Here is a 138,365-nt window from a genome sequence, read left to right on the forward strand (position 1 = left end):
ATGATACCACCAAGAAAGGTGGTATCATTACCACCTTTCTATTCCTGGTCTATTCCTGGCCAGCCTCTCTCAGATTTACATTCCGATCATGAGATGGGACCTCTCACTGCATTTCAATTCATTACTTAATCAAGTGGGATGCCGACTGACCCCAGAGTGTCTTAAAGTTGGGATTATTTATGGATATGGTTTCTTGTGTAGGGTCACTGTGGGGTCTCATCTACATATGTCTCTCAGGAAAGCTGAGAAGTTATTTGCATAAGAACCCGTAGGTTTCCTGGGAGGGTCTACAAAGAGGACCATGGAGGAACTAGAGGGCAGATTGCCTACAATTAGGACCCAGCTACCCAAGGGGAGACCCTAGCCAAACCCTGAAGGGGAGCACTTTGGAAAAGGAAGCTCCCACGCCCCCTCAAGCCAAGAGTGAGCCAGTCAACACTCACTCCGCTTCAGAGTGCGTCTCAGTCGAGAGAGTCGATCATGGTGCCATGACTAGCCTCAGTAGGCTCCTCAGTTCCTTTGAGGCCCTTCCTGGAGAAGGGGGTGCTCTCATGAGCCAGACCACAAGTGCAGTAGACTTCCACTGCACTGGGTTCAAAACATTTCTTAAGCACCTTCGGGGGCAGGTGGGGTGAGAGAGCAACGCCAATGGGTATGCTTCTTGTCTTCAAAGGCTCTCATGGTCCAGTGAGGAAGAGAGAAATATGCCACCCAAACCAGGGCCTCGGTTTATCTTTCATTGCTTCGTGTCTTCCGGTGGCCTTGAGGCTTCCATCATCATGCAATTTAACTTTGGTCTCTAGTCATGTTCTTTGCTTTGAAGTCTACTTTAGCCAGACGTTAATATAGCCACTCCTGCTTTTTATTATTACTACTATTATTAATGTTTGCATGATATATGTGTTTCTATTCTTTTACTTCCAACCTACCTATGCAGTTGTGTTTGAAGTGTGTTTTTTATAAACAACATATGTTGGGCCTTTTTTTTTTTTAATCCACTCAGTCAATTTCTTTTCATTGTTATATTTAGACCATTTACATTTAAGGTAACCGTTCACACATGAGGGCTTAAATCGGCCACTTTTTAATTTGTTGTCTGTTTCCTCTATTTCTAACTCCACCATTTCTCTCTTCTTACCTCCCTCTGGGTTACCTGAGGATTCCACCTTGATATAGTTACAACATTTTTGAGTGTCTTAGTCTGCAGAGTTTTCTTAGTGGTCACTATTATACAAACGTAACTTATCATAGTCTATAGTATCAACGTTAACTACTTTTGAGTGGATAGAAACCTTACTTCCATTTTGGTCCCTCTACATTCCCCATTTAAAAAATATACTTTTAAGAATTTTCTACACACATATTGAACACCACATCAGATGCTGTTATAATTTTTGCTTGAACCTTCCAAAATGTTGAGAAACTCATGCGAAGTAGAACAGTCTATTCATTCCCGTTTTTTACGCATTCTAATGTTCCTTTTTTCCTTTCCTAATCCAAACTTTCTCCTGTTATCATTTCCTTTATGTACGGGGATCTTTCTTCAGCCATTCTGAAAGGGTAGATTTCCTAGCAACAAAATCCCTTACTTTTATGTTGTCTGAGAATATCTATTTCCCCTTCATTCTTGAAAGATATTTTTGCTGGTTATAGAATTGGTGCTTGACAGTTCTCTTCTTTCAGTTCTTGAAAAACGTTGTGTTATTTCTGTCTGGCCTCCGCGGTTTCAGATGAGAAATCTGCTGTTTCTGGAGTTAGTGTTCCCCTATATGTGATGCATTGTTTCCCACTGGCTGCTTTCAAGATTTTTTTTTTTTTCTTTTTTTGGTCTCTACGTTTAAAAGTTTAATTACAATGTGTCTTAGCATGGGTTTCACACCATTTGGGTTTATCCCATTTAGATTTCACTCAGATTCTTGAATCTGTAGATTTATGGCTTAACCCCTCGGACGCCTTCCCAGCAAAAGTGGGGCACCACCAGCCCATTGCCTCCAAGGGCCCCACTGACCCCTGGCAGTAGGGAAGCAGAGGGCTCACTCACATGGCTCTGTCGCTACAGGATTGGGACAGCAGCTCAGCTGCTTGCTGGGCCCTGCTGACGCCGGGGGGGCGGGGAGGGGGATCAGCACGCCAGCTAGCCTCGTACCTCACTCTGCCTCTTTGATCCCAGGTAAGGGAAAGGCTCAACTAGCTACTGGACCCTACTGGTATTGCCCAGGGAAACTGGAGCACTGCCTGCTTTCACCAGCAGAGACTAGAAGATCAACTACCCACCTGGCCCACAGACAGTATCCTGGGGAGTTAGGGCACCACCTGCTTCCACCAAGTCAAAGACGAAAGACTAGAAAGATCTCTGCTTAGCCCTACTGAGCAAGGGATTGGAGTACTACTGCCTGCTTCTGTGGGGCAGGGGGTTGTGGAAAAAGATCAGCTCCCAGTTCGGCCCTGCTGAAACTCTGGGGGCAGGGTGTTTCTACTGGTACTTGGCTGGAGCAGGGCAAGTATTGCCCAAAAGGTTTTCTGTTGCTAGGTGACCCCTTTCTTGGCCTTTTGGCTGGGGTTGGGGGGGGAAGGCTTTTCGTGAAGATTCTTTTGGTCTGCCTGTTGGCAATCCCAGTTTGGAGGCTTCTGTAGGGCTCTGTCCAGAATATACAGAAGGCAATAAAGAAACCCGGGGGACCCACCGCTGTGCCGTTCCTCAAGTCCTGAGGGCCCTGGGTCGTCTGCCTTCTTCTCCCCCCAGGAATCTTCTTGTGCTAGTTTGATATGTCCATGGCCTTTTTAGCTGGGCGAGAGGGGGAGCTGGGAGGATTGGGGCTGCTTCACCTCGGCTGTAACTGGAAGTCCGACTACATCGGGCACGTTGAGGAGAGGTCAGATATGTTGCAAGAGACCTCCGGTTCCCTTTCGGGTCACACGCCATCTCAAAGTTCCCTCGTGAGCATGCGGAGGGGGGAAGCAGCCGAGAAAAAGAGCCAGTGAGATTGTCACAAGCTGCTGTGCCGTGCAAGGACAAGCTTTTACTGCTTTAAACACAAAGCCTTCCCCGCACATTAGAACTAAGTAGTGATCCGGGAAGCCTGCACATTGAACCAGTTTCAAAACATAAACTACAGACTTTAGAGAGCACAGCTCACTCTCCCGTGCTGCATGGATACATTTGGTGACTATTATAGATTTCTCGGTAGGCTACCCAAAGTACTTTAAAAAAAAAAAAAAAACAAACAAACACCACGAGAAAACCAACACTGTAGCAGCAGTTCATTGAAATGGGCTTCCCGGGGAATGTGGTGTGAATACACCAAATCAGTAAGATGCCCATTGAAAAGGAAGGCTTTGATATGCTGCAAGAACAGTGACTTGTGTCCCCAGTTTCTGACGTCTCTTTTAACATGAAATTTTAAAACATCTGTCTCTGAAGCAGAGCAGGAAATCTCCAAGCAGCCATAATTCTTTGGTTGCAGCACACGGCAACTACCGGCTGTCTGCATTTTTTTTTTTTTTTTTAAATCCTACCAGGAAATCTCTCTTTTCCCTTTGAAACTAGTTCAAAGCAGGGTATTTAACGGGCATTTAGATGGAGGGAGAGCTTGAGAGGCCACTTTTACGAATGGTGTCATGAGATGAGTCATGGTCAAGGACGTGATTCTGCTTGTGGCAGGGTTATGAATGGGGCTGCTTTATTACCAAGCCAGGGGCGGGGGCGGGGTGGGGGCGAGCGGGAGACCACCTGATTCTACGTCAGTCTCATAGAAAAGGCAAGTTGCAAATGTCCCTTGTCAGGCACCTCTCTTCTGGGCACCTCTTTGAAGCAAGAATAACCCTCCTGGTCCTTTGTTTGAATGAATGGCTCTTGGAGCTGTGTTCCCAATCTCTTTGACGGTGGCTTATATTGCGTCAGTGGCCGTGGATTGGACAGAGAGGGTGTTGGGGTTATGCGTGCTTGTGTTTGCCTACGCAGCAGGGGGAGGTCAAGGTAGGTTTTTTTTTTTTTTCCTTGATGAAATATATGAGGTACCATATGGTCGGAGTAACCTGAGAATACCAGGTGTGCCCGCATCAGAATCTGATGTGCTGTTACCATGGAGACATTAGCTCCCTCTGCAATGCAGGGCCTCTACTTCCCCCCTCTGAAGAGCTTACTCGTCTAACAGGAGCAGGTGCTCTGACATACAAAAGAAGTAAACCTTGAAGGCAGGCCTTTAGCAATTTCTGATTTCTTTTTCCTTGATTCCTCCTGGAGTTTTCTCCCTCTCTACTCAAGGCTCTTCTTTGAGCCAAGGCCTTGGCAAACTAGTAACAATGATAGTGACATCGATTCAGAGGGCAGATACAAACAGTGTCTACCCTTTTAGATGAGAACACCAAGGCTTCAAGAAAATAGGAGATTTTATACCAAAGTCATAAGTCTCATAAAGAAGCTTGTCCAAGACAGAACCTAAACCCTGAACCATCTGACTTCACCCCGTGCGCTTAACTTCCTGCCAGTGATTAATCCATTACACTATAACGCCTACCTTTGCAAAGATACATCCAACTTTTTTTTTTTTTTTTTTTTTTTTTTGGCCCTAGCTGGGCTTTTCTGAGTAAACGCCAAATGCAATCAGGTGTGGGAATGGACTAAGAACTGAGAAGCAAAATGGAAAAGATGTGAAGCCCCTGAGGGTTATAGGCTAGCCAAGTAGTGACTTACAAAGAGGACATGTCACCACCACCCTGAGAAGGAATGGCTACGATTTACTGAACATCTGTGTGTTCACCTTCATTCTTTCATTAAATGTGTATTGAGTCCTACCTTATGCGAAGCATTGTTCTAAGTCCTGCGGATGCAGCAGTGAACAAAACCAACAGACAAAAGTCCCTGCCTGTGGGGACTCCCCGGACTCCCCAGTCTGTGACCGTGCCAGGCATTTGGCCCTGGGAACTGGGAAACGGGGAAACCATGGTCCTTATCCTGAAGTTTACACTTAAGGAGCCAAGTGCACAAGAAGCTAACTGTAATGCCCTGTGACAAGTCTAAAGAGAGGTCCAAAGTGTTGTGAATGGTGGATTCTTGGGGGTGGGGGCGGGTTCCAAGGTTTTTCTCACTAGCTTAGGTGATCAAGACCCTCAAGAGATCCCAGATCCACGGACGAGCCTGGAGGTCCTGTGGGGGCCTCGTGACAAACTTCTGGGAAGTCAGAACGCCCTCAGGTAACACATATGGGCACAGGCCTCTGTGCTCTCAGGGACTATTATACTAGGTCTCCCTAACTTGTGCAACAAGCAATTGATCAGGCTTTTTGTATCTGTTTCTACCCCATTTCATTTCTTTACATTTCATTTTGCTTATTCTAGCTCTTCCTTCCACCTGCTGAGCTCTTTTTAAACGTTGTTTCAATAATCTTCACTATAATCTGTCCCTCCCAGCTTTGGGCCATCTAGAAGTTTGATATCTGCGTCTTTACCTTCTACGAAACTACTTGGAGACCGGGGTCTCCGTGTACGAGGTCCTGTAGCCTGGTATTAAGCCTTCTTTCCAGCCCAGCACAAATCTACTAATTAATGCCCTTTGATACAGCCATTCTATTAGCCAAGAACCCAGGTAACCATCATTCAGGTTGCATTCCTCTACCTTGTCCACAAGGACATCACTTAGACACCTTGCCAAACGTCTCAGCAAAGATCCTTCTTCCCCCCACAGAGGCCCACGCACACGCACCCCCACCTTGGTAGAAAGTTGGAGAGATTGCAATGGCTTTAAAATTCCAAATGAAGGATGAGAATACCCCACTATCTGGCTCTAGCCAGCCCGGTGAACTCAGGCCTGTCGTTTACACTTGGGTTCTGTTGCAATGATGCCAAACTGTCAGTCAAACACAAATGAAATGTTACCAGACAACTGTCCCATTTCGTTTTATTAATTTTTGAGTAGACAGGCCTGGTATCAGAGCAACATACAAACAGAGCTCGGTGTCACCATTAAATAAAACTTACAACAAAGCAAACCTAATACATTTTAATGAGACGCACAGCCATGATTGTGCCGAGTGGTCATGAAAAAGGAATGGTAAGACACAACAATTGAAAAAACTTTCTGACACAGTTAAAAAAAAAAAAAAAACCCTTGGAGGTGAGAGGTAGGTAAAGAGAGGTCCTAAGAAAAGGAAGAAGGGATAAGGGGGAGGAAATTAGGACCACCTAATAAGATCATGTGTAAGAGTGGGTTCTGCCCTTCTTTGAATCAAACAATTCCAAGCACTGTTAAGTGTTCCAATCCCTGGACGTGGCCAAATTTACGAGCTGGGAATCTGGGCAGGAAGAATAGACCCTAAGAATATCTGTTGGGTTCTTCTAAAAGAAACTGACGAACTTTAAAAATCAAAATCAACTAAAATCAATCAAAGCTGATTCTAGGAGTACTGTTAAGATATAAGGTGAAAGATAGTTCCCGCCCCCCGCCCCACTCCCCCCTCACCAAGAATGGCAAGCAACAAGAGAAAAACGCTTTCCTACGCAAGAACTCTTTACTAGGGAAGCAAAGAATTAGATGATTCGATTAAAAATCATCCGGGAAGCTTTAAAAAAAATTTTTTTTTGCAATGTTTGCTTATTTTTGAGAGACAGGGAGTGAGCGGGAAAGGGGCGTAGAGAGAGAGGGAGACACAGAATCGGAAGCAGGCTCCAGGCTCTGAGCTGTCAGCACAGAGTCCGACACGGGGCTGGAACTCGCAAACCCTGAGCTCATGGCCCGAGCTGAAGCGGGACGCTTAACAAACTGAGCCACCCAGGCACCCCATCCAGGAAGCTTTTTAAAAATTCAGACACCTAGATGACTCCGAAGCCCACAAAATCAGGATCTCAAGATCCTGGATGCGTAGGCATGTGTATTTTTAAAAGCTCCCCCAAGTGGTTCTGAAAATCACCCTAATTGATTATCTAGAACCTTGATGGATATGTATTTTATACCCAGGGGGAATTCAAAATTATAGCCGGAGAGAGAGGAAAAACTGGGGAAAGCAAGCTGAAGAAGTGGCACACACAAAGCGTCACAATGTCAAGTGTATAATAATAAAATGTAGTCAGATTGCTTTCCTAACTCCCACCACCTAGGGAAAGGGTACTCTGACTGGCACGGTGAATGGGGAGATTGTTTTGACTCCATATGGAGCAGGCTGAGTGGGATGTCAAAACAGGAGGTTTTAGAAAACCCCAGAGAACCAGGCACTTGATTCACAGCGATAAAATGTTTTAGGAGGTGAAAGGAAGTGAAAGAACAGAAATGGGCCTTTTCAGAATCTCGCCGGATCCATCTTGCCCCCCCCCCCCCCCCCCCCCCCCGCCGTCTCCAGAGGCCAAAGCAGTTTTTAATGAACTCCTTCTCAAAGAGTCCTTTCCTCCTCCTCTCTTTCGCTGCCCGGGGCAAGAGGCGGAAGCTGGGTGTGCTCTCTCCACCCTGTGTGTCATTTCACCCCAACCTTGCTGAAGACATCCCCTGCGATTGTGACCTGTGTTGTCGAAGGCGCTCACGAGGGCAGGCAACTCCCAACTGTTTTAGAGATGTTAGAACTGTTGCCCAAGATGTATCCAGTCCTGCACCCCTAGGGGGCCTGCCTGCAAGCTTCCCCCCCCCCCCCCCCCCCGAGGGAAGCGGACGCGCTGTATGTCAGAGGCTCCCTGGGGCCCAGAGGCCGTTGGTGAGCCTCTCACCAAAGAAGCCCTTTGGTCTCCCCAGAAGCCACTGCCCAGCTCGCCGCCTGTTTGCCGTCTCCGGCCCTGGACTCACCCACCTACTGTCCCCCCCACACACAAGGACCCGAAGGAAGCATGCGGAATACTACCTGCAGGTTTTATTTTAAATCAAATCAGCACCGGGCGCAGACTATTTATAAAACAGAGACACGATCTGCCTTGGCAGGAACTGGGACTTTACTAGAGCACTGAACAGCTCCCGGCGCTCCGTTGATGCTCTAGAATACGTTTAAATAGGTTGCCTCCCACACAAAGGTGGCTGGAAAGAAAACGGGATAGAAAACCGAGCCGGTTTTCATTCCGAGATGGACCACTCGGGTCCTGTTTCACTTCTCTGTCTCTCAGATGGGGCATGATTTCGGGAACAATCAAGGTGTTTTTCTTTTACCGTTAGCAAAGCAGCAATTCCTGTCTAACACTTTCACAAGGGGATGTTGGGAAGAGAGTAAGCACCGTAGCCAAGCGTCTTGCTGTGTGATCTCGGGCACATCACCTCAGTCCCTCTACGGGGGAAAATAATGGCACGAGGCAAGGTCTCTAAACATCCACTCGGCCCGAGAGTGGTCTGGCTTCCCAGGTGGAAAACTTCCAAAGAAGAAAAAGTGAAAACAAAAGACAGACAGGAAGCCAGCTGGGCAGTCCCGTCGCCCAGCACGACAAGGAGCTGTGAGGTGCGTGGGTGGATGGTCGCCCGCAGTAGATTGTTGTCCCCCGTCGTCCAACCCCCTCCCTGGAAGAGGCTCATACATCTCTGGCCTTGCCGTGCGACACCTTGCAGAGAGAATAATATTTCCCTGTTTCACGGACAACGGGTTCGTCCACGTGGCCTGGTTTGGCCACTGAACACAGCAGAAATGATATATGCGCCATCTGATTTTTAAGAGTTTTTGAGTGCTTCTGAGCCCTCTTGCTCTTTTCCCTAGGTCATGAGGATGGCGGGTGGGGGGGGGCGGTCTACTGAAGGCATCACGGATCTCCAAATGAGACGACGTAGGATCCCAGCCAAAGAGCTGCCGGCGACATATCTATGGGAATAAGAAACACACCTTTGCTATCACGAGCCACCGAAGCGTTGGGGTGGCTTCGTTATCTCAGTCTTACCCACAGAAAGCTGACCCGTCCAGCACCCACCACGGGGCCATGTGTGATAAATACCCGAAGAACGACCAGGGCTGCTCGGCTACCCTGTACTCTTAGAATGGACGCTTCTGGCTGGAGCAGCTTTATAATTTAGACACCACCACGGACGCCAGAAATACACAACTATTCAAATATGTAACACCGGCTGCCCCCCGCAGGAATTTGGGGGTGGGCGTGACGTTGCCATCATGGCTGTGCCCTCAATTCACCATGTATCTAAATTCCCTTAGGCCCGCAGGAAGCCTTGACCCTCTCCCTGGAGCCAAGTCACGTAACCCCTGAAATCTCGCGGCAGCCCTCCATTCAGAGAGGTCTGTGCTTATTTTTCTTGTGGCTGTTCACCTAATGAAAACACGGGATTTAGAAATTCCTCAAAGAACAAATAGATCCTCCAGGCCAGGATGAGAAACACTGCATTCAGTGATCTGAAAGAAAGGTCCCTTCCAACTCTGAAATAGGTCAATCTTAAAGCATTATCTAACCTGGACAGGATTTTCCTCCCCATCTCACGGGTGGATAGCCTATCTATTAGGGGCACACATCAACCGGATGCAGCAAATTAGGGCAGAAAGACGGGTGAATTTTCCAAATGAACTGGCAAGATAATTTAGGGAAAATGAATATGGTTATCAGGCAAACCTGTCCCGACTTAGCAGACTTTGTTCAGAAAGTAATGTGTGTTCCTTTAAGAGGGGGGGGAAAAAAGTCAGAGAACTAATTAGATTTACAATCTGTGAACATCGTCAAAATAAAGAGTTCAAATCTATTTTTTTCATTCCTGTACAGCCTGGGGGCAATAGCCAGAAGAAATTACTATTAAGGGTGAGTAATGCAAAAGAGATTGTGTGCGAATTTCAATCTGAAACGTGCGAATTTAATATACAACTGCGAATTAAGAAGCGCCTTTTGATTTACGAAGTGGGCTTGGTTCATGCTTGGAACAAAGTTCTGTCCCGTAGACGATTCCAAGATGGACTGACGGACCGCACGTGCACCTGGAAAAACAAGGGGGGATTTCGTAGCACTGGGAAGACACTGGGGCCGCAGAGCTGTCTCGTCACCCGCGGCACGTAAAAAATCAAACCACCGAGGGGAACACTGTTGCTCGTGCCTGTGTGGCCCGCCGTGGCCCGGGCCAGCCGCCAGCCCGCTAGAGAAAGCAGGCAACGCAGTTTGTCAACAACCAGGAATCACAAGAAGGTGATTTGGAGCCACGCAAAGATCAAGGAGATTTGTGCTTATTCAGGCCGTGTCCACAGACGAGACACCCGGTTCTTCTGCTCCTAGATTTTCTGCCGAGCAGCCGATTTCAAATCCAAGCTTCGCCATTACCCTGCAGCGAACGTGTTTCTTCGGGTCGGTGCTCCTCAGGACGGTTTTGCTTAAGGGGTCACAGTGAGGAAAGGAGACCTTCTTCTACGATTACAGATTCTCAGTGCCCACTGGGGATGTTCTTACGGTATACAAAGTACAGGAGGCAATGATCATATCGCTCCCTACCCTCACAGAGTGTTAAAGAACTTGCTCTAATAAAAGGGGACCGTCACTCTGATACAAGTCAAGAGGAAGGCGATGATCGTTACCTCTACCCGGATTAGTATTCCTTCCCTCGCCACCCGCCGAACTCCTCTTCATGCTTCAAAACATGGCTGACATCACCTCCTCTGGGAAGCCTTCTTTGTCCTTTTCCTCCTCCACACCACTGTCATCGGTGCCACATACTGTCATCGGTGCATAGAATTCTGTGATGGTTTGTTTCAGGGCTTTCTCTAGCAGGTCAAGTTCCTTCAGGCAGGGATTCTACCCAGAATCTGCTGGACATTCGAAACTTGGAATGATTGAATGAAGGTCTAAGTAGACTTACGTAAATAATCTTAGTTAAGGTTCAAATTAACATGCATGAAAAAATAAATCTTGCTTAGATCCTCTAGGCCCCCTTCCTGCAGGATCCCTCAGGCATTACGTAGAAAACGTAGGAAACCCCTGGAAAGCTCCGCTTTATGGAACCGGAGACCTTCTGACATCATGTAACACCTTTCCTTCCTTGTGAAAAGCCGGTGGGCCAACGAACTACCACTCCAGTCTGTGATTCTTAAGCAAGGCACACAGGCCCTGTGCGACCCTCTAGAAGGCGCGTCTCTAACTACAGTAAGAGAAACATCGCGTCGCTCGTAAATTCCCTCTTTGTTGAGAAATTATGCTTACTCTTCTGTTTCTGTCGTAAATAGCGATTCCCTGTATTGGACAGGGAATCAAGGGGTAGTGCGACACTTCGGTCGATTTCTGGTATCTTCAAATTTCTGCCCCGCTGCAGAAAAGTACCGCGTAAGAGAAGAGGGTGGCCCCTAATTTTGACAGATCCCCAACGGCCGTTCACCCCGAAGTCAAAAATGGCCCGATGCAAATCAGTGTGACCCTATTCACCGTGACTGGCAGGGGTTAGGAACATTATTCATCATAGCATCTACTTAGTTCAGAGGGACTGACAAACAGCCAGCCTGGGCATCCAGGGCTGCTTTGCGCCTGGAGGAAAGAGAGAAAACTGACACAAAATAAAAATAGCTAACCAGCGGTGTGCTCCAGGGGGCGTGCGGAGGAAGCCCCTGACTTGTAATTACGTTTGCTGGCTTCTGTGGCATAAATAGGCCCGCGGAGGCCAACTCCAAGCTCTGCGTGGTTAAAAGGCTTGCCCCTTCCCTTAAAATTCAGCGATCGGCTCCGGGAGAGCCTGCCAGGGGCCAGCGCGGCACGGCGGCTCACGTTTCCTGAGGGCTCACTGCGGTGCCAGAAACTGACAAGCCCTTTAGACTCAGGATGTCATTTCGTCCTCCCGACAGTCCTCTACGTCCTCACGATACCACCACGCCTCTCGCGACCCGGCAGACGGACCCCTTGTGTAAACAGCTGGTAGATCTCCAGCCAGAGAGCAGGAGTGAGGCTTTGACCAGAGCGCACACAGTGCAAGTTAAGACGGGACATCTGTGGCGCGTGGCAGTCTTGGCCTGGTCACAGGAGTACACGCGGATTCCTTCCCTTTGAAAACGCCAGATCCTCCCTCTTCGGTTCTCCCTTCTAGCCGGGACTCTCATAGCTTAGCACTTTTCTGTTAGTAACTAGGAATCTCTGCTCTACTCTCGCTTCTCCCTTCAACAGTTCCATTGACCTTCGATGGAAGGGTCCTCGTCCTCCTCCCTCAGCGAGGAGAGGCCTCAAGCCGCTGCCTCGGGCGGCTGGCGGCTCTGGAAACGTCCCACGCGGATAAAAGGAGAGCCGCAACAACCTGGCGCCTCTGCGGGGCAAGTTTTGCACAGAAGCTGGAGGAACGGTTGTGCAGGTTGTGCACCGACAAGTGAAAAGGAAGAAATGGGCGGTGACATTCACATGGTATCTAGAAGACAGGCATTCTTTGAAGACTGGGAGAGGAAAACTCACAACACGAATGAAACTTGTCCCAAGGTGTTCAAGCGCTATCACGTCCAGACAGAGCAGAATGGGGGACACTATGGGAGGGGCTGACAGAACCAGGATTCCTGGGCACACACGGAGCAGGGAGGCAGGCAGAAGGAAGACCCAGGTCTCGACCTCGAGTAGGGGCTTCCACTGTTCCGTGATTTTGTTGCCAAAAACACTGAGTCTCTTATTAAAAACTCTAATATGTGCAACTTAAACTTGAAAGAATTTTCCTATTTGTTTAAACATCTTCCAAATGAAGTGAGCGGTTCACAGGTTTGGCCAAAGGTAAATGAAAACTTCTGCGTAGTGAGCATGAATTTTAATCATTTTTAATAAAGCTCCTGACTTAGAGTTGCAGTCAATGATTTACCTCTTCCACTTGGATCTATCCACTTTTGTGAAGTAACCTTTTCACCACAACAGTCATTAAAACTAAGCAGTGAAATACATTATAAATCACTGTACCCAGTGAGGCGAAAGTTAAAGTTAAAAAAAGGAATGAGGTGTATTTAATCTCATGGCTCTCAGTACAAATACTCTTCATAATTTCTAGAGGGCATTTTTGTACCAACAAAATTATTTCGCAATGTTTTCATATGTTCGGTCTGTAAATTTTCTAATGTCGTGAACATTGTTATAAATTGCACACAAAAACTACTGTAAATTACAAATGTTCTGCAAGCTATCAATACAGTCAGGGTGGAAAACTCACAAATCACTTCTTGACGGAGAGGCATCATCACAGAAATTTGCAGAACACTGTCCCAGGTCACCACTGACAATGGCCAGCACAGTCCTGTCCTAGGAGTCGTATGAAATGAGATGGAGTCATGACTGACTTCTAGGCCAAAGGCTTTTGGGAGACAGAAACACAAGCACTGACTAACTTGATTTCTATACATATTGCTTTATGTGTAAGCATATTTCCTTTCGAAGTAATTATCACATAGAAAAATATAAGGTAAAAGGTAAAAATATCCCCTCATGCAAGAGGTTTCTCATTTTGGTTTGAATTTTTAAAAAGTAGGTGTTAATTCTTAAAAGGAATTCATCTATCATAATGCTTTTTCATAAAATGTTAAGAGTTCATTTACAGCACAAACTGGCAAGCTATAGAAGAAATTGGTATGCCCTGAAAAGTACAGAAAAGATGTTTTCATCCCACATTAAAAACTTCAGGGAGAGGGGCACCTGGGTGGCGCAGTTGGTTAAGCGTCTGACTTCAGCCAGGTCACGATCTCGCAGTCTGTGAGTTCGAGCCCCGCGTCAGGCTCTGGGCTGATGGCTCAGAGCCTGGAGCCTGTTTCCGATTCTGTGTCTCCCTCTCTCTCTGCCCCTCCCCCGTTCATGCTCTGTCTCTCTCTGTCCCAAAAATAAATAAACGTTAAAAAAAAAAAAAAAAAAAAAAAAAAAAAAAAAAACTTCAGGGAGAAAATGATAGTTTCCACCAAAAACAGGAACTAAAGAGGTGATTTCTTGCAATTAGCAAATATGTGTTTCATGCAATTCTCTGATGAGAACCCAAGAAAATGGTACCTTTCTTTTAATGTGAATATTTCTGAATGGGGCTTCTAGCTGCCTCGAACAACCTCCATTCCTCTGGTGCTGTGTTTCAGCAAATCATTTGCAGAGTCACACTGCTGTATGACATTCTGTCCAATTAGCTGTCAGCCTTCTACCTTCACTGCAAGGACCTTACTTTTCCGAAGAAGATTTCATACAATCACCCCACCCCGTTGAATTAAAACCACACAAAAAGCTGTGCTCACAGCCCGACTGCTGGGCCACACAAACCCAGTGAACGAAATCTCAGGTGGGGAACATTTCTGAAGAGACATGAGAACAATTACAGTCATTTCACGATCAGTTATTAATTTAATCCAGAATACAGCAAAGTCTTGCTTGAATTTGCAAGTGTAGGTAAAAACAAACAAAAAAGGTAATCTATAAGAATGTAAGCATTTTATGAATGTATGCGTGTATATTTGAATATGTACACATATTCATCAGTTACATGATGGACCCCCCAAAACAGTTCATTTTGTTTGCCATGTCTGATCGACCCACATTTGTCACCTGTGCTATGAATTCGGGAAGGCAGTAGAGAACGTCAGTGCACTGTGTTTTCAAGAAAGCACACTGTTATTTATTACAAACTCTTTGCAGAGGCCTGCTTTGAAGAGAAACAAATTAAGCCAGTTCTTTCAGTAAAGGCAGAACAACTTATTACACTAAATTCAGAACTAGCTTAGATTTTGAAATACGGGCTCTGCATTGTAAACCGAAATTTCATCCACATTTATCTTGGGAGGAAAAAAGTTTTGATTGGGGAAAAGGCTTTTAAAGGCTGACGGAATTCATGACAAGGGTTCCTAAGGCTGCTTGGAAACCAAATTGTTCTTAAAAAATAACTTTGATGAGTTAAGTGTAAATGAATCAGAAACATATGGATTAAATTTCCCTTAAAATACACAAGGGCTTGAAAATTAGAGGAAGTGTGCCTGGTAAAGTACATTTGAGAAATGTTACAAAACATGTTTCAAAATGTTTGAAAAATAACTTGAGGTATTTTACAAATTGCAAACGAGGCTTAATTCATTCATCTCTAATTACATAATAATTACTAACACTATAGTTTAAGATTTATGTTCTGTAATACAGTAGTCATACCATGATTAGTTATTTGTCTAAAGAAGCTATTCAAGATGTGCTAATTGGAAACATCCTGAACGTTCAGAAGTAAACTCAGCTCTGGGGTAGTGCTTCAAATACAGACCCCAACCCCAGGGCCAGCTCTCCTGGTAACCGACGGTGACCATACACACAGCTAATGACTCTGGAGCTGTCATCCAGTGGGCAGAGCACTGTCAGGGATCTTATTAATAAAAATAACCGATGGAGCTTTATGTCGCTTAAGTTGGTGGTCTAAATATAATTTGTGGAACCTCTTAGAATGACTGGTTCGTATAATAAAGCCTGTCCTGAAAATCAAGAAGGTATATATTTATATACATCTACAGCAAATAACAGTGACATTCTCCAATTCACTTTAATCCCACAACACAAGAGCCTAAAAGTCTCCTGGCAAAACAGCATCATAGGAAACAGAAGGTAACAGTGATTAATAACCTCAGAAAAATGAGTGAGTGTAACATTTATTTCAAGAATTGAGTACTTTTAGGGGTGCCTGGGTGGCTCAGTCGGTTGAGCATGTGACTTCGGCTCAGGTCATGATCTCACGGTTTGTGGGTTTGAATCCCACATCGGGCTCTGTGCTGACAGCTCGGAGCCTGGAGCCTGCCTTGGATTCTGTGTCTCCCTCTCTCTCTGCCCCTCCCCTGCTCATTCTCTCTCTCTCTTTCTCTCTCTCTCAAAGAATAAATAGACATTACAAATTTTTTAAAAAGAAAAGAATTGAGTACTTTTGCATTTACACTGTTGAAAGTAATCTTGGACTATGGCAAAGAAATAGGTTGTGGAGCTAAACTGACCTAAGTCCATTCCTTCCTCTGCTTCTTAGGGGCCAAATGACTAGAGCAAGTCACTTTATAAATCTGTTTCCTCTTCTGCAAAAAGAGAGTAACAGTAAATCTTAGAGCTAATGCACAGATTTAATAAAACAATAAAGGTAAGGTAAAGTGTCTAGCACATAGCAAACGTTACAAACGTTAGTGCCAATCTATGGTGTCAGTTTATCTCCTATTTCTTATTTTTAACCATCATTAACTTGGGTGAATAGTCTCCACTGCTATGCTTCAGAGGCTTAAAGGTCCTCAGGAAACATCTTGCCTGCTTGCTTTACAGCTTATCTGTAGCATTCTCTCAGATCAAAAATAGATACAAGCGCTACTTCCCCGTTCAAAATGTGACCTTGAATACACATCAGAACATTTCTCTGCGCTCTGGTCTTTCACCTGTAACACGAGGGGACTGGACCAAGTCATTTGCTCCCAATTTCAGGTCTCAGCACCCTGGGTTGCTGCTGAGTGCCTCTCAGAAGTTGCGTGAAAGGTCCACAGAAGATCTCAGGAAACTCACAATTAGAGAAGAGTTGGCCATGAGACTTTTCTGATCATGAAGAGGATAGGAAGTAGCCAGTGAACACCGTCCTGGTGTGACGGGGGCCGTGGTGGCGAGCAAGGAGCCGGACGCGTCCCAGGTGAATCCCCGTGTCTGTCTGGGCCAGCTGTATCTGCCTGAGGTCACGTCCAGCCAGGGAAGGAAGAGAGCACGCAGGTAGTTGCCTCCAGAATCCGAGCCTGAGTTGACAGCCCACGTTGCCTTTCCGGCTATCCATTTGCAAGGCGGCAGCTGACGCTGGCCGGGCGATACTTACGCCTCCCCCCACGGTTCCCAACTCAGTCCTGCCTCCACTGGGCAAACACCCCAACATTCAAGTACGCTCCGCCACGTCAGCCAATCCGCACGACACATCACGAGGCAGCATCGGAAACACATACTGGAGAAAGTAGCAAGGACCAAAGGGAGTGGGAAGGCCCTAGCCACAAATGCTCCCTATTCTTTTGTCCCATTTACCTAATTCTTTTCTGGACAGCCTGTAATAGAGCAAAGGGACGCTGGGCGCCTTCCAGCTAGAACTATTATTCTACAACTACGTGACAGCATAATCAGGCATAAACATCTACTTCGCCCTTGGGTCTGCCAGGAACACCTCTGGGCACCAAAGATAAAGCTAAGAAGGCCACACACAGCCTAGGGAAATGACACACAGCACCAGAGCTCAGAGACCGCAGCTCCCTACTAGTCCTCATCCCCAGCTGGCTGTCCTCCTGACGTTACCCTTAATTCTAACAAGCCTAACGACTCTTTCACTGGGTTCACTACAGACTGGGGGCAGGACCTGGAAGAGGAATAGAGGTTGTCGGTCTGATAACAGAAGAGTAAAAATGCTGTTAAGAGCAAACACCAAAACTCAAAGGCCAGTGAGCGACAGACAGAAAAACACTGCTACTTCGCGCCCCCCCCCCCCCCACCAGCTGCTGGGGGTAGCATGTCTTCAGGATGACCTCGAATCACAAAGCAAAGGTGAAGTTCAAGTTCTCCGTTACAAATTCGGAGAACAAGTGTGATACATTTTGGCAAGGTTTCGATAAAAGCCAACTGAAAATAGATAAGCATATGAGGAGATGCGTGCCCTGTCACTACAGAACTGGGAATGACGACGGCAATGTTATACTGGGACACGCTTTTCAGAGAGGCAAAATCACAACACTGACAACACCAGATGCCGGAGAGGATGTGGGACGACCGGAACGCTCACGTGCTGTGGCTGGGGACGCAAACTGGGACAGCTCGCGTGGAATATGGTTTGGCAGCTTCTTACAAAATTAAACATACTCTTTAGCACATATTCCAGCCACTGCGTTCCTAGGTATTTACTCAAATGAGTTGAAAACTTACATCCACGCAAAGACCTGTACATGAATGCTTTTAGTAGTTTATAGCGATTTCTTAAGCTTGGAAGCAACCAAGATGTCCTTCAAACAAACCGGAATATCCATGTAACATCCGTGTTAGCCCATGTTAGTTAAAAAGAAATGAACTATCACGCCACAAAAAGACACGGAGGAACCTTAAGTGCATATTGTTAAGTATAACAGTATGATTCTGACTATATAACATTCTGGAAATGGCGAAGTGCAGAGACAGTTAAAAAAAAATCAGTGCTGGCCAGAGGAGTGGGGCGGGGGGAAAGATGAACAGTCAGAGCCAGGAGGATTTTTAGGGCACGGAAACTATTCTGTATGATCCGGTGATGGTGGATATATGACATTATACTGTTATCAAAACCCACGCAACTGTACCACACAGAATGAACTTTAATGTACGCTGTGTACTTTAGTAATTATGTAATAATAACGTATCAATATTGATTCAAGTATAACAAATGTATTATGCTAAAGCAAGATATTCATAAAAGGGGCTTGAAGCATTGCGGGGCGGGGGAGGGAGCAAAGCAGGGAGGAAGAACTCTCCCCGCTGTTGAATTTCTCTGTAAACCTAAATTGCTCAAAAAAATAAAGTCCATGAATGAAAAAATGGAGGGGGATTCATAAAATAAGATACAGTCATCTGGAAGAGTCACCATACGAAATACCCATTTTACAGTGGCGTCCTATAAATAAGTCAAGTATATTTATTAAACCAGTTAGAATTAATTGAAAAGTCTCTCTCATCTTCATCAACCCTGAAATCAGTAATATAACGCGTGGCAAACGGAAGAGGTCAGGTTTACCATATGTGATCTTTTAAGAACTGATACTTGGAAAAGTCATTTCTTACTAGTGAAAGGTTTCTTGCTCTCATTAACGGCAGTAAGTGCAGCAGTGACCGCAGATCAAATATGAACCACAAAGAAAACACCAACAAGCAACACTCTAGAGATTTATTACCCAATCGTAACCTATGCACAGAGACAGCTAAGCTCATGAGACCAGCAAAGTAGCAGCACAGAATGTAAGGAAAAGCACGTTTAATAAATACAATTTAGAAACATCTTTTTCTTTAAATTAGGGTCAAAATACTGAGACAAACACTGAGACAAAATTCGTAACCATACATAAACCGTCTTAACGTGTAATGATTCCCTGGGAACTGTCCCCACACAACGGTACCTGAAGTCGATGCCCTGTTGCCGTATCAACACGTGAACAGACGTGTGTCCACTTTTGTGTGTTTTCAGAAAACACATGTGGGTTCTTAGAAAGTGGACACAGGAACGGTTAGGTTCCAAGATTTTTCAGGTCATCACATTACTTTGCGTTTATGAAGCCACGAGAAAAGAGGGGGTTGTGTGTTGTGTTTGAAACTGCTTGTTGAAATGAAACACATCCCAATAATGAAGCCATACCAAAAAGGGAATTAAGATAATCCAGACATGTCACAGAGGCTTAATTTGGAATAGACGGTTTTGCAAAAGCAAGTATGTTAAATAAAAACTTCAAGATTTAAAAAAAGGCAGTGGGAAAAGGGCAGGAGGAGAGAAAAGGAAGTACTTGAAGAAACAAGTCTGCATAGATGATGAACAGAATTTAAATATGGTTTCAGTTCATTTCCTCCTAAAACTAAGCCTGGGTGACTGAGGTAGACTCTGGAAGTAACAAGTGCAAAGATTCAGGTTTTCCAAAGGGCAATATTTAGTCATCTCAGAGGTTGTCAAACAAAGGTGCGTTTTATAGTCTTGAACACAAAATCAAATGGGAGCCCGTTTATTGGAAGAAAACCTCTACGCTAATTCCCTATTTGTTGTGCCAAATTCCCAAAGGTATAACAACCTACACACTGCTGGGGACAAAGCAGTATCTAGTTGATTTATAGACATAAATGAAATAAGGTTGATCAAGAAATAAGAATGGGAAAATAAAAAGAATAAGTGACATTACCGTAATAGTTTTCCTTTTTTTTTTTTATTAATAAATCACTTGGAAATTTAGAAATACCATAGAGCTAAAGAGTTGTCCAGAGCCAAAAAAACCTAATAAATATTTTAAGAATTATTGTTAATCTGTGAATGTTTAAAAATGTATCTATTATCTTAGGGATTTTATTTTTAACGTACTCCCACAGTTTCCACATTAAGAAACAAAATTAAAAGCAAATGTCCTTAGGGGCGCCTGGGTGGCTCATTCGGTTAAAAGCATCCTACTTCAGCTCAGGTCATGATCTCACAGTTTGTGGGTTCGATCCTCTGTCTCCTTCCCTCTCTGCCCCTCCCCTGCTCACGTGCTCTCTCTTAAAAATAAATAAACGTTTTTAAAAAAAGCAAATGTCCTTAAAAATTAAATAAATAAGTATGAAAAGCCCAATTTGAAGGTATAAATAGATAAATACAGTAATTATAATGGAGTTTCTAGCTTTCTCTGCAAAAATAAGTAGTGGAGATGAGAATGTAACATTTGGGGCTCACATACTTTTGTTCCCTAACAAGCCCTCCAACTGTACTTCCTATTCTTTTCTGTTATGACAGATTTTTAGACTCACATAAATATTATGTGCATCACAGATTAAGTGGTACGTAAAAAATATACAATCGAAACAGTTAAGGAACAAAAGTTACAAAAAAATGTTAAAAGAATAATTACTACTGTTTCACGCAAGTTAATGTGGCCCTTTCTCGGAAAAGGCCAGAAAATATCCTTAACATTTTCTGCCTATCACACAGGATACAAGCTAAGGTGATTTATCACTTATGATGAAGGAAAGAGTGGGGCCCTACTATTACACAAAAAAGACGCAATAATCAAGATTAACACTGAAGAAGCCAAAGCCCACACAAGGTGAAAATACCTGCCTAAGCCCTTCACTCTAGCTGCAGTCAGAGTGGGGGAGAGTGACACATAATTATGCCAACGGGCTCCTGTCTTACAATTCCCATCACAGATTCAAGAGTGTACATATAAGAAACCTCCAAGGCAAGGGTTAACAGCAACTCAAGCTGTGCAAAACCTACAGAATATCAATAACTTTGTGTTCAGAGGAGTCAGGTACATTAGCCAAGTGGCAGAGTGACAGTCACATTATAAATCTGGGCTGTTAACGCACATTTTATTCTTGACGTGGTTGTATGTTTGTTCATCGGAGATTCACCAGATATTTGCTCGCCCCCTTTTTGAGTAATTAGTGGTTTCAGCCTATACTTTGACAGTCAAATATCACATCATAAAAACTGTAATCTCAGGGGCTCAACTGAAGCCCATAATTATGCAGCTAGACCACATGTTTCCTGTTCCAAGCTGTCTTGGTAGTTCAGAAGATAGAAGTCCAAGCCCAAAGCGTGTTTTTGATCATTCTAGAATTTCTACACTGCTACTGACTAGAAGATAAAAGTCTGTGATACCATCGTCTATTTTCCTGCTTCGATTTCTAGAAGGTTTCAGCCTACAGTTAAAAGCCATTTATCTGGCGCATTTCATCAACACAAATTTCCTTTAAAAAATAAAGGGGGGCGCCTGGGTGGCGCAGTCGGTTAAGCGTCCGACTTCAGCCAGGTCACGATCTCGCGGTCCGTGAGTTCGAGCCCCGCGTCGGGCTCTGGGCTGACGGCTCAGAGCCTGGAGCCTGTTTCCGATTCTGTGTCTCCCTCTCTCTGACCCTCCCCCGTTCATGCTCTGTCTCTCTCTGTCCCAAAAATAAATAAACGTTGAAAAAAAAATTTTTTTTAAATAAATAAATAAAGTGATTGTGAGAGCAAAATGTTCACAATAAACACGGAACGTGCATACACAATTACATGGGTACGTGTTTACCGTAAACATGAACTTTAGGAAATGATTCAGGAAAATAGCCAGATCTATAATAGTGACCTTGTTCAAACAAATTTCTTATTTTGAAACATTTAAAGGAAAAAGAGAAACACCTGTAAATATTATCTTTCCAAAGCACACACAGATTACTGCGCCTCTCCTTTTATGATGTGGACTCATCTCATTAGTTGGAACCAGAAGCCACACGGTGTGATTATACAAAGGGCCCAGAGTCAGTACTGCACGACAACTTGGCCCAACTCTGTAAGCCACAGAGCTCCCCCTCCAAGGGTCTTGTACACAGTAAGCAACCAGTGCAAGGTGGCTGAACAGAGGGACGATCTGATCAGGTATGTGCAAGACAGAATCGCACAAAACTCAGTCCTAACATCACTTTGTTGCAGAGCCCAAAGCACTCGTGTTTTCAGATGAAGTAAAGGAACCAAATCCTTCTAATTTGATAATGCGACACAGAAAAAAAGCAAAAGACAACAATTTTCTCATTCTGGGTAAGGCAACACCCTGTCTTGCAATAAAGACAGTGGACATACGATGTACAGTAAAGGCCGGATAGAAGACCTGGGGAAGCTCCTTGGGATCCTTTAAGGGGTTTAAGAAATACAAAGCATTGGGGCGCCTGGGTGGCTCAGTCAGTTGAGCGTCCAACTTCGGCTCAGGCCATGATCTCACGATTCATGAGTTCAAACCCCGCATTGGGCTCTCGGCTGGCAGCCCAGAGCCCGCTTCAGGTCCTCTGCCCCCCACCCCCCACCACCCCCGGTCTATCCGCCCCTCTCCCACTCACTCTCTCTCAAAGATAAACAATGAACATTAAAAAAAAAAAGAAAAAAGAAATACAAAGCATTTGCCATCCACTGACAGAGCAAAATGAGAAATGAGGGAAATAAAAAAGCACAGCTGACTCTCAACAAAGCAGATAAGCTTCCAGGAAGCTTGAGTGTCCAAATACTACTTAACTGATAGTTTTTTAAAAATCACGATCACCATGCTAGTATCCGTGAAGAATTTTAAAAAGAAGAAGAAATACATACCAACACGAATAACACAAAACCTAGAAAAAGGGTCTAACTAGTCAACCAAAATAGAAGTTTTAGCAATCAAAACACAAATGTTTTAACGACTGCCCCTAGGACTTCAGGGGGAAAAAAATATGTTACTAGATGGCAACTATTTGCAAGATTATCTTAGTGTGATCATTTATTTCTTTATTTTAAAAGGTCATGAATAAAAGAAAACTTATTTCAATTTTTTAAATGAATTAAATAAAAAAGAGTTAAAATAAAATTACGACGCCTTATGATTTTAACTCTTATAATCTATACCTCAGGGAAGCAGGGGGTAATTTATAGCATTCTATAAAATACTGGAGTTTAGAATCAGACTTAGGTTATCTGAAAATTGTGCAATTCTTAGTAGGGGAAAAAAATCTCTTAAAGCAAGATACTAAGAGGGTTTTTTGTTACGTATCTAAAAACTTCTATTATTTTTAGTTTTAAACCAGTGGCTGCTCTCCAAAATTGAGAATTCAAGATCTCATCAGATACAAATTTTAAAAAGCATCACCATTAAAGCATAGGATGCCCAACCAAAATGGGATAAATGTAATTTAAAACAACTAACACCAGGATATTTTACTTGTGATTAGACACATCTACTTTCTGGCCTCTTTTGACCGTGACATGTGCAGGTCAGATTTCTATCCTAATCTTATCCTAATGTACACTGTGGTGTACAAGTTCTCAACCTAGACAAGGAATAATTCTAAAATTTTCAAATGAACATCATTCATTATGTACAATGTTATTGTGTTAAACAAGCTATCTGGATAATTATAACGATTTTTGTTTTGTTTTGCATTAGCCACAAAAGAGTGGACTTGTTTCGAACACCCACGCATTTATTTAGTATATGAAAGTCAAGTTCAGCAAGAATCAAACATTGCTAGAGCTGAGGAAAGTAAAGGTCTTATCTATTTGAATGTATTGAAAGAAGAGCGAAAACAAACCCAGAAGTCTAGAATGAAGAAATGCATCTGATGCAATCACTACATTCTTCCCATCCTTCCAACGTGAAATGTTAAGTACCAGCAAAAAATACTGAAGCCCAGAGACACCGCCTGACAAAACGTCTCAAAGACCACGAGGCATGAGGATATGTAAAGCTGAAGAAATGATGAGATGGCTAACAGAAGAAATGGTGGGGGGAGGAAGGGTTAAAATTCAACCATATGATAGACGGCAACAGTAAGAGTTGAATTCTAAAGGTTTAACTAACGAGTTCGTTATTTAATTCCAAACTCTCGTTTTTAACAACGAACGAGGAATTTGACACAAACGCAGTGTTGCTGTTAAAAGTCAACATATCTAGGTCCCTCGTGTTCAGAGCAAAGAATAGAAGAAAACAAAGCAAAAAAACCCAACAGACGCACGTGAGAAAAAGAGGTCCCTCTAAACCTTTTGTAAACAAGTTTCTACAAGAGCACGCGGAGTGCTTCCTTCGGCCTCCCCGACACCTTGGTTTGGATGTGCACTATTCACATGTGCACATGTGGATACCAGTGCAAAGCCAGGTGGTGGAGACTACCAGGCTCTCTATGTAAGCTCTTCTCCTTTCTCAACTACGGTTATACTCTCGGTGGTTTGGGGTTTTTTTCTTTTTTTTTTTCCTGTAAGGGAAAAATCTCTCCAATGAGAAGTTTTAAACCTGTTTTTAAAAAAAACTGCAGGGAATTTCTTCACATTTTATAAGTAAAAATACCAGAAATGAAAGAGCTGACAGAAATTCAAGCAGATCCAAATTCAACCATCCATTTTTCATACTTCTCCAAGTCTGCAGCAGAGACAGACTTAGCAATTTTCTTAAGAGCCAATTCAAAGTCTCCTTTGGTAACAGGCATCTGAAGTTCCTCTTTAGAAAGTGCACGGATCTCTTCTGGACCTAAGCCATTGATTCGCCGTCTCATTGCCATTAAAGAGGCATCCCTAAAAACATACAAAATCAGTGAATACATACTGATGTAAATGTTTTAAACACTTTCAACTGTAAGGAAGTTAACACCAAACATTCAAAAGATCATTTTCTATGTTTTTACGATGCTGCTCAGAATTTCCCATTTTAGAGCTATCTGAGGGTGCAAGAAAGGTTAAAACAGGATGTAAATGACTTAAACATAAAATGTACTATTAATGAATCCAAAAAGTCTAGGTTAGGCTCAGCTAGTACCAAATTTCCTTTTCCTCACTTGCTCTTCAAAGACAGCCAAGAAAGTGAGGAAACAGAAGTGAATCGTGAACTACTGAATTGCACACTTGAAAATGAACACATGGCTAAGGTTAACATAATTCAAATCTTACCCAGTTTGTCTATAACCTAATTAGAGGAGGTAAAGCCAGGAAACTCCTTCTTTGGAACATGAATGTATCTACATATAGTGGATGTGGAATTCTCCACATGGAGCATTGCTGGGCTACTAAAGGGATGAAATCTAGCTCTTCCAGATCTTATTTTCAGCTCCACTCTGATCAACTGTAAATTATTATCAAGGTTTAGAAGAGGCAGATAATGCTCACAAAAAAAGCTAATAGGAAGCCAACCCAACCAAAACTTCAAAATTTTATATATTTTATTATAGTGATACTAGAAACTACTGTGAGATTATGTGCCGCTAAACTTAGACGCACACGAAAAATACTAGTATACAGAGTGAGAAACAACAGATGTTATAGTTTTAAAGAAAGGCTACTGATGTCAATTTCAGTACAGTTAAGGAGGTGACAACTAAAAGAAAATCCTCTTGGGGCGCCTGGGTGGCTCAGTGGATTGAGTGTCTGGCTTCGGCTCCCGTCATGATCTCACGGTCCGTGGGTTCGTGCCCCACATCGGGCTTGCTTGCTGTCAGCCTGTCGGCACGGACCCCCTTTCTGATCCTCTGTCTCCCGCTCTGCTCCTCCCCCACTTGCACTCTCCCCTCCCCCCCCCAAATAAATAAAAGAAAATCCTCTTCTTTGAGTGATGTAAATTGTCTATAAATTATTATGTCACTCAATTGAAAGGGAAATATGTAATATATACTTATATAACATAAGTATGTATTTCCCAGCTTAAAAGGATTGAGTGATGTGAATTATCTACAAATTATGATGTCACTAAATTATGATGTTACTAAATATATAAGTATATATTATATACTTCCCAGCTTAAATTGAGCAACTTTGCTTGCTCTTCTGCATGTGGTAAAATACTACTGACCAAAACGAAATATTCTTTTATGTTGACGCAGCTAGGCTCCAATTTAGGGCTAAACTGACCTTAGCTTGTCAAAATCATTATTACCAAGTAAAATTTCTTAAAAACCAAAGACAGCAAAGGGGACCATATTGTTATATATTTGTTCATCTAACAATGACCAAGGAAGCTATGTAAAAAAAAAAGAAAAAAAGAAAAAAGAAGACAAATGAGAAACCATTTCACGGAAATGGACTGCTGCTCTCACGTCAAAGGTGTTAATAACTACACTGACTTTAAGACCAGTCCTCATGTCAAATCTATACCTGATATCTAAAAGTCACAGACTATTAAAAAAAAAATACCTGCAAACATTAGTTATATCAGCGCCAGAATAGCCCTCAATCTTTTCTGCTATATCTTCCAGCTGAATGTCAGGATCCAGTTCAACCTCACGAAGGTTGATCTTCAGAAGCTCGGCTCTTCCTTTTGCTGTTAAAAGATTTTTTTGTTGTTACTGTTAGATGTTTTACTTCGCAAATCATCTTGATGAGAAACCGCGTATCAACATTTAGGAAAAGAAAGAGACTAATGCAAAAAGGAGTCAGTAACTCGAGTTCACCTAGTATCACCAACTCATCGCATGACTCAGAATTATTTCACTTCCCGTGTGCCTTGGCTCAATAGCTAAAAATTGAAACAAAACTCAGAGTTTTAAATACAGATTGTGAAATACAGGAAATATAATGACTTCAGAGTAAATATTCTTAAGATATAAACATACATATTCAAAAAGTTGTGAAGAAGATTGTGAAATACAGATTTGAAAACAAAGGGTCTGTGATCCCTCATGAAAAATAAAATCCTTATTAAAAATAAAATCATTAATATTCAACATTAATGTTCAAGTACTAGACATTCTTTTAGTAAAACAACATTTGGCCTAGTTTTATAAAACTATAGACTACGTGGACTAACTCCCGTGAATCACTTTGCTCACCTTTTAGTGTGATATAGAAAAGATTTCCTATGATAGAGGAAATCGGCCATCGTCGCAAAAAACATATTAATGTATTTTTACTTGGAGAGCTTGCCCACAGACGTCTAATGTTCCAGTACGATGAGAATGTGTATTGTGTAAGCTCTAATGAAGTACAGAATTATTTAAATAACCAATCATGCTCGCTTTTTTTTACCATCAGTTTTAGTGGCAAATTCGCTATTTAATACAGCACACTAAGAGAATGCAAACTTAGGTTGGATCTGGCTTTCTACTATTTCCTGATATATCAAATTAAATTTAATTTTCTCCAACTTTTCTTTTGAAAAGTTTAGATTTATTTTAAATCTACAGTTTAAAAAAAAAATCAATGAACACCCATTTATCTTCCATCTAGACTCATCAATTGTCAACATTTTGCCATTATCACTCCCTTCTCCTCCTCCCCACTGCTTTCTGAATTGGGAGCTAGCTGTAGGCAATCACGCTTCATCTTAAATTCTTCAGCATGTACATCCTAAGAACAAAGGTATCCATTCAACTATCACACTTGCCAGGAAATTTAACATTGGTACATTAGAATCATCTAATAGACAATCCAGATTAAAATGTCCCCATTTTCCCCAGGACTTTATAACTTTCTTAAAAACCATCACACGTTGTATTTAGTTATCTCTTTAGTCGTCTCACTTATCTCTTTAGTCTTCTTTAATCTAAAGCAGTTCCCCAATGTTTGTTTTGTATTTCATGACATTGACAATTCCTCCAAATGATCATACAGCATATAAAAATGCCTTTGCATTCCAGTAAAGACCACAACAATTTTGTTTGTGGATCTGAACAGTCAGATACTGAAATGTTTATGGCAATGGAAAGAAACAAGAACAACTAAGACAGTCTGGAAAAACAGTAAGATGGGAGGAACTGCTCTATCAGAATTTAAGACTTATTACAAAGCATTAGGACTCAGGTAAATAGATCAATGATACAGAATAGGGAGCCTAGAAGTAGATCAAAGCATACACTATGGATACCTGATTTATGACACAGGTGGTTCCAGCAGTGGGAGAAAGGATCCCAGAACTGCTATTTACTGGGGGGGGGGGGGGGGGGTGAAATTGGGTCCTACCTCGTACCATACATAAAAATCAGTGCCAGATATATTACTACCCTAAACGTAAAATGCAAAAATTATGAGCATCTTAAAAGATAAAACAGGAAATATCTTAATGACTTCAGAGTGAATATTCTTAAGACATATAGATAGATAGATAGATAGATAGATAGATATTCAGAAAGTTGACCATAAAGGAAAAGATTGATAAACTGACCACATTAAAATTAAGAACTCTAATTCATCAAAAGACTCTCTAAATAGAGTGAAAACACACAAGCTACAGAGTTTGAGAAGATATTTACAATGTATATAAGTAACAAAGTTCTTATATCCAGAATATTTAAAGAACTCCTACAAAAACTAAAAAAAGATCAGACCACCTAATTAAGAAAAATGGGCAAAAGACTTGAACAGATATATAACAACAAAATCCAAGTGGCTAATAAATAAAGGAAAATATATTCAAATTACAGTAAAACCTTGGAATGTAAGTAACTTGTTCTGCGAGCGTTCCGCAAGACGAGCAAACATTTCTAATAAATTTTGACTTGATAAATGAGCAACGTCTTGCAAAACGAGCAGTACGTGACACCAAATGCCACAGGATCACAACTGAGCCAATGGTTCTGGAAATTCGCTTTGATATACAAGTGCTTTGGATTACAAGCAGGTTTCCAGAACGAATTATGCCCATAAACCAAGGCTTTACTGTATTTAATAATGAAGAGAATAAAAATTAAACCACAGTGAGATAGCACTGTACACCAAGAGGCTGGTATAAATGAAAAAGGCTGAGGTTTTGGAAAACACTAGGTTTTGGGAAAATGGGAAGCCATAGGAACTCTCACACCTTGCGGGTAGAAGTCTAAAGTGCAACAACCACTTGGGAAGACAGATAGGATTTATCGACTATTGTTCCAGCTATGTAGCCTGACCCGCAATTCGCTGCAAGGATGGAATGCGGCATCTTAACCTAAGGAAGCTTAGACGTTTTCACCATGATACAAGTATAAAAATATTCATAGCAGCACTGTTCATAATTGCCTAAAACTGGAAAGAACCAAAATATCCACCAAATAATATGATGGATAATCGTGGTACAATCAACACAATGGATATCACAGGCCGAATTGTATCCCTCCTACTAAAGTATTATGTTGAGGGGCGCTTGGGTGGCGCAGTCGGTTAAGCGTCTGACTTCAGCCAGGTCACGATCTCGCGGTCCGGGAGTTCAAGCCCCGCGTCAGGCTCTGGGCTGATGGCTCGGAGCCTGGAGCCTGTTTCCGATTCTGTGTCTCCCTCTCTCTCTGCCCCTCCCCCATTCATGCTCTGTCTCTCTCTGTCCCAAAAAAAATAAATAAACGTTGAAAAAAAAAAAAATAAAGTATTATGTTGAAGCCCTGACCTTCAATACTTCAGAATGTGACTGTATTTGGAGATAGGGCCTTTAAAGAGGTAATTAAAGTAAAAACGAGGTCGTATGGGTGGGCCCTAATCCAGTCTGACTGGTGTCTTTATAAGAAGAGGAAATTAGGACACAACACACACACGCACGTGCACACACGGAGGAAGACCACCTGAAGACACTGGAAGAAAGGCCACCTACAGGCCAAGGAAAGAGGCTCCAGAAGGAAATAACACCTTGCTTGACCTTGGACTTGTAGCCTGAGAAAATAAATTTCTGTTTAAGCCACCCAGTCCGTGGTACTTTGTTGTGGCATACCTCGCTGACTGATACAATGGAATGCTATACGCAACAAAAATGAACAGCATCTGGAAATCGTAATATGGATGAATCTTAAAAACGTACTGGAGCCAAAGAAGCAAACTACAGAGGAACACAATCAGTGTGATTCCATTTACGTTTTTTAAAAAAAAAAAAAAAAAGGTTAAACTTTGGGGATATATTATTAGGCGAGAAAATGATAAGGGAAAAAACAAAGTATTTCCATAAAAGGAATACCAGTGATTACCAGTAGGGGCAAGAAGGGAGCGTGCTAGGGAAAGAACATACTGGGGGCTTCTGAAGTCTGACAACGTGCCATTTCTTGAGCTACAGAGGTAGTTATCTGCCTGTTTGCCAATTATTGGATAGATTGAACGAAATTTTAATACGCTTCCATTGTGAGTTCTATTTCTCACTCACACAAAGTAAGACAAGAGCAAAGCAACGCAAAGAGCAGCCACAGTGGAGAGAGAACCAAGCACGCATTATCTGGGATTGCCAGAAAAAAAGAGTGTGACCAGGCAATCTTTACCTCCAGAATTCCTTAACTTGGAAGTAAGGAGGCTCCTTATCTTTGTCCATCCCCAGCCAGCAGGCCCATCACTTGAGGTATGGGGCCAAAGAAGTCCTGTACTCAGGTGGCCAGCCAGAGGGGGGTGGGGAAAAAGAGGGAGGGGCAGGAAGCTCCCAGGTCTGCTGCTACACAAAGTGGCGGTGCTCCCGATGCCTCCGTAAGAACTCCAAACTTAACGTAAGTGTGACTTCACAGTGCTCCACACACAACGTGTTAGTGTGAATGTTAGTGAACAAAGATCACTCTGCTCTTTTGGTCCTGATACTAGAATTCATTGTATTTGGAAATCAGAATGTTTAACTGCAGCCTGCCCTAAGAACTCAAATGCCAAGTTTAATATACCGTATTATCCCATAGAAAGAAAGCTCCAGACAGTCACCTTAAATGAACTCTGGAGTATAAGCCAGTACTGAAGCCCTAGTTGGAAGCACCCTTTTCCCTCGTAACTATAATTTGGGGAAAGTGACTTCTAATTCTGCTTGTATCAGTGGTTTGTTAGAAGGTTCCAAGTAGGATTTATCAGCTCTATAAAACTGTATGAATGATATTTAATAACCTTGTGAAAGGATTTCACAAGTAATTAATAGGTTAATAGTCAAGAACCACCAACACTACATAACCAAGTTAATATACATTCTAAATTTAAATAAACATTGCTAAAAGGATCATACACTTCTTGTGATAACAACTTCCCTGAGCACACTTGGAGGTCCAGTGCAGAAGAACACGAGTGCACACTCTGGGGCCAGCCCGCCTGGGTTCACTGCCCTGCTCTGCCTCACTGGGTAGGATACCCACCATCAGTCAATCGACAAACAAGATTAGAGGAAGACAGAGAAAACCCAGATCCCTTCTATTAAGGAACCTCTGGGAGACAGATAACCCAGGGAAGTGAAGTCTACACAAGGGAGCCAGGCCAGGCCAAAAGAAGCCTTCAGAGAATGAGTATGCTTTAATGCCAACTTTGAAAAACCAATAATTTTTTTTTAAGTTTTATTTAAGTAATCTCTACAGCCGATGTGGGGCTCGAACGCACAACCCTGAGATCAAGAGTCGAATCTCTACTGACTGAGCCAGCCAGGTGCCCCAATAAAATTTAAATAGAGTGGGAAAGGGAGAAAACCTGGAAATGGGAGTACCATAAATAACGACATGGAAGTAGAAAGAAGCACATATATATACCAGAGGCGGGGAGGGAGGATGTTAAGTAGAAGAGTACAAAAGAGGACTGAGAAACACAAATAGACAGATATAAATAAGATAATAAATAAATAATAAATAAGATATAAATAAGATAATAAATAAATAAATAAAAATAAATAAATATAAATAAGACATATAAATAAGACAGATAAGAACTTATGGTAAACACACACACACACACACGCACACGCACAACTAAACAAAGAACTCTGACCCTGATGTGATGGAAAATTAGACTCCGCTCTAAGAGACTCTATGATGCTTTAATGATTTCGGGAGGTTATTCTAAAAGCAAAATATAATTAAATGAAAGGGGCTGAAAAAGGGAGTTCATTAAGCTGATCAGGCGGTTGCTGCCATAACTTAGATGCATAAAGTGAAGGGAGAGACTTATTACGTAAGGCCAAGCTCCCCCTGGGCCTGCTGTTTTGCCTTTTGTTAACTACGGCAGGTCGTACTTCCCAGGATGGCTGCGAGAGTCTCTCTCATCCCACACACGCTTCGGCGGTGCGGTCTTGACGCTCTCCCACCCAGAGGTAGTCTAATTCCCACCTCTTGAAAATGGGTGGGCTTGTAAATGCTTCAACCCAGGGTACAGGAGAAGTGACACTATATGACCTGTAAGGCTAGGTTATAAAAAGCGACGCCCCTAGCGGAACGTCTGGAGCCACGGCCACCACGTATGAAATCGGACTGTCTTGAAGCCACCGCGCCCGAAGCAGCCTGGGCCAATGGAATGACCAGAGACAACTTGAAAGTACTCCAGCAAGACAGCTCCAGCCGGGGCCTCCAGGTGGCTTTGGTATTATCTAGTCTTATTGTTTTACTTTTCGCCTTTTCCAACTAAAAATTTACTTTCATAGGTTGCTTGTGTTCATAAAATGTCCTCCAACTTCTTTTTACTTTCATATAATCTCTTCTTCCCATTAATTTTACCCTAGATTGCTACATCATTCTTTCAGATCTTTCCACATGTTGCTGTTTTGTCTATTCCAGACCCTTCTATCCTACCAGATGCTTCAGCCACAAGAGCTATCTATCTATTCGTTTTCAAGCAACCACACCTTTGTTTCTGTTTTTCTCTCTTTTTTTTCTTTCTGTTTTTCTCTTTGGAAATGAGTGAAAATGCCACTTCCTCCATGAAGTCTCCCAAAGCACCTCAGTCAGAATTTATCATTCCTCATTCTCCACTCCGAAGTACCATGGACCAGAGCGGGGGATGGGTTAAATAGGTGATGGGGATTAAGGAGGGCACTTGTGATGAGCACCGGGTGTTGTATGGAAGTGATGAATCACCGTATCGTACACCTGAAACTAATATTACACTCTATATTACCCAACTGGAATTTAAACAAAAACTTTAAAAAGAAAAGGAAAAGTACCACGGAGAACAATGGCACCACATGTTACACTGTTTTCCCTGCAGTTAGGTTAAGTGTATGCCTACTTTCCAACTACAAAGTGAGTTCTCTAAGGATGAGGCCTGTCCATTACTTATCTTTATATTCCCACAGAACCCAATAAATGTCTTTCTAATAGCAAAGAGCTACATAAACACCTACTGAATTAATACAGATGAAAGAAAAAGAGTGGAGTTCTAATTACGATGATCTGTTTGGATGCACTTTACGAGAAAGCGATTTCTCAAGTTCCGTGGTCACAGGTACAGACCTTCAGACTAGTCATGAGCAGACAGAAGCACTCAAAAGTGATTACCTATAATGGATATAACGTTTCCATAAGGGAAAACAAGTTTAGAAGAAAACCCTTCAGTCAGCCAAATCTATTTTCTTCTCCAATATTTCAAGGAAAGCTAAGTTCCTACCTTTGTATCATAAAGTATGTGTTTCTCCCCAACACCTAAGTTCTCCTTAGCAGTTTATAAAATTGCTACCATCAACTATTTTTCTAGTTACATTTTTTCCTCCCTATCATGGTAAATTAAAGTTCAAAGTACAAAAGTTTAAATGGTGTCAGTTCAAGTAGTAAAACTTTTATTTTCCCCCATTAGCATTAATTTCTTATTTATAATCATTGTATACAGTAGTAAAGTTGAAACTCATTTCATACAAATATACTAGATAGCATAGAGAGATTTGTTTTAGAAAACAAAGAAGAGTAAAAAGAGGAACAAAGAGAAAGTAAAGAAACAGTAAATCAGAAAGTGTAACAAACCACTCAAATTTCAAAATTTCATGCGGCTAACATGAGAGCGAGCCAGGCACTAAGGAGCTGATTCTGGGAGGTGTAATATTCCAGAACAGCTTCCAGGTTCTAAATTGAACCACTTCCATTAGTGCTTTAAATAAGTTTCTTATTATTGTAAATTCAACTAGTAATTTAAGCATGTTTTAAGAAAAAGAACATTTTTCTTTTTAAGTAACAAGATTATTAGAATTAATGATATATACATAGTAGCAGGCAGGAAAGACAATGCGAGATGGAATCGGTGAGCCAATTAATTACACCATAGAGCTTGGAGATCTAGTCACAAAAGTGAGTAAGGAAGATGTTATAAAAATTAAGTTCCAAAAGTCATAGGTGAGGCTTCCACTTCTGATCATCAGGGAGAAACTGGTACCAGACTTGTCTTTTTATGGTAAGCAAATATAAAACAAAAGAGAAGAGGCAACTTTTTTCATGCATTAGCCAAGAGACAGCAAGTAACTGTAAATTGGCTTTTTCTTAAGTTCTGCCAAAAATTTGAGTGCCTGCTGGAATAAAATTCAGTACCCTTCAAAGAAAAACAACATGATCCAGACTCTCCACAGTGTAAAATATACAATAAAAATTACTGAGCATGTGAAGAAACAGAAAAGGTGACCCCACGGTCAAGAAAATTAAAAAGCAGCCAATACAAACTGTGTTCCACATATAAGAATTAGCTGACAAAAACTATAAAGCAGCATATCAATGATCTATTTCCTTATTTTTACAATATTTTTTAATGTTTATTTTTTGAGAGAGAGAGAGACACAGAGTACGAGTGGAGGAGGGGCAGAGAGAGAGGGAGACACAGAATCGGAAGCAGGCTCCAGGCTCCGAGCTGCCAGCACAGAGCCCAACGCAGGGCTTGAACTCATGAACTGAGAGATCATGACCTGAGCCAGAGTTGGAAGCTCAACCGACTGAGCCACTAGGTGTCCCCCAATTATCTATTTCTGAATAAAAAAGTTACACTAAAGCATGGTGGCCTAAAATAACAATTTATTACCTTCATAGGTTCTGTGCATCGGGAATTTGGGAGAAGCTTAGCTAGAAAGCTCTAGCTTAGGGCCTATGATGGCTAATTTTATGTGAACTTGGCTGGGCCACTGTGTCAGATATTTTGTCAAACATTATTCTAGATGTTCCTGTAAAGATGTTTTTGTATGATGTTAGTATTTAAATCAGTGGATTCAGTCAAGCAGACTGCCCTCCATAATGCAGATGGGCCACATCTAATCAGTTGAAGGCCTGAACAGAACAAAAGCCAGACCTGCCCAGAGCAAGAGGGAACTGTGCCCAGAAAGGGCCTTCAGACTTTAATTGTGACATCAACTCTACCCTGAGTCTCCAGCCTGCCAGCCTACCCTGAAGATTTTAAACTTGACAGTCTCTGTAATTCCATGAGCTAGTTCATTAAAACAAATCTGTCTCTTTATACACATGTTCTATTGGTTCTGTTTCTCTAGAGACCCTGACTAATACAGGGACTCTCACGAAATTTCAGTCAAGGTACAGGCCAGGCCTACAGTCATCCAAAGGCAGCTAACTCACATAACAGAAAAGCTGGTGTTGGCTCTTGGTGGGACATGTTAGTTCCTTCTCACATGGGCTTCTCCACAGGCTCTTTGAATTCATGGTGTGGCAGCTGACCTCCCCAAAAGCATATAATCTGAAAGAGGGAGAGCCAGGCAGAAACTATCCTTTTTATGATCTGGCCTTGGAAGTCATATATAGATAGCATCATTCTGCCATATTCTATTCCTTAGAGACAAATCACTAAATCCAAACCATTTTCAAAGGGAGGGAAGGAAGTTCCACCTTTTGAAAGGAAAAATCTCAAAGAATTAAAGGAAGAGATGGACAAAATGGATGAAGAGATGAGGAATCCCAGCAAAATAATGGAGACTATAAAAAATAACCAAATGGAAATGCTAGATTTACAAAATATATCTGAAATGAAAAATTCACTGGACAAGATTGAAAGCAGATTAGGCAATGGCAGAAGAAAGTGTCAATGATCGTGAATATAAATGAACAGAAATTATCCATCTGAATAAGACTGAAAAAAAATGTAAGAGAGTCCCAGTGACCTATGAAACAATATCAAAGTCCAACACACATATAGGATAAGTAAAAGGAAAACTCCACAGAGGTACATCATAGTAAAACTGCTGAAAACAAGAAGATAAACAGAATCTCTTAAAAACAACCAGAGGACAACCACTTAAGAAAATCCAACCCGTTGTCTATAGTTAAACATATAGTACCACATGACCCAGTTATTTCACTGGTAGGTATTTATCCAAAAGAAATGAAAACACGTCCACACAAAGAATTGAACATGAATGTTGACAGCAGCTTTATTTACAACAGTCTCAAAACAGAAACCACGCAATGTCCATCAATAAGAGAATGGATAAATAATCTGTAATATGGCCATAAAAGGAAATACTACTCACCAGTAAAAAAAATAACATTGATAAATCCCGAAACAATTATGCTGAAGAAGACAGTCCAAAATAATTCATACTGTATGATCCTACTTATGAAATTCAAAATTATAATGGCAAAGATCAGATCAGTGGTTGCCTGAGGTAGAAGGTGTTGGGAAGAAAGAAGAACAGACAAAGGGGCACAAGAAATCCTATCATAATGAAAGATACGTTCTGTACCCTGATTGGGGTATGGTTTCACGCTGTATACAACTGTCAACACCATCACACTGTAAGTGGATAAAGTTTATTACATATAAATCATTCTTTGATAAAGCTGATTTTGAAAAACAATAGCCAGGAGGGAAAAACACATTATATATACAATGAGATGAATGAAAGTTAACCTCACAGCAAAAAGCAGTGGAGGCCAGAAGATGACAAAATGATATCCTCATAAGTGATGAAAGAAAAAAACAAAACAAAACAACTTCCCAACCCAGAATTATTTATCGATCAAGAATATCCTTCAGAAATAAGGGTGAAATAAAGACATTTCAGATAACAAAAACTGAACTTGATGCTGGCAGACCTTAAACCAGAAGAAATGTTACAGAAAGTTTTCCAGACAAATGGGAGATAGACCCAGATGAAAATCTGGACCTTAAAAAAGAAAAGCAGAGCAGCGGGGGTGTTAAATATGTACGTAAATGAGAAACACTACTTTTTTGTGCTCCTCTTAAGTTTAAACTGACAATTTAAATCTCATTATATTGTGGGATCTACAATGAATGTAGGTGTAAAATACATGACAAAACAGCACAAAGGCAGAGGGAGGCAAACAGTTATTATATTTTACATGAAGTGGTACAGTATTAGCTTTAAATTGACTGTGAGAAGTTACAGGTACATATTATAATCCCTAGATTAACTGCTAAAAAAATAGGTACAGGTAAAAAAATCCAATAAAGGAATTGAAGTGTATAAAAAAATCAATTATCAAAAGAAATTAGGAAAAGAGGTACAGAGAAACAAACAAAATGGCACACTTAAACATAACCATATCAATAATTACATTATACTTAAATGGACTAAATACTCCAATTAAAAAACAGAGACAAACTAGATAAATAGCAAGACCCAACGATATGCTGTCTACCAGAACTACACTGTAAAAATAAGGACAGGGTGAAAATTAAAGAAGAAAGCAGATATATCATACAAACAGTAAGCAGAAGAAAGATGGTGAGGCTGTATTAATATCAAAGTAAACATCAAGCTGGGGTGTCTGGGGGGCTCAGTTGGTTAAGCATCCAACTTGATTCAGGTCATAATCTCACGGTTTGTGAGTTCAAACCCTGCATCGGGTTCTCTGCTGTCAGCATAGAACCCACCGCAAATCCTGTCTCCCTCTCTCTCTCTGCCCCTCCCTTGCTTACTCTCTTTCTCACTCTCTTTAATAAACATTAAAAAAAAAGTTAACATCAAGCCAAAGAGGATGTAACCAGAGACAGAGATATTTTATAACGGTAGAAAGACAAAGAAGGTATAACAACGATAACTATCTATGTACCTAATGACAGAACTTCAAAATGCATAAAGCAAAAATTGAGAGAATTAGGGCAAACAGTTATAAACAAATTCACAATCATATTTGAAAAGTTTAACAACCCATTCTCAGTAATTGATAAAAAAAAACTAGAGTAAAAACGTCAGTAAGAATCTAGAAGATTTGAACAATACTATCACACTAACTTGATCTGACCAACAATTACAGAATATTGTAATCAACAAACACAGAACAACATTCTATTTAATCGCAACTAAAACATGTCACCAAGAAAGACTATATGTTGAATTACAAAATAAATTCAATACAATTTAAAAATTGACATTCTACAGAGTAGTTCTTGACTATAATGGAACTGAATTAAAAATCAACAAGAAGATATCTAGAGAATCCTCACATATTTGGACAGTAAACCACAAACTTCTAAATAACCCAAGAGTCAAAGAAAACAAAACAAACAAACAAAAAAGGACAATTAGAAAATATTTCTAACTGAATAAAGACAATATGCTATAGCAAAATCTGTGGGATAAAGCCAAAGTGGTGCACAAAGAGAAATTTATAGCTGTAAATATTTATACTAAAAAAAGAAGAAAGGTTTAAAATCAATAGCATAAATTTCTACCTTTGGAAAGAGAAAATTAAAGTACAATGGAGAAATGATAAAAATAAGAGAAAAAAATCAATGACATAGGAAACAGAAAAATTGCAAAGCAAAATATTGAGTTTTTAAAAGATTAATAACATTGATAAATCTCTAGAGCAAGATGATCAAGAATAATAGAGATAAAACACAAATGACCCATTTTAGGAATGAAAACTGAGCCATTACTATAGACCCTACAGACAATAAAAGGAAAATTAGGTGTACAGATTTGTATTATGTCAACTTAAGCAAAGCTGTAATTTCATTTCCTAGAATTCTCCTCACTGAATAGTTCTGATTCAGTGTGCACCACATAAGTCATTATGGGTGAAATTTAAAAGGCAGAAATGAATCAACTCAGAAAATGAGTTCAGAATATGAAGTGCATTTGCAGCTCAAGCATACTGTCACTTATCTGCCGGCTCTGCCCTGCTAGGGCAGATTTCTTCCTTCAGCATTTTTGACTCCTTAGCCAGGTGTATATTTAATACTGTTACAAACAGTGCCAGCTTCTTCAATAGGACATCCCAGTCATCAAAGTTGGAAGTCTTAGAGGCAATGAGAGCCCAGCATGGGTTCCAGTATGTCCCCATGGGGTCCCAGCTCATCCCCAGAGGTTATAATTTGTCTTTCTTTCCACCACTTCATCTTGTCTTCCTGACTGCTCTCGCTACTGACTTGAGGCTCCAGAACCAGACGTGAAATCAACAGCCTCACATAAACCCTTTAGTCAGCTTGCACATTTGTATTAGGTCAAATCCCAATAAATTTGGCAAATTAGAAGAAATGGACAAATTCTTTTCAAGACAAGGTATCAAAACTTAAGAAAAATCAGATAACCTAATTAGACAGCCTTATACTTATTTAAGTCAATGGAATAGAACAGAGAACTGAGAAATAGACCCACAAATACACAGAAAAATAATTTTCAACAAAGGTGCCAAACTAACTAAATGTAAAAAGAAAACTCCTTTCAACAAATGGTGCTTGGAACAACTCGATATATATTTGAAAAAAATGAAACTCAACCTCTAAGCGATACTATCCACATGAAATTACTTCAAGATGGACCACAGATTTAACTATAGTTTCTAAAAGAAAAATAGGAGAAAACCTTTGCCCCTTGGAGTAAACAAAGATTTCTTAAGACACAAAAAGTGCTATCTGTAAAGGAAAAGCTTAACAAGAAGACCATCAAAATTAAAGCTTTTCCGAGGTACCTGGGTGGCTCATTCAATGAAGTGCTCAGCTCTTTGTTTTAGCTCAGGTCATGATCTCACGGTTCATGGGTTCAAGCTCCGCATTGGGCTCTGCGCTGATAGTGCAGAGACTGCTTGGGATCCTCTCTCTCCCTTTCTCTCTCTCTGCCCCTGCCCTGCTCATTCTCTCTCTCTCTCTCAAAATAAACAAATAGGGGTGCCTGGGTGGCTCAGTCAGTTAAGCATCTGACTCTTGGTTTCTGCTCAGGTCATGATCTCACAGTTTGTGAGTTTGAGCCCCGCACTGGGCTCAGAGCTAATGGTGCAGAGCCTGCTTGGGATTCTCTCTCTCTCCCTGTCTCTGCCCCTCTCCTGATCATGCTCTCTCTCTCCTTCTCTCTCTCTCTCTCAAAATAAATAAACTTAAATAACTAATTAAAACTTTCCTTATCAATAGACACCATAAAGAAAATTGAAAGGCAAACCACACTGGAAGAAAATGTTCATGATGTATATATCTGATAAAGAACTACACAGCATTAATAGAACAACAAATAAACCAATTAAAAACTGAGCAAAGGACTTGAAAAGACACTGCACAAAAGATATACCAATGACCAACAGGCCCATGAAAAGGCACTCCACATCATAAGTCATTAGAGAAACACAAATTAAAACCATAATTAGAGTATTTCAGACTAGTTAGGAGGACTAAAATTAAAATACCGACCATACCAAATGTTGGCAAGGATGTGGAAACACTAGAATTCTCGTTGGTTGATGGTGAAAGAGTAAAATGGTACAACCACTTGGGAAAAGTTTGAGTATTATAAAGTTAAACATATACATATCTACCCTGGGACCCACCTGTTCTATTCTTAGCTATAGTACCCAACAGAATCCAAAACACTCATCCACAAAAAGATTTGCACAAGAATTATTTACACCTTCATTCATAATAGCTCTAAACTAGACATAACTCAAATGTTCAACCAAAAAAGGAATACATAAATTGTGGCATAATCATATCAGGAATATACCAGTACACGTAACCATGTGGATGAATCTCAAAACATTATGGTGCCTGAAAGTAACAGACACACAAGAGTACATACATATTACGATTCCATTCATGTGAAGTTTAATAATAGGTAAAATTCATCTACGGTGACAAAAACCAGGAAAGGTAATGCCAATTAAGGGTTTGAATTAACTGGTAGGGGGCACATAGAAACTTCCTGGGTGCAGAAATATCCTACATCTTCAGTAGGGTACCGATTAAATGGGAATATTCATTTGTCAAAACTCACCAGAATACACACTTAAGATTTAAATTTTATCTCAATTTTATGTAAATTTTATTTCAATATAAAAAGAAAAAAATTCACTTATGAAAATTTCAACAGTCTTCAATAGGATGAAATTATATTTTTCGGAGCAGCATATTTTGAAGAAAATCCCAAGAGAACTTTATTTTTAATCACTTAAGATTTAATGAGGACTGTAAAAGTAAAAATTCAGGGGCGCCTGGGTGGCTCAGCTGGTTAAGCGTCCAACTCCGGCTCAGGTCCTGATCTCAGTTAGTGAGTTTGAGCCCCACACTGGGCTCTCTATTATCAGCTCGGAGTCCACTTCAGATCCTCTGTCCCCCTCTATCTCTCCCCTTCCACCCCCCCCTTGCATGTGCATGCAAACTCTCTCTCTCAAAAATTAACATTCAAAAAAAAAAAAGTAAAAATTTAGATATCCTATCAAATTTATTAACACGAATACTGCTCTGAAATGTAAGGAGCTCAACAGAGAACTACTGTGGCCTCTCTTTCCACTTAAGACCAATTGGTTTTGTGATACTACAACCTTTAAGTAGAATGCCAATGGACTAAATTCTTACGTAAATGGAAAAAGGTAACAGGAAGTAAAATAAAAAAATATATATAGTAAAAGGAAGGCATCATACCTGTTGGGAGAGGTATATATATCCTTTTTTCTAATCTCCTTCTCAAAGCTTCATCAATGTCCCACGGGAAATTAGTAGCAGCCAATACCATAACCATTTTGGAAGGATCATCATTCTCTAAAGCTCCTCCGACTCCTATAAATGGTAAGGGCAAAAGAAGGAGTTTTTCTTACTGTTCCTTATTCTTTCATTCAACTCACATCTCTAAGCATCAGCCACAGGCTTCGTCATAGGCTCAATGACGGAAATAATGCAGTCCTTCTGACCTCTGTATGGTGGCAGAACCAGACACATCAACAGATGTAACAACAACAACAAAACAAGGAGGTAACGATTTACATCATCTAATCCAATAAGAAAAATATTTTTTTCTGTAAGAAAATGAATATAGATTTAATTTGCTCTGAAAAGAAAAGGCATGGGAGATTATGCTGTTTTCTTCCTTATTTTTTTAAATCATGAAGTTCCTCAAAAAAAAAAATTATTTTAGTTGTCAGTCTAATTTATTTTCTCAAGAATAAAAAGGTTCACATCTACTAATGTACTAGCGTGCAATCATAACATTTGTTGCAGGTTATATACCGCAACAATTTTATCCTTCAAACTTCTAAGTGGCTTGTTAAAAATCAACAAAAAATTTGAGAATAAACCTAATAGTCACTACTGAAAATAGCATTTCTTTTTATACCAAACAAAATATATGCACATTGAGTCTACTTTTTCAGAATTAAAATTTTAGAATAAGAAGCTTCAGATTACACAATGGCAACTCTGGAAAATGTTCAAAAAAAAAAAACATCAAAAACTCCACAAAGTTATTGATAAGAGTTTCTAGTTGTAGCCTGGCATAACAAAGTAGAGAATTTATTTTTTTTTTAATTTTTTTTAATGTTTATTTCTTTTTGAGAGAGAGAGAGAGAGACACGTGAGTGGGGAGGGGCAGAGGGAGAGGGAGGCACAGAATCTGAAGCAGGCTCCTGGCTCCGAGCTGTCAGCACAAAGTCCAATGCAGGGCTCCAACCCACGAACCATGAGATCGTGACCTGAGCCGAAGTCAGACATTTAACCGAATGAGCCACCCAGGCGCCCCACAAAGTAGTGAATTTAAAGCAACCCAGTTCAATACGGTATTTGCTTAATAAATTATTACTAAACTCCTGATTCAACCATTGCCACAAAGAATCAAGCTCTCCAGGCTGCCTGTGTGGCTTAGTTGTTAAGTATCTGACTTTGACTCAGGTTATGATCTCATAGTTTGTGAGTTCGAGCCCCACACTGGGTGAGCTCAAGACCTGCTTGGGTAGCCCCGCTTCTCTCTCTCTTCTTCTCCCTCTATCTTTCTATCTGCCCCTCCTGGGATTTTCTCTCTGCCCTTCACTCACTTGTGCCCTTTCTCTCTCTCTCTCTCTCTCTCTCTCTCTCTCTCTCTCTCTCTCTCTCTAAAAAAAAAAAAAAAAAAAAGAAAGAAAGAAAGAAAGAAAGAAAGAAAGAAAGAAAGAAAGAAAGAAAGAAAGAAAAAGTAATCAAGCTATCCAACTAATCAGCAACAGAACGGTAGTCACAAATACCCCTCGATGAAATTCAGCTAAATTTATATTCAGTGATATTTTTAAAACATCTAATAGGTTTCCTCTAGATCCCTCCCCAAAAATATAACATACTCACTCTTTTCTTTCATACTTCAGCAGAAATTAAAATGATAAACGTTTTGAGGGGAGGACTTGTACTACATTGTTTTATGTCTCTTACAGTGCCTGGCACCATATAGAACACACACTACAAGTATTCAGTAAGTATCTATAGCTGGTGTATAACCTTATTTGTTTTGAAACAGCACATTCTGGATATTAACCCATTTTTCATATACCACACAACTACCAGAATAATAAACCTCTAAAAGAAGGCTCTGGCCCATCACTCTCTTCCTTCACTGACATTCCTTTGTCTGAAAAACTTCTGCCAAAGCTTCAAAGCCCAACTCAGCTATTCCCTTCCGTGATTCCCTTAGTCTGGGTGGCACCTTTCCTACTGTGTTTTCACGACACCCAGAGGTCAGTTCTACCACACAACTTATAATGTATTGTTAAGTTGCCTGCTTCCCAACTAGACCAGTGGTTCTACTTTCTGGTTTCATGCTCCTTTTATTTTTTTTAAGTTTATTTATTTATTTTGAGACAGAGAGAGAGAGAGAGAGAGAGGGAGAGAGAGAGAATCCCAAGCAGGCTCCGAGCTGTCAGCACAGAGCCTGCCCGACGCAGGGCTCGAACCCATGAACCGTGAGATCACGACCTAAGCTGAAATCGAGAGTCAGACATTTAACCAACTGCGCCACTCAGGCGCCCCTCAGGCGCCTTTTACACTCTTAAAAATTATTGAGCTCCAAAGAGCTTCTGTCTGTGTGGAATATAACTATCAATATTTAGCATTAGAAATTAAAATGGAGAATTTTAAAAAATATTAATTCATTTTAATATAATAATGACTCTGTTATTTGTTAATGTAAATACCATTTTATGAAAAATAACTATGATTTTTCAAAACCCAAAAGAAACCAGTAAGAAGAGTGGCATTTTCTTACATTTTTGTAAATCTCTTTAATGTCTGACTCAACAGAGAACAGCTGGACTCTCATATCTGCTTCTGCTTTCCACCTATTATGACATCCGAAATGTCTTGTAGTCTCTGAAAAACTACACTGTATTCTCGGGGAGAGAATGAGAATCAGAAAGAGCAAATAACGTCTTGATATTATCATGAAAATAGTTTAGCCTTTGCAGACCTTTTCAAAGGGTCTTAAAGGGGTCCTGGGGCCCCGGACCACATCTCCAGAACCTCTGCTCTTAATAGTTAAGTCCTTGCAGACCATGACGTTCCTTTTCTTTGTAACTTCAGAACCTGAAATGGTACTTGATTCATGACAGGTATGCAAGAAGTGCTTTTCCTGAGTGCACGAACAAATGGGGGGGGGGGGGATGAACAAATGATCACAAATAAATTCGGGCTGCCTTCTAGTCCCTTCCCTGACAATGTCCACAATATGAATCTCCACAAAATTCAAAAAGGAAATATAATGGTTGGGTGACAGTAATTAAATATCAATTACCATCCATCTGAATGAGTAGTTCAGACTTGACTCTGCGACTTGCCTCATGTTCATCAGAGGTTCCTCTTCGGCTGCAGATGGAATCTATCTCATCAATGAAGATTGTGGTGGGTGCGTAAAATCTAGCCTTTGTGAAAAATATTTTAAAGAAACCATTTAATGAGCTCATAAAATAATCTGATTTTTTAATGCCATTTCCTCCTCCTAAGGAAATGGTAAAAACAAAAAGAGCAGAAATTTTGCACTGCTTTAATGTCACCATGTGGTTACCAACAGGGATTAAATCATTTATATCACATAAAGGAAATTTCTAAAAATAAAAGCTATATGGTTGGTGAAGGTAGCTGACATACATGGGGATTCATAATACTATTATTTATACTTTCTGTATTTGAAAATTTCCAAAATACAAATCTTTTTAAAGACAAATTACCAATCACCATCCTCGAACATACATACTTTCTTAAATAACTACCGCAAATCCCTTATGAAAAAGGAACAAACGTCAATGATAGATCAATTTGATTTTTAAAATATACATTACAAAATACTCTGCTCAACCAGCTCATTAGAAATACAGAAATATCAAACATACACAATTCCAAAGTGTCTTCAACCCTCACTGGAAAGGATGCTGAAGGGCCTTCTCTTATGTCACAGAGGAAAACACACATCAACTACTCCACAAAACCCACATCTTCCTCATGGGTCAAGAACTGTTCGACTATAAGTCCATTTGCCCTTTTAAAAACAGATCCCCAGGTGAATGGATCTAGATTTATAGGGATATCATTTGCCTACACAAACAGTACTTTGAAATCTGAATATATAGATCATCACTCACCATTTCAAACAACAGACGGACTAACTTCTCAGATTCACCTCTATATTTAGATGTCAATGTAGAAGAGGAAACATTGAAGAATGTTGTGCCACATTCGGTGGCAACAGCTTTAGCTAGCATAGTCTTCCCAGTGCCGGGGGGTCCAACCATCAGTACGCCCTGAAATTTCAAAAGATGTATTAAATGTTTTATCAGATTAAAATACATTCTTATAAAGTATCATCAGCTATTGACATACATAAAAATTCCCATCAAAAGGTAAACCCAATTATCACAGTGAAATCATGGCGCATTTGATATGAGTATCATTTTACAGAGTAAAAAAAAATGAGGACTGATTTCATAAAATGTCTCGAATCAGAGGTAGTCAGAAATGGGTGTTAAAACAAAAGGCCCAGACAAGAAGAAATCTTCTGATACATTTCGAAAGAACCTACCCAGGGGCACCTGGGTGGCTCAGTTGGTTAAGCGTCCAACTCTTGGTTTCGGCTCAGGTCATGATCTCACGGTTCACGAGTTTGAGCCACACTCTGGGCTCTGTGCTGTCAGTGTGGAGTCTGCTTGGGTTTCTCTCTCTCTTAGTCTCTCTCTGGTCCTCCCCCACTCATACTCTCGCTCTCAAAATAAACAAATAAATTAAAAAAAAAAAAAAAAAAAAAGAACCGACCCAATTTTCTTAAACGTGGAAGAAGATACGTACGTATAGTCTTGAGCACTGCTTAAGAATGACTGCTCTATTTAAACATAAAATAAAACCTTTTCTACCACATCTGGTAGAATTACATATTCCTTGCCCTCCTAAGGGACAAAACCAATCTTCCACAATACGTAATACACAGTTTTTAATCAAAACTAGATCCACTTATCAGTTAGTAAGGTAACTGAAATCTAGTGGCAATTCAAGCATAACCAATTTAGCTAGCAATTCGTCAGAGTAATGTGCTAGACAATAGTTTACATACGATAGTGTTACCGATGGAAGAGCCACTAAATATAACAGACTCAAAACTACATTTTAGTTACTTAATACCTTTGAAAACAAAACTATTCTGTAAAAATAAATCAATAAGGAGTAAAAATTATTCAAGAACACCAATCGTTTAGTGTTGAAGACTACTGGATTTTCAGATACTTCCTATTTTCTTCTGACACTTTTAATGGGAGTGCAAATATATAGGTGACGCTACATTTCTTTCGTATAATAGTGGATGATCTTAATTCCTTCCCATTTATTTGGCTTAATAAGCTGCTGGGGATTTACATTTTGAAAACTATGTGCACATAAAAGTTTCAGAAATTTAGAAACTGTCCAAACCCTTTTCTAGTGTAAAGATTAAGAAAAGGAAAACTCTTTTAAAATAGAGCCTGGAGGCCAGAAGGGGGAGCTCTCACACCCTACAACCCCTAGTCGATTGCAGACCCAACGGGAAGAGATCGGTCTTGCAAGTCTGTGCTACCTTAGCTACTTTACCACCCCAGCAGGAGGAAGAAAGGTTTTTCTACTCCCCTGGCAACAGTCCAGCCAATGAAAGAGTGTCATAACCCAGCCAATGAAAAACCACTATACTTTAACCTTACACCTTGCTCCAATAGACTTTTCCTTTTTTTTTTTTTTAATGTTTATTTATTTCGACAGAGAGAGAAGCAGCAGTGTGGAGGGGGTGCAGGGAGAGAGAGAGAGAGAGTGAGAGCGAGGAGAATCCCAAGCAGGCTTCCTGCTGTCAGTGCAGAGGCCAACTCAGTACTCTAAATCAAGAGTCCGACAGTCAGATGCTTAGCTGACTGAGCCACCCAGGAGCCCCTCCAATACACTTTTTCTTTGCAACAGGCCTCCCAATTTCCCCTTTCGTCTACAAAAGAGTGTTCCTCTCCTTTGTTCTCCAGTCTTGCCTATGGTTCTGCCATAGCTTGCTTGTCCTAAATTGCAATTCTCTGCTATTCCTAAATAAACCCAGTTTTTGCTGATAAAGTAACTGAGTTTTATTTTTCAGGTTAACACAGCTATAGAATTCAGACACCCAGAAAGAGCAGAGGTCACTAGGATTTAAAACACTACTTTTATAAAAAGTATTTTGCTTTGCAAGGAGCCTTTAACGGTGCATGAGATTGGTATTTTGGAAACTGTAAAAACAACTAATATAGCACAGCTATAGCCAAATTCATTATTTCTTTTTCTAATGTCCCCTTTGAATGCCCTTCTCAGTTCCTGTAATGTCCTTCAATGGGGCCACCTCCAACAGGAGCTAATTCCCAAAATTAGCATCTGTACATAGATAGATTCACACAGTACAGTATTTATAAACGTCAGCTCCTCTTTCAATTATCTCCTCGGTTTCCTGTATCTCCTTCTCTATCAGCTCCTTCCCTCAGTATATAAACAGACTTAAATCTGTCCTGTTAACAAAAGATCCTTCACTCGACCCTACATATCCTCTGGCTACTATTCACCTCGCCTTCCCTTCTCAGCCAACCTTCTTAAAGAAATGGTATGTGTTTACTATTTTTTCTTTATGAGCTACAATCCGCCTTCCGCCTCCACTAATTCACTAAAACTGCCTAATTTACTAATGCCAGGGTCATTTTTCAACTTCTGTCGTTTCTCCTTCTCTCTGTCCATTGACGGTGCTGATACCTAACGGTCGTTCCCTGAAACGCTTTTTCCCTGGGTTAATTCTATGACCCTCTTCCTTCCCTGAGACTCCTCCTCCTTGGGACTCTCTTCAGTGCCTTTCGGGACTCCTCTTCCTCTGCCCTTTACATTCTCAAAGCGATTCCAAGCCTTTTGCTCTTTTCCCTTTATAGACCTCCTTGAACCATCTCATCCACATGCATATTCTCACTATTTTAATTTAAATCCAAACTCTGTCCTAAGCTCCACACCTCTATTTCCAATTACTTGCTGAGTATTTACCTAAACATATTTTGTTTCTATTTAAACCTGAGCCTCTTCTCAATTTCCAGTGTTAGTTTATAGTGTGCATGCTGTATAATAAAGGATTGGGCTGTTTTTCCCCCCAGTTCCCGGGAGGTGGAGACCACAAATCCTCAGAATTTCCAAAGTGACAGGAGTGTCTTTGTTGTTTCATTTGAATCCTGAAATTTTATGTTAATGTGGTGACTCATGGTAGGCCCCTATATAGTTTATGCTAATGAGATAATTCAGATGGTAGCTGGCCTTGCCAGAAAAACCAACCATAGGATCAGAGCATTAGGACTTTGAGCCAACTTTGGGTTGAGTGATGTCAACCAGACCTCTAGAGAAAGGAGACTGGAGACTGAGACACGTGGGCAGTGATTCAATCAATCCCAGCTATGTAATGAAACCCCAATAAAAACCCTCCACGGTGAAGCTTGAGTGAGCTTCCTTGCTGGCAGGACTCTATGTGTTGTCACACACCCATGTGCTAGGAGGGCAAAGCAACCTGACTCTGTGAACAAAAAAACAACAGCAGCTTCGCTTCCGGCATCCTCCTGATCTTGCCCCTATGCGCTTCTTCCCTTGGCTAGTCCCGATTTGCCTCCATTTGCTATGATAAAAATTGTGATTGTAAGTACAATGCTTTCCTAAGGTCTGTGAGTCATTCTAGAGAATTGCCAAATCTAAGGGGATAGTAAGAACCCCCAAATTTATAGCCAGCTGGCCAGAAGTGAAGGAGACCTGGGGATGCCCAAGTAGGCAGCTGGCATCTGAAGTGAGGACAGTCCCACGGACAAGTGCCTTCAACCTATGAGGTTTGGCCCAAAGTAGCTGGTGTCCCAAGTAACTGCATGCTCCTTCAATTAAGCCTGGAATTTGGGGGTCATGCAACTTGTCCCTCTTCCTCATCCCTAAAACTATTAGTCATATCTTTTATATATCTCATAAATCCACCCATTGTTCACTGGCCAAATAACAAATGCCTTTGTTCAGGTCCTCACTGTTCAGCTCGACTGGTGCAACACCCTCTTAATCAGATTCCTCGTCTATATCCATCTATGCCCATCTCCAGTCCATCCTCCATACTTCTGGTCAAGGTGATCTTTCTACGTTTGCAAATCACCCTCCTGCTAAAGACTTACAGAGCTTGGGGCGCCTGGGTGACTCAGTCGGTTAAGCCTCCAACTCTTGATTTCAGCTCGGGTCATGATCCCACAGTTTTTGAGTTCAAGCCCTTCGTCAGGCTCCACGCTGACAGCACTGAGTCCACTTGGGATTCTCTCTCCCTCTCTCTCTCTGCCCCTCCCCACCCCCCGCTTGCTCTCTTTCTCTCAAAATAAATAAATAAACTTTATAAAAAAAAGATTTACAGGGCTCATAGTGATAGGTGGGTTTATGCCTACTATTCCTGCTGTCTTAAAGCTCTTTTATTTTTTTTTAACGTTTTTTTAATTTATTTTTGAGACAGAGAGAGACAGAGCATGAACGGGGGAGGGTCAGAGAGAGGGAGACACAGAATCTGAAGCAGGCTCCAGGCTCTGAGCTGTCAGCACAGAGCCCGACGCGGGGCTCGAACTCACGGACCGCGAGATCATGACCTGAGCCGAAGTCGGCCACTTAACCGACTGAGCCACCCAGGCGCCCCTTAAACCTCCTTTAAATACCTACTTTTAAATACCTACTTTTCTCTCTTTTAAATATTGTTTTAACAGTTACAATAAAAAGGGAATATACAGTAATATGTTACCAACATTTGGTAGATTTGTAACAGTCCACAAAAGTTTTTAAATTGTAGAAGACAATCAAAATGCTATGGGTATTCCAAGCTATTTGTGTAAATACACAATTTCTCCTCTTCTTTACTGTAAGGCATGTCCAAAGAGAAAGAGATATTGAGAAGAGAAACAGACCTTCCTACGTAATTCAGAAGGGCAAAGTAAGATCATGGTTTTATTTCACTCCACCAGTCAGATTTGCCTGTGACTAAGACCAAACAAAGTTCCAGGCAGCCATTGTCAGAAGGTTCTTTTTTAAGATGCCAAAATAAAAGCAGTGGACTTGGGAACTGGCCCTGGGCAGACTTTTTAATCTAAAGTAGAGGGCATGTCTTAGAATTATACCATGCTTAGGGGCGCCTGGGCGGCGCAGTCGGTTAAGCGGCCGACTTCAGCCAGGTCACGATCTCGCGGTCCGGGAGTTCGAGCCCCGCGTCGGGCTCTGGGCTGACGGCTCGGAGCCTGGAGCCTGTTTCCGATTCTGTGTCTCCCTCTCTCTCTGCCCCTCCCCCGTTCATGCTCTGTCTCTCTCTGTCCCAAAAATAAATAAACGTTGAAAAAAAAATTAAAAAAAAAAAAAAAAAGAATTATACCATGCTTAATTGAAGTGACCAAGATAATTAACAGTGAGAAATACGTCAACTTTTAGAAAGGCATTTATTTGATCAAGCACTTATTCTATGAGATTACCTGCTGTTTAGGGGCACCTGGCTGGCTCTGTTGGAAGAGCATGCAACTCCTGACCTTGAGATCGTTGAGTCTGAGCCCCAGGTGAGGTGTACAGATTACCAAATAAATAAATAAATAGACTCTTTAATTTGCTTCTTAATTTTTTTATCTACAGAAACAGACATCTAGAAAATTCTTAAAGCTAATCCCTAGCTTGGCAAACCTGAGGGGCGTGACTTAACTGAAGACGGTAATTTCAACACTCTGTCCCTCTCTTGCCGTGCAGAGGCAACACACCTCAACTACAAATTCAAATCCAGGTATTTAGGGGGTACACAAACCTCCTCCAGCTTTTACTCACTGTGCTAACAAACACATAAAGAAACCACAATGGTGTCTTTCATTATCACGTAAGCCACATTTTTATACCTATTTTATTTGAATACATGCTCACCTTCCACGGCCTTCTAATCCCTTTGAAAAAGTCAGGCATCCACATTGGCAGAACAACAGCTTCCCTGAGCAACTTCTTAGCTTCTTCCAAATCTGCTATGTCATCCCTTTGCAACGACAGCAAAGTTTCGTGTTTATTCAAGGACACCTCTGACTTATGGGCAATACTAATTCTTTTAAATTTTTTATTTATGAAGTTATTATTACATTAAGAACATGATTTAATTAATACTGCATAAAATGATCAGTGAAAACATATGGCAGTTATTAATTAGGACATGTTATTCAATTAACAACCTTCATCAGTTATGGCAACATCAAATTAACACGTAAAATGTCTTGGTTATATTTTGAAAGAATTGTCCTGTCAATCCTACACACTCATATATTAGGCATGAAGTCACAGTCAGGAAGATTAATGGATAATAAGAAAAGACTCACACCGGGCCACCCAGTAACGTGTTTTCTCTGCTACTTTAATTTAAGAACTTAAAGACTAACCAATGAATGCTAGGATTCCTGGATACGATGTCTCTCTCAAGAGTTTCTACCAGATCCTTATCATAGCCCGCACCATCAAATTTGGGAATTTCACCATCACTTGCACCGTCTTGCATATTCTTCCTTCCCTGGAGACAGATATAAAAACAGTACTGTTCAATAACAAAAGATCATTTTAGGGGCGGCTGGGTGGCTCAGTTGGTTGAACGTCCAACTCTAGATTTTGGCTCAGGTCATGATCTCACGGTTTGTGGGATCGAGCCCCGCATTGGGCTCTGTGCCGACAACTCAGAGCCTGCTTGCGATTCCCTCTCTCTTTCTCTCTGCCCCCTCCTGACACATGCACTCTTTCTCTCAAAATAAATAAACATTTTTTAAAAACACACAAAAAAAGATAATTTTAATTAACATCACTGAGTTTCAAAATATTATAATGTGATCATTTTAAATAATTTTTTTGTTATTTTAAGATAGCCTTTTCTGATTACCCAAATGCCACCCTTCCTTGTTCATTTCCTCAGAAACAGATGAATTGGTCAACTTTATTATCCACTCCTTCAAATTTACATCCGTGGACGGACAGTTGCAAGTAAGACTAAAATGACCCTTGCTAGATATTTCTGAATTTGTGGATGCAGGGAATTTCCACCACCACCAGAGAATACACAGACTATTAATGCAGAGGACAAAACAACCTTAATTCACTGAGAACCTACTACCTGCCAATAAATCTCACATATACTCACAACAAGGTAGGTATTATTATCCTTATTTTTAAAATGAGGACCTAGGACTCAGGTGAAATAACTTAATCACCCATAATTATTAAATGGCAGAGTAGAGATTTTAATGCATCTCTTCCTGACTCCCCGAACCCGTGCCCTTTGCACAACATCAGACCATCTCATGCCTAATGGAGTCAGCTTACAGCTTAAGAGCTTTACAAACTATGACATCCTTCAAAGCAACCAAGAAGAGGCTGCATATAGGGAAAGAGTTGGGACTCTGAACTGCTTCTTACAAAGCCTTTTCCCTGTTACTCTAAGCACCCCTCAGGATTCAGGGGTTTCTTCCTAGTAAGGTCCTTGGACCACATCATAAAGTCATTGTAGTGATAATGGTAAAAGGACCTTTTTAAGTGGTGCTATTAAGACCACTAAAGCAATATACTTTACCCCAATTCTTCATTTAATAATATGGTGGCTTTAAAAAAAGAATTACATGCTCTGTTTTCTATGGGGTTCTGCCAAGATTTACTCAGCTTTGAAGAGCTTGAAATGAAACGTGCTCAGTTGCTAGAGATAGTTCAACCAATGGAACGACGTCAGGGGACAGAGCCAAATACCTCCCCAGAGCTTCAGCCCCACAGTTACTGTCTAATACAAAAACGAAAGGGAAAGTAGTCAAAAAATGAGTCAATATCCTAAGCTTAAATCTGAAGGGAGAGAACAGCAATGAACCCCTCCTACCACACTTCATCTGAGATACACCATAGGCTTGACCATAAGTGCCGACAGGGGACTAAATGGCTCCCTTTGGGCAAATGCTCTAGTTCATTAAGCCACTAGGTAAATGACCAAATAGTAATCTTGGTGACTCGACCCAAAAAATGAATAATTTTCTGTTTCTAGGTAGCACAGTGACACTATCAAGCTGAATTTTCAGAAAGATTCTTGTATTTCAGATGATAGATATCAATATTGACACTATGAAAAAGAGTAAATTTCGGGGCGCCTGGGTGGCTCAGTCAGTTAAGCATCCAATTTCAGCTCAGGTCATGATCCCACAGTTCATGAGTTCAAGCACTGCATGGGGCTCTGTGCTGACAGCTCAGAGCCTGGAGCCTGCTTCGGATTCTGTGTCTCCCTCTGTCTCCGCCCCTCCCCTTCTTGTGCTCTGTCTCTGTCTCTCTCCCTCTCTCAAAAATAAATAAACATTAAAAAAAAAAAAGAGTAAATTTCTGGCATACCTACACAACAAACGTTACATCTACAAATTAAAATGAGCTCGGCCTAGAATCACATTTTGTAATACAGGTAGGGCACAGTTACAAAGCCACATGCAAACAAATCACCAGAAACTAATCCCTTTAAAAACTCTTCTAGGGCTCAGTCTGTTGAGCATCCAGCTCTTGACTTCAGCTCAGGTCATGATCTCACAGTTTGTGGGTTCAAGCCCCGCATCCGGCTCTGCACTTGGGATTCTCTCTCTCTTCCCCTCCCCTGCTCGTGCTCTCTTTCTCTCTCAAAATAAATAAACTTAAAAAAAAAAAAAAAACACCTCTTCTAGAAATAAATCAACTAAAGAATGCAACAGAAACTGATATATCTGAGACTTAAGTCTTGAAATGGCATCGTAATTTAAGACCTACCAAAAAATTACTATTAAAAAATGTAGGTAGACATCCATTTTAATATGAATGTCCAAGTGGTAGGAAAGACTTGATAAATACTACCAAGAGAAAGAAAAAGCTGTACACTTATCTGAAAGTAACAGAAATCAGAGGATTTTTAAGAATAATAAATACGTGAGCATCTGTCTAACACATTTCATTGTGCAGTAGGTTTTATCGGTGAATGCATATACACTATCCGCCCTCATTGAGCATCTAGTCTGGTAGGGGAAATAAGTAACAAGTAAACAAAACAAAAACACACATAATCATAAACTGCGAAATGCTACGAAAAATGTGGGTGGTCAGGGTGGCTAAAAGGTACTGAGCAAATAAAACAGATTGGAGAGGAAGGCAGGGGCCAGCTCACCTAGGCCCCTGCAGGTCACAGTGAGGAGTTTGGATTTTATTCTAAGTGCACGGGGAAATTTCTGAAATGTGTTCGATAGGGAAGTAACAGGATCCGATTTACATTTTTAAATGCTCCTTCTGCCTACCATGTGGGAAAAGGATGGGGTGGAGGGAGGAGAAGAAGCAGAGAAAGAAAAGCCTCTATTACACTACTCAAGGTCAAGCCTCTTAATTCGCAGAAGAGGAAATACGGGTGTAAGCCAGTCAAATGACCTGCCCTAGAATCCAAAGTTTACCAAAGGTAGAGATGAGATCTGAGTACAAATTAAGCAAAAAAGATTCTAGGAACTTTTACAAATCAAAATGGTGAGGTTATTGAAAAAAAAAATTAGGGAAACTAAAAGTAAATCGTTTGGTTACATTGAGAAATCAACAAAATGGGTGACCATTATCCTTCAAAACAAATACCCAGCTAACCTGGAATAGGGATATCAAATATAAGTAACTGTAGTTTCAGTTCATGGGCTAGACTAACTGTAATACCTAAAAGGGACTGAGTTTTCAGGCAACTAAGATAACCTCACCCAAGATATTATTACCTGTACAGTTTATTAATGATAACAATACTAGCTGCAGTAACACTGAAATGATCTTAGAATTCTTTGCTTAGATTTTCACATTAATTGACAAAGGTCAACACTAGCAAGAATCTGATATTTAGCATGAAGTCTAACAGCCCTTTTTCCTCAAAATATTTTAGTATCTTTTTGCTAACATCTCAATTACCCTTATCAAGAAAGATTTGTTAATGATCTTTCATTAGTATTGGCTCATCATTCTATTTGAAAAAAGAAATGAGGCTAAAATTAGCAACTAACCCAATATTAGATAGAGTCCATTAATAACACAGCTTGGCCTAAAGCACAAACAACGGTTTTTGCATTTTATTGTGTGCCTCCCCACACGGGCAGATGAAGTGGAAGATGGTCAGTTACAGCTCTGAGTCTTGCGTTTCAGGTGACAAGTGAATTAGACCCAGAGAAGGATACCCAGGGTGAGAAAGGATTGAAAAACCACATCATATAGAGGAGAATCAAGGACACCAGAGACATTTAAGGTAAAGAAGAAAACACTAACGGACCCACATGACCAACTGACCTGTTCACCTCCATCTCCTCTATCTTATTCTAAAAGAAAGAACTAGGACCAATAGAAAGTGACAAAGGATATAAATTTCAGATCAGCAAAACAATTTTCTAACAATGGGTTCTGTCTAACAAAGGGGTCATTGCTCTTGTTAGGTGGTGAGCTACCCAACATCAGAATTACTAGCTAATTAGTAATAAAAAGCCACTGGCCCACAGTCCCAGTGATGTCTAAGTTCATCTCAACTGAGGTCAGCAACATCACGCCAGTAGTTTGGAATCGGTCATAGGAGTACTTATAGTACAGAAATCAGCTGATGGTATAAATCGGGGCTTGATTGTTTTGTTAACAGTCTAGACTTAAGAAAATAAGGGGGGGGGGGGAATGTTAATGCAGGTGAAACTTAAAAGTATGTCATTTCCGCAGTTGTTACTTCATAAATAGCGCAGAAATTAAGGAAATATTTTTCCGGTATCTGAAAGCCATGATCCGATTCATCGAAGTTGCTCAAATACCTGATGAATGAATGAACTACCCACATACATTCCTATTGTTACACTTTCATCTTCCTCGTTAATGAAAAAAAAATACCACCCAACGTTCATGTCAGAACTACGTTTCTCTTCATCTGTTAACTGCAACCATAGGTTGGCCACAGACACAAGATTAGAAAAAATCAGCAGAGGCCTTGTGTGAGAGTCCGTTAGCTCTACAAAATTTACAATAATCGTACTAGATATATTTTACGATCTGTAATGATGTGCTACACATCCTTAACATCAGATTTATAACAAATGTGTGAATGTGTATATACACACACATTTTCAGGAAACTAGTTACTGAACGTTGACCAGTACACTACTAGTTAGATGATCATCGTTCGTCAAATAGCACCCATATGATGGTATCCTTTCCTTCAAGGAAAAAAAAAGTTTTCTTCAAGTCACTGTTCATCTGTACAAGGACCCATCAACAGCTCTCAACCCAGTTTATAACATCTCTCCACATCAGACATCCAGACATCCCTACACTTACTCAGGGATGATAAGGAAGGGAGTCAAAAAGGGTCATTTGTTACATGTAAGTCAATGAAATAAAGTCATTGACATATAATAATTTTAAATTAATTCTATTAATATAATTTACCATGCTTTATTCTGAATTCTATTTAAAAGCATATACAGCTTTCATCAGGAGATCATAATGGAAGCACTGTTCATTTCACTGAGAGTTAATTCACCATAGAGCCATAGTCTGAAAATACTTGAGAATCAGAGTTTTATGAATTAAACTTATTTTCGGTTGTAGTACAAAAGCATTTCCTCTGCTACCTAATATTTTTAAACCATCTTTTTTCAATAAAAAAATGCATTTATTATTTCTGCGCCTATTTCTATACCGACCCGAGGTTTAAACAGTTAAATCATAATACATCAAGGGGCACCTGGCCGGCTCAACTGGTGGAGCACGTGACTCTTGATCTCAGAGTTGTGGGCTTGAGCCCCCTGTTGGGTATAGAGATTACTTAGAAAAGACAAAAATCTTTAAAAAGAAATAATAATACATCGAACGTTCTCAGGTACATTCAAATAAGACTGACAAATATAGCTGTAAAGGTGAACTGATTCTTCTGACTCCCTCTCATCAATAAGAAAATAATCAGCGTGAGGTCAGGAGTCACACTTTACTAGAGTCTGTATTCCCAGTCCCTGCAAAGTATGACTAATACAAAGTACGCACACAATAAAGGTGTGTTAAGTAAACAGGGTAACAAACTGGCTTATGATGAGTCTGTGGACCTCCGGGAGAGAAAAACTGTAAGGGCTGAACAACAGATCACCATACACAGTGATGGTTACTGGTTAAAAACCAGTATTTTTAAGCTTGGACCTCACTGGAAACCTGTCAACAGTTTTAAAAAAAGAGCGGGGGGGGGGGGGGGGGGGGAGGATGGGGGGTGCTTAATCACTCTCAGAAAAGGAGCTGGAAAATCTTATAAAAGGCATCCGTGGGGCGCCTGGGTGGCGCAGTCTTAACCAACTTCAGCCAGGTCACGATCTCGCGGTCCGGGAGTTCGAGCCCCGCGTCGGGCTCTGGGCTGATGGCTCAGGGCCTGGAGCCTGCTTCCGATTCTGTGTCTCCCTCTCTCTCTGCCCCTCCCCCGTTCATGCTCTGTCTCTCTCTCTCTGTCCCAAAAATAAATAAACGTTGAAAAAAAAAAATAAAAAAAAAAAAAGGCATCCGTGATACATTAAAACAAGACAGTAAGCGTTTTCAAACAAGAGGCTGCATAGCATACCGATTAAAAGCCCAGGTGTTCAAAGAGTTCAACTCCTAGTTCCCGCACCGACTTGTGCAGGTGCGATGCTGGTGCCTCAATTTCTTCATATGTAGAACAGGGGAAATAATGCTGAGGTCACAGAAACTTATAGGAATTAAGTAAGCCACCATATATATAAAGCTTCAAACATCCAACGATACTGAGAATCTTGGGTGAGGTACAGAATTTCTCATGTCCTCACTTTTTTTTTTTTTTTACATCTATAAAGTTAAGCGTTGAAGTACAAATTCATCTGACATCATGAGCTACTGTATACAAATATACAATTATATAATTTTTATACATATTCATGTAACTACTTTTCCTCAAAATAATAGTGTCCTTACTATCGCCAATGCATTCTGAATTCTCTAGGCTACTCTCCTTTAAAAAAAAAAAAAAAAGAAAAAAAAGCTGGTTGCAATACACAAAACTAATTTTAAAAAACCAACAGCACTGGGAACCAAAATATCTCTGAGGAGGCATCCAATACAAGGTACTCATTTTCAAATTAGCTTTCAAAAGCAGTTTCACCTAAACTTCCTCGAACCCTATCACACTCAGTGAGTTTTAGGGACATGGTATTCTAATGGGTATTTGAGTGCTTACAACGATCATAACTGAACCACGTACGCTTTTCAAATACTAATAAACTTTGCATTCGTTTTTCTTAATCGTAGTCCCTTTTGTGTCCAGAGTGACTCAGAAGACATCTTTTATCTTCAAACAACTGTAGAGTTCTCTTTTTAAAAAAATAAAGGGCTTACTTTCCAGTGGCATTCTGAGTACTTACATGTCAGTGAAAGAATAGGATTTAGAAAATTATTTGGAACTTTTTAAGAGAAAGACAATTTGCAATCTCCAGAAAAATCTGACATTCAACAAATGCTGCCTCATTGCTTTGTTCTTTGCTGACGAATCACATTAAAAATCAACATGTATTTAATTGTTCCGGGACTCTTTTCAAATCCAATCCATATTTTTAATCTAGTTTGGTAGGGATATTCCATAACATGAAAAAATCCTAAAATAAAGAGGAAAAAGATCTGTGACTTCACAAATTCCATTCCAAGCTCCATTCCGTAATCTATGACCTGGGGCTAGGTACTTCGGCTCTCTCCCTCGGTTTCTTCATTTGTAAAATGGGAAAAAGAGGACTACCTACTTCATGGGATGGTTTCATGGATTAATGTCTAATTGCTCTGAATGGTGCCCAGCAAGGAAGCATCCAAAGAAACCAAGACCAAGGTTATTCTCTTGCGTTATGTGAAATTACGGTGAAAGCCTGGCATTTCCTCACGCAGTTCTAAAAGTTTTCCTGAAAGCTAGGAGCAGAGTGAGGGTTGGACTTTAGCCCCTACTTTATGTTCCAAAGTGCACGCCAGGGTTAACTGACAAAATGAAGAACAAGGAAAGAAACAAAAATGACAGATAACATAGAGATTTTTAAGTATCCATTCAGATGGCTTTTGATAATGGGGGGAAAACAGTACAATTTCGCCAGCAGGAACAATTAATTAATTTATTGGTGTCCCTCATGAATCCCAAGAAGGATCGGAGATGGAATCACTTACTGTTTTATGGTATAATAGCTCCGACAAATTATCAGTGTAAAAATATCTAATTCCTTTGCTGTGTCCTAGCGAGGCAGACAAGTAGAATCTATCTCTGAATCTAGCTCATGAACAGAAATACTCCAAAAACACCGGTTGTATCCTACCAGACACAAGGCCTAGGAAGGTGGTCTGTGCAGAGTCCTTATCTACTAACTGAAATCATACATCATAAAAATATTCCAACACAGCATCTAATCTTTAAGGATAACAACTTGCTATTAGTGGTAAGTTATATTTTCATTGTAAGTGTTCTGGTATCGACATGATGACATATCCTGAATCTCTAGCTAGGAAAATGTTCAACTTCTTGGTCGCAATTCAATAATCATCATCATTCATTTATGACGTCACAATGGAAATGGGAAATGCTATCGCTAAAAATCTAATTTTGTTTTCACTAAAACTAAAGCTAAAAGATGGGTCAGATCATCCTGGCTGGCTCCCTACTCTATAAGATTATCTTCAGCCCATGTTTCTAAAGTCCATTGTAAAGGCAGTACAGAATCGCACCTAGTACTATGTTTATTCACGGATGAATTTCCCAGATAAAGTAAATGCACACAGTGAACCCCAACCTAGGAAAATTCTCTCGTTAAGAGAAAAAAAAACGATATCCACGTTAAGTCCTTCCCCTACGACTGTTTTCATTTATTGCTCATTTTAATTCAGAATGCTTGTTCAAATGTATTTTAAGTTTTGAAACTTTATTTTGAGTGTTTCTCCCAAAGACCCATTTTACTAAAGATCTGCGTGTCTTTATTGAAATACACCTCTGAGGTTATTAGCATTGCGGGGTTCTGCTTAGATTGCAAAGACTGCTTGGGGTTCTGAATCAGACTTTTGTTTTTCCACTCTCTTCCGTGTCAAAACCGGGGGTACCCTGAAAACCCGAAAGACATGATAATATTCACCCAAAGCCATGGGCCTCAAGTGAACGAGTTACAAAGAGAGTCTTGCCTTATCCTCTCTTCCTTTTGCTCTATAATCCTTGTCTCTACTGGTGGAGGGTTTTTCACTCTTCGATATAGGATGTGCTCGGCCCACAGGTCCCCGGGCTCCCGCTCCGGGCATTTCTTTCCTCAGAGGTCTTACTTCTCGATTGGGACGCCTTATCTGAGGTGGAGCTCTGACGGGAAAAAAATGAAAATGGAAATTAATCAAAGGCAAAAGTAGTTGGACGCTCTCGTAGTCAATAAAACTATTCAATCAAGAAGCCCTAAATCTCCATCGTTTCCCTTTTAGTATATGTGCTGCCGAAGCGAGCACACCATCGTTTCCCTTTTGCCAATTCATGGCTACAACTGTTCGATCAGTTCTTAAAAGTACTTTTCGGGGGGGGGGGAGCAATAGTGCTTTTCTATAAAATAGACTGGTTGATACAATTTTTAAGTACATAGAAATGATATGTATAACAGCAGTTATTTTGTCAAAAATAACTATTAATCACCAATAGAGGGCAATACAGACTATTTCCACCTAACAATCTTAATAGTGTAATGGAAAGTCAATTACTTTATTCATTACTGTCTTAAACCCAAACTAAGTAACTTTTAAAAAAAACAAATGCATTTGAAACTAATATCACATTGCATGTAAATTATACGTCAACTTTTACAAAAGCATTAAAAGCCGAAAGGACAGGAATTCAAAATACAACTATTCGCGCAGTTGACTTAATTTACTGATTTCAATCAAAATTGTTTCCTCTGCTTCTGTACTGGAAAATCCACCATTTCATTCATCAAATTATAAGCAGTAGGGTTAAACAATGCAATTCTTCATATACAAATTCACTTTTGTGTGAAAATGTTATTCTTGCATCGAAGGTGCCAAAAATCACAGGACCGTTCAAATTACACAGGCCCCCAGATGTGAATGAAGAACTCAGAGCCCCATGTATGGCGAAGGATGTTAACTAGACACACGGCAGCCCATTTCACAACATATAAAAATACTGAATCGTCAGGTTCTACACCCGACGCTAATGTTGCATGTCGATTATACCTCAATGTCTTTTAAGTTTTGACAACGATATAAAAGTAAGCATGTGCACCAAGGGACGCATTTTGTTCCCTGTAACGCAAAACACTTCCTCTTCAAATAGCGAAACTCTAAGGTTTCTTAGCACAGTATTTAGCATCTCTCTTTGGGTGCTACGGGGACTCTGTCCACTCTGTGCCTAATCTCTTGGTTCTTCTTCCTTGGACTGTCTCTGCTTCTGTTTTCCTATCTTTTCTCCCTCTACTGCTCTGCCTTCACTTGTAGCCCTTGAGATCCCATATGTGTATTCCTTTTTTTTTACCCATATGCCATACCTATTATTATCCCTTTTCCAACTTCATGCTTTCAATTCATCCAACTCATCATGGAGTCTCTCTCCCTGATATCACAAGTGATACGTGTATATAACTCAGAACCCAGCAACACGGAAAAACAGACGAAAAGCCAGGAAGGATGCCAACTTAAGGCAACAGAGGTAAAAACAAAAAAACAAAAAACTGTTGACATATGGCAGGTCTAATACAGCATCTTCAGACTGTTGGAATGAGACCGCCGCATGGAACTGCTGGGATAAGAGAAGATAGGGCTCTTCGGTTGTTACACACTGACATCTGAATCCTCGGAGCTGACTCAGCTCAATAATTATTTATTGACCACCTATTAGGAGGCATATAGCCACTAGTGTGCTAGGCCCCAGGAGGAGACAAAGATGAATGGGCAATCTTGTGAAAGGCATCACGGAAAAGGAACTGGTTACAAGGCATTTTCAAATACAAAGATATCACTGCATTATCAGTTGAGGGCAAGCTTAGTCTCTTAAGCATCTGCCAACAAAGCAACACTGTGATGAGACGGATTTAAGACAACCAAAAACGTTACGCGCTGTTCCCGGCATTTCACTGCAACAACTATCTTTCGACCGAGCGTTTGCTCCGTTTTGCTGAAGGAGCGGAAAGCAGCAGGGCCGCCCTTTACTTTGGGGCGCGCGCATGTGCGCGTGCGTAAACGCCTTCCCTGAATCGGACTCGCGGGGAAGGCCCAAGACGACACAAGGAGAGCCGCGCTCTCTTCCACGCACGACGTACGTCAAATCCGCCCTTCTGGTGGCAGCTGCGCCTGCTATGCAAACAGTCCGTCGTTGTCTGTGGGCCTGCTTTTTAGAGGCACAGGCAGCCTGAAGCTTTTGCTCCCCAGCAGCAAGCCCGTCCCCTACAGCTGCTCGTCAGTTGCTGGGCTTGCCCGCGAGGCCTCAGCGCCCAGGGCTGAGCCGTAGTGAGTCCCGAAACGTTTCTTCTGCCTTCGCGGCTGGCACATCCCCCGCCTCGGCTTGCTCTCCAGCGGTGGCTTAGGGGTCCCGCTTCAGTCCAGTTGGCACACGCGTCCAGCCCAGGCAGGCTGTGCCGTGAGAAGGATGATGTGAAGCCCTCGCACAGGCTTGCGTCCCAAGTGTTCGCTGCCGCTGACCTTGTCCCGCCACTCACCGTTCTGATGGGCTTATGCGCGGTCTGAACGAAACTGCTGGAGAAGCCAGAGGTGCCTTTGGGGCAAGACCCGCAACCTCACGGAAAGGGTGCCTGTGCTCCGAGAAAAAGTCTTCGGTTCCATCTCGCTGCGGTTGGATATTACATTTGTAACAGACCCTGGCAACTTCCCAAAGGACATCCTTGATTCCGTTCTGTACTTCCTCCGTTAGCGCATCACTGCACAATGTCATGCTTCAATTTAAGGATTCAGTGACAGCTTCCAGGCTGAGGGGAAAAAAAAGAAGTCTCGGGGCTTCTTTTACTGGTCTCGTTTAAAAAGAGGCTTCAGTAGGGTTACACGGCACCACCAACCTCTGCCCCGATGGTCAAAGAGAAGACGACACTGTACTAGCTTACAGTATTCCCCAGATAGAGAATATCTGATCGACCTGCAGATACAAGATTAGAAGGTCTGCACTATACTCAGTTCTCCTAGATTCCCCTCTAGAAACGGAAAGAAATGCGCTTTCTGTCATAGGCAAATAAGCCTAATTTGTTCCAAAATCCAGTGTTTCCTCTTTCTAAGCTATATTAAGTATCAATATTCTATGGAAATGTTCTTATCAGCACTAGTTGTAACAGCAAACACCTGAAAACAACCCAACTGTCCAGTATCAGAACAAATGCATATATATTCACATAATGATATAATTCACAATATACACATGAATGTGAATTATAACCACATGGAACAACACTAGATGAATCTCAGGACAATTATGGTGAGTGAAAAGGTGGGTTCAAAAGACACATACAGACAGCAACATAGGATACTGTTTGGGGACATAAATATGTGTACTAAAAGTAAAGAAAGGCAAGGGAATGATAAATCCCAAGTCCAGGACAGTGTCTAACTCTGAACGGGGAGGGAGGGGACTGGAATGCAGAGGAGCTCATAGGGGATCTTCAAAAGCAATAGTTCAGTTCTTTATCGTAAACTCTTCGCGGGGTCCATGGAAGCTATTGTGTTGTGACGCCTTATACCGTCCGTAATTTGAATTATTTACATTATCTGCTCAGTAGTTAATGAAATTTTAAATCTGATTATACTACAACACTAAGTAAAAGATCCGGGCACCTAAAAAGGGAAATTATAGAATTGCTACAAAGTTTTTGGCATGTTCCAGAAAGACGCACGTGCTAGGGGACGTGGGCTCAGAGTCCACATTCTCGGTTGAACCTAGTAGACTACTGCCTGGCAAATCTCCATAAAACATCAGGCAACAGAAAGAGAACTGTCTGTATTATAGCACCACTCTTCCATGGTTCCAGAAGTCAAGGGAAGAAGCCCTCTTTCGAAGACACCCTTCATTCCACACCATATTAAGTAACAGGGTCTACAATACTAGCACAGTTTTCTCCAATTATTATATAGGCTCCTTCTTAAGATTCCTACCCATTGACCTCTATTTCTTCTAGCATTTTGTTTCATCATTATTCTAATTTTTTTTGTTTGTTCATACATTGTTAGAATTCTGGTATAAGAATAAGTAATTTAGAACAGGTCCTATACATGCCCAAGAACATAATCCAGATTGTTTAAATTTCACTTCTGGACAAGAAGGAAAAATAATCTTATTTTGCTATTAGATTAACTTACATAACTCCAGAATTATATAAACAGAAAAACAACTCCTCCATATCTAATAAAAAGATAAGAAACATAAGTTCCAAGTAGTTCATACTGATATTTTGGCTGTAAGAACTTGGGAGTCAACATATGAGACTTCTGAGTCCAGGAGAAATTATCTGTTAAGAAATCAGGAGGTAAAGAAAGCTTAAATAGAAATGAGAGGACTTATGATTTGAAACCAAACATTAATGATTAAGAATTTTATGTCCACTCTCATATATATGACTGCTATTTTTTCAAATCAGTAAATATTTATTGTTTACCTAATAAGTACAGAACTATGCTGGGTATACTACTGCCACAAAAACATTGCAGGGCACCTGGGTGGCTCCGTCAGTTAAGCGTCTGACTCTTGATCTCAGCTCAGGTCATGATCTCACTCATTCGTGAGTTGGAGCCCTGCAAGCCTGCTTAGGATTCTCTTCCTCCCTCTCTCTCTGCCCCTCCCACACACTCTCTCTCTCTCCCTCAAAATAAATAAATTAAAAAAAAAAAAACATCATAAACACTATTCCTATCCTCACAGAGAAACAACACGGTGATCTGAAGTCAGCATGAGATTTAGAATCCTAGGGGAAGCCGGGTGGCTCAGTCAACTAAGCGTCCGACTCTTGGTTTTGGCTCAGATCATGATCTAATAGTTCGCAAGATGGGCTCTATGCTGGAAGTGTGGAGCCTGCTTGGGATTCTCTCTCCCTCTCTCTGCCCCTCCCCACTCGTGCGCTCTCTCTCTCTCTCTCTCTCTCTCTCTCTCAAAAAAAAATTGGTCTACCAATTACTGATTATATGAGCATATTACTTACTATCTATACTCGTCATGTTCTTCCTCTATAAATGGAGATGTTAATACTTCATAGAATTTGTAAATCTATTTGTCACTAACATAACACGTTCAGTAAAATGTAAACACAGTACACAACTCAATAAATATTAATACCATATAACCACCAGTAGATGAAGATATAGAACACTTCCCAATATCTCAGAAAGCTTTTTCACGGTTCCTTTTAGTCAGTATCAACCCAGAAGGTAAGCACTATCTGACCTTATTATCGTAAGTTACGTTTGCCTGTTCTAGTTTCAGAGAAATGGAATCCTACAGTACATACTTTTACTTGGTCTTTCTCTCAACATTACCTGTGAAATCCATCCATGTTCCTGCACGGAGCATGAGTTCATCTTCCTTCAATGTTGTGCGGTATTTTATTGTGTAAATATAATTACAACATATCTATTCTACCGTTGATGAACACTTGAGCTGTTTTCCATTTGACACTATTATTAAAGCTTCTACGAATATGGGGTTATGTTCATGGTAAACATAAGCATTCATTTCTTTGTTATGTACCCAGGAACAGAACTGCTGGATCATCAAGTACATGTAAGAGGAGCTTTAGTAAATGTAGCTAAACAGTTTTCCAAAGTGATGACGTCATGCTACATTCGCATCAACAATATATAGGAGTAGCAGTCACCCCATCCCAGCCATTCTGGTGGAGGTACAAGGGCATCTCATTATGGCTTTACTTTGCCTTTCCTGACTATGGATGCTGAGCCCCTTTTCAACAATATGCTTCTTGGCCATGTAAACGCTGTCTTTTGTACAGTATCTATTCCAGTTTTTAGTTCACCTTTTTTTTTTCAATCAGTTGTCTTTTTCTTATTGATTTATTGACTGTCATTCTTTATATATTCTGGATGCAAGTCCTTTGTCAGATACATGCACTGTAAATATCTTCTAGTATATGGCTTGCCTTTTCACTCTCTTAATGGTGTCGCTCTTCATGACGAGAAGTTCATAGTTTTAGAATTCTGATTTACCAAACTTTTCTCTTTAATAATTTTGTGTCCAGTTTCATAAGTCTGTGCTACTCCAAAATCATGATGTTATCCTTTCATGTTCTCTTCTGGAAGCTTTATCTTACTATCTTTTACATTTTAGGTAATGATCTATTTCAAATTAATTTTTCTATATGATGTGAGGTAGGAGGGGTCAAGATTTCCTCCCCCATGAATACTCAATTAACCCAGAAGGATTTAGTGACAAGACCCACCTTTCCCTACTAAACTGCAGTGGCACCTTCTGCATAAATCAAGTGATTTCACAAAAGCTAACCTTTAATGATAAGTCCCAGTTCTAAAAAGAACTTTAGACATTTTAGTTGTTAGGCCATGTTAGGCCTAACAGGTCATGTTAAGGTTAAGTCTTCCCTCATCATCCAACGAATAAATCAATCACACCCAGAAATACATTGAATACTATAGGTCTTCAAATACATTGAACAACTATATGAGTTGTCTTGTATCCTCAAGGGTACCTTTTGTACTCCTCAGAAGCTTAATTTGATTTTTAAAAGTATTCAACTTATTAAAGTTAAAAAATGTAAAAATTCAGTTATTCCTTAAAACTTTTAGATTCAGCTTACAAATCTTTTCCTGTATACAAGACTGGCAGATTTTAGAAGTCATTTTTAAGATGCTTTTGAACAATGTTTTGTCCCATTTCAAACCTGGTTAATTAAATGCCACCAAAATTTTTTACCTACATTTATAAATGTATTTTATTTCCTTCTTAGTTCCTCAACTGTCTTACTCAATAAAGCATAATAATTTACATATAAATACTTTTATAAACCTAGTAAATTAGACTTATAAATAAGCCTAAACTTCTCCTAAATGTTCCACAAAAGTGACTTACCATAAATTTTTATGTAAAAAATCACAGACCTCCATTATTCCATAATACATTAAAAATTTTTTTTAATGTTTAATTTTTGACAGAGAGAGCGTGAGCAGAGGAGGGGCAGAGAAAGAGGGAGACACAGAATCTGATGCAGGCTCCAGGTTCCGAGCCGTCAGCACAGAGCCCGACGTGGGGCTCGAACTCACAGACCGCGAGATCATGACCTGAGCCAAAGTCGGACACTCAACTGACTGAGCCACCCAGGCACCCCATATTCCATAATACACTTAAAGGTGGAATTGCATGTTTATCACCCTCACTAGCCATATCTCCTTAAATTACAAGTACATAAAAATAATAAGTAAATATGCAAATATGCACATATCCCTTAACAGAAAAATATTACTCTAATTCTCTTAGACATTTCTATTCTTAATTCTAAATCTTCCTGGAGTTGAAAGATGCTTATCCACTACAGAAGAAAACTGTCATCCAAGTTAACCAAGGGAAGATTTAACCAGAAATTTCAGCTGGTATGAGATCTGGAGCTACAGACACCCTCACACCAAATATTATGCAATACCATTGAATGTCACAGGGGTTCTTAACATTTTGCCATTATCCACAACCAGACGGCTGGGATAGAAACTAAATCTTTGTCAGTAATTTTGAGGGGACATACTGATCCTTATTTAAAGCCGCTGTGCCTGTCATTCTACCACTTCAGAGGTGGGGGGAGAGGAGATGATACCGTTACTAATTCATCAGTCTAATGGTAGAATTCTTCCACTCCCAGGAAGGTTAATTACCTGATTGTACTTTGCTCTTCTTTACCTAAAGATAGACAAGCCTTGTGTTTTCCATGAAACTCTAAAGACTTTTAAATCTGAAAAACTTGGGGCGCCGGGGTGGCTCAGTCAGTTGAGCATCCAACTCTTGATCTAGGCTCAGGTCATGATTCCAGGGTCATGGGATTGAGTTCCCAATCGGACTCTGCACGGAGCATGGAGCCTGCTTAAGAGTCTCTCTCTCCCTCTCCGTCCCTCTTCCCTACTGGTGCTCTCTCTAGAATAAAAAATAAATAAATAAAAATAAAAGTAAATTTGAGGGGCGCCTGGGTGGCTCAGTTGGTTGAGCATCCAACTTTAGCTCAGGTCATGATCTCACAGTCTGTGAGTTTGAGCCCCACGTCGGGCTCTGTGCTGACGGCTCAGAGCCTGGAGCCTGCTTCAGACCCTGTGTCTCCCTCTCTCTCTGCCCCTCCCCCACTCACGCTCTGTCTCTCTCTATCAAGAAATGAATAAACGTTAAAAAAATTTTTTTAAAAATAAATAAATTTGAACACTTAAAATATTTATTCTCTGCCTAACTCTAAAGACCTCAAAACTAGATGTATAATGGCACTCTTACGGGTTATAAAGGCTACACAATTTCTACAAATATTAAAATTATACCAGTTGAACTTTAGTTATCTCACAGTTCTTTGTCTAGCTTATAGTCAAGTTCTAGGATTATCCTATTTATTTTTAAAACACACAGACACAAAAAACATATGAGATAGTCCCTGCATCCAAGAAGCTTAAAATTTGGCTAAAAATATATTCATATTTTAAGAAATATACTGGACATCCCGTTCTGTCCACACATAAATCTTACAGCTAAAGCCTTGCTGAGCAGCTCCCCACTAAACTAGAAACAAGAGTCCTCAAAGACAACAAATTGTAGGATAAGACCTTCAAGAACTTATAATAATAGTAGTATGAAAAAACACAGTAACAACAACAAAAATAAGCTGAAACCCTTCCCACTATCAACCGTGTAGGAATTCTGGATAAAATGTAACAAATACCCTTTTACATACATAGGTGATATTACCAGAGGATAAGAGAAATACCTAATGGCCAAAAAACAAATAAAAGAGAGCTGATGACATGAGTCCTTTAGGCTTTCCAGGCCTCACACACTTAAGGACTTGAGATTTAAAATTTTTTTTTTTAACCTTTATTTATTTTTGAGACAGAGACAGAGCATGAACGGGGGAGGGGCAGAGAGAGAGGGAGACACAGAATCGGAAGCAGGCTCCAGGCTCTGAGCCGTCAGCCCAGAGCCCGACGCAGGGCTCGAACTCACGGACCGCGAGATCGTGACCTGAGCTGAAGTCAGGCGCTTAACCGACTGAGCCCCCCAGGCGCCCCAAGGACTTGAGATTTAATGGCCACACAGAAAGACCTGAGACAAGGCCTGAGGCCCCACGTCAATCAAAGAAGTTGCACTGAGACTATCACATAAAGCCAGGACTGTCCAAGGACTACAATCTCAGTGAAAGAGTTGAATTTATTTATTTATTTTTAAACGTTTATTTATTATTGAGAGACAGAGCGTGGGAGGGGCAGAGACACAGAATCCGAAGCAGGCTCCAGGCTCTGAGCTGTCAGCACAGGGCCCGACGCGGGCACTCGAACTCATCAACAGTGAGACCATGACCTGAGCCGAAGTCAGACACCCGACCGACTGAGCCATCCAGGCGCCCCAAGAGTTGAATTTAAAACACACATGTGGAAGAAGCAAGTACATCTGTTTATCTGGCCTATGTTCCAAATTTGTGGAGTGAAGCAAATGTCTCCCCTAGAAATAGTAACCAAGGGCCTGCTGTCATGTGACTTGGGATTCAGTTTTATAGCTCAAAGAAATTTTCCTAAAAGTGGTCCTGGGCAGGTAACATTCCAGGGCACCTGGCTGAAGCAAACACAGACTCTCGGGAGTGACATCCCTCCAAACAAGCCACATCTTAAAATGACTAAAACCATGGAGAGACATTAACTTTACCACCAACAAGAGCCATCAGGAAAAAAAAAAGAAAAAGCTAAAACTCCCAATAACTTCTGATAATAGAACTATCAATTATAGACTATAAAATGAATGTTTAAGATGGTTTTGGGGGGCACCTGGGGGGCTCAGTCAGTTAAGCATCCAATTTTGGCTCAGGTTGTGATCTCACGGTCATGTTGGGCTCTGCACTGGGCATGGAACCTGCTTAAGATTCTCTGTCTCCCTCTCTCTCTGCTCCTCTCCCCCACTTGCATGCACACATGCTATCCCTCTCTCTCAAAATAAATAAATAAATAAAATAATTTTTTTAAAAAAGATGGTTTTTAAAAGCATAAAGAATTTGAAACAGGGGCACCTGGGTGGCTCCGTCAGTTAAGCATCCGACTCTTGATCTCAGCTCAGGTCATGATCTCACGGTTTCATGGGTTCGAGCCCCATATCAGGATCTGTGCTGACAGTGTGGAGCCAGCCTGGGATTCTCTCTCTCTCCTGTCTTTCTGCCTCTCCCCAACTCGTTCTTTCTCTCTCTCTCTCTCTCTCTCTCTCTAAATAAACATTTTAAAAAATTTTAAAAAAAAAGAATTTGAAAGGAAAGAAATACAAGTCTTAAGGAATATAAGTGAAAATAAAGCCACACTTAGATAAGTCATCACAGAACTGTTTAACACCAAAGACAAAAATAAAATCAGGAAAACACGGGGAGAGAAAAGACAAGTTATCTACAGTTAGGCTGATAATGTAAATGAGAAGGCAAAAATAATACAATTACTAATGTCCTCTTCAAAGCATAGAGAACAAAGAATCTAGTATTCGATACTAAACTATCATTTAAAACTTACAGGAAAATAAGTCTGAGACAAAACCTGAGGGTTTACCACTAAAAGAGACATGTGTAAGAACTACTGAAGAATGTACTTCCGCAAAGAAACTGATTCTAGAAAGAGTGCAATGCAAGGAATGGTGAACAAAACAATTGGTAAACACATGGATAAACCGAAGCATTTTATTAGCTCATTCATTCGACAAATATTTACCGAATGCCTACACTATGCCCAGCACTATTCTTGGTGTTGGGGGTACAGCAGTGAAAAGGTCAAAGGCCTTGACCTCACAGAGCTTCCAATGTAGTAGGGATAGTTAACAGTAAGTGTAGACCATAGTATCAGGCGTCAATAAGGACTGTGAAGAAAAGCAAAGCAGAATAAGAGGACCGAGTGACGACAAGCGAGGGGGTACATTTTTTAAAACATTTTTTGAGTATAGCTGACACATAACATTACATTACTTTTACATGTACAACATAGTGATTCAACATCTCTATGTTATGCTGTGCTCACCACAAGTGGAGCAACCATCTGTCACCATACAACGTTATTACAATATCATCGACTACATTCCCTAGGCTTTACTTTTTTTTTTAATATGAAATTTATTGTCAAATTGGTTTCCATACAACACCCAGTGCTCCTCCCAACAGGTGCCCTCCTCCATGCCCATCACCCACTTTCCCCTCTCCCCCACCCCCATCCACCCTCAGTTTATTCTCAGTTTTTAAGAGTCTCTTGTGGTTTGGCTCCCTCCCTCTCTAATTTTTTTTTTCCCTTTCCCCTCCCCCATGGTCTTCTGTTAAGTCTCTCAGGATCCACCTAAGAGTGAAAACATATAGTAGCCTAGGCTTTACTTTTTGTTCCCATGGCTTATTCGCTCTATACGTGGAAGCCTGTACCTCCAACTCCCCTTCACCCATTTTGCCCATCCCTGCGCTCCGCCCCCTGCCAGGGGGATAAATATTTTAAATAAGGTGGTCAGGGTAAGACTTTATAGGTGACATGTGAAGAAAGACCTAAATAAGGTGTCATCTAAATAAACATTAGTCTTCTAAATATCTATTGGGGCTGGGGGGAGGGGGGAGGGGAATGGGTGATGAAAACCACAAATATTTCTTGAGCACATCCTCATGCGCCAGGCTGTTCTTCACATTTGACTTGTATTCAATCACTTAATTCTCAAAATAACCCCACGAGGTAACCGTACTATTGATCTCCATTTTACAGAGAAGGAAAACGAGGGAAACATTGAATGGCATGTCCTCACAGACACTGATGACAAAATTAGGATGAACCCTCAAAGTCTGACTAATTCTCAAGCTCCCGGCAAAGGAAGCCGCCTTCCTAGAATCTGATTTCCTAGAGCACAGGAATCTTCCTCTTATTCTTTGCATCCATAGTGTCTAGGACACCGTGGCTGCTGGGTACATTGAGCTGGATCGGACAGAGAAGAAGAGAGATGAGGACTAGCGAACAAGAGGCAGCCATGAGGGAAAGAGAAGAGGCCACAGTCAAGAAAGAAAAAGAAGAAGAAGAAAGGAGTACTGTAATGTCACAGAAGTCCTATGAAGAAAGTTCCAAGGAAGAAAGATGGTAAACATTACCAAATGTTACAAAAGTTAAATACAGGAAGTCTTGAGACTTGTAGGCATTCGGTCATTAAATTAGGAAGTTCTCTTCAAGAATTCAGTCCCAATATCGCAATGATGGAGACCCAAGATCTCTAGTTATTCAGGAAAGTGTGGCCATGAGAGACGAAACAGGCACAGTCCACATTCCACAGTCTGCCAAGGGAGCAAAGGGGGGCAGTGACAGCAGCTCAAGTGCAGCAAGGTGAAGATTTTTTTTTTCCGATAAAAATTGAAAAATCCTAATGTGTTAGGATTTCGTTCTGACTTACCACTATTTTGTGCCCATTCCTTAGTTTACCCCTAATGAATTAAAATTTCTATCTTTCAGTTGTCTTTCCTGTAACATAAAAAAAAATGGTAGAAATACCAAGTTTCTAGGTACTTATTGTAATACATATCTACAATTCCAAAATAAAGACTTCAAATAGGTGACTAAGTTCTACAAAACAAGAGAAATGTCCCCTAGGGTAAACTTACATAAAAGAAATAAAATAATATGAAATAGCCAAACAAAATGACCTCCCACTCTCGGGATACGTTCAAGCAGAATTTAGACCCCGGAAAACATCTACTCCTTCTGTCCTCACTCTCAGATGACCTTGCTTGCTTTTTTTTTTCCCTTCATCGAAATAACCAGAAGAGAATTTTCACAAATGCTCACCTCTCTACCTACACACTTCTCTACATCCAGACCCTTGTGACAACGAGCCTTCCCTCCGGTTACCATGAATCGGCTGTCCATGCACCCCTGCCCTTGTACACTAGACCCCATCTCCCTGTCCACTCCGGAACACTGCCCAATACCATCCCCTCCCTCCCTGGCGTCATCAGTTTCCCCCTCCCTTGCAGCATTCTCGCCAGCCTACAAACACCCTGCCAGTCGTCTCCTCTCTAAAACAACAAATCTTGACCCTGCGTCTCCCCCAACTACCGCTCAATTTCTCTGCTCCCCTTCTCAGCACACACTCTTTGTTTTCAAATCCTCTCCACCCACCCTGCTATTTGCTACCATTCCATGAAAAGTGTTCAGCACAGTCACCGATGAGCTCTATGTCACTAAATCTAATAAAGTTTTCTTTTTTTTTTTAATTTTTTTAATGTCTATTTATTATTGAGAGACAGAGAGAGACAGAGCATGAGCATGGGAGGGGCAGAGAGAGGGAGACACAGAATCCAAAGCAGGCTCCAGGCTCTGAGCTGCCAGCACAGAGCCTGACGTGGGGCTCAAACCCACAAACCGCGAGATCATGACCGGAGCCGAAGTCAGACACTTAACCGACTGAGCCACCCAGGAACCCCTAAACATTTTTTTTTTATGTTTATTTATTTTTGAGAGAGACAGTGTGTGAACAGGAGAGGGGCAAAGAGAGAGGGAGACAGTATCCTAAGTAGGCTCCAGGCTCTGAGCTGTCAGCACAGAGCCCAATGAGAGGCTAAAACCCACGAACCTCAAGATCAGGACCTGAGCTGAAGTCGGAGGCTTAACCAACTGAGCCACTAATACAATTCTCAATCCTTATCTTACTTGACCTACATGCAGAATTAGATAAAGCTGTTTATTAGAATCCTTAAACCCCAATTTCTCCTTAAAAAAAATAGGGATGATAGGGGCAGCCTGGGTGGCTCAGTTGGTTGAGTGTCAGACTTTGGCTCAGGTCAGGATCTCACATGACATTCATGAGTTCCAGCCCCGTGTCGGGCTCTCCACTGTCATTAAGAAGCCTACTTTGGATCCTCTGTCTTTGCATCTCCCCCATTCACACTCTGTCTCAAAAATAAATAATAAAGCATTTAAAAAATAGAGTTGATAATAATAGTATCCATTTTGGAGGGAGGTTGTAAGGATTAAGAAATAAATCCGGTGAAGAGTTTATTAGCACAGTACCTGGTTCACAATTAGGAACTCAATAAATGTCAGTTATTATGGTTAATCAACACTGCCAGCCACTACAAATATTCTAGCTGCTAAAAATAAAGCCCACTCCACACTCCAGAAACAGAATCTTGGCAGAAAATGGGACTCTAGAATGTTTTTTAAAAAGGGAAAAGGGGTATAATCTCAACCTGCCAATCATATGAGACAAATAACCTGTTCCGCCATATAAAGAATGATCTTAAAATTTCCTTCTTAAAATTCCTTACTCGCTGATGATCTGTAAATAACTAACACTAACCCCAACCTCTCAAGTTCTGGTTCTCATTTCCAGTTCCTATATAAATAGCTTGGTCTAGATATTTAATTAACTGCTCCAATTTTTCTCTCATTCTCTGCATGTCATTAATCACCAAATCCTGTCCATTCTACCTCACTAATGGCTCTCACAAAACCATACGCTTAAGAGGACAAGGACGGACTGTGTCTGTTTCTGAATCCCACCATACCCCCAGCGCAGCACTGGCACCTGGCACAGTACTTGGCATATCATAGGTGCCAGCATCCTGGCTCAAGCTTCCCAGGATGCCTGGATTATTCTCTCTTATTGGCTTTTTGAGGCCAAGGTCTGTATGCCTGTTACCTTTATACTTTTCACAAGGCCAAAGATCATGCCTAACATAGGGTGAATGCTCCTAAGATATACGCTGGATAGATCATGATACAGTGTCTTTATTCCTAAGACTTCAAAACAATTTTACAAAACAATCTCATCATAATCTACATGTTACAGGGAGAAACATGAAGGTTGGAGAAATGAATGTAACTTGGAAGACTAGTCAATTAGTGGTGGAACTGCTAAACACACACACACACACACACACACACACACACACACACACACACAACTTGCTCTCCTGCCTCTTCATCTCCGGAAAGTAACTGAGCCACAATCTGGATGAAACACCTATAAGGATGAGATGGTAGTTTACTCTCTATTGGTACTTGACCTTGGCCTTACTTGATCTTTTTCCACTGCAAATCAGGCTTTAAAATGCTAGCAGTGACATAATCTATTTAGGTATCCAAAGAAACATAAAGCAACAACCCTAATACCAAGTCAATAAGAATTTCCTCTTTGCTGAAATTCTACAGAATAGCACAAATCGGATAAAAAATAATTTTACTATTTCTGTGTACACAGAAACACATTATGCCATTTCCCTTCGTTCCAGATGAAACAACATTAAAGGGCCTATTAAGGGGCGCCTGGGTGGCGCAGTCAGTTAAGCGTCCAACTTCAGCCAGGTCACGATCTCGCGGTCCGGGAGTTCGAGCCCCGCGTCGGGCTCTGGGCTGATGGCTCGGAGCCTGGAGCCTGTTTCCGATTCTGTGTCTCCCTCTCTCTCTGCCCCTCCCTCGTTCATGCTCTGTCTCTCTCTGTCCCAAAAATAAATTAAAAAAAAAATAAAGAAAAAAATAAAAAAATAAAAAAAATAAAGGGCCTATTAAGAGTTCTACTTTAGGGGCGCCTGGGTGGCGCAGTCGGTTAAGCGTCCGACTTCAGCCAGGTCACGATCTCCCGGTCCGTGAGTTCGAGCGTCGCGTCAGGCTCTGGGCTGATGGCTCGGAGCCTGGAGCCTGTTTCCGATTCTGTGTCTCCCTCTCTCTCTGCCCCTCCCCCATTCATGCTCTGTCTCTCTCTGTCCCAAAAATAAATAAAAACGTTGAAGAAAAGAAAAAAAAAAAAAAAAAAGAGTTCTATTTTACCTGCACAGAATGAGCCAAATGATTAATTTCAGGCTTGTGGATCCTATTCCTACTGACATCTATCCCAAAAGCTGCAACTTAAAAAGACCTAATGCATTTATTTTTTAAGTTGATTACAGAATAGTCTCTTGAATATATGCTACATCAAACATGGCTCCGATGCAGAAAATCTCTTCCATCGCTTCAGATCTCACCAGGAGAGACCATTTTTAAATGGTCTCATTAAAAAGAATACACTAAATAAACTTACATGGAAAATATTATAAATAATTTAATTAATACAAAATACCCTGTCACTCAGGACACGAAAAATGATCTGGAGGCTTCATCTCCCTGGAGTTTAGTTCTAATATTGCCACTAGCTCCTATCATAACCCATTTGTAGCTCAGCTGCCTCACATTTAAGGCAATGAATCTAATTCATTTTCAAAGATTGCTTTGATACATGCAAGCAGCTGCTGGTGATTTAAAACATGGAATCATGATGGAACTCAGCAGACATATGACATAGAAGGCATAACTTGAAACGATGCACAAACCACTGCCGGAAACCACAGTGTAAGGATTACCTTAGCGTGCAGAAACAGGGATTGAGAAGTGTTAGAAGTGTGAGAAGTCCATTAAGTGAAAAGGACAGAACTACGAGCAGGGTTGCCAAATTTGTAACTAATGCCAAACAGATCAGATGCATCCCAGAAACATTTTGTCCGAAACAAGGTAAATTATATTCTCCTATTGACTCACACTGTAATTCCAGTGTAGTGTTCCCATAGGGGAAAAAAAAAACCCAAACGTAACTATATTTAAAATATCAATAAGTATCTTCAGCTTCTTTATTCTCTCACAATCTCTAATGAGAATTTAACCAAGTAGGTAAGAGACCTATCTATGTACTAGGATATATTAAAACACACCCATAGATACCACTGAATACATGTAGGAAAGTAACACAGCAAAGCAGATATAAATGAGGTGAAAAGATTTAGACTCAAATCCCGGTTCTGCCACTTACTTATTCAGATGACTTTGGGAAAATAACAAACTCCGTAAGCTTCGATTTCCTCAGCTGTAAATGGGGTTCATAATAATAAATTAGCAATAGTAATGTGAGCAAAGAATAATAGTAGCTACTTCGTGGAATTGTTGGAGGTTTCAATAAGATAATGCTTATAAAACATACAGTAAGTGGCCATTAATTAGTTTTCATCCCTTCCCTGAAAATGATCACCCACTTCACAAGACTTGGACATTTACAAAATCATAACTTCTCTGCCAGAGTTATTCACGATGTTTCAGAAAACAAAGGATGTATGCAGAATGAGCAGGGATGAAATAAAGGAATTTTATAAAGAAGGTTATAATTTTTTAATTCTGTTATTCTTATTTATCTGAACAATAATATTGCAGTACTTTATTCCAGAATTGGCCATTCGTTTTAATTACTCATTATATGTCAGTTACTTAGGCATTAAATTCCTTTTTTTTTTCAACGTTTATTTATTTTTGGGACAGAGAGAGACAGAGCATAAACGAGGGAGGGGCAGAGAGAGAGGGAGACACAGAATCGGAAACAGGCTCCAGGCTCCGAGCCATCAGCCCAGAGCCTGACGCGGGGCTCGAACTCACAGGCCGCGAGATCGTGACCTGGCTGAAGTCGGACGCTCAACCGACTGCGCCACCCAGGTGCCCCTTAAATTCTTTTAATTAATTCCATCAGGTAGAGATTCCCACTTTACATACAACAAAACTAACATTTGGAGAAATTAAATAACTCGCTCAAGGTCCTGAAGCAAGTGAGTGGCAGGAATGGAATTCAAACTCAGATCTCATGGATTTAACTCAAGTGCCTCCCCATGAAACCAAGAATATCTAAGGACTATACCCACTACTCACTATCCCTACGTGAAAATTTCATTACGTTTTGTTGTATGTGACCTGTAGAAGAAACAAAACCGTAAAAAGAGGAAAGTATTATACAACTCTAACCTCCCAAAACTTCAAACCCTAAACTTACAATCTTAGTATTTTATCAGCCCATGCACAATACTCAAGAATTCTTTCACTGGTAGAACCTTGTGAAGTTATCAAAAGTTTTCCCATTGTTGTTGATGATACACATGAGAATGGGAACCTGTTCCCACCCAACCCACCGCCACCCCCCACCTCTCCCCCAAACAATATATAGTCTTGGATTTGTTTTTATTAAGGTTTTCTGGTCCATAAAAAATCTTTATATATAATGGCTATATACAGGGAAAACTCTTTTTTAGTTTAGTATGGAGAAACGAGGTTCAGAGAAATACATTCTGGTCCATTCATCTGTCACTTTCATTAAGAATAAGGATTAAAAATAAATAAAATCTGTGTTATGGGCAGTTAACAGAGGATAAATAAAAGGAAACAGTGGGCTAATGATGTTTCTCTAATAAGAAGTTTTCAGTAAGTTTTCATCAATGGGAAATTACCAGCCACACTTTTTTATTCAGTTTGAGCCACAAATATTAGAGTTAATATCTGTGGCCACAGCTTTTTAAAATAAATCATGGTGCTCTAGCAATTTGGAACAGATATTTCCTATATTGTAAATTATTTCCAGGACCAGATGACTTCACTGGCAAATTCTACCAAACATTTAAAGAACAGTTAACACCAATCCTTCTGAAACTCTTCCAAAAAATCAAAAAGAGGGGACACTTCCAAACTCATTTTACAAGGCCAGCATTACCCTGATATCAAAGCCTGGTAAGAATACTACAAAAAAACTACAGACTGATATCCCTAATGAATACAAAAATTCTTAACAAAGTATTAGCAAAATATTCCTATTGAATATAAATTCAACGATACATCAAAAGAATGATATACCCTGACCAAATGGGGTTTATCCCTGGGATATCAGGGTGGTTCAACATACACAAACCAATAAATGTGATACAACACATTAACAGAAAGAAAAATAAAAATCGTATGATCATCTCAATAGATGAAAAAAAAAAAGCATGTGACAAAATAAAATAGTCTTTCATGATGAAAACCCTCCATAAATTGGGTACAGAAGGAACACACCTCAACCTAATAAAGGCCTTATACAATTAAGCCCACAACCAACATCATACTTAACAGTGAAAAATGGAAAATTTCTGCTCTACGATCAGAAACAAGACAAGACTGCCCACTCTCATCATTCTTACTCCGTGTAATACTAGAAGTCCTAGCTAGTGCAATTGGGCGAGACAAAAAAATAAAAGGCATTCAAATCAGAAATGAAGAAGCAAAAGTTGTCATTATTTGAGGACAATATGATCTTATACATAAAAAACTCTAAAAGGCTCAATCAAAATTCTCTTAGAACCAATCAAGAAATTCAGTAAAGTTGCAGGATATAAAGTCAATATACAGCAATCAGTGGTGTTTCTACAAACTAACACGGAACCATCTGAAAAAAGAAAGACAACAATCCCATTCACAACAGCATCAAAAACAATAAAATCCTTAGGAATAAATTTAATAACCAAGGAAGTGACTATCTGTACAATGAAAACTACAAAACTTTAATGAAAGAAACTGAAGAAAATACAAATAAGTGGAAAGACACCCCATGTTTACGGATGGGAAGACTAACACTGTTAAAATGTCTATACTACCCAAAGCCATCTACATATTTAACACAATCCCTATCAAAATTCCAATAGTGTTTTTCACAACAATGGGGAAAAAAATCTAAAATTTGTATGAAGCCAGAAAGACCACCAATAACCAAAGCAATCATGAGAAAGAACAAAGCCAGAGGCATCACACTTCTGATTTCAAACTATACTACAAAGCTTTAGTAATTAAAACAGTAGAGTACTGGGCGCCTGGGTGGCTCGGTCAGCTGAGCATCCAACTTCAGCTCAGGTCATGGTCTCACTGTCCATGAGTGCAAGCCCCACATCAGGCTCTGCACTGCCAAGTGTGGAGCCTGCTCAGATTTCTTGCTCTCTCCTCTCTCTACCCCTCCCCTGCTTGCGCTTTCTCTCTCTTTCAAAATAAATAAATAAACTTGAAAAAAAAAAAAACAAAACAGTACAGTACTGTCATAAAAACACATACAAAGACTAATGGGACAGAACACAGAGTATAGAAATAAACCCTTGCATTTATGGTTAACTAATATTTGACAAGAGAACCAAGAATACTCAATGGGGAAAGAATAGTTTCTTCGACAAATGGTGTTGAGGAAGTTGGATAACCACAGGCAGAAAAATAAAATTGGACACCTATCTTATACCATTCACAAAAATGAACTCAAACTAGATTTAAAAGACTTAAACATAAGATGTGATATTGTAAAACTCATAGAAGAAAACATGGAAAGAAACTCCTCGACATTGGTCTTGGCAATGATTTTTTGGATTGGACATCAAAAGCAAAAGTCAAGTGAAACTACATCAAACTAAAAAGCTTCTACACAGAAAAAAACAAGTCAAGAATGAAAAGGCAGCCTACTGAATGGGAAAAAATACTTGCAAACCATATATTGGGTAATGGATTAATATTCAAAATACATAAAGAACTCATACAACTCAACAACAACAAAATCCAATTAAAAATGGGCAGAGGAACAAAAATAAGTATTTCTCCAAATGAGACATACAAAATGGCCGATGGGTACAGAAAAAAAATGTTCATTACTACTAATTATCAAGAAAATGCAAATCAAAACCCCTATGAGATATCACCTCACACCTGTTGGAATGGCCCTCATCAAGAAGAAAAAGGCAAGTGTTGGCAAAAATGTGGAAAAAAGAGAACCTTTATTCACTGATAATGGGAATGCAAATTGGTTCAGCCACCGTGGAAAACAGTATGGAGGTTCTTTAAAAAAATTAAAAATAGATCTACCAAATGATCCAGCCATTCCACTGCTGGGTACATATCCAAAGGAAATAAAAACAGGATACGGAAGAGATATACGCACTCCCATGTTGACTGCAGAATTATTCACAATAGCCAAGCTATGGAAACCATCTAAGTGTTTGCTGATTTGGTGGAATATTACTCAGCCATGAGAAAGGAGGAAATCTTGCCATCCGTAGCAACATGGATGGACCTTGAGGGCATTATGCTAAGTGAGATAAGTCACACAGAAAAAGACAAACACTGTATGATATCACTTATACCTGGACTCTGTAAAAACCAAAATTGTAACAACAGAGAGTTAAACACCAGGGGCTGAGAATTGGGAAGATGCTTAAGGGTACAAACTTGCAACCAGTAGATAAATAAGTCCTGGAAATCTAACATACAGCATAGAGGTAATATACAACAATACTGTATTACAATTTTCGAAGGTGCTAAGAGACTAAATCTCAATTGTTTCCCCCCCCACACAGACAAACACGAAAGACAATTATGTGACACGATGGAGGTGGAAGCTAATGCTATCATGTAATCAAACTGCCATATATATACATATCTCAAATCAACACATTCTACGCCTTAGCTTCTATAATGTTACATTTTAACATACCTAAATAAGGTTATTTTCAGCCTTTAGCTGTAAACTAGAAGTATATTTCTGAATGAATGCCTTTCAGAAAAAGACTGAGGTATTTTGTTACACATACATACATAAAATCTTCAAGTGCTGATCAATCAAAATGCCATTATTTCTTTTTTTCGGTACTTACTTTGGGACTTCCATGGTAACAACCCTATGACTCCCGAAATGTTGACTTTGGAGAGATAAGGGTTATCTTAATCCAAAACACCTGAGAGTGGTTACATCTGCAAAGAGGGCTACGTTGTTGCAGACTTTAGAGAAGAATCATCATCTAGTGTTTTTATGATGGGAATCATAAAATTATCTGCAAGTCTGTGGAAAAAACCCTGAAGGAGTAAATTAACCACTTTTCACAGTTTTTTAAATGCTTTTAGAAAATTCTGAGATCAACAAGTTAATCACATGATCACAGCTACTGACCGAAAGGAAACTTATTTTGTATGATGCAACACTCTGGTCCCAACAGCACTTCACAATCGGAAAGCCAGAAAGACCTAAACTCAGATCCTGGTCTAGCTCAGCTTATAGGTGAGGGTCTCTCGGGTCTCAGTTTCCTCACTTGTGAAATTAATGGACTTATTCATTCGATGTCGGTTGAATGCCTACTATGTATCGAACACTGTTTTAGCAACAGAAGTCTGTTGTTCATAATTCGTTTTGAGACAATAAAAACATGGCCCTTGCCCTAGCAAAGCTCCTAATTTTGTGAAGAGACAAAGAAATGCAATGTGCTAACTGCTATGAACAAACTGCTGTGCTTGAGCAAACTGAGAAAGGCTGCAGAGAGAAAACACAGTTGAGCTGAGACTCGAACAATGAATATGAATTGCTCAGATGGGGATTATGGGAATCCCCTGAAGAAAACAAACTGGGCAAAGACAAAAAGACAGGAAAAAACAAGACTAGACGGGTTTAATGTAGATGATGCGTAGGCTGGGCACCAGGGAGATAAAATTTAGAGTATCATAGACCACACTGGGGAATCTGACCTTTAACTTTTAAGGAATGATAAGGTTCCTTCTACATTATGATTCTGGAAACTGGCTGCAGGCCCAACCAGATGAATCCAATCGGTCCACCATTTCATCTAAAGCTGTCAGAATCTTCTAAAGCAAAAAAAAAGTTTTAAAACAAAAAAGCCATCCGAGCTTTGATGCTGATAGGAAATCTAAAAGACCTCACTCACTTAACTGGTAAATTTTAGGACTAGCAGATTTCCATTGTTATGATTAGAGTAGTCAAACATTCTAAAAGCAAGATATATGACAAATGATTTACTTCTATTCTACATCAAATATAAACTCTATATAAACGGAGAGGTGTGAAAATTGTAAACAAGTATTAAATTTACATACCCCCAAAATATTTTCCATACTTTGTTTAAATAAGGCTTCGCTCTCTTCATTGGAATATCAGTTACCTATAAAAGTACCCAAAGAGACTACAAGGTCCCATTTACCTGTGTTCTGCAGGTACAGGGGGCGGCCAAACAGCAGGATCTCTAAATGGCTCATCTTGACAGGACACAGGGAAATCTGGGGGCTTGTCAATTTTAAAACTTTCCAAAGTGCTGACAATACTTTTAACTTGTTCATATTCTTCCAGTAATTCCTGCCGAACCTTAAAAGGAAATAATCTTTACGCTAGAAACTGTTTACGGTTTACATGAATGGCAAATAACAAATTGCTACTGAATGCAAGTTTTCTCAATATCAAAGTATGCAAAATGGATCATTAAAACATTAAAAAAACAAAGAACCATGTAAAGTAATATAGATAGAGGGCAGGAATTGGACTGAAAAAAGACATTATGCACCTTTTTGTAAGGGAAGTAGTCATGATTTTTTCAAAATGGAACTCTATTTCTACCAATGAATGTGATGACCATTAATATAATTTAAAACAAGCAGTAAGGCAGTAACAAGGTAACCATTCCCCGAAATCTAAAATGTTATGCTAAATCCTTTTAATATGTTTGTAAAATAGCTATCAGCCAGAATACTATCAGCCAGAATTTTCACCAGCATTAGGAAATGCTAACTCCGAATATCACTAAGTATGAAATGCCTATTATGAGCATCTGAAAACCTGAAATGGTGTAATACTAAGCATTACGCAATTCCATTTTTTTTTTAAGTTTATTTATTTTGAGAGAGAAAGAGAGAACGAGCATGGGAGGGGCAGAAAGAGAGGGGGAAAGAGGATCTGAAGTGGGCTCTGTGCTGACAGCAGAGAGCCGGATGTGGGGCTTGAACTCACTAACCGTCAGATCAAGACCTGAGCCGAAGCAGGACGCTTACCCGACTGAGTCACCCAGACGCCCCTCCGATTTTTATTTACATTCTCCTTCACCTAAAACCTGAATTCTTCTGGCCTTGTTTAAATTCTTTCAAGTGTTGGATAAAGTTCATTTTGAGTTCAAAGGCAAGATTTTTTCCCTCATTTAAAAAACTTCACTGAGTTCCTACTACATGGAACTTCTTGTGTTTTCGAACTTTGAGACCAAACTAATTTTCAAAGGCAAATAGATAATAGATTGAAAATTATATTTATAAATTCCTTTTAACAATTCTAATTTGTTTTTTGACCAGAAAGCATACTTTACTGTAGAGAAAAGAAAAATCTAGATAAAATTCAACTGCTAATATATGCTATTATATACTTGGAGAAATAAAATTACAGAACCTAAGGGAAATGAACCATAAAAATAAATGAACAGAAATGGTCACTATTTAACACAATTAAGGAATTGTCAAAAATATTTCCGTGCTAGATTAACAAACCACTCTTGCCTGTGGCTACTGTGCAGATAGCACACAACTACAAATTTCAACTGGAGTTAAAGCAAGTATATTGTTCTCACTCAACATAATTTGGTAACGCTTAAGTCAGAAAATAAGTCAAATTGACCCTGAAACCTTAGTGAAATATCAATTTCTGACATGGAAAAATTAGAAGAAACACTTGAAAGGCATTAGTACATTAAAGAGAAACTTCAAAGAAATGCTTGACTTTGTACTTTTAATTTTAAAAGGATTTTAAGTTTTAAGACTAAGTGGGGAAATTCTAATTCAAGTTTTTATTAACTGTACTATTATATAATCAAGTTGTACAGTCAAGAGACACAGCAAATATATTAGCTTTATTAGATTATTGATTCCTTTGTATTTGTAGGGAGTCTTTCAAAATACTCTTTTAAGAAGGAGGAAACTTTCTTAAAGGAAAAGTTTTGTGAAATGGGTCAAAACTCCATGGAAAAATGAAAGGGAAAAGGGTGAGTAGAAATACCTTATATCAAAAATTTATAAACACACACAACTAGGTGACTGATCATGAAAATTAAAAAAATTACAAGTCGATTCCATGACAATTAAGTATCTGCAAAATATGCCTCATGAAAGATATTATCAAAAATATTCACCAGGCAAGACAAAATTATTCAGAGTACATTTTAAATACATTTCAGTATTCAGACAAATAAGAAACAACTATTTACAAAACCTCCAACTAATAGTCCAACGGTCTATACTCCAACTAACAGTCCTCCAACGGTCCAGCTCTGGTCTCTCAAGTATAATAAACTATTACCCTCACCTGAGCGTGTCTTACCTGTTGCCATTTGCCTTTGACAGCCGGGTCTCTGACTGATTGGCAATGTCTCTGAATCTGCTGTATCACCCCCTGGTAATATACCATTGATGAGTCATAGTTTCCAAGAAGTGCAAATTCTCTTCCTTTCTTTGCATTGTCACAAATCTCAGCCAAATTCATCTTCTTGAAGAGAACTAAAGAGAACACATAAGGTCTTCTTATTAAGTTTTCAGCACCAACTTTAGAACATTTTTTCTTATTCTTTAAAATATCTGCTTAGGGGTGCCTGGGTGGCTCAGTCGGTTGAGCATCTGACTTTAGCTCAGGTCATAATCTCACGGATCATGGGTTCCAGCCCCACATCCGGCACTGTGCTAACAGAAAAAAAAAAAAAAATAAAAAAAAATTAAATTAAAAAAAAAGTATCTGCTTAAAAGTACTTTTCAAAGTCAAAATGGTTCTCTCATTCTTTGAGGTTATCTGAATGCATCTTATAATACTGAGCAGAGTTTCTAATTTTGGAAGCACAAAGGAGATCATAAAAGAACACCCAAGAAGATAACACAGAAATTACACAGCTCTGAACTACTGGTTTATGTTACAGGTACATAAATTGGACACTAGTTTTCCCGTTTATAATTACCACAAGCTGTAACTACAATAAAGATGAGCTTGATTTTATTCAATTTATTTTTGACGATGTAGAAACATATAACTGCAGAAATTAGTTCTCCCTAAAACATTTTGGCCCCCAAAACAAAAGGTCGTACTTTCTTTTTCTTTTTGGAAAGACAAAATGTTTTATTTTAAAACCCTGGAAAAGCTATTGAAAAGACAAATATCCATTATATAACCATGAACGTTAAATATCTGGAAACTGTCAATCTTCAAAAAGGTGGTAGGCACTTCCAAAGAGCTAAATATTGCAAATTATTCTACCGTATGTCTTCTCTATTATCAACAGTACTTGATGTGATGTAAAATACCAAGAAGACTCAACTAATTATTCAGTCTCCATCTTAGGGTTCAATTCAATTACCCAAGTAAAAGATTTGTCCAAGATGTTCCTGTCACAAGAAACTTCTGGATGAATTTCAAAAAGGTTCACTAAAGGATCTTCCTTTGTTTATTACTGTACTGTTGGTTACTGGCCACTACAAATGCCGGTTCTAGGCCAGCCCAAGGGTCTTCAAGCATTGAAGGCTTGAAATAACTTTCCAACTCATTAGACATTCTTTTTTGTCTACCACGATCCAAATGGTGTAGATGTCCTTGGAGAACCCTGGGGGTGAGGCTGCTGCTCCCGTGGGGAATAGCCAAATTGCTGCTGGGACCCCGCGGGGTACTTAGAATAAGGAGTGAGGGCAGCCGCCAGGGGACGCCAGGGAATGGAGACCCAAATCAGCCTCCCACCCCCCAGGAAGCTGCCGCCCTGGGGCAGAGGGTGGCTGCTCCCTTTGGGCCTTGATCCTTGATCGGGGCAGAATGGTGGCGTGTGTTGCGGATTCCCGTAAGGTCCCGAAGGGAGGGCGGCCGCGGTTCGCCTCCAAGCGGGGTAACCCGGAAGCTGCTCAAACTACCCCAACCTCCTACACCCACGCCAGGGTAGGGAGCAGTCGGGGTCAAAAATTCTGTCGGTGCATATCAGGAGACGACGATGAAGACCTCACTGCCACGTTCTCCCCCAAAAAGTCACACTTAAGGAAGACATTTTAAAGGAACATCTTGTAGTGTGGTCCATGCATCGTTTATACGTATTTACTTGTCCCATACAACTGAAATCTAAGCAAAAACCTGTGAATGAAACTACCTGAGCCCCTTTTGCTCCTCAAATTGTGATCTTCTATGATCTCATCATTCTCTATAGCTTCCTGTCTGTGCAAATAACTATCATTTTTCTTTCCCCTTCTACAGATGCTAGGAAGAACATCGTCTGACCTTCTGGTTTCTACCAAAGCTCTCGGGCCCGGTAATTCTAGCTTTTCTTCCTGGCTTCCCAAAAGTCTCCCAGAATCATCCAAGGGCTCCAAATGCCAAGTCACTTGCCACTAAAGACTACAAATTGGGGGGAGTTCAGAGATATAGACGAACGGCATCCTGGAGGAGTCCAAATTGCCCTGCTTACTTTCCAAAACAGTAAACCAAAAGATCCACTTAGTAGAGAACATCAAAGTATTTCTCCACGCCTTTCTGCGGCAATTAAATTCCTGTGTGCGCTTGGCTTTCTCTCTACGTCTTATTTATTCTTAAGGAGCTCAAAAACCCCTCCTCAAAATTAAGCACATCTAGTTCTAGGCATTTCAACGGACTCCAGTACATTCTTAAAAATAAAGCTGTTTCCTTTATGTGTTTTGATTGATTATTAGTCCCTTCCCCCAGCATAAGTTCCTTGAAGGCAGCATCTGTGTTGCTTTAGAATTACACCACAACAAAAGGTACACTAGCTTTGCACAGTCAGAAACTTCAGCATTTAACAGATCTAGCCACAGAACACAGGGCAACCGGGCAAAGCCTCTTCTTCAAACTAGAACATTAACACAAAGCAATAAGATCTCATACTGAATGAGCTGTAATTAGTAAGTCCGGTAAGGAAAAAAAAAAAAAAAAAAAAAGCTGTTCCATATATTATTTTCTTTTAAAAGCATTAATTCTGCTAATATGTGCTGTCACACAACTATGCAGGATAAAAATATCTTCATGTAGGGGCCGCCTGGGTGGCTCAGTCAGTTAAGCATCCAACTCTTGATTTCAGCTCAGGTCATGATCTCATGGTCATGAGATAGAGCCCCATGATTCTCTCTACTTCTGTTCTCCCTATTCCCGAATGCGCTCGCTCGCTCTCTCTCTCTCTCTCTCTCTCTCAAAATAAAAACCAATATCTTGATGTAAAGCAAGGGTCAGCAAACTTTTTGTATAAAGAATCAGACAGTAAACATTGTAGGTTATAGTAATAACCGTTGAGTGCAACTTGTTATAAAACCAGTCTCCTAGTAAGAATGAAGTTCTTTTGGGGGGATAATATTTCACTTAGTTGAGATTCAAAATTAGCGTTCCCTCTAATCAAAATCAACTGCAAACGTTCATATGGTAATGCTACTTTCTAAATAAGAATGTATGTATTTCACGTTTGAAGGTGTCTTTTTACCCTGAAAGGTGCTGGGCCGTCACATACACACGATTTCAATTCAGCATATTCATTGTTTGGAAGATACCTACAGACTTCATTCTTCTCTTAATATTTGTCTTTCATCTTTCAGTATGTCCTTCCACTGCAGATCAATCACCTCCAATCGGAGGTTAAGGTGGGTGCAAATGCCTCAACCACACAACGAAATGGATTTTGTAATAGGGTCGTTTCCTCTGCACTTACATCAAAGTCTGAGACCGAGCTCAGAAAATACGTCTACTGCAACCCTGCGTGGGAACGGCGGCTTCGTTTTCTTTGCCTTAACTTCTGACGGCCTGCAAAGCTATCTAAAACAGCTTAATGTTATTTGTGATTCAAACAACACTAGCTTGCATCGAAATCACTTTTCATTTTGCATATAAGCACGGTTTGGCTTATCATTTTCGATTGAATACTTTAAGAAACATGACCAGGTCTGCAGCAAAAACTGACTTCCAAAGCCATTCGGTGTTCAAGCACAGTGGTTGAGAGCAGTTCTTCTCATTCAGAAAGATCTCAAATCAGCCCAAACCTCAAAAGACTGGAATAGAATTTTACTGCTACTACTAGGCCACTGAACTGCAATGTGGTGGGGCAAGTCAGGGTTTTCGGCTTCTACTTCTGATCAAAATTCACGCAGCTAACAATGACTAAGTCCACAGGAGCAACACGACCAGTTCTGTATTTCATGCTACACTCAAATGTTCTCTGCAAAATACCTGCTGATAAATACAATAAATAACCCTGTATTTTAGCCACTTTACATTTCCACAGTTTCGTAAATTTGCTCACCTAAGCCGTTTTCTGTTAGAGACATATTTTTACTTCCATCAATTGTAACGCATCTTAACCGATCCCACCTCTCGGGTCATACAAAATTAGTGTTTTCTGAACTTTTTGTAAATATTTTTGTCAGCAGTTATTCCACGAGCACTATCATTACAACTAATTCTTCAAAAACTTCAAGCTTTGACTTGACTTCTTGAATAACAATAACTGAGCTGTATTGGTAACCTCTGCCAATCCGCAAAAGCCAGGGAAAACCACTCGAAATCATTCGCTTTGTTTTTTAATTGATTATTAATGTTCTCAACCCTTGCAGCAACTGTTCTTGCCAAAAGGCTAATAGCTTTAAACAAGTTTATTCTCTCCAGACACATTTCTTTGGCTACTACAATCAAAGGCGATTTAGTTAAGGCACCATCAGTAGTAAATGACTTCCTTACTTGACTAACAAATGAAATACTCAGAAACTTAATCTGGTTACAGTCTGATTTTCATTTTTAATAATCTTGTGAAGAAATTCTGCTGTGGTTAAGATGTTCCTTTTTCAATTTTCTAATTTTTCTGGCCATTGTCTTTCTGTGAGTTGGGAACATTGTGATGAGTGATTAGTCTGGTAAATGTCAGCATATACTGTATTTCCTTAGCGCAGCTATAGTCTCACCGCATAATAATCAATGCTTTGTCATCCAATTTGATAATCTATACTATACTATACAAATCTAGTGTACTTTAGAAGTGTCACATGTTGGAGCACCTGGGTGGCTTAGCCAGTTGAGCGTCTGACTCTTAATTTCGACTCAGGTCATGATCTCACGGGACTCCACGGGTTGTGGGATCAAGCCTCACATCGCTGAGCTTAGGATTCTCCCTCTTTCTCCCTCTGCCCCTCTTCCCCATGTGTGCATGCTCTCACTCTAAAATAAAAAATTAAAATTAAAAAAAATAATAATAATAGGGGCACCTGGGTGGTTCAGTAGGTTAAGCGTCTGACTTCAGCTCAGGTCATGATCTCACAGTTCATGGGTTCAAACCCACCATCCGGCTCTGTGCTGACAGCTCGGAGCCTGGAGTCTGCTTTGGATTCTGTGTCTCCCTCTCTCCCTGCCCCTCCCCTGCTCATACTCTTGTCTCTCTCTCTCTCTCTCTCTCTCTCTCTCTCTCAAATAAACATTAAAAAAAAATGTTTTTAATAAAAATAAAAATATAACATGTCAAGTCCATTTTTCTCATCTTTTGTTTCAACATGATGGGTACGTGCTGATAATAAAGTAGAATGTCACAGTACAATGATATACAAGGTACGTGAAACAGTGATTATAGTGCACCCAAGTAGTGCAAAACAGTGAGAAAGTCACAAAATCTCAGTCCCAATGACTCAAGCTCACAAAAGCAGCCATAAAGAATATGTAAACAAGCGTGTGTGCCTGTGTTCAAATAGACCTTTATTTATGGACACTGATAACAGAATTTCATTTAATTTCCACACGTCACAAAACAGTATTCTTCTTTTGACTTTTTTAACCATTAAAAAAAATGCAAAAACCATTCTCAGTTCATAAGCCATTCAAAAACAAGTGGCAGTCTGGATACGGCCCCTCGATTGTATTTTGCTGAGCCCTGCTTTCCACTTCTATCTTAAGAATCCAGAAAAACACAAGCAAATTAAACAGCAAGGAAGTAAAAGAGCATAATAAAGTTAAGAGCAGAAATCAATAAGATAGAAATAGAAGAATAAAAAAGTTTCAATGTAGCCAAGCTGGTTCTTCGGAAGTACCATCATAATGAATATATCTCTAGTGATATTGACCGAGAAAGGGAGAGAGAAAACAAGATTAACAAAATCAGAAATAATGGAGGGGCTAGCACTACAAACTTTAGAGATATTAAAAGGCAAACGAGGGCTTAATAAAATATGCAAATGCTATAAAGGCCACAAAATACCAAAGCTTACCCAAGAAGAAACAGAGTGATTAACCGGAATAGTCCTATATCAACCAGTGATACTCAATTTGAAATTTAAAATCTTCCCCCCCAAAAAAACAAAAAAACCCTCCAGATCCAAATGGCTTCACTAGTGAATTCTCCCAAAGCATTAAAGGAAAAAATAAAACCAATTCTAAACAAATTCTCAGAAAAAAGTAAAGGCATGGGGCGCCTGGGGGACCCAGCTGGTTGAGCATCCAACTCTTGATTTCAGCTCAGGTCATGATCCCAGGGTCATGGGATCAAACCCCTCATTGAGCTTCACGCTGAGCAAGGAGCCTGATGTGTCAGATTCTCTCTCTCCCCCTCTGCCCCTCTTCCCCGCTCATGCTCCCTCTAAAATAAAATAAAATAAAATAAAATAAAATAAAATAAAATAAAATAAAATAAAATAAAATAAATAAATAAATAAATATATTTTAAAAGGAAAGAAAGAAAAAAGAAGAGGCAGAAAAACTTCCAACTCCTACTTTAAGGGCAGCATTATCCTGATGGCAAAACTAAACATTATAAGAAAAGAAATTTACATAGCAATATCCTTCAGGAACACAAATACAAAAATCTTTAAATTTTAGGTAGTCAAATGCAGTAATACATAAAAAGGATAATGCATTATGACCAAAGAAGGGTCAATACCAAAAATTCAAGATGGTTTATATTAAAAACCAATCAACAGGATTTTAAGAGACTAGAAATGAAATGTATGATCATCTCAATAGAGGCATAAAAAGCTCTGACAAAAAATCAACGCCATTCATAAGAACTTTTAGCAAACTAAGAAGAGAATTTCCTCAGCCCAATAGAGTATTCACGAAATCCTTACATCTAAAATCATATTTATTGTGAAAGACTAAATGCTCTCCCCAAAGATCAAGAAATAACAAGCCCAGTATATTTGCTCTCATTCCTTCTATTCTACATTAGAACTAGAGGTTCCAACCACTGCAATAGGCAGGAAAAAAAAATAAAAGGCATACAGATTGGAAAAGAAGTTGCTTTTATTCATATACAACCTGATTATTAATGGAGAAAATCCTAGGGAATCTACAACGACTACTAGAATTAGTGAGTTTTGTAACTCAAAATTTATTTTGTAACTCAGAAGTTATTATGCTGCAGGACACAAGGTCAATATAAAAAAAATCAATTGCATTTCTACATACTAACAATAATTGAAAACAAAAGTTAAAAAACAAAATCACCAAAAAATATGAAATATTCAGGGATAAAGTTAACAAAATACATTCAAGAATGTAACATGGAAAACTACCAAATATTGCTAAGAGAAGTTAAGGATGACCTACATTAATGGACACATGTATGTTCACACATTAATGAACTGAAACGTTCAATGTAGGTAAGATGTCAATTCGCTTGAAAGTGAGCCATAGTCAATACAATCGCCATCAAAATTCCAGCAGCCTTTCTTGTAAAAACTGGCAAGCTGATTTCAAAATTTATATGGAAATACAAAGGGCATAAAATAGCCAAAACGGGTTAGCAAAAGAGTAATGTAAGACAACTTATACCGTCTGTTTCCAAGATTTACTATGAAGTTGCAGCAATGAAGACAGTGTGGGATTGGCATACAGACAGACTCACAGACCAATGGAACAAATTAGACAGTCCAGAAAAAGATCCATACCTATATGGCCAATTAATTTCTGACAAAGTTCTCAAGGCAAGCCAACAAGGACAAATTTTTTTTTCGAAAAGGGGTGCTGAAACAACCAGATATCCATATGCAAAAGGAACCTGAACCTCCACTCTTATCTCACATCATATACAAAAATCACCTCAAAAGGAATTGATGACCTAAACATAAGTTAAAACTATAAAACTTTCAGAAGACAACCCAACCCAAGGTATGGAGAGGGGAGGGGGCACCAGGTCCTCAAGCCCCAGTTCCCACAGGGCATGATGAGTCAGCTGACATCTTTATGTACAGTAGGTTGCATTACAGAAGAATCCTCAGTTAGGGAACCCAACCTATTATATTGAACAGCATATGCAGGTCTTGTTCCAAAGGAAGATATTCTTTCCTCCGGGCTATAAGCAAGCCCAACCTTTGCTCTGGAGGAAGAGACAATACCTACTTTTCAAGGCTGTTCAACTTCGTATCAGCTTTCAACCTGGGGAGCCCCCTTGCCTCTTCTATGTTGAATCTTTTGTGTGTGTGTCTATCACATGTCTTTCTCTTTCTTGGTTTACTCCCTTACTTTTATAAAGCACATTTTCTTTCCATAGATGGGAGGTAGAGTTTTTGAGATTTTATTCTACCTTTATTCTACCCTCACACGTTTGTCATAGTTTGATTAGCTACTGAATTCTAGTTTGGAAATAATTTTCCTTCAGAATTCTGAAGGCACTGCTTTATTGCCGTCTAGGCTTCAATTAAGTTGGGAAGACTGAAGTCATTCAAATTCCTGATCCTTTATAGATCACCTGTTTTTTCCCCTTTCTGCAAGTTTGTAGGATCTTCTCTTTGATCCAAGCTTTCTAAAATTGTTGATGATGTATTTGAAATGGGTCTATGTGGGGGAAAGATCCAACATGGTGGAGAAACAGGGGACCCAAAGTTCCCTTGTCCCTCAAACACAGCAGTGTTGAGGCCAAAGGACTTTGAATTCCAAGAGTCCGGGCTGCAGAGTGGCAGAGACACTGGGACAACCTGGCGGGCCACCGGTGTGTGATTGTGAACTGGGAGAGAGAAAATGGGTGCGTAGGCCGGAAGGGGATCCCTCCCTTCTGCAGAGTAAGGAAAGGAAGAGAAAGAGAGGCTGTGAAAGTGTAGAGCTGTATCTGGACAAGAGAATTACCATGGACCAGGGGTGGAGAAGGACCCAATCTCTAACTGTGGGGCGTTCTCCAGACTGGGCCAGCTGCCCAGTTTGCACACCTCGGGAGGAGGGGAGCCTGCCCCTGGCTCGGTAACTAGTTCAGAGCTGCAGTCCACAGTAGGAGAAAGCAATCCCCTCTCTGGAGTGCTGTGGGAAGAAGGAATATAACCATTCAAAGGACAAAGGCTGCCTGCGACCGCCAGCCAGAGGCCATATATTGGCGGAACCGGGGGCACTCGGAGAGAGCCCCTTGAAGGCATCGGGGGTTTCAATCCCAGCTGAGCACCAGGGAGGCGCGGGAGTCGGCAGAGAGGGACAAACTGCCTCGTTCGCCCCGCGGCACAGTGAGGCTGGCCTAAACTGAGTGGTTTGGGACACCGGTCGGGGCAGGAAAACTGAGGGGTGGCCATTTTTCTCCCCACCACCAACAGGGTGGGGCTTCAGGGAAGGGACAGCGGGTCCAGAGGGGAGGCGGTACCCCCTACACCAAGCCACGCCCCTCCACGCCCGGTAACTGCATACCCACCGGAGATTGACGCTGACCAACCAGACAGCCCCCCCTCCAGACAAGGGACCCAGCGGTTTTGCATTTTCTGATTTAATTCTTGGACAGTTCTTCTTACATACATATTTTTTTTTCTTTCTTTTCTCCTTCTTATTTCTTCCTCCTATCTTAAGAAACAAGAAAAATCCCAAATACAAAACGTAACACAACACCTAAAGGAACCAGAAGAACAGCAAAAAAAACAAAACAAAACAAAACAGAACAACAACAACAAAAAAAAACCAAGGCCAGCAGAAGAAGAGAAATAATAAAGATTAGAGCAGAAATAAACAATACAGAATCCAATAAAACATAGAACAGATCAATGAAACTAAGAGCTGGTTTTTTGAAAAAGTAAACAAAAGGGATATGCCCCTAGCCAGACTTCTCAAAAAGAGGACCCACATAGATAAAATCACGAATGAATTTGGACTTATCACAACCAATCCCTCAGAAATATAAACATTTATCAGAGAATACTATGAAAAATTTTATGCCAACAAACTGGACAGCCTGGAAGAAATGGACAAATTCCTAGCCACCCACACGCTACCAAAACTCAAACAGGAAGAAATAGAAAATTTAATAGACCCATAACTAGTGAAGAAACTGAATCAGTTATCAAAAATCTCCCAACCAATAGAAGTCCTGGGCCAGATAGCTTCCCAGGGGAATTCTACCTGAGATTTAAAGCAGAGTTAATACCTATCCTTCTCAAGCTGTTCCAAAAAATAGAAACGGAAGTTAAGATTCCAGATTCATTTTATGAAGCCAGCATTACCTTGATTGCCAAACCAGAGACCCCACAAAAAAGGAGAATTAAGGCCAATATCCCTGATGAACATGGATGCAAAAATTCTCAACAAGATACTAGCAAATCGAATTCAACATCATATAAAAAGAATTAATGGGGCACCTAGTGGCTCAGTCGGTTAAGCGTCAGACTTCGGCTCAGGTCATGATCTTGTGGTTCCTGAGTTCAAGCCCCATGTCAGGCTCTATGCTGACAGCTCAGAGCCTGGAGCCTGCTTCAGATTCTGTGTCTCTCTCTCTCTGCCCATCCCCTGCTCGCACTCTGTCTCTTTCACTCTCAAAAATAAATAAACATCAAAAAAAATTTTTAAAGAATTATTCATCATGATCAAATGGGATTCATTCCAGGGCTGCAGGGCTGAGTCAATATTCACAAATCAACTGATGTGATACATCACATTAACAAAAGAAAGGATAAGAACCATATGATCCTGTCAATAGATATAGAAAAAGCATTTGACAAAATATAGCATACTTTCTTACTAAAAACCCTCAAGAAATTCAGGATAGAAAGAACATACCTAAACACCATAAAAATCATATATGAGAAGCCCACAGCTAATATTCTCCTCAATGGGGAAAAACTGAGAGTTTTCCCCCTGAGATCAGGAACACAAAAGGGATGTCCACTCTCACCACTGTTGTTTAACATCGTGTTTGAAGTCATACCTCAGCAATCAGACAACAAAATGAAATAAAAGCCATCAAAATTGGCAAAGAAAAGTCAAACTTTCACTTTTTGCAGACAACATGATATTCTACATGGAAAACCCAAAGGACTCCACCAAAAGTTTGCTAGAACTGATACATGAATTCAGCAAAGTCTCAGGATACAAAATCAATGTACAGAAATCAGTTGCATTTCTATACACCAATAATGAAGCAACAGAAAGAGAAATCAAGAAATCGATCCCATTTACAATTGCACCAAGAACCATAAAATACCTAGGAATAAGCCTAACCAAAGACGTAAAAGATCTGTATTGTGGAAACTATAGAAAACCTTTATGAAGGAAACTGAAGGAGACACAAAGAAATGGAAAAACATTCCATGCTCACGGATTGGAAGAATAAATATTGTTAAAATGTCAATACTATACAAAGCAATCTACACATTCGATGCAATCCCAATCAAAATTGCACCGACATTCTTCTCAAAGCTAGAATAAACAATCCTAAAATTTGTATGGAACCACAAAAGACCCTGAATAGCGAAAGTAATGTTGAAAAAGAAAACCAAAGCAGAAGGCATCACAATCCCAGACTTTAGCCTCTACTACAAAGCTGTAATCATCAAGACAGTATGGTACCTGCTTAGACACATAGACCAATGGAATAGAATAGAGAACCTAGAATTGGACCCACATGTGTATGGCCAACTAATCATTGACAAAGCAGGAGAGAGTATCCGATGGAAAAAAAGACAGTCTCTTTAGCCAATGGTGCTGGGAGAACTGGACAGCAACATGCAGAAGAATGAAACTACATCCAGATGGCCAACCGACACATGAAAAAATGCTCAACATCACTTATCATCAGGGAAATACAAATCAAAACCACAATGAGATACCACCTTTCACCTGTCAGAATGGCTAACATTAACAACTCAGGCAACAACAGATGTTGGTGAGGATGCGGAGAAAGAGGATCTCTTTTGCATTGCTGGTGGGAATGGAAGCTGGTGCGGCCACTCTGGAAAACAGTATGGAGGTTTCTCAAAAAACTAAAAATAAAACTACCCTACGACCCAGGAATTGCACTACTAGATATTTATCCAAGGGATACAGGTGTGCTTTCGAAGGGACACATGCACCCCCATGTTTACAGCAGCACTATCAACAATAGCCAAAGTATGGAAAGAGCCCAAATGTCCATCAATGGATGAATGGATAAAGAAAATGTGGTGTGTGTGTATATATATATATATATATATACACACACACACACACACAATGGAGTATTACTTGGCAATCAAAAAGAATGAAATCTCGCCATTTGCAACTATGTGGATGGAACTGGAAGGTATTATGCTAAGTGAAATTAGTCAGAGAAAGACAAAAATCATATGACTTCACTCATATGAGGACTTTCAGAGACAAAACAGATGAACATAAAGGAAGGGAAACAAAAATAATATAAAAACAGGGAGGGGGACAAAACAGAAGACTCATAAATATGGAGAACTGAGGGTTACGGGAGGGGTTGTGGGAGGTGGGATGGGCTAAATGGGTAAGGGGCATTAAGGAATCTACTGAAATCATTGCTTCACTATATACTAACTAATTTGGATGTAAATTTTAAAAAATAAAGTTAAATTAAAAAAAAAAAGAATGAAACTAGACCACTTTCTTATACCACACACAAAAATAAACTAAAAATGGATGAAAGACCCAAATGTGAGTGAGGAAACCATCAAAACCCTAGAGGAGAAACAGGCAACAACCTCTTTGAACTCACTCGCAGCAATTTCTTCAACACGTCTCCAAAAGCAAGGGAATTAAAAGCAAAAATGAACTATTAGGACCTCATCAAGATAAAAACTTCTGCACTGCAAAGGAAACAATCAACAAAACTAAAAGGCAACCAGCAGACTGGGAAAAGATATTTGCAAATGACATATCGGATAAAGGGTTAGTATCCAAAATCTATAAAGTACTTACCAAACTCAATACCAAAAAACAAATAATCCAGTGAAGAAATGGGCAGAAGACATGAATGGACACTTTTCCAAAGAAGACATCCAGATGACTAACATGAAAAGATGCTCAACGTCACTCATCATCAGGGAAATACAAATCAAAACCACACTGAGATACCACCTCACACTGGTCAGAGTGGCTACAATTAACAACTCAGGAAACAAGAGATGCTGGTGTGGATGTGAAGAAACAGGAACCCCCTTGCACTGTTGGTGGGAATGCAAACTGGTGCAGCTGCTCTGGAAAATAGTGTGGAGGTTCCTCAAAAAATTATCCAAAGGATACAGGAGTGCTGATTCAGGGGCACATGTACCCCAGTGTTTATAGCAGCTCTTCCAACAATAGCCAAATTATGGAAAGAGCCTAAATGTCCATCAACTGATGAATGGATAAAGAAGATGTGGTTTATATACACAATGGAATACTACTTGGCGATGAGAAAGAATGAAACCCTGCCATTTGCAGCAACATGGATGGAACTGGAGGGTATTATGCTAAGTGAAATAAGTCAATCAGAGAAAGACAGATATCATATGTTTTCACTCATACGTGGAACTTCAGAAACTTAACAGAAGACCATGGAGGAAGGGAAGGGGGAAAAAAATAGATACAAACACAGAGAGAGGGAGGCAAACCATAAGAGACTCTTAAATACAGAGAACAAACTGCGGGTTGACGGGAGGGGTGGGGGAGAGGGGAAAATGTTTTAATTAAAGTATTTTCATTCTCACACTTCCATCATTCTCTCGTAATGCTCTTCTTTCTTCTAGGAGTTGTGAATTCCTGAAATTAGATATTTATTTGAGAAACACTGAAGCAGCCTCAACAACAGCAATGTGAACAAAATAACACTAATTAGAACAGTGGTGGCAAAACAAATCAGATTTAAGCATTTTGTCCCACACTGGATCCGACCAGTGTGGTCCAGCCTCTACATATATTTTTCTTTAAAGTTTATCAAAATCACCAAAGTCCAGTCTATTTCATGCAATGACTACTATAAATCCCAGCAATTAAAAAAAAAAAAAACAACATAATCACAACGGCTACAATTACGGCATCTTGAAGTATGTTTTAGTAGGAATAAATTGGCCTAACTATGTGAGCCCCAGTCAGCAAAACAGCTAACTTTGAAAGCCACAATACCCATCTCTTTATGATGGGCTATACTCTCAAGGACTATAGCTTGCCATGAATAATCAAGAATATGACGCAATCAAAAACCCAGAGACAAGAGGAAAATGTCTGTAGCAATGAAGCCTTTTTGTTTCCTTACCTAAGCTCACTTCACTTCTCAAATACTTGGGAAACAGAAAAATGACTGTGCATACAAAATAAAAGAATCTAAACAGATAATCCTAAGAGCGTAAATGTTTCTCAGCAGTAACCATCATAAAATTTCTGCCCGTGGATTAAATTCTTTAACATACTGAAGCAGCAGATAATGTTGACCATCTGCCAGTCTGTCTCAAGATGGCACCTTAAACTATAAATTTTATTGGGGCTCCCGGGCGGCTCAGTCGGTTAAGCATCCGACTCGGTTTCAGCTCAGGTCATGATTTCATGGTTCATGGGATTGAGCCCCAAGTCAGGCTCTGCACTGACAGCACAGAACCTGCTTGGCATTCTCTCTCTCTCTCTCTCTCTCTCTCTCTCTCTGTCCTTCCTCTGCTCTAAAAAAAAAAAAAAAAAAAAAAAAAAAAGAATTACAAAGTTAGAAAGGGACTCAAAAGGTCATTTATTCCATCTCCATACCTTCAAATAGGACCTCATCAAACGATCCATAGCAAAAGAAACATAAAGACATCTAGTGGAGATTAAATAACTCACCTTAGAAAACTACTCCTTTTTTAAAAAAACCTCTCCCATAATCTATGCCTTAAATTTGTCTAGCTAATGACTGTATACACCTAACTTTGACTAAGTATTCTAAGGCATTCTTTCACTAGGTCTACCATATATAAAATAGTTATCTAGGAGAAAACAATGTCTGAAATAATAATGAGTCCCGGGTGGCTCAATCGGTGAAGGATCTGACTCCTGATTTTGGCTCAGGTCATGATCTCAAAGGTAGTGAATTCAAGCCCCACATCAGGTTCTGTACTGGAGGTGGTGGGGTTCTGTACTGGAGGTGCAGAGCCTGCTTGGGATTTTCTCTCTCTCTCTCTCTCTGCCCCTCCCTTGCTTGTTCTCTCTCTCAAAATACATAAACTTAAAAAAAAGAAATAACGCTGAGTACATTAAAATATACATATTTCCATTCACAAATAGATGCTCAAAATTAGTAACATGATAATATAAATCAGTCCAGAAATGAGATCTCATCAATTGAAGTTGAGGGCTATCGGGATCTCAAATCATGCAGCGCAATTCCCAATTTCTTTGAAACCAAGGCAAAGATGTTATTCCTATTAATGGTCTATGAAAGAACATCTTATAGCATTTAAGGAAGCCTTACTTAAAAGAATTGACGAATCTTTTTATTGATCAAATCATTATTTTGTAATGGAACCACTGCCTGATCCACCTGCTTAATATAGTCAGGTAAAGTCACAGGACATGGCCTCTTGCCAAACAGAACCGACAATCCTGGCATATTGTTGCTAAGGGGGAGAAAGGAAAGTAGCCTTCAGTTACTGAGCACTTAGGGTTTACCTCCATTAAGCCATCCAATCTTCCCCCAAATCCTATAAAATAGTATTAACATCTTTTTTTTTAATAAGGGTACAGGTTTGGAAACCTGTCTGTGATTACACAGGAAATAAGTTGTAGTTCCAGAACTGGACAACAGATATAACTGGCCCCTTCCACTCTTAACCACATGCAGTAAACGATCCTTGGAGAAATGTTCTCTAGAAAAGAATATCACTGTACCTACTGCAAAAATCAAAGTATTAATCCAAAGAAGCCATAAGGGCTTTCTAATTTTACTGCGATATTTACACAAAATAGATAATAATTATCAGTTAAATGAATAAATCTAAAGTTGTTCGTTGTTGAGGAATAATCAATCATAAGTTCTTGGCCTGGATTCTCTTCTCTTTAGTCACACATTAGGCTACTGGTCTCAATATTTTAAGCTCTCCTTTAGTAAATCAAAATTTAAGGGGGGTAAAAAAAAAATCACACAACCTTATGTTTTGCTGTCATTGAAAATTACCGAATCCTAATCTCAGCTCCATGAAACCATTCTTAACCTGTCCTAGCTCAGTGACTATTCCAAAACCCCACCATTCTCCTTTCCCACCGAACGCCCCACCCCCATCTCCTCTCATCAAGTGACCTTGACTCCTATCTACCTCTTAGAGAACATAAGCTTTGAACTCTCAAACCTTTTACCACCCAACCTATAAATATCCGTATCTATTCTCACTTCTTTTCTTCCTTTTTCAGTGCATCTCTCCTCCTGTCTACACTAGCACACTGCCTAGGATCACAGCTAGCTAGCACTTAGTTGATACTTTAAAAATGTAACAAACTAATTCTAGACTGATTCTTCCAACTCTGCTCATCCATCGTTCCCTACATTTTCAAAAATAGATCCATCCACTATCTCCTCTCTCTCATCTCCTACATCTTCAAACATTTCCTCTTCGTTGGCTCTTTCCCTAACAGCTCATCAGTCTTTAAAGAAAAAAAACAAAACAAAACCCTACAAACCTTTTTCAGTTACTGCTTTATCCCTTTCTTTCCTTCAGAGTCAAACTTCTTTACAGAAAAGTGTGTCTGGGGATTTTATATTAAGGAAGTACTGTCCATTTCTTTTAAGCAGGATAATAGTACAGTTTTTTGTTTTTTTTTTTTAAGAAAGAATCCTTAAAAAAATTTTTTAAGTTTATTTAAGTAATCTCTACACCCAACGTGGGGCTCGAACTCACTGCCCTGAGGTCAAGAGTCACGCTCTCTACCAGCGGAGCCAACCGGGCACCCCAAACAGATATATATTGAAAACAATTACAGATAAAAAGATATGATACCTGAGCTTAGCTTTAAAACAATCCAAAAATAAATAAATTAATTAATCAAAAATAAATAATCCAGTTGGGGGCAGGGGTTATAGATGAAACAAAATTGGTGATGTGCTCATTCTTCAAGCTTAGGTAATGACTACATGGGACTCCTCATTCTATTTTCTTTTGTATTTGTATTATTATGGAAAAAGCAAATGTTTTTTTTCAAGTGGCTTAAGCTCACATGCCTCTTTCTCATTTTTGCAAAGTTTAGAAGTGATTTGAAGTCACCAGATCCACTGGGTACGTTTCAATCTTTACCTTACTTGCCCTCTGCAAGACACATGATACTCTGGGCCATTCCTGCTTCTAACTTTCCTCTCGTTTGTCATTTGTTACGCATGCCCGCTCTGATTCTTCTCTTTCTCTGCCTCCCAATCTCTCAGTCTCATTTGTGGGCATTTCTCCCCCTTGCTTTCAAACATGGTCCTCCCTCCCCTCCTCAAACACACACACACACACACACACACACACACACACACACACACACACACACACACCATAAATGCTGCTGCTTCCCAAACTTATTCAAACTTTTCCTTTTTTGTCTCTATATATTCCTATGTGAGCTGACTCATTCTCTCCTTTAATTTCAACTACTTATGCACATGCAAACCTCCACCTCCAGCCCTGAACTCTCTCCTGAACTCCAGATCCAAATGCATCCTTGCCTGAATATCCCACAAGAACTTTGAATGAATACTCAAAACTGAACTGATCTTTATCTTTCACCCCATCAAAACCCTGCTCCTTTTCCTCTCAATCAATGGTTTTATTATCCTTTCAGACATCCGAGGCAGAAAACTAGGAATCATTTGTCTTAAGGTTCCAAATATGTCTAGCCCCCAACTTAAATCGTACTAATTTTATCCCTTAAATACTTCTACAATCCCTGTCTTTCCATAACTCCAACTGCTTAGTTCAGACTCTTCATTTTTCCACTGTATTTTTTTTCCCCTAAAACCAATTGCCCCATACCACTCTAATTTCCCCCCTCCTGGGTCTATTCTTCACACTTCAGCTGGAGTTATCTCTCTAAAATACAAACCCAGGGGCGCCTGGGTGGCTCAGTTGGTTAAGCATCCGACTTCAGCTCAGGTCATGATCTTACAGTCCATGAGTTCAAGCCCCACATCGGGCGCCTGCTTCCGATTCTGTGTCTCCCTCTCTCTCTGCCCCTCCCCTGCTCATGCTCTGTCGCTCTCTGTCTCAAAAATAAATAAACACATTTAAAAAAAATTTTTAAATACAAACCCAATAACACCACTACTCCATTTGAAATTCTTCCATGGTTGCCCCATGATGAAAAACAAAAACAAAAACAAAAACTTCCAAACTCTTTATCACGGTACCAAGTACTTTAATATCTGGCCTCTCCCATCACTATACTGCATTCACTCTGGAACTGGGGCATCAGAATGACCTAGGATTCTCCAAACAAAACACTCAAATACATCCTTTGCTTTTTGTTGCGCCATTTGCCTAGAATGAGTTTCCTCAACTTCCCTCCAGTGACAGCCTACTCAACTTTCTTTAACGCGGGTCAAATGGAACATCACATTGGAAACTTCCCCTGATCTCCTTAGAGTCAGGGTACTTCTACCAATGGGTACAGAGAACAGCCATCAGTGGCTGAGATCACGACTTAGATGAGTTAGACCCACTTGGGTTGAAATCCCAGGTTCACACCTTACCAGGTACGACTCTGGACAAAAATCTTTAAGCCTGTTTCCTCATCTCTGAGTAACAGTAGTTAGGGATTTTTATGAGGATTAAATAATGGACTACATACAAAATACTGTATAGTGCCTCGCTGAGATTAGGTAATCAATAAATGTTACTGTTATATTGCGATTTATTCCCACTCTGGGCTCCTATAGCAACTTGCACCTATCTCTGTCATACCGTTATAACATGACTGTTTGCCCATACAGAACACATCGTCTTTTTCTTCCCACTATCTGGCATAATGTCCACAATTTAACAGGTTCGTTAACAAAGCTTGAATGAATAAATAAAACACTTCCAATCCCTATAGTATTAAGGCGTCAAATTTTTTACTAACGGTCTTACTAGATTTAAGTTCCATCTCCTTCTACAAAATCGGTAATTTCAGTAAAAGTTACAGGCCAGTCTCATTTTAATGGAGGAAAGTAGGAATTTTGTAGTGGCCTTATGTGGTTTACTTGTTGAAAACACACCCACAAAATAAACCCGCCGTGCTACCCACGATTTTTCTGCATACTATATAAAATATCAAATTTCTAGGATGGTTGTCTCCCTGTTGAAAAAAATTTAAAGGTTTTCTAAATCTGTGTCAGCTTCCTTACCACCAGGACCTAAGCCAACCCTAAGGGCTAAGGTGTATTACAGAGTTGCTGTTTCGTTTTGTTTTGTTGGGGCAATTTTCATCCTGAAAGCACGCTCCTGAGAAATTCCGAAGAATACTGAAATAACCAAAGAAAATAATTAGTACCCACTGCTAAAAAGCAAAAAAAAAAAAAAAAAAATCAATCAATCAATAAATAAATAAGAAAGAAAAGTCTGTGCTTTAAAAATTCCAGTAATTTAAAGTTAAACTAATCTTCAAAATAGAATCAAAATATGTGCAGGCAGCGGCCAAGCTAGTAAGTGGGAAGGTGGGGGTCCTCCTTTTGCGATCTGGGGTCCTCCTTTTGCGATCTGAACCCTCAATAAATACAATGCAAACGGCAAAACGGTTATGAAAAAAAAAAGATACTACTATATAAAAGCATGGTCTCTACTTCTACACTTGACCTTTAAACATTAATGCCTTTTGAATAATAATTAATTAGGGGCTTAATATGCAAACACCTCTGAGCTACTTCAGAATAATCATGAATAAAAGCCTAGAAACCACACGTTCTCAGGAAAAGGAGAAAGGCCTGTTAAAAATTTTTTTTTTAGTTTCTCAGGTCTCGCATCAAATGTGTGCCATACATACGGTTCGGCACCGAGAGGCAGCAACCTGGGAGGGTCAGAGGCGCCGCAGGCCCGAGGCCCTGCGGCTGGGGTGGCTGCTCATCCCTGAGACTTACGCGGGGCGGTGGCCCAGCCCAGCCGGGGTGGGGCTGAGCGCTGTCAGCCGGGGCGGGCCCAACGGCGGGCCACCCAAGTCTCACCTCCACTTCCCTTTCCCAGCGCAGAGCCCAGTTCCGCGACCACCCAAGAGCCCCCGCACCACAAAGACAGATTTTTTTTCTCGCCCGGTCCGCTCAAAGTTTATCGTTCTCTGCCAGCGGTCGGGGCCGCCGGGCTTTGTAGTTCGCCGGTCCAGGCCACCCCGCCGAGGCCGAGAGCCTGTGCAGCCGCTAAACTACAATGCCCATAATGCCCCGCGAGCCTCGCGCGCCCACGGCCCTCCTCCTCCCCTCCCGGCGCCCCAGGACCGCGGCACTGCCCTGGCGGCGGGAGACCGGGTGGGGCTGTGCACCTGAACACCCCACCACCTGCCCTCTCCTGCCCGCGGCGCTCTCCCTCGGATTCATTACCTAGGTGCCGCAGGTCGGCCGGCTGTGGGTGATGCGGTCCGGGTGGGGGTGGGGCACAGGCCGCCGCCGCAGCCGCCGCCGCGGAGTCCGTTAGTTCCCGACGTGCGTGAAGAGGCGGTGGCGGCGGCGTACGGTTGCCATGGCAGCCGCGGACCGAGCGGTGGGGGGCGCGCGGGGACTCCAAGACAACTCGGGGGAGGAGCCTGGGAACCCCACCCGGGTGCGGGGGAAGGGAGGCGCCCGGGTGCTTCGGGGGAAGGAGGGAGACTGTGACATTGAGGAGGGCGAGTGACTAATGACTCGGTGGGGCCGGATGAGCCCTGCTGCGGCAGCGTCCAATCCCCTTGGCATGACGCGTGTCCTGTGCCGTCGGCGGAGCGCGTTGGTGCCCGCTCTATTCCGAGAGGGTGCCTGTGGCGTCAGAGGAAGGAGCGCCCCAGCGGCTCAGCGCCGGCTCTTTAAAGGTCGTCTGGTCCGGCCCCTCCCCCGCCGCCTCGCCGGGCATCGCCCGCCGCCTCTGCCGAGTGGCGGGGTGGGACCCCAAGCCGCCCTGGGGCTTTTCACCGGGAAAGTCGCAGTCTCTCACACCTTTCTGCCACTCTCTGAGGAGTGGGCTAGAAATGAATCCGTTAGTAAAAATGTAGTGCCTACAGCCTTTAGGCTCACTCGGGAGGTTTGAGAACTTGTACGTGGCAGTGATTTCAGCTAAATTTTTGATGTGTAGTATTTCTTAGGTAACCGTTTGCGGACTCGCCAGGACCCACCTGAGAGATGCAGTGCGGTAGAAACTGAGGTCAAGCGCATGGGCTTCCGAAACCCGCGTCTGGGTTCACGTCCTGCCCCTATACTTGGTAGCTGGTAACCGGGGGGGGGGGGGGGGGGGGGGGGGCAATTTATTTACCCCCTGTGATGCTGAAAGTTTTAATCTGCAAAATGCAGGTAATGGCCAGCTCCCAGTGCTTGTGAGAAATAAGAAGCATTAGTGCTGATGAAGCACCTTAAAACAAAGACTGGCATTTAACAGTAACTTTTAAATCTTAGTTATTCAACACTTCCTGATAAGAATCAGAAGAGTGGGTAGCCTGGAGGTGAGGGTGGGACTTTTTTTTTTTTTTTTTACAGGGGAGGAGGGGGGGAGAGGGGGGTGGGCAGCTACCGAAAGGGAGAGAGAGAATCTTGAGCAGGCGCCCGCTCAGTGCGTAGTCGGAGGTGGGGCTCCATCTCCTGACCCGTGAGCCAAAATCGAGAGTCAGATGCTCAACAGACCGAATCGCCCAGGCTCCACTGAAGAGGGAATTTTCCGCGGTGATGGAGATGTGTATCATGCTTAGCGTTTGGGTTACAGAGGTCTGTGCATTTGTCAAAACTCATGGAATGGTGCCGGTAATGAAATGCGTGCATTTCACTGTGTGTGAATGTACCTCCAAAAAAGAACATAAGACTATTTTTTTAAGATCTGCCTTCGCAACTTTCAAATAGACAACACAGTGCCATTAACTGTAGTCCTGCTGTACGTTACATCCCCAGGAATTATTTTATAACAAAATTCGTACTCGGTGACCCCCTTCACCCATTTTGCACCCCCGCCCCCACCTCTGGCAACCACCAATGTGTTCTCTGCCTCTGTAAGATTGTTATTAGAGCGGTAGACTCTAAGAGCGACCACAGAGATATTCTGCATCCAATCTCCAGATTTTGCAAATGAGGAAAATGAGACCTAGAGATTTAAGTAAATGGGGGAAATTACTGACCCTGTAGTTTTCTAGCAATAAACGTCTCTTGAGAAATGATGATTGAAAATAGCAAGCTACTGTGTATATCATCCAGTTCTCAGTCGGGGTCACCTTGTCCACAAAAATCTTGTTGAGATTGACTCAAGTCCCTTTTCCACCTCCTGTGGAAAGGCCAGTGTCTTCTCCGAGATTGTACATCCCCCGTGGGGGGCAGGGGAATTTACCATCACAGGGTCACTTCTGGCTCTGAGTTCTTGCTTCCTCTGAACACAGGGACTCTCTCACATCTCGCCTTCTGCAACTCTTTTCTCTCCTGCTGACCCAGTGTGGAAATCAAACACTTTTCTTTGGCTGTGTGTGTAGCAGGCTCCTCTGAAGGTTTGGAGCAACTAAAGGGTTTTTTGTTTTTTTTATTTTATTTATTTTTGAGACAGAGAGAGACAGTGCATGAATGGGGGAGGGTCAGAGAGAAGGAGACACAGAATCTGAAGCAGGCTCCAGGCTCTGAGCTGTCAGTACAGAGCCCGACGCGGGGCTTGAACTCACGGACCGCGAGATCATGACCTGAGCCGAAGTCGGCCGCTTAACCAACTGAGCCACCCAGGCGCCCCGCAACTAAAGGGTTTTAAATGAAGGATGTAAATAGCCTAAAGTTAGAAGTCCATGGTCTTGAAAGGGCTTCAGTATCACAATGGCATTGGTGTCCACCAACCCCTCCCCCATCCTTTCTCAGCATAAGCTACAACTCCCCACTAATCAACATCTTCCTGGTCCCATCCCTCTCCCTTCCTCTTTTCTCTCTTTATACAGTACTTTTAGTTATCTCTTTCTCCTAATCTGTACCTTCTGGACCACGTTCCACTCCTAAACTGTTTATCAAAGTGTTTTCCTCCACAAAATATTTTCCCCAAGAGGAACTCTAGTGCCAGCTATTAAAAGCATATGTTGCAACACAGTATATATCTGCATATTCTACTTGATTCGGTCCACAGTATACTCAGTAAATATGAAGCTTGTGCAGAAACAGAAGCAAAAATGAACTGTTGGGGCCTCAACACGATAAAAAGCTTCTGCACAGCGGAGGAAACAATCAGCGAAACTAAAAGGCAACCGACAGAATGGGAAAAGATATTTGCAAATGACATATCAGATAAAGGCTTAGTATCCAAAATCTATTAAAAAAAACTTACCAAACTCAACAACCAAAAAACACATAATCCAGTGAAGAAATGGGCAAGAGACATGAATAGACACTTTTCCAAAGAAGACATCCAGATGGCTAACAGACACATGAAAAGATGCTCAACGTCACTCATCATCAGAGAAATACAAATCAAAACCACAATGAGATACCACCTCACACCTGTGAGAATGCCTAAAATTAACAATTCAGGCAACAACAGATGTTGGCGAGGGTGCGGCGGAAGAGGAACCCTCTTGCACTGCTGGTGGGAATGCAAACTGGTGCAGCCACTCTGAAAAACAGGATAGAGGTTCTTCAAAAAAATTAAAAATAGAATTACCCTACGACCCAGCAATTGCCCTCCTAGGTATTTATCCGAAGGATACAGGAGTGCTGATTCAAAGGGGCACGTACCCCAATGTCGATAGCAGCACTATGGACGATAGCCAAAGTATGGAAAGAGCCCAAATGTCCATCAACTCATGAATGCGTAAAGAAGATATGATATATAATATATACAATGAAATATTACTCGGTGATCAAAAAGAATGAAATCTTGCCATTTGCAACAACATGGCTGGAGCTAGAGTGTATTATGCTAAGCGAAATAAGTCAGAGAAAGACAAATATATGATTTCATTCATATGTGGAATTTAAGAAACAAAACAGATGAACATAGGGGAAGGGAAGCAAAAATAAGATAAAAACAGAGAGGGAGACAAATCATAAGAGACCCTTAAATACAGAGAACAAACTGAGGGTTGCTAGAAGGGTGTTGGGTGGGGGCAGATGGGCTGAATGGGCGATGGGCATTAAGAATGGCACTTGCTGGGATGAGCACTGGGTGTCATATGTAGGTGATGAATTACCAAATTCTATTCCTGAAGTCATTATTACACTATATGTTAACTAACTTGAATTTACATTTAAAAAAAAAAAAAAAAAGGCTTATACACATGACCTGTCCAGGCTACCTGCATAGTGGGCTCAATTATGAGAACTACTTAGTATAAATGAGGAAGCAATTGATCGTGGCTGGGATTTGCTGTCTGAAAGAAAGAAATTCAGGTCTCCATGATCGTAGCTTACATTATGCAGAAGAAATGATAGCATTCACGCAGTAAAACCCAGAACAAAATCTGAGTTAATACTTGATAGCAATGACATCCTTGTAGAAGCAACACCTGGACTTGTCACCTCTAGCAATTTGATCACAACTCTGCATATATAATGAGCATATAAATAGAGTCTCCTTTACTCCCGGAGAAGATAATACTGATCTGCTATCGGCAGAACACATGTTTTTGTAGTAGGGATGATAGGCTCACTTGACCCATCTGGCCCTCATCTGGTTTCCCTTGTGACCAGTCACTTGCATTTACAAGGCAGCTGGCCAGGGTTGTAGTGCAATCTACAGCCATGAAGAAGTCTGCAAATGCAAGGTCCCAATGCATAACCCTCCTTGTTTGGGAGAAGTCGGGACCCCAGAGAAACAGCTCAGCGGGACAAGCCACTTAAGGAGAATGATGACAGCAGTGAAACGCAACAGCTGCCTTAAAGTGAAACTGAAGGAGGGTGGTCACACCAAGGAAGACCATGGGCAACTGAAGCATGGCCTTAGGAAACCTAGCGTGGCTATGGAGCCGGCAAGGAGTGAGGACTGACAAAAATGGTTTATTGTTTTCACTGGAGACTTTGGATCATTTCAGGTAATAAACACACTGTGCAAATCTGCAAGTAATAACGGGTTAATCTACAGACAATATGGTCCTGAGCCTCAGTAAAGACACTTAGCACATCTGGGGCAGCTGGGTGGCTCAGTCGGTTGAGCGTTGAACTCTTGATTTCAGCTCAGGTGGATGATCCCAGCCAGGGTTGTGGGGACTAATCTTCCATTGGGCCCTCGCTAAGCACGGAGCCTGCTTAAGATTCTCTCTCTCTTCGTCTCAGCCCCTCTCCCCCACTAGCATGCTCTCTCTCTTTAAAAGATAAAGACTTTAAAAAAAATTTTTTAAGTAAATTGAAAAAAAAAAAAACAAACCCGGAGACTTAGCACATCTGGTTCAAAGTCAGGCATTTTCCCTCAGTTCTCAGTCTTGGCTGCTATAGCATTTGACTTTGCCGGCCACCTTCCTTAGTGGTTCATGACCTTGGTTCTCCTGAAAGCATACTTCAGTGTGCTCACCAGCTCTTCCCCCTGCTCCTTCATTGTGGCAATAGTTCCCAACATCAAATCCTACACCCTCTCCATTTATAGGGTTTCGTCTCTCAGTTCTGGTTGACGCACAGATTTCCCTGACTAGTTCTGATCCCCAAGCTCCACTCCTGCCCCAAGTTTGCTGGGTCCTTCCTCACCTCGTTCTGTCTAATGTTCTCTTCACCTGGGATGCTATCCCCCTCCCCTTTGTCTTTTCTCCTTACTAGATCTCAAGCTCCTCTGATGAACACTTATGGGTATTTCCAATACGTCTTTATAATACCTTTTATATAAGGGCACAGTATTTTTGACTGATGGCTGGCTCCTTAACTTTTCTCCTGGGTTAACCCTGCTCTGTGTGGCTCTCCCCCTCTAGTGCTATAGAGGACATTTACAGCCTCCTCATATAAATATCCCTGAAGCCTATAGAAAATCATGGGCCCCCATATGTATTCGGTGCGAGGGTGCCTCACGAGGAAGTTCCTCCAAGTGACTTTTGGTAGGGAAGGAGTTCAGGAGGTAAGTGGTGCTGAATTCTGACGCTCAAACTCACTACTAGGACCTAGAGCAAAGTTTAGCAGCTCATGAGATCAAGGTAATGCATCCCGTCCAGCTTTTTAATGCTTAAAATGTGAGAGGGTAAGATACAGTAGGGGAAGGTAGAATCAAACAGAAGCAATAGGAAATGAAATGCAGGGCATGTACGTGTAGCCCTGGTCAAGTACTATATGGCAGTCAGTGGGCTTCAAACCTACCCTCTCTCCACTGTTCCATGCTGGGGGAGCTGGAACCCCACAACCCACATTTCTCCCTTGTCTCTGGCTCGTGGGTGCACTCGTAGAAGAGCACAAGGCTGGAAGACGAGGAAGCCACTGCTCAGCATCACCCAAGCAGTGGCCCTTCCTTCCTGTCAGCATCACCCAAGCAGTGGCCCTTTGGCCTGGTGGCCAGACCTTGTCTCCACCTTCTAGCTGCACTTCCAGAACCAGCCCCCTGGCGCCTCCTCTCCCTCCACCCCAGACTTAGCAGCAGGAACCAGGCAGTGCCTTTCTTCAGAGGTCTGGGTCCCACCTCCGGGTTCCTTCCCGTGGCTGCTGGGTTCTGAGGACCCCGCCCTCCTCTCCTCTCTCTGATCTCTGGCCCCAGAGGCACTAGCGGCTTTTTGCAGTTACTACTTACGTGGTGACTCCAGTGTTCCTTTTAAATTTTTTCAGCCCTCCAACACCTATTTCATCAATTCCCTATGCGAAGTTCTCTCCGTGGAAATACTTCCTTTGGCTTCCTTTTGCCTGACGGCTGGACGCTGACAAATACGGATTGTGAAGTGAAATATATCTCCTGTGAACGTCGATCCAGAGGGTTTAAGAAACACTATCTCAGAGGAGTGGGAGAGTTCTTCACCAAACAGATGCCCTACGCGCCAAGGGTCCAGTCCTTCCACAGACGGGTGCTCCGCGTCTCAGGTCTGTGAAGAGCAGAGACCCAATTCTGCCACAGCAACTGTCACCGTTGGACCCTAGGCCTAGCGTGGCCTTAAGAATCACTGGCGATGAGCTTACAGTTGCCTACCACGGTTTGGCTGGAACCCCAAGCTTCATGTGGACTCTGACCTCTCTCGGATATGTAGAAATGCAGCTTTATTTTTAATTTTTGGTAATGTTTATTTTTGAGAGAGAGAGAGAAAGAGACAGAGTGTGAGTGGGAGAGGGGCAGAGAGAGAAGGAGACACAGAACCTGAAGCAGGCTCCAGGCTCCCAGCTGTCAGCAGAGAGCCCCATGCAGGGCTCGAACCCCCGAGCTGTGAGATCATGACCCGAGCCAAAGTCGGAGGCTTAACCAACTGACCCACCCAGGCGCCCCGAAACGGAGCTTTTTAACTTGCTACCCTTAGCAAGTGGGGGGGGGGGAACAAGAGTTAATGATGAAAAAGCAAGAAAGGGGTACCACAGACCTCACCAAGTGGGACCTGGTGAGGCCAAGAGAAGGATGAAAAAGACAGATTTTCAGGGTGGATTTTTTCTCTCTGATGCTGCCCTTTCTCACAGGTCACATGAGGAGGTAATAGACAAGAGAAGGAAACGAAGAAACTTATACCTATGTTTCTGCCATATCCAGCCCAAATGGGGCTTTTGCTCTATTTTATTCATGAGCTGACTATACTTCTGCTTCAGTGCTGCCACTAGCAGTAAGACCAGAGCTATTAGGCCAGCCTCACTTAATCACCCATTCTTAATGAAAAGAACTGCTCCACATTTGGGGAATTCAAAACATTTCTTATGTATGCCAAAATAAACACAGAACCTCTTGGCAGTCGCCTGTGGGGATTCTCCTTGCTTATGATTTAGTATTTCCTTATGCTAATTTAGAAATAGGAACAGGAAACCCAGGACTCGAGGCTGTTAAGCGGATTGGTAACACTTGGGAGTGTTGCGGGTACGTAACTCAATGAATGAATGTCGAGTCCTCCGTGATAGCTGGAGTAATAGTATTTTCATTGAGCACCGCAGTAAGTCATTGCCTCCACCCGGCGAGATGCTAATACATTAGCACCTAACTGCGCGAGGACCTTACATTTAGTAGAGGAATCCATCACCGGACGTGAATTACTCGGGCAAATGTTGGCAAGTTACCTCGCTGGTGACGGGCAGAACATTTTCTGGCGAGCCGAAAAGCATGTTCCAAGGTAGCTGGCATGTCATAGAGGGAGAGCAGCTTGTGATCAGGTTTTCTATTTGGAGAAGGCAGTGCTGTGCCAAGCAACCCCAACCACAACACATTTAAAGTCTGAATGGGAAAAGGAGCGGTACATCTGGGATCCTATTTCCCCTTCCAAGAAGATACAAGTCACTCTAGACGGCTTCTCCTGGTTCCAGAGTCCTTTTCCTGCCTGGTGTTGTTGTTTTTTTTTTTTTCCTTCTGTGTCCTGTTTTACTTCAACTGTAGGGGATGGAGAGTGATGGGCTTGGGAGGCAAATTCTATTTCCTCTCTTTCCGCTTGTTTTTCTGCTCCATTTTAGGTCTTCCTCGTGATTTATGTGCATAAATGATGGCTTACATGAATCATTCCTAAACGGTTAACTACGCAAGCAAACTGTTCATCATCCAGTTCTCCGTGATAGCCTCTCCTTATGTTCACCAGGCTGCCTCACTCCTTTCTCAAATCCCACCGCAGATTTTGCGTTTCCGAAAAGCCCTCTCTGACAGCTACAATGAAGACTTCTAACAGCCCTTATTCGACCTCACCTCTGTCCCTTTTCCCCAGCTCACCAGTTAGCTGTTCTCACTATCTGACGGTGCAGTCACAGGAAAATAAAGTAGGGACAGCAGACACATAAGTTTTGTACTGTTTCTTCCCTCTTGATCTGTGTCTGGATTTATGCCTTCCTGACAAATAAGCAGGTCGTTGTGTTTAAACATTACAACCTAAGTGAGAATTATAGAGAATTATATAGTCATACCTTGGAGATATTGTGGGTTTAGTTCCAGAACACCACAATAAAACGAGTATCACAGTAAAGCAAGTCAAATTAAATTTTTGCTTCCCCGTGCATATAAAAGTTATATGTATACTATAATCTTTTAACTGTGCGATAGCATTGTATCTAAAAAAAAAACCAACAACAATGTACATACCTTAATTCAAAGATCCTTTATTACTAAAAGATGAGTTTTCAGCAAGTCTTAATCTTTTTGCTGGCAGAGGGTCTTGCCTCAAGGTTGAGGGCTGCTGACTGATCAGGGTGCTGGTTGCTGACGGTCGGGGTGGCTGTGGCAATCTCCCAAAATGAGACAACAGTGAGGTTTACCTATGTTTATACGTGGAGGGTTCGTTCAATCATTTTAATTGCTGCAGTCATAGAAGACAGTTCATCCCTTTCCCACTGATGGACATTTCGTTTCTTTCCAACCTTCACGTCCAGGTACGTCCGGGCTGCTGTAACAAAAATACCATAGGCCAGATGGCTCATAAACAACAGAAATTCATTTCTTCCATTTCTGGAGGCTGAGCAGTTCCAGGTCAAGTCACCAGCAGATTCAGTGTCTGGTAAGAGCTGGCTTCCTAGTCATTGACTGTGGTCTTCTTGCTGTGTCCCCATGTGGCAGAAGGGGACAGGGAGATCTCTGCGGTCTTCATGAGGACACCAGGCCCACTCATGAGAGCTCCACCCTCCTTACCTAATCACCTTCCAGAAGCCCCACCTCCAAATACCATCACTTTGGGGGTTGGGGTTTCAACATACGAATTTAGAGACGACACAAGCATTTGGTCTGCAACATTCTACCCTTGGCCCCCCCAAGTCCGTGTCTGTCTCACATGTCATCAACCCTAAACTCCAAAATCTCATCTAAATATCATCTAAATCAGGGGTGCCTGGCTGACTCACTTGGCAGAGTGTGCAACTCTTGATCTCGGGGTCATGAGTTTGAGCCCCATGTTAGGCATGGAGCCTACTTAAAATTTTTAGAAAAAAGTAATCATAAATAAATATTAATAAGTAAATACCATCCCAACCAATTATGGGTGAGACTCGAGATTCATCCTGAGGCCAATTCCTCTCCAGCTATTGGCCCGCAAAACCGAACATACCCTGTGCTTCCCAAACATGAACTGGTGGGACAGGCCCCGGACAGACTTTCCCGTTCCAAAAGGAAGAAACAGGAAAGAAGAAAGGAGGGAGGTCCAGAGTAAGTCCAAAACCCAGTGAGGCAAATTCTATTAGACCTTGAGACTAAAGAACAATCTACTTTGGCTTGATGCTCTACCCTTCACGTACACTGGGGTAGTGGTCCTGGCCTCCCAGCTTTTTTGGGCAGAAAATGGCTCCCAAAGCTTCCAACGGCTCTGCCCCCATGGCTTTGGATGGCCTCACCTGCCATGACTCCCCTGGGCACCACTCTTATGGCTCCAGGGTCCTATCCTTTGAAATATGGGTGAAGGCAGCCATGTCCCCAGCGATTGTACACACTGGAGGCAGTAGAGATACTACTCTCCCTTTCGGGGCATGCAGGTGGCGGGGGGGGGGGGTTGCGTGGGGGAGCAACCATTTAGCCCACACTGCACCTGGGCCCACTGGCTGCTTACCTGAGGCAGCCGGCTGAGGAGCACGGTTGGGGAGCGCAGTGGCCATCACACGGCGTGAAGTGAGGCAGTGCCCAGCAGCCCACACCGAGCTCCTGAAAGTTCCAGCAACCCCTCTTTTGAAACTGCCCCTCCCTGCCCTCCTCTGGGCCTGTGTGGGAATGGTAGGCCTGAGGATTCTGAATCACCTTGGTCATTCCCACAGCGTCTTGGAGAAAAGCACCTGGCTTCTGCCAACATGGCGGATCTCCTTATCCAATGGTCACTTTGCGGCGCCTTACCGTTCTCTCGCAAACAGGCTTTCTCCTTCTTTTCGACAGGAACAGATGGAGAATTACCCAAATATTTAAGTTCTGATTGCTTTTTTTATTAACAGTTCCATCTTTAAGTCATTTCTCTCTTGAATTTTACTGTGAGCCGTCAGGAAGAACCAGTCTGCTTCTGCAACACTTTGCTTAGAAACTGCTTCAGTCATGGGGCGTCTGGGTGGCTCGGTCTGTTACGCCTCCAACTCTTGCTTTCGGCTCAGGTCATGATCTCGTGGTTTGTGAGTTCGAGTCCCACATCAGACTCTCCGCGCTGATAGTGCAGGCCCTGCTTGGGATTCTTTCTCTCCCCTCTCTCTCTGCCCCTCCCCTGCTCGTGTGCCCCCGCCCCCCAAAAGAAACAAACTTAAAAAAAGAAAGAAAGAAACTGCTTCAGCTATATATCCAATTTCATTCCTAGAGTGAAAGGATTTCAATCTTAAATGGAACCAGAAGATATGAAATGCGGAATCTCAAGAATGTACCCTCTGAAGAATGGAACTTAAGAGCCAAGAGACTGATTTCCATTAAATGCCCGATTTACCCAAGACCAAGACTCACTGCCTCACCAATGAACATCCAACAAGAATCTCTCCCCTTTCTCAAGCCAGTAAACTTACTGCTCGGACTCTGGCTCAACCTCCCCTTCATTGCACTCCTTGGCCATAAATATTTAAATATTCTCCCTCGATGCTGACTGGACCAGCCTAGAGCTTGCATTGCCCAAGTTGTATCCCTCTGCTATTCCCAACTCAGTTTTAGGTCAAGACAACACACCTCTCCGTGGGTCAGGAATCCAGGCACGGTTCATCTGGGTCCTCTACTTCAGAGTGTCTCATGAGGCTTCAATCAAGGTGTTGGCCAGGGCTGGGGTCTCTTCTGGGAAGGGCTCTCTTGGCTGGGAAAAACCCACTTCCAAGCTCACTTGGTTGTTGGCAGGATTCAGCTCTTTGCAAGCAGTTGGACTGAGAGCCTTAATTCCTTGCTGGCTGTCGGCCACAGGCTACCTTCAGTTGTCTGCTATCCGAGCCTTTTCACAGGACAGCTCATAACATACCGACTTGCTTTGTCAAAACCAGCAGAGGTGAGACTTTGAAAGCAAGACTTGACGGTCAGAATCTTCAGTACTATCTCTTCATGGATAATAATATTCATGGATAGTATTCTTGAATATTAACCTACTCATCTTGCGTATTCTATTGGTTAGAAGCAAGTCACAGGTCCCACCCCATAATCAAGGGGAGGGATTACCCAGACATGTGAATGTCAGGAGGTAGGGATTATCATGGGCCATCTTAGAGCTCATCCGTCGTAGGCAGGCATAATAGTTAAGAATATTGGTTAGCCTGTCAATTAACAGCAAAAGAAACAACAGATGTTGGCGAGGAAGTGGAGAAAGGGGAACCCTCTGTTGCCCCTTTGGTGGGAATGCCAACCGGTGCAGCCACTCTGGAGAGCAATATGGAGGTTCCCCAAAAAACTAAAATAGGGGTGCCTGGGTGGCTCAGTCGGTTCAGGTCACGATCTCGCAGTTCGTGAGTTAGAGCCCCACTTCAGACTCTGTGCTGACAGCTCAGAGCCTGGAACCTGCTTTGGATTCTGTGTCTCCTCTCTCTGCCCTTTGCTTCCTCTCTGTCTCTCTCTCTCAAAACTAAATAAACATTAAAAAAAAAAAAAAAACACCTAAAACTAGAACTACCCTACGATCCAGCAATTACACTACTAGGTATTTACCCATAGGATACAAAAATACAGATTCGAAGGGGCACATGCATTCTGATGTTTATAGCAGCATTATCAACAATAGCCAAACTATGGAAAGAGCCCAGATGTCCATCAAGTGATGGATAGAGAGGATGTGGTATATATATGATTGAATATTACTCAGCCATCAAAAAGAATGAAGTGTTGCCATTTGCAACGACATGGATGGAGCTAGAATGTATTATGCTAAGCGAAGTAAGTCAATCAGAGAAAGATAAGTACCATATGATTTCACTCAAGTGTAGAATTTAAGAAACAAAACAAATGAACATATGGGAAGGGGGTGGGGAAGAGGAGAGAAGGAAATAAACCACAGGAGACTCTTGACTATAGAAAACAACTGAGGGAGGATGGAGGCAGGTGGGTGGGAGATGGGCTAGATGGGTAATGGGTATTAAAGAAGGCACTTGTGGATGCCTGGGTGGGGCTCAGTCTTAAGGGTAAGCATCGGGGCGCCTGGGTGGTGCAGTTGGTTGGGCGTCCGACTTCGGCCAGGTCACGATCTCGCAGTCCGTGAGTTCGAGCCCCGCGTCAGGCTCTGGGCTGATGGCTCGGAGCCTGGAGCCTGTTTCCGATTCTGTGTCTCCCTCTCTCTCTGCCCCTCCCCCGTTCATGCTCTGTCTCTCTCTCTCTCCCAAAAATAAATAAAAACGTTGAAAAAAAATTAAAAAAAAAAGGGTAAGCATCCAACTCTTGATTTCAACTTAGGTCATGATCTCACATTTTGTGAGATGGAGCCCCATGCTCAGTGTAGAGCCTGCTTGCTCTCCCTCTTCCCCTCCCTGCTCACAAGTATGCGTGTTCTCTCTGTCTCGAAATAGATAAAGAAACTTTCAATAAGTAAATAAATAAGGCACTTGTTATGATGAGCACTCAGTGTCGTACGTCAGTGACGAATCACTGAATGCTACTTCTGAAATCAATATTGCACTGCATGTTAACAATTAAAATTTAAGTAAAAAGTAAAAAAAAAATTAAAAAGAATATGGGTTAGCCTGTCATTACAAACCCAAATAATGGTGGGCCCAACTAGACTAGAGATTTATTTCTCCCTCATTTGGAGGTCCGGATACATGTACAGGGCTGATATGGTAGTTCACAATCATCAGAGACCCATGCTCCTTTTATCTATTCATCTGCCATTTACAACATGTGGATCCTATCTCATCCTACAAGATAGCTGCTCTAACACCTGCCGCTATGTTGTATTCCAGCCCCTCAAGTCCATTCTACATACCGCGGCTAGAATAATGGTACTAAAATGCACATTTAATCATGTCATCCCTCGGCGTAGAAACCAGTGGCACTTCCAGCCTACAGTAGAGTTCCCCAAACTTTTTTTTTAACGATAAATCCCTGTACTCAGTACAGACATACATATACATGCACATCACACACACACACACACACACACACACACACACACACACACACACTCAAACGTGTATCTCCAACACATGTAAGTTTCATGAAGCAAAACACACTCTTACTACTACTCTGATATTTCCTATTCTATTTCTTTACATCGAATTCATGAACTACTAATGGATGTAGGCAAACACAGGCCTACGGGGTGGTGACCTGTTTGCTTTCTCCCTGCACTCCAAACCCCTCCTGCTCCAGACCTATATACCTCCTCCTTCCGTCTATAACCACCTTTCCCAACTGGCCCTCTCACCTTCCCAGTCCCGCCATGCTTTTCAAGAATCAGCTCAGGCATTGCTTCTGGAACCCATTCCTTGGTGCCCAGTCCCTTTCCGTGAGCCCCATAACACTCTACGTCTCCCCCATCATAGCACTTAGGCTGATTCTTCTCCTCTGTTCACATCTCTGCTCCCCGCTAAGCCACTTCCTTGAGAATGGGGACTGTGACTAAGGTTGACATATCCTCAGCCCTTGCATGGTGACTGACATAAAGTCAAAACCTAATAAATGTTTCTTGCGTGAATAAGTAAATGAATGAATGTCACAGGGAAAGAAGTTGCTGACAACATTTACTGAAAATCTATTCTGTGTAAGTGTGGTGCTAGAGAGAATCATGAAAAAGATAGCAGAAGTTGACAGTGATGAATTTTAAAAAAGGTATAAATGACCAGAGTTCATAAATAAGGAGAGTCTTTATATCTACAACTAAGTGCCATCAAGTGTCTCACTGACAATGGATTGAGTGGTGTTAGGTGGCATTGAAAGACCCCATTTCTTGCATCCCTTCTCTCTTTTTTTTTTTTATTTTTTTTTTAACGTTTATTTATTTTTGAGACAGGGAGAGACAGCATGAACGGGGGAGGGTCAGAGAGAGAGGGAGACACAGAATCCGAAACAGGCTCCGGGCTCTGAGCTGTCAGCACGGAGCCCGACGCGGGGCTCGAACTCACGGACCGCGAGATCATGACCTGAGCCGAAGTCGGATGCCCAACCGACTGAGCCACCCAGGCGCCCCATTGCATCCCTTCTCTTAATCCATTTCCTGTTTCATCTCCTACAAGAAAACTCAGACGTCCCTCAGACGTCTCTCTCCTAACCCGGGCTTATTCTCCGACAGTGAGGCCCAGTGTAGAGCAAAGGAATAGAGCGCTATCCATGTGATTTTTTTTTTCAATTTTTTTTTAATGTTTCTCATCTTTGAGAGACAGAGACAGAGACAGAGACCAAGCAGGGAAGGGGAAGAGAGAGAGGGCGGCACAGAATCTGAAACAGGCCCCAGGCTCTGAGCGGTCAGCACAGAGCCCGACGCGGGGCTCGAACTGACGGACCTCGAGATCATGACCTGAGCCACAGTGGGCCGCCCAACCGACTGAGCCACCCAGGCGCCCCAAATAGCCATGTGATTTTGGATCAAGTACCCCACGTGACTAATTCAGGGCCTTTCAAAACAGGCCCAGGGAGCCAAAATGAGGTAATATGACGTGTTACAGACTTCGAGGGTGGTTAAGGACACACACAGCAGCTGCTGCAGCTGCCTTCATGAGCCAGAAAATTCAGGAGTTCAGCAGGAAGGGAAGTGTGAATCCAAAATGGATGCAGTGTCTCACTTTCAGACACTTCTTTGACTCTGGGAAACCTGGTCTTCTCAGGTCAGTTCTGGATTCCTGCCTGGTGAATTCATGAAAAAATCAGGCCAAAAACATACACAGGCGACACGGAAAAGAATAAAATATTACAAAGCAACAACTTACACTTTGGGGTTAATTTAAAATCCCAGATGCGGGGCGCCTGGGTGGCGCAGTCGGTTAAGCATCCGACTTCAGCCAGGTCACGATCTCGCGGTCCGTGAGTTCGAGCCCCGTGTCGGGCTCTGGGCTGATGGCTCAGAGCCCGGAGCCTGTTTCAGATTCTGTGTCTCCCTCTCTCTCTGCCCCTCCCCCGTTCATGCTCTGTCTCTCTCTGTCCCAAAAATAAACAAACGTTGAAAAAAAAAATTAAATTAAAAAAATAAATAAATAAAATAAAATAAAATCCCAGATGCAGGGATGCCTGGGTGGCCCAGTCGGTTAAGCATCCAACTTCGGCTCACAGTTCATGAGTTCGAGCCCCATGTCGGGCTCTCTGCTGTCAGCTCAGAGCCTGCTTTGGATACTCTGTCCCCCTCCCTTTGTCTCTGTCTTTGCCTCTCCCCCCAATCACGCTTGTGCCCACACTTTCTCTCTCTCTCTCTCTCTCTCTCTCAGATTAAAAAAAAAAAAAAAAAGTAGCATTATCTCCTTTGATCCCAGAGCAGCCCTGTGAGGGAGGTCCAAGTATGATCCCATTTTATAGATGAGGAAACTGAGAGGTTAAGTGACTGTCTCTGGGTCACACAGTGAGTAAGTAACTAGAATTGTATGGAATTCTAATTCATAATACTATTGATCTGTTACAAGGGAACCGCAATCAGAAGGCTGGATTCTAACCCCAGCACTGCCAGCCGCTTAGCTGTGTCATCTTGGAATGTCATTCGGCCTTTCTGAGCCACATTTCCTCATCTACAAAAAATGCACATAGTAACACCTTCCCTATCTGCCTGGGGCGGCGGGGGCGGGGGATGCTTATGGGGACAGAACCCGGGGTACGTGTGAAAGTGCTTTATAACTGGTTTGGTAATTTCAGCAAAATAATGAGAATGCTTGTTACAGTGCCTTTTACTGCAGTCATTCAATAATTTTGCAGCATATATTGCCTTTGTGACACCCCGGCGGCCCCCACCCGCACAGGTGCACCTGCAGCAGGCCGGTGGGGGAGGAGAAGCTTTCTTCTCCGAGGGACTTTAGGGCAGCAAATTCTCAACGTTGTAGCACGTTAGCGTCACCCGGAGCACGTTAAATACGCGCCTGCCTCGACCCCACTGTGACCGATGAAAATTTTAATGGGGGTGGGTGGTAGTGGAGATGGGACTGGGCACCGGGATTTTTTTGACGGTGCCCCAGTGGGAAGCACTGCTGTAGAGACCACGGATGTGCTCCAGAGATGGCGGTACCTAAGCAGAGTGGGTCCGAGGGTCGCTTGGGAAAGAGGTCCAGGCGTTGGACCTTGAAGCACAAAGATCCCAGGGCCCTTCCATCACCTATGCAACTGACCTCCTTTCTGCAGCCACTGTCAGGAGAAAGGAGCCCAAGCAGTACAAGAGCCCCCGTCCTCGTCACTGTTTCTCTACTAAAATCTGCCTCCCCAAAACATTCCACAGTATGTTCCCATGTCAAGGACTACTCACCTATGAACTCCCTCCTCGTACCAGAAATGAGGAAACAAAATCAAGAAAAGGATTCGATTTGGGGGAGAATCCCTCTTTAGATCTGGGCACCACAAGCAAGGGACATTTCTCTTAAGCTGATCCCACTGGAAATTACTTCGAGATGAATGCCATGGTCTCATTTGATCGATTCTCTCCCAAGACTGGAAACGATTTGGTAGGAGGAAACTCCTGCTACAAGACCTGGAGATTTCAATAATGAAGCGGTTTATCTCTCATCCGAGAAGAGTTTATAGTCCACAGCATAGCCTGGAGACAAATACCCAGCCTCTGGGACCCCACAAAGGCAGTAATTAGGCGGCATTTTATTGTGATGCAATGGGTGTGTGCGAAAGAAGGAGCCAGGCTACTCTCAGGGGCTTTGGAACCAAATTGGCTTCCCGGAGAGCCAACAGAAGAAAACTGGCAACCTAAAAATATTTAAAGAGCGTAGGACCCCCAAGGGAAAATTGCCAACTATTGAAGTGAAAAAGACTGAGCATTTGCTAAGTCCAAAAAGGAACTTTTTAATGAAAAACTCAGCAAAGTGCACAGACTTTGGGCAAGGATCTTAAAAACATAATAATTAAGGTCATACCAACATAGACAGAGTAATCAAACCGGGGACTTTGTATTTTCTTTATAAGGACATAAGAGAAAGCACCTAAAAATAGGCTCCACAGATAATGATCCCTTCTTTCTCCCAAGTTCGTGAGGTTACAACACCTTCACTGTACAGAAGATAGGCTCCATCTCACCATCTGTCAGGCGTAAACCTGAACATGATCTCAAGATCTTTTTCTCTGGGCTGTAATTACAATTCTGTTACTTATTCCTCAACACAGCCTACATCTCACATGCTCCTTATAGGAATGATATGCAGTGGGTGCTATGGTTAAGGAAGCTCTCAGGCACCAGGCTCAGCTGCCTGGCCCAAGCTGTCTGACCTTGGCAATGACTTCACCTCTTTGCGCCTTGGTTTCCTTGGCTGTATAATGGGCATGACGATAGTACCAGCCAGACTCACGGTGCCTGACACACGGTAAGAACTCAAAAAACATTCGCTGTTATTATCACTGTACTTTCCTTTTCCCTTAGTGCCTGTAAAAATATTTAACCTATTTTAAAAACAAAAAGCAAGACACACGGGCTAACAAAGGATTGTTTTCAGATTCGTGGGTTTATATTTATGTGGAACGTCTCAACAAGCCATCGAGTTACACATTCAGGGTATTGTTTTTTTATTACAAGCAATTCTACATCCAGAAAGTATTCTACAATGTGGTCCCTGATCTCAACTAGTTTATGCTGCGTTTGAGAGACAGAATATACGCTCATGAATCAGTAATTACAAATCCAAAACTTCACGATTGTGTATAAAGTAAGCAGGTCAGGGCAGCTGGGCGGCTCGGTCCGTTAAGCATCTGACTTCAACTCAGGTCATGATCTCACGGTTCATGAGTTCAAGCCCCACATCGGCTCTCTGCTGTCAGCACAGAGCCCACTTTGTATTCCTCTGCACCCCCCCCCCCGCCCCCACCCCTCCTCGGCTCACTCTCTCTCTCAAAAATAAATTAAAACAAAAAAGTAAGTAGTTGGGACCATAAGAGCTAAAAAACCTGAGGAAACCAGGTCTTCATTGTGTACCTAAAGTTGACAGAGAACGGAGACCGTGAAATACAGGTGAGAAAATGAAGGAATGTTCTAGCAGGAAGGGGAGACGGGAAAGGACGGGCAAGTAAACGGAACCATTCGTCTGGAACAGGCCATTTGTGTCCGACATCAGATGAGACAAATTGACACATCTACTCCAGCAGGCGCAGGCTACATGGTTGAGGGCTCCGAATGCCCTCACCCTGAGAGCCCCTGAGAGTATTCTACAATGCGGTCCCTGATCTCGAGGTTTTGTTAGTTGGGAAGAGGCACAGTCGCAGATATAGGGTTCACGTGGGGAGAGACCAGAAGCAGGGAGAAAAGTCGGACGACTTTTAGTAATAACCTAGGTATGAGGTGACGAGGTCCTGGACCAAGGTGGGGGCATTGAGAACACAAAGTGACAGGCATGAGAGATACGACACAGATTTGTCCCCTTCACCCCATTCTCATAGCCTAAATGCTCCCTGGACTCAGCCTTTGTTATCCGAGCACAGGAGGCCAAATTCAGGAGCACCAGATGCATTCCCGAGGTTTCCAAGCATGTCTGGGCTCTGGGGCTCCTCTAGCTCCCTTTCTTGGGTGCTAGAGCGTGAAGGCTCTGTGGGCTCAGGAAGCTATTCTTGTGTCCTAGTGGACTGTCTCATCCTAATTCCCACTTGCTGCCTCTTGCCCTTCTATCTAGACAGTAAGACAAAATCGTATTCATTTCTTGCTCCTTCTGAAGGTTATACGGTATTCCCAATTGTGCGGGGCTTTTTAAATTATTTGAAATTATCTTTGAACTTTTTAACGTTTACTTCTTTTTGAGAGACCAAGAGACGGCATGAGTCTGGGGAGAGGTAGAGAGAGAGGGAGACACAGAATCCGAAGCAGGCTCCAGGCTCTGAGCTGTCAGCACAGAGCCCAACGTGGGTTTTGAGCTCACGAACCGTGAGATCGTGACCTGAGCCGAAGTCAGACGCTCAACCAACTGAGCCACCCAGGCGCCCCTGTGTTAGTGAATACTTTTAAATTAATACGTCATGAGTAAATTAGAACGTAGGTTAAAAAGGTCACAAAAGTATACTTTTTAAATGAACGCAGTTTACCGTACCTAAATTATTCCTTGGTAAGTTGAAAAGAAAAACAAGCAGGTTTACTGAACATACGAAACAGTGACAATCACAGATAGAAAGCCAAGTAAAAAAAAACTCAACTGACTAGTTACTTTACTCCCAAGGTCTTTTTTTTTTTTTTTTTTTTTTTTAGAGAGAGAGAGAGAGAAAGAGAGAGGGAGACAGGCAGAGAGAGAATCTCAAGCCGGCTCCGTGTTATCAGGGCAGAGCCCAACTCAGGACTCCAACTCACAAACCATGAGATCATGACCTGAGCCGAAATCAAGAGTCGGTCGCTCAACCAACTGAGCCACCGGGGCGCCCCCAGTCCCGAGGCATTTGCTATTGGTCCAGAAGGCTAGACGTTTGTTATGTGTAGGATAATATACCTCACATTGTATCGTGGGATCATCCCTTATGCAAGATTAACAAAATGAAAAAACAGAACATCCACCTTCGGTTGTGCCCTGGATAGTAGTTTAAAGAGATGATTAGTCTCGGTAACCTCTTAAAATGCCTTTGAACTCGGCAAGTCACATGCAGCTTGGTGCTTTCTGTGTCGAATTTAATGATGGAGACAGTGACACGTAGAGCCCCCCCCCCCTTGGAGTGGTCTCCTGGTGGGCAGCACGAGTGTCACCTGGGGGTGTGCTGCTCGAACCCCACCCAACACCTTCTGAACCAGAGTGGGAGGGGCCCAGGTCCCTGTGTGCCGCGGTCCACACAGCAGGTGGGAGCAGAAACCTAATGAAAAGCCACGTGGCTGAAAATAAAATAAATGTAGTCGCTTCATCAGCATAGTTTTATAGTTACACACCTCTTCGGGCAGAATAGTCTCCTAACTATTTTTGAGCTTTAGAACTTAACGATTTTCCAGTCAACGTTCCACAACACTGGCGTACCTTTAGGACTATCTTACGGCAATCTCCAGGAAGAGAAGGAAGAAGAGGGTGTGAGTGGGAAGGACCTGATTTATATTCGGGTCCAAGCACTGAGAAACACGCACCTCGCTCCTTTCCTCACGCCGCCATCACTTGGGGGAGTGAGAGCACGCTTTAGATTAAAAATGGTTCAAACCGACTTGGCCATAAATTGGCATTCTCATGCATCTTAAAAAGCACGCGCCTTCCGAGACACTCGGCTCCTAGAATCTAATCACGGCAGACACTCCCCTCATCCCCCCACCCCCAGCCCCGTGCTGGAGTCGCTCGGCCTCTGCTTTGCTATCTGTGGTTGTCAGGTGCACTACCTCCCGTGCAGGCCATGTTCAACCACACCTACAGCCGCCTCTCACAGTGTGCGTGCCGTGCTGTGAGCGTGGGCTCTCCTGCCCCACAGCCGCCCTCTCTATCCATGAGTCTCAGCTCAAATGCTTGGTCCTCCGGAAGCTCTTCCGGAATCACCCAGGCAGATTCACTCCCTTTGTACACAAATCCATTATAGCCATTATATTTTCTGTATTTTTAAAATATTTATTCATTTTTTTAACTTTCTATTTATTTTTTGAGAGACAGACCGTGAACAGAGAAAGGGCAGAGAGAGAAGGAGACACAGAATCCGAAGCAGGCTCCAGGCTCTGAGCTGTCGGCACAGAGCCCGACGCGGGGCTCGAACTCACAAACCGTGAGATCATGACCTGAGCTGGAGTCGGACGCTTAACCGACTGAGCCATCCAGGCGCCCCTATTTATTTATTTTGCGAGAGAGACAGTGCAAGCAGGGGCAGAGAGAGAGAGGGAGAGAGGGAGAATCCCAAGCAAGCTTCAAGCGGTCAGCACAGAGCCCAAGACAGAGCTCAATCCCACGAACCGTGAGGTCATGACCTGGGCCAAAATTATGAGTTGGATGCTTCACTGAATGAGCCACCCAGGCACCACTCTCATAGCATATGTTTATACTCCAATTTCTCTCTCCATTGGACTACATCCCTTAAGGACAGGAATGATGTCTTACCTTTTGCGGGCTCAGCAGCTGGTTTATTGCCCCATAACAAAGTAGTGTTTAATGAATACATCGTACGAATAATTGAACGAATGAACGAGTGAATGAATTATACCTAAATGAAGTTCTACAGAAGCATAGAGGCGGCAGCTATAACCACTGACCAGCCACACCAAGGAGACGGCATCCGAGCTCGGTATTAAAGGACAAATCTGATTTTTAGGAAGGGAAAGGGAAGTAAGAATCACAAACAGAAGAGGGGCATGCACAAAGTCATGGGGGTGGGAAATATGGCAGCCTTCCCAGAAAGCGACGAATACTCTACGTCCAGTAGCAGACAGACATTAAAAAGGAAGAAGCCGGGGCTGACACTTAGACCAGGATAATGTGTGAAGAGCTTAGGCTTTATTCTGGACGTGGTGACAAACCATGAGGGGCGCCTGGGTGGCTCGGTAGGTTGAGCGTCTGACCTCAGCTCAGGTCACGATCTCGATCTCGTGGTTTGTGAGCTCAAGCCCCAGAGGGAGCTCGCTGCTGTGAGCACAGAGCCCGCTTCGGATCCTCTGTCTTCCTCTCTCGCTGCCCCTCCCCAGCTCACACTCTCCCTTTCTCTCTCAAAAGTAAATAAACATTAAAAAAAAAAAAAAAAAACGAATCATGAAGGAACTTTGATACGTGATCGGATGGGTGACTTCCCTGGAGATCGGTTAGGAGGAAATTGCTGCTGTCCAGGGATTTATAGTTATAGCTGATAAAGCACAGCAACAGTGGAACAAAGCAAACAAGGGAAACCTGAGGGACCTTTTGGAAATAGGAGCGACCCGCTGAATGTGGGAAGCGAGGGACCCGTGCGGCTGAAGACTGACCTGAGCCCTCTGACCTGGTGACTTGAGTGCAGGCTCGGACAGCACCGCAGGGTTTTGGTGGACTCCTGGCACTCACTTAGCGTGCAGCCGGGGGCACTGAGCAAACGTGCCTCGCCAGAATTCATGTTCCTTATGCGCGCCAAATACTTTAAAAAAGGGAAATATTGCAATCCTTATGATGAAATGTCTTTTTCAGAGACTCTCTGAGCGTTTCTTAGACTCTCAGCATGTTTTTCAACCACAGATGGATTCACAACCCCTTCAACGGTCTCGTTCAACCTGTCCACCCACCAAACTGCCCCCTGCCCCCTCCAGAAACGGAAATCACCTTGAGGATCGTGTGTGTTGGGGGTTGGGGGGGGGTGAGACAGGCAAGTGCTTGGTATTTTTACTTTTTTGGAAGGGAGTGCTAGGACAGTTTCAGCCCACCGAAAAGAAATCCAAAACAGTAAAACGGGCTGAATGTGTTTCTCCGGTAGAAGAAAAGAAAGCAAACCTACTACAGGTAAATTGAAATCCGCAAATAGACCCGCCACGCATCGCTGAGACATTCTTGGGATAATGGCTTAGTTAGACTGGGGCCACAAATCTTTACATTTCTTCACTCGCCTGGCAGGACTAATGAGATTTTATGGCGGGCAGGCTGTTTATCCCTTGGGTGACATTGGCAAGAACAACTACATCTTTATGAGTTAAGACTTTTCTGCACTGCAGCTTTTTTCCCCACCAAAGACTGCCCCAGCCTGGATCACAACACACACAACACGTAAGAACCTCATTTCTTCGCGTAAACACTCCACCGCCCCCTTCTGTTGTTTGGCTCCGAACCTTCTTTCCTAACGTCGCGTCACTCCGTCAAAGGGGCTGGCAGAAAAAAATGGACCAATGGAAAAGGGAAGAAAAGGTCTCAAGGGGACCTGCAAAGAGAGATAGGGCTGACAGCTCCACTTCTAGAACATTCGGTGTGCCCCAAAGCCATTAGGAATAGAGCTGCAGACCCTCTGTTACAGGCAGTACAGGCGGGGCTCTGCTCCCATCAGCAGTGGTAAGAGATAAGAGCACAGTGACCTCCCACTTCCGTCTGGGAAAAGGATTCGACCCCTTTTGTGGTTTTCTTCAGCACTTAATTAGCATCCATATACACACAAACAGACAAACTCACATATTTGACAATTGCCATCACAAATGCCTACAATGACGTATCCATCCTACCTTTGTAACTAGGAAAGTGGCCCCAGGCCTCAGACCAAAGGATAGGGGAGAAATTGCCCAGCCAGAGTCAACGCACAGGTTCTATTTTGGGATAAGGCGGAATAAACACACTCCACCCTGCTTCTCCCATTGAACGCCGCTAGAACATATGGACACAATGCTCGGAGCAGCTCTAGGAGGTCTTTCTAAAAAGGAAAGAGTAGCCGGTCATTTGGGGAAGAAAACAAGAATTCAAAGAACCTTTAAACTGGCTGTGGACTTAATGTTTTTTTTTTTCCCTTTGGTGTCCCCTAGACAGGACTCAAGGCAGACCGAACCCCAAAAGGAGACACCCGTGTGGACAGAGAGAACTCGAGCAGAAGCCTACTAGCTCCGGTTCAAGATGTAAGAAAGAAGTCTTCCGGCAGTGACAGCGGCAGCACGGAAGGTCCACGGCATAGAAAATGCCAACGAAGGGGAAGCTTCCTCTCCAGTTAAAGGAGGGGTGGTCCAAGGACCATGCTCTTTTCCTCTCCGTGTGTACCCACCACTTGGCCCAGGACATGGGAGAGTCACAGGAATGGCACAGAGTAGACTAAATAAAACAGCAGCTTTCTAGATGGATGAACCCAAAGGAGAACCTGTAGGAAACTGGAAAATACAGGGAGATCAGGGAGAGAAAGGAGTTTGGAAAAAACAACCCCATAAAGTTCTTTGCTAATTCGGGGGGGGGTCTCACCCCAAGCTACGCACGCTTAGATTTGATCACATACAGCATACAAAGAGTCTGAGAACTGAACTAACAGATACACCACCATCGGATCCCAGACTGACCGTGAGATGGTGGGCTCTCAGGAGAAATCTAAATAGTACCGCAGAGTTTGCAAATGGAACTGATAGTGGAACTACAACCCACAGAAATCTGGTCAGAACTTGCAGCCTAAGCCCGACTGTGTCAATTGTCTGCTTAAAAAAAAAAAAAAAAAAAAAAAATCAACATTCTCTGCAGGATTCAAGTAAGATCCAGTATTGGGGCACCTGGGTAGCTCAGTTGGCTGAGCGTCCGACTTCGGCTCAGGTCATGATCTCACGGTTTGTGAGTTTGAGCCCCGCATCGGGCTCTGTGCTGACAGCTCAGAGCCTGGAGCCTGCTTTGGATTCTATATCTCCCTCTCGCTCTGCCCCACTCCCACTTGGGCTCTGTCTCCCTCTATCTCTCTCTCCCTCAGAAATTAAATAAATAAATAAATAATCAATTAATTAAATAAGATCCAGTATCTCATAACATAAAACTCAAACTGTCCATGATATGTAATGTTAAATTTATTTACTTTAAGTTTCTATTTTTAAATGTATATTACCATTTATAGATTCAGTTTGGAAGCATTTTGAATGCAGTAATACTTATTTTTAAGCTACTGTTGAATAGAGGTGCCTGGATGGCTCAGTTGGTAGAGTGTGCAACTCTTGTTCTCAGAGTTGTAAGTTCGAACCCCATGTTGGGTGTAGAGATTACTTAAAATAAAATCTTTAAGAAGAAAAAAGCTGCTATTGAATATGTGAACATTAATACTAAAAAAAAAAAAGTCCATGAAATGATCCAAAAATACTTGGCATATAAACCAGGAAAATCTCAACTCACATGGGAAAATACAATTGATGGATGTCAATGCCAAGATGATACATATGTGAAAGTTATCTGATAAAGATTTTAAAGCAACTATTATAAAGAATGGTCCAAGGAAAAATAAACATTCTAGAAAGGATCTGCAAAAAATAACAAGACAAAACAAAACAAACACCTCAAACAGATATTATAGAACTGAAAATACAATAATAAAAATTTAAAACTCACTGATTGGGCTCAAAAGCAGAATGGACATAACAGAGGGAGAGTCAGTCAACTTGAAGACAGAGCAATAGAAATGCTCCCATCTTAACAAGAAAGAATAGAGATTGAAAAAGAAAGAATACAACTTCAGGGTCCTGTGGAACAATTATACAAAGTCTCATACTTGTGTCATCAGAGTCCCAGAAGGACAGAAGAAAGAGTCTGATGTAGAAAAATACTTGAGAAATGTCTTTCTTTAAAACTTCCCAAATTTTCATGAAAAGATGCTCAACGTCACTCCTCATCAGGGAAATACAAATCAAAACCACACTCAGATATCACCTCACGCCAGTCAGAGTGGCCAAAATGAACAAATCAGGAGACTACAGATGCTGGAGAGGGTGTGGAGAAACGGGAACCCTCTTGCACTGTTGGTGGGAATGCAAACTGGTGCAGACACTCTGGAAAACAGTGTGGAGGTTCCTCAAAAAATTAAAAATAGACCTACCCTATGACCCAGCAATAGCACTGCTAGGAATTCACCCAAGGGATACAGGAGTGCTGATGCATAGGGGCACGTGTACCCCATTGTTTATAGCAGCACTCTCAAGAATAGCCAAATTGTGGAAAGAGCCTAAATGTCCATCAACTGATGAATGGATAAAGAAATTGTGGTTTATATACACAATGGAATACTACGTGGCAATGAGAAAAAATGAAATATGGCCTTTTGTAGCAACGTGGATGGAACTGGAGAGTGTGATGCTAAGTGAAATAAGCCATACAGAGAAAGACAGATACCGTATGGTTTCACTCTTATGTGGATCCGGAGAAACTTAACAGAAACCCATGGGGGAGGGGAAGGAAAAAAAAAAAAGAGGTTAGAGAGGGAGAGAGCCAAAGCATAAGAGACTCTTAAAAACTGAGAACAAACTGAGCGTTGATGGGGGGTGGGAGGGAGGAGAGGGTAGGTGATGGGCATTGAAGAGGGCATCTTTTGGGATGAGCACTGGGTGTTGTATGGAAACCAATTTGACAATAAACTTCACATATTGAAAAAAAATAAAATAAATAAAATAAAACTTCCCAAATTTAGCAAAAGGCATAAACCTGTAAATTCAAGAAGTTCAGCAAACCTCGAATAGGATACACCCGAGAAATACATGCCCAGACACATCATAATCAAACTGCTAAAAACTAAAAACAAACAAAAATCATGAAAACAATCTGAGAAAAAGCAACGTATTATTTATGGGGGAGCAACAATCAAATAAACGGCTGTGGAATTCTCATCTGGAACCGGAAGCCGGAAACCGTCGGGGGTGAGAAGGCAGCTGAAGAGCAGTGTGAATGTGCTGGAAGAAAAGCAATTGGCATCCACCAGCATTCTATATCCCAAGACAATAGCTTTCAGGAACAAAGGTAAAAAAACAACAACAACAACAACAAAAGCATTCTCAGGGCGCCTGGGTGGCTCAGGAGTTTAAGTGTCTGACTTCGCCTCAGGTCATGATCTCACAGTTCATGGGTTCGAGCCCCACTTCAGGCTCTGTGCTGACAGCTCGGAGCCTGGCCTGGAGCCTGCTTCGGATGCTGCATCTCCCTCTCTGTCTGCCCCTGCCCTGCTCATGCTCTGTCTTTCTCTCTCAAAAAATAAACATTAAAAAATTAATTAATTAATTAACGCATCCTCAGATGAATGAAAAATTAAGAGGGTTTTTTGACAGCAGACATGCTCTAGGAGAACTGATGAAGAAAGATCTTCAGACAGTGGCATCTGGCTGGCTCAGTTAGTAGAGGGTGCGACTCTTGATTTTGGGGTTGTGAGTTTGAGCCCCATGTTGGGTGTAGAGAGGAAAGAAAGAAAGAAAGAAAGAAAGAAAGGGAGGGAGGGAGGAAGGAAGGACCGAAGGAAGGAAAGAAGGAAGGGAGGGAGGGAGGAAGGAAGGAAGGAAGGAAGGACCGAAGGAAGGAAAGAAGGAAGGGAGGGAGGGAGGAAGGAAGGAAGGAAGGAAGGAAGGAAGGAAGGAAGGAGAGAGAAGAAGGAGAAGGAGGAAGGAAGGAAGGAAAGAAGGAAAGAAGGAAGGAAGGAAGGAAGGGAGGAAGGAAGGAAGATCTTCACACAAAATTACCCTGCATGCAGGAAGCTGGACTCAAAGGTTATGTACTATACCAGTTTCATTTATATGATACTTCCAGAAAGCTAGAACTATGGTTCTGGAGAATGGATCAGTAGTTTCTAGGAGCCGGGGGTGGGATGAGGGTGTGAATAAGGTGGGATAGCACGAGGGAATTCTGGGCTGATAAAGATGTGTGTATGCTGATTGTGATGGTGCTTACACAAATCTCTGCATATAGTAAAATGCACAGACCACTACAGCCACATACACGGAGTCAGTGTTGCTACCTACTAAATTTTCTTAAGTGGACAAAAATCGAGACGTTGGCGCCTACGAAATTTCGAGTCTTTGAGTGACACTCTAAGCTTCACCATCTCCCTTGGATGCGTGCTTGTGAGGGTCATCTCTGCGTCATGGCCACGGTCAATATCAGGCTGTTTCTGCCGCCCTTGCGTGCAACTAATACCTGAATTGACCTCTGCACCGGCCCCACTACCAGCTCAAGCACAGAGAATGTTACGTGCTTGAGCTGAACAATGAGTAAAAAGTGAGGAGTCATTCTGTGGTACAGCCCTCTTGTTCTCCAAACACTGTAAAGCTGACCTCTCTTCAAACCTCCTCACAAACAAGAGAAAAACCCACTGGACTCCTCATGGGAGCACCAGCTTCTGAGTTTCCTTCCTAGCTGCCGCACCCACAAAAGTGCAGCAAATCCCCAGCAGGTCCGGGAGCCTCTGTACCATTCTACCACTTTGCGGACGCGTGGACTATTTCTTTTATAACAGATAACCTTTCGGTCGAAGCAATAATTCTCCCTTGGCATCAGGTGGTTGGTATTGTTATTTTTACCTTTGGCAGACCCATAGAAGGGAAAGGGAATCCGCATGTCTGCAGGGGAAGGAACAAGATAAAAACGAGACCTTTAGCACCAACACTGAAGTTTTGCATCATTTAAAAGTTGTGTGCGTGTGGCTCTCTCCTCCGCCCTTCCCCCCCCCACGTAAGACACGAAGTGTGCTTTACTAAATTTTATGTCTCCAGAGACCTGCACAATGACAGACACATAGAGGCGCTCCTCTAACTAGGTTGCCAACTAGTGAATGGATGCCTCCGTGACCGAATAAATGAACTCTGTGACTGATATGGGCAACGTCCTGCAAACCCATCAGATGGCCATGCTCCGCCCCGTTCAACTGTGTCTCTTGCCGTTGAAGGCAATGGGCTGTGGTGATCCAATGGCCTGGGACAGACAAGGGTGCCAACTGAAGGACCCGAGCTGGCAACAGGAAGACAGGAAAGCTGGGTCACCGCAGGTGGCTCACCATCCTGCCCCGACAGATTGGCATGAGAGGTCCATCTCTATGTCGAGCAGAAGGAAGGAAATAAGGAACAGAAAACCGCACGGTGAAATACTCTACGTTCAACGTGCAACCCAAAACATCCTCTAAGGCATTTTCTGTTCCCTGTTGTTCCTTCCAAAAGCAACTGGTCTTCAGGGGCACCTGGGTGGCTCAGTCAGTGACGTTGTCCAACTCTTGATTTCGGCTCAGGTCATGATCTCACGGTGTCACATGTTCGAGCCCCATATTGGGCTCCGTGCTGACAGTGCAGGGCCTGCTTGGGATTCTCTCTCTCTCTCTCTCTCTCTCTCTCTCTCTGCCCCTCCCCCGCTCATGCTGTCTCTGCCTCCCTCAAAATAAATAAACTTAAAAAAAATTGGGGAAATAAACGCACATATGTGTCGAAGATTTTTATTAAAAAAAAGTGATTGGTGTTCAAATGTGTTTAAGAAACACTCTGTATACTGTATCTCCTTCTTAAAGATGTACAGTGTATATTTGCTTGATTAACAAGCCCTTAGTAAAGAAATACGTTTTACTTCAAAGTCCCTTAGTAAAGAAATATGTTTCACTTTGTAAAAGATTTAATTGAGGTATAATTAACATACGCACAGACCGTTAAGAGTTCAGTTCAATGAGTTTTGAGAATTGAATATTTAAATCTCCCACCAGCCAAAGCGCGACATAAAACATTTCCATCACCCCAGAAAATGTCCCCATTTCTGTAAATCCCCTGTCCCTGTTCAGCAACAGCCAGTATCTGACTTCTTTCTCATCACTAAAGTCCGTATACTTCTTAGACATCAAAAAAAAAAAAAAAAAAACCCAAATCATGTTGCATAGATTTTGGGGGGTAGGATCTGACTTCTTTTGTTCAGTATGAGATGTTTGAGTTTCATCAATGCTGTTGTGGGTATCAGTAGTTCATTCATTCATGATTTGTTTGTCCGTTCTCCTTTCAATGGACATTTGGGTTGTCTCCAAGTTTTGACCGTCATGAATAGGGCAGGTATGAACATTCTTGTGCAAGAATGTTTGGGGCCATGTGTTTTCATTTTTCTTGGGTAAATCCTTAAGAGAAGAATTGTTAGGCCAGAGGGCAGACACAGTTAACTTTATAAAACCTGCCAAACAGTTCTCCAAAGTAGTTGCGCCTGTTAGACTTTTTTTAACTTAGTATTTCCTGTGTTCATTTGCCCACAGACCCCCTAACATCTATAAGATGAGCAGGTAGAGTTAGATAGCTTTTCAGATTCCTCCTAGCTTTATGCGATGAGAAGATGGCCATAGCTTTCAGGAGTGGAGTTATTTTGTCTTCTTTGTATAGATCTTGTAGGCAAAAGCCAATGAGGTGAAACCCAGGATGGCCAGAATCTAAAAAGCCTGGGAGTAGAAACAAAGAAGACAGCACTGAGTCCAGTGGGTGGGGAAGAGGTGCTGGCAGGTAGTTATCTGGACAGAGGCATGAAAAAAAGATTTTTAAGCCACAGGGAATTGTGATACCAAGGTTAGAAACAATTAAAGCAGAGGCAATGGCGTAGAGCGACCCCCCGCAGCGTTTAAGACGTTTCTCTGGTCCAAGGACATCACTAATGACAAGATATTAAGAAAACTCTTCAGGGTGCCTGGGTGGCTCATTTAAGCGTCCGACTCTTGATCTCGGCTCGGGTCATGATTTCACGGTTCCTGAGTTCGAGCCCCACGTCGCACTCTGCGCTTACGGCGCGGAGCCTGCTCGGGATTCTCTCTCTCCCTCTCTCTGCCCCTCCCCCACTCTCTTTCTCTCAAAAATAAACATTTTTAAAAAAGAATCTATTGCTGGACGGCTACCACCCGCCATAGGTTTTTCAAGTTTCTGCACACCTTGTGTAGAAAAACTAACCACCCCTTATTCTGGACTTTCTTTTGAGGGACGTTTATGTAATGACCAGCCTTGAGGAAAAGAGATAGTGTCTCCTTCTGGAGCAAAACGCAGGCTTGCTTGTATCCTTGGAAGAGAGAGATAATGTCTACCTCTGAAGCAAAGGGCGCATACGCTTACTGCCCTTTAAAAAAGATTCGGGCTTCTTAACCTCAGGATTCCTCTCCTGAAATGCAACCCACTGCACATGCAGGTATAATCCGGCCCTCTTTGCATTGTTCTCCGGAAACTGAGGTTTGGGGAATCAGTATAAAGGACAAGGCTGATAGTCTGTCTACCGGTCTGGCCGTGAGTAACAAACTGTCCTTCTCTGACCCAGCAGACTCTTGTCTTCACCAGTGGCTACTGGTGAAACTGTAGCAGGCTAACTTCTAAGTGTGATGTAGTGTAAGATCTCGGTCCCTTCAAAATTCTTGACAGTCACACGTGAACTTCGTGAGTAGCAGGAGCAAAAATTCTTCCTCCACGCTTTTCTGAAGTCTAATTTGTAAACGAGGGGCATCGATTCTAAACTCAGCACATTTTTTAAAAGAACAGTTCAAGAAATGAAGGATTGCTTAATATGCTGTTAATTTCCAAACTTCGGGGCTCTGGGGCAAGTATTTTGCCACACTTTTTAGGAAGTTACTTTGCTGGCACCAGCTGGGGGAGAGAGAATTCCTTTGTTCTAGGAGCCCGTACACTAAGGCTTCTCTCTCCGATCCTGTATCACAAAGAAGAGAATCAAACTCAGCCTCAGCTGCCAGAATCACTAGTGTTGTCCAAGGGCAAGGGTCTCTCCTGCTTCTTCCGTTTCAAAGGGGAACTGGCTCACGGCCCCCACGGCAGCCCTGAGAAGCGCACATTTCCTCCGTGGCTTCTGACGGGGAGAGGACAATTGCCCCTCCACGCTGCAAACAGTTGGAGAACCCTTAAATCTCCAACCAGAAAACAGAGGCTCCGTGGCAGGTGCCTTTTCCCCAACTTGCCAGGGTTACGCCTGTTGTTCCCCGTTTGGAGCGTAAATTTGTCGTCCTAGTCGAAGAAGTCGGGAAGACTCTTCCTCTCTTTCGTTCCAACTCTCACTGCACACAGTCACCTCCTCCTACATTCCAGCCACTTCTTCACTGAACTCATCTTTGGAAATGATTCAAGTCAAATGAGTGCTCCCCACAACCACTACCATTGTCACGCGAATTTCATCCACCTCGAAAATCATGACCTTCCCTTACAGCTTTCTCTGAAGGACCAGGATGGCACCCATCCTGGGGAACAGCCCCCTTCTCTACTCTGAACTCAGTGACTGTCTTCTTCACGGCGTTCATTCCCACCTTCAACCATCGGACCAGATGATTTCACGACATTCTTTCCACATCTAGTATCTCTCATTTATTGCTCCCTATGCATTTATTCACTCCCCTTAAAACAGGCACATACCACCCAAAATTGACATTGACCCTACATGTTCCTCCCCTTCTAATACGACCTCCTGAAGTGTCCAAGTACAAGTCAATTCACTTCTAGCTAATTCCCAGGGTGTAGTTTATCTGTGTGTGCCACAGAAGCCGTGTTCTTAATAAGGTCCCTAAAGACCCACTCATTTCAAATCTGATGAGTATTTCCCCTCCCTCTTCCTCATTGCCCTTTATC

At 41.8% G+C, this 138,365-nt stretch overlaps 2 protein-coding genes and 1 pseudogene across 23 annotated transcripts; 1 reads left to right on the forward strand and 2 right to left on the reverse strand.

The window, feature by feature from the left end:
• Window positions 1-7,814: 7,814 nt before the first annotated feature.
• Window positions 7,815-105,941, reverse strand: KATNAL1 (katanin catalytic subunit A1 like 1). 8 transcript variants are annotated; one of them, XM_045048656.1, is made up of 12 exons: window positions 105,358-105,630; window positions 85,476-85,651; window positions 83,326-83,486; window positions 60,509-60,677; window positions 51,727-51,854; window positions 51,227-51,332; window positions 45,412-45,570; window positions 44,568-44,694; window positions 41,465-41,599; window positions 26,198-26,324; window positions 24,366-24,589; window positions 7,815-8,756 (listed from the first exon to the last, which is right to left on the reverse strand). In XM_045048656.1, the coding sequence occupies exons 2-11, from the start codon at window positions 85,635-85,637 to the stop codon at window positions 24,391-24,393; spliced, it is 1,473 nt and encodes a 490-aa protein (XP_044904591.1). In that variant the 5' UTR covers window positions 85,638-85,651; window positions 105,358-105,630; the 3' UTR covers window positions 7,815-8,756; window positions 24,366-24,390. The 8 variants fall into 8 exon arrangements, with proteins under 8 accessions (XP_044904591.1, XP_023106193.1, XP_023106192.1 ...); XM_023250425.2 differs by lacking the exons at window positions 7,815-8,756; window positions 105,358-105,630 and adding exons at window positions 104,629-104,745; window positions 105,811-105,928 and having other exon boundaries at window positions 23,873-24,589; XM_023250424.2 differs by lacking the exons at window positions 7,815-8,756; window positions 105,358-105,630 and adding an exon at window positions 105,811-105,941 and having other exon boundaries at window positions 23,873-24,589.
• LOC102900601 lies at window positions 85,833-89,440 on the reverse strand (annotated as a pseudogene).
• On the forward strand, window positions 105,682-117,471 carry LOC102902205. 15 transcript variants are annotated; one of them, XR_006591759.1, is made up of 5 exons: window positions 105,682-105,823; window positions 106,535-106,661; window positions 107,075-107,193; window positions 112,138-114,968; window positions 116,730-117,471. XR_006591759.1 is itself a non-coding variant. In XM_045048815.1 (4 exons), the coding sequence occupies exons 1-4, from the start codon at window positions 106,106-106,108 to the stop codon at window positions 112,228-112,230; spliced, it is 672 nt and encodes a 223-aa protein (XP_044904750.1). In that variant the 3' UTR covers window positions 112,231-114,255. The 15 variants fall into 15 exon arrangements, 4 of the variants coding, with proteins under 4 accessions (XP_044904750.1, XP_044904772.1, XP_044904701.1 ...); XR_006591782.1 differs by having other exon boundaries at window positions 106,545-106,661; XR_006591799.1 differs by lacking the exon at window positions 107,075-107,193 and having other exon boundaries at window positions 106,545-106,661.
• Window positions 117,472-138,365: the final 20,894 nt, after the last annotated feature.

The sequence above is a fragment of the Felis catus genome, chromosome A1 (assembly GCF_018350175.1).
Source record: "Felis catus isolate Fca126 chromosome A1, F.catus_Fca126_mat1.0, whole genome shotgun sequence".
Taxonomy (NCBI): domain Eukaryota; kingdom Metazoa; phylum Chordata; class Mammalia; order Carnivora; family Felidae; genus Felis; species Felis catus.

Coding starts and splice junctions, on each gene's coding strand:
- KATNAL1 (XM_045048656.1), bottom strand. CDS start 85,637: ATGAATTTGGCTGAGATTTGTGACAATGCAAAGAAAGGAAGAGAATTT. Junction 60,678..83,325: donor CCTGTACCTGCAGAACACAG/GTAAATGGGACC, acceptor TTTTCCCGTCAG/AGCTCCACCTCAGATAAGGC. Junction 45,571..51,226: donor GGATTAGAAGGCCGTGGAAG/GTGAGCATGTAT, acceptor TTGAAATTTCAG/GGCGTACTGATGGTTGGACC.
- LOC102902205 (XM_045048766.1), top strand. CDS start 106,106: ATGACTCGGTGGGGCCGGATGAGCCCTGCTGCGGCAGCGTCCAATCCC. Junction 106,439..106,534: donor AGTGGGCTAGAAATGAATCC/GTTAGTAAAAAT, acceptor TTTGATGTGTAG/TATTTCTTAGGTAACCGTTT. Junction 106,662..112,137: donor ACGTCCTGCCCCTATACTTG/GTAGCTGGTAAC, acceptor AAATTTTTTCAG/CCCTCCAACACCTATTTCAT.